The 144,179-nt window shown below is 45.0% G+C and overlaps 1 protein-coding gene across 2 annotated transcripts; it reads left to right on the top strand.

Moving 5' to 3' along the window:
• The first annotated feature begins 78,376 nt into the window (after nt 1–78,376).
• On the top strand, nt 78,377–125,510 carry RBM17 (RNA binding motif protein 17). 2 transcript variants are annotated; one of them, XM_073652457.1, is made up of 12 exons: nt 78,377–78,533; nt 81,181–81,318; nt 82,314–82,427; nt 83,055–83,221; nt 97,918–98,015; nt 106,171–106,227; nt 107,529–107,667; nt 108,379–108,530; nt 120,043–120,119; nt 120,574–120,672; nt 122,260–122,332; nt 124,861–125,510. In XM_073652457.1, exons 2-12 carry the CDS (start codon nt 81,196–81,198, stop codon nt 124,956–124,958), a joined length of 1,197 nt encoding a protein of 398 aa, XP_073508558.1. In that variant the 5' UTR covers nt 78,377–78,533; nt 81,181–81,195; the 3' UTR covers nt 124,959–125,510. The 2 variants fall into 2 exon arrangements, with proteins under 2 accessions (XP_073508558.1, XP_073508559.1); XM_073652458.1 differs by having other exon boundaries at nt 78,387–78,533; nt 81,187–81,318.
• The last annotated feature ends 18,669 nt before the right edge of the window (nt 125,511–144,179 follow it).

The following is a 144,179-nucleotide window of genomic DNA, read 5'->3' as shown; positions in this document are numbered from 1 at the left end:
CGCCCGTATTGCTTGTTTAAACTCAAAGGGAGTATTTCTTTCAGGGAGTACCTCATTGCAGAAGGAGTTGAATGAATTTCAGGTATTTGTGGATTGTGGTTCTACACTGAATGTGATTGATAAGGGATTTTTGGAAAAACTTAAATTGGAACCTAAACCTTTGTCATCTCCTATTTCTGTGGTTGCTGTTGATAACACTCCTTTGAAATGTGTTACTCACAAGGTTTTTGAATTTCCCCTCACTATTAATGGTATTCACCAAGAGAATTTGGATTTAGTGGTATTAAATAATTTACCTTCTCCAGTAGTGTTAGGTTTGCCTTGGTTAAAACTGCACAATCCTTTACTGCACTGGTCTACTAATGAGATTAAATCTTGGAGTCCTAAGTGTTATGATAAATGTTGTAACGGTCGCATTGCTGCTGTGGAAAGAGGGGAATTACCTGTACCTATTCAGGATTTTTGGAAGGTTTTTTCAGAGGAGGAGTCGCAAATTCTACCTCCTCATAGGGACTATGATTGCACCATTGAGTTTGTTCCTGGAGCTACTCTTCCCAAGAGTCGCTTATTTAATCTTACTATCCCTGAAAGAAAAGCCTTGGAGGAATACATACAGACGAGCTTGGCTGCTGGTCACATTAGACCTTCTAAGTCACCTGTGGCTGTTGGATTTTTTTTTGTAAAAAAAAAAGACGGCGGTTTACGTCCTTGTCTGGACTTTCGCAAAATTAATAAAATTACCGTACGTAATTCCTACCCACTGCCGTTAATTCCTGACTTGTTTAACCAGTTAGTGGGGGCCAAGTGGTTCTCTAAAATTGATCTCCGGGGGGCATACAATTTGACTCACTGCATACACTATAGCTGTATAGCAGACCCTCTCCTTTCTAATGGGAACATGTCGTACCTTGTTACTGTGGCCCTACTCTATGTGTCTTTAAATTCTTAGTAGGGTTTTTCCCAAATTTTGGCAGCCCTTACAGTCACAGCATGGGCATTACCACTATAGGAGACCCACTTGTTAAAAATGGGAACAACAAAGCATAGCCGGCTGATGGCTCTCTAACAATAGCTAGGGCCGACTGCTGGCCTTTTAAGAATAGTAAGGGCCGCCAGATGTCCCTATAAAATTAGGCTTTATGACTTTCAGAGTCCCTCCATCATAAATAAAACAGGATGTGTCTGATGATGTGTCACACACCACATTGCCAGATAAGGTTGTAAAATGTTAAAATGACATTTCCCGGTGAATGCATTTGAAAAAAAACAAAACAACAGGATCTTTCTTTAGTATAAAAAACAGCGTCACCAATTTAACAACAATGTAATCACATTGTTCAGCTCATGCACCTCCTCTTCCATCTCCAAAATGACCACATCAGTCACAAGCTGACAGCACTGCAGCACTGCCTTGGCCAAGCGGCAACAGGCTGTGCTGAAGATAACATGCTTAATGGTTAATTGACAAACCGCCCAGCGATGTAGAGTTGTTGAAAGCTGTAACACAGCAGCCTGATCTGTGGCTCTCACTGCTGAACATACAGCCAGGCATGATCGTGTGTGACAATGGGCGGAACCTGGTGACGGAGAAATGACAGCCGGGGTAGATATGGTTTCCCTCTATGCCAGTCCTTTCACCGAGCTAAAGAATATGGCTGTGGTGAAATACAACTCCCACTGAGAAGCTGTTTCAGATTGAAAAACATTGTGCCCACCAGAGGATTTGATTCTAAGGGCTAACCTTTCTCCCACGCTCAAGAGCCCCATAGCAGCTGCAAAGTTAGCGCTATCATGAACTCTCCTGAGGTAGAAGCCAAGGCACACCAGAGGATTCTCTGGTGGGACCGTCCAACCCTGCCAAGAAGCAGTCCTGGCTAAGAAAAGGGTGTGGAAAGGTTCCCGGACACTCTATGGCTGCATTTTTACTGAGGAGGAAATACACGCAAACACGGGGAGAACATACAAAGTCCTAGCAGATGTTGTCCTTTCTGGGATTTGAACCCAGGATCCAGTGCTGCAAGTCTTCAGTGCTAACCACTGATCCAATGTGCTGCCGTTCACACTCTAATATCTAACAGGCTGGAGAATCTTGCACCTACTGCCACTCTATCTTCAGCTCCTTTGTGAGAAAATGTATTTGGGCAGCCACTCAGTCTAAAATTCCTGAGAAGGAAATTGCGGATGGCTTCACTACTGGTACTGGGGGCAGTGCTAATACCATGGCGTCGTACCATAGTTTGCTGGAAATATTCTAGGCTGGTAGGAGGCAAGCAAATTCCCACAGAAAAGTACCAGCAGTAATGTTCAGGGACCCGCGCTTGTAGAAGACGGAGACAACACCGGGAGAAATAGTGACGGCTGGGGACCGATTATGGACATGAGGCATGAGGCATGTGGTTGTGAAAAGCTTCCACCTCCACGAGCCTAAAAGGCCACATTTCAAGTGAAAGCAGCTTTACAGGATTTCCTGTGAGAAATGACACGCAGGGTAGATAGGGTTTCCCTCTATGCCTGTCCTTTCACCAAGCTAAATACAACTGTCAGCAAAAAAAGTTGTGGACTGGCTCCGTACCGTCCCTGGCCACATTCACCTGTACACGTGTTTGCGGTTAGGCGGTCCTTCCCAGTAAGTGCACTGGGGAGGGCACGGGTAATGTTGTGGGACCCGTGCTTGTGGAAGGCGGAGGTGATACCGGGAAATATAGTGGCGGCTGGGGACCGAGTATGGACACCCGGCCGCCGCCGGTATGAGGTTGTGAAAAGCTTCCACCTCCACGAGCTTAAAAGGCCATATTTCAAGTGCAAAAAGCTGCCCAGAAATCTGGCAGTTTAGTGTTGCGGCCTGTGGGTGGGTGGGGGGCTGGCTGCATACTTGCACTTGCATTTCAAGTAACTGAAAACTAAGCAGATGGTGGCCTCTATCATCATCATGGCCTCACCTCGGCACTATGAACTCTCCTGAAGGAGAAGCCAGGGCCCGCCGGAGGAGTCTCCGGTTCTCTGGTGGGCCCGTCCAACCCTGCTGAAAAGCAGCCCTGGCTAAGAAAAGTGTTGGGGAAGGTTTCCGGCCACTCTATGGCTGCTTTTTAAATGTGGATCGGCCATGCTTATGCATGTTATTTCTCAAACCGCATTACAGATCAGGCCATTGTCCAACTCTGTATTCAAGAAATTAAATGCGCAAAGAAAGATGTGTGTGTGTCAAAGCACCACCGACAAGGGCGAGTTGATGTTGGACGGGCTGCCATTGCTTCTGCAACAAGCTGCATTACAGGACTTCCTGTGAGAAATGACATGCAGGGTAGATAGGGTTTCCCTCTATGCCAGTCCTTTCACCGAGCTAAATACAACTGTCAGCAAAAAAAGTTGTGGACTGGCTCCGTACCGTCCCTGGCCACATTTACCTGTCCACGTGTTTGTGGTTAGGCGGTCCTTCCCAGTAAGCGTACTGGTGAGGGTACGGGTAATGTTGTGGGACCCGTGCTTGTGGAAGGCGGAGGCGATACCGGGAAATATAGTGGCGGCTGGGGACCGAGTATGGACACCCGGCCGCCGCCGGCATGAGGTTGTGAAAAGCTTCCGCCTCCACGAGCTTAAAAGGCCATATTTCAAGTGCAAAAAAGCTGCCCAGAAATCTGGCAGTTTAGTGTTGCGGCCTGTGGGTGGGTGGTTGGCTGCATACTTGCACTTGCATTCCAAGTAACAGAAAACTAAGCATATGGTGGCCTCTATCATCATCATGGCCTCACCCCGGCACTATGAACTCTCCTGAAGGAGAAGCCAGGGCCCACCTGAGGAGTCTCCAGTTCTCTGGTGGACACGTCCAACCCTGCCGAAAAGCAGCCCTGGCTAAGAAAAGTGTTGGGGAAGGTTCCCGGACACTCTATGGCTGCTTTTTTAATGTGGATCGGCCATGCTTATGCATGTTATTCTCAAACCGCATTACAGATCAGGCCATTGTCCAACTCTGTATTCAAGAAATTAAATGCGCAAAGAAAGATGTGTGTGTGTCAAAGCACCACCGACAAGGGCGAGTTGATGTTGGACGGGCTGCCATTGCTTCTGCAACAAGCTGCATTACAGGACTTCCTGTGAGAAATGACATGCAGGGTAGATAGGGTTTCCCTCTATGCCAGTCCTTTCACCGAGCTAAATACAACTGTCAGCAAAAAAAGTTGTGGACTGGCTCCGTACCGTCCCTGGCCACATTCACCTGTCCACGTGTTTGTGGTTAGGCGGTCCTTCCCAGTAAGTGCACTGGGGAGGGCACGGGTCACGTTGTGGGACCCGTGCTTGTGGAAGACGGAGGCGATGCCGGGAAATATAGTGGCGGCTGGGGACCGAGTATGGACACCTGGCCGCCGCCAGCATGAGGTTGTGAAAACCTTTCGTCTCCATGAGCCTTAAATTCCACATTTAAAGTGCAAGCAGCTGTCAAAAATTTGGCAGTATAGTATTGCAGCCTGTGGATGGGTGGGTGGCTGGCTGCCTGCATACTTGCGCTTGCATTCCAAGGAATGGGGTAGGGACAATTGAACGCTGCAGTGGGACAAGGACGTGGACGATGATTGTTGCAAGTCTGCAACGACAGGTTCATGGCGGGAGGCATCTTCGCATGCGCCAAGGATCACTTATGATGGGCACACTTTTAGGCATTGACCTGGGAGTCAGAGATGCTTCCAGAGGTCTTCCCCATGCTGTTCCCATGACTTTTCAGCACTGTATGCATGTGTGTGATGATGTGTCACACACCACATGGCCAGATAAGGTTGTAAAATGTTAAAATGAAATTTCCTGGTGAATGCATTTGTCTTGGTTGAAAGCAATGCAAAAGTGCAAAAACGTGTGAACATAGCCCAAGGTGTGGAGAAGTATTTTTGTTTTTGCTTATTTATTTTGCCTTATATACAAGTCATTACCCTGGAAAGGATGTTCCTTAACATATTTCCCAGGAAAATCCATTTTGGTTTCGTTTTTGTATGTTTTATTGTGAGTCCGTAAAAGTGGTGTAATACTCTGACAACGTTGTTGATAGCAGTGATCTTGGAGTCAGAGATGCTTCCAGGGGTCTTCCCCATGCTGTCCCTATGTCATTTGACTACCTCTTGAAGCTCATCAAGAGAATGCCAAGAGTGTGCAAAGCAGTCATCAAAGCAAAAGGTGGCTACTTTGAAGAACCTAGAATATAAGACATATTTTCAGTTGTTTCACACTTTTTTGTTAAGTATATAATTCCACATGTGTTAATTCATAGTTTTGATGCCTTCAGTGTGAATGTACAATTTTCATAGTCATGAAAACACAGAAAAATCTTTAAATGAGAAGGTGTGTCCAAACTTTTGGTTTGTACTGTATGTGAACTGACCATCTCATCTTTTTAGTGTATGAGTGCAGGAACAGTACAACAAATTTTTATCTCCACGGAGTACCCCTTTAATTTGAGAAAAAAGTTTATATACTTATTTGAGAATCAGAGACCTCTCTAAGTCAAATCCTATACCTTTCACTATTTAAATAACATCTAGCACTAGAGAACTATACTATGTCACACTATGATTAAGAACGCATAGTTTGAAATGCGTCACTTGTGCATGTCTCTGAGAAGCACTTTTTTCTAAGATGAATTCTTTTAATATTTTTTCAATAAACCGTTATATTTAACTTAATTTTCCTCGGATTTGGTGCTGGATACACCTCCTTCTTTTGGATTCAGTCTATTCTGATGCCAACATAGGCTTCAAGTCCGAGCATCTCCAGAGGAATTACACGCTGCTAGCGGGTGAGCTGGATAAATAATTTTTATTCTTTGCCTCTCTATATACAGTTTGAGCCATCCACATAGCCTCCCTATATACAGTATGAGCCACCTACATGGCATCCAATATACAATATGAGCCACCCAGATAGACTCCTATATGAAGTATGACCCCCCACATAACCTCCATATATATAAAGTGACAGCCCCACATAGCCTCCAAATATACAGTGTGAGTCCCACATAGCCTCCATATATACAGTGTGAGTCCCACATAGGCTCCATATATACAGTGTGAGTCCCACATAGCCTCCATATATACAGTGTGAGTCCCACATAGCCTCCATATATACAGTGTGAGTCCCACATAGCCTCCATATATACAGTGTGAGTCCCACATAGCCTCCATATATACAGTGTGAGTCCCACATAGCCTCCATATATACAGTGTAAGCCCCACATAGGCTCCATATATACAGTGTGAGTCCCACATAGGCTCCATATATACAGTGTGAGTCCCACATAGGCTCCATATATACAGTGTGAGTCCCACATAGGCTCCATATATACAGTGTGAGTCCCACATAGGCTCCATATATACAGTGTGAGTCCCACATAGGCTCCATATATACAGTGTGAGCCCGACATAGCATCGATATATACAGTGTAAGCCCCACATAGGCTCCATATATACAGTGTGAGTCCCACATAGGCTCCATATATACAGTGTGAGTCCCACATAGGCTCCATATATACAGTGTGAGTCCCACATAGGCTCCATATATACAGTGTAAGCCCCACATAGCCTCCAAATATACAGTGTGAGTCCCACATAGCCTCCATATATACAGTGTGAGTCCCACATAGGCTCCATATATACAGTGTGAGTCCCACATAGCCTCCATATATACAGTGTGAGTCCCACATAGGCTCCATATATACAGTGTGAGTCCCACATAGGCTCCATATATACAGTGTGAACCCCACATAGCCTCCATATATACAGTGTGAACCCCACATAGGCTCCATATATACAGTGTGAGTCCCACATAGGCTCCATATATACAGTGTGAGTCCCACATAGGCTCCATATATACAGTGTGAGTCCCACATAGCCTCCATATATACAGTGTGAGTCCCACATAGGCTCCATATATACAGTGTGAGTCCCACATAGGCTCCATATATACAGTGTGAGTCCCACATAGCCTCCATATATACAGTGTGAGTCCCACATAGGCTCCATATATACAGTGTGAGTCCCACATAGGCTCCATATATACAGTGTGAGTCCCACATAGGCTCCATATATACAGTGTGAGTCCCACATAGGCTCCATATATACAGTGTAAGCCCCACATAGCCTCCAAATATACAGTGTGAGTCCCACATAGCCTCCATATATACAGTGTGAGTCCCACATAGGCTCCATATATACAGTGTGAGTCCCACATAGGCTCCATATATACAGTGTAAGCCCCACATAGCCTCCATATATACAGTGTGAGTCCCACATAGGCTCCATATATACAGTGTGAGTCCCACATAGCCTCCATATATACAGTGTGAGTCCCACATAGGCTCCAATATACATACAAATATAAAATACACATGAAAAAAACAATAACACATACTCACAATGTCATAATATGCATACTCATACTCACTTACAGTTGTTAAAAAACACACCTACAGTGAGCTATCACACAATAAAAAGCCTGATGTTTCTAGGGCATTTAACATTTACCTGTTGTCTTTTAGCTACAGATGAAAAAATGCAGAAAAAAACGGTAAATAAAAAAACTTGCTGGTTGCTGTGCACTATGCTGATAGCACACTGTCACTGCGTGGATTGCAAGCACCCAGGGCAAGACAAGTATGTGTCCCCTAACACGTGACCCAGTAGAACTCCGTGTCCGTTCCAAAAGCCCAGTATTTCACTTGCATTGTAATTTAAGGAAAATATTGATGTAATTATAGTTTGCAATTTCATCTCTTAATTTTTTCCTGCTTTTTGCTGAAATTAGATCTCAAATTTTAAAAGCATAAAACGTTATACATTATTTTGGTTGCTTTTTATTTTCTTATTTGATTTTTTATGGAACAATATTATTACCTTAGCCCTATTCCTAACCGTAACCATATCTAATCCTATGCTTAACCCTATTCTTAATCTGGTCCCTAACCCTAGCCCTAAACCTAGCCCTAACCATAAGCCTAATCCTCAACCAGTCTCTTGACCAATTTATAACACTAGTTCAGGTTAGAAAAAATGTAAAACTATAAAAGCAGCTCTATGTAATAAATGAATACAGTATCGAGTGGCGGAGCGAATGCCCACACAACGCTATATATGCAGAGCGCAGAAGGTGAGATGAGTTTGCCAGTGGCTGCTGCTCTCTACATAAGCAAAGATCGAAACTACAAAGCTTAGTATAATGAAGTAAGCTTTATAATATAAGTCGTTCCCTAAGCAGAGCACAACAGCCTATGGCAAACTCATCTCGAGTGCTTCACTCTACGTAGGCAGAGACTGAGACAACAGAAAATGAGAAAATGAGTATCGAATGAATGAACACTGGTTATATGCACTGCACATGATTAGAGCTGTCTTCAATAATTAATTGCTCATTTTCTGTCATCTTGATCACTTCTTATGCACAGCACTGAAGTCAAAATGAGTTTGTCATAGACTTTTGTGCTCTGCATAGGCAGCAATCAAAACAAACATTTGTCATTTCAGCCGCTGCTTATGCTGAGTACAGTGGATGAGAATCTCATCTCGCTTGCTTTGTTTGCAGCCACTCAAGGCAAATAATATAGAGATCTCAACTGTTTCTCAATTAGTACAATGGTCAGGTATATAGTTTTTTGATATTCATGTGGATAAATAACATAGCATATTGTTAAAATGGGCCCAAAAATCCTAAAAATATCTGTGAGATATTACTGAAATGATGGAAATGTAAAAGATAAAGTTTAAATCAACTAACTAAAAACAGTAGAACAGAAACAGATTTAATTTTATTACAACCCTTATATCAAACTGATACATTCCCATACTTATACTGTAGTCTATACCTTGGAATCTATTGGTCAGTTACTGATCACATGACCAGTGCCATCCAGGTGCCCGTGCGCTCAGTTGACAGTTGAGGAAAGTGACAGTTGGAGTTGACTGGTGACGGTGAAGAAGCTGTCTGCAGACTGTGAGGAAAGCGATAATATGGAGAAAGAGGATATTGGAGGGAGGAAGAGAGAGAGGAAAAGAAGACACATGGACTCATCGGCTGATGAGGAGTCTTCAATCAAAAAACCCAAAAGGAGAGGAAGAAAGGGTAAAAAAATACACTCAGGACAGAAGATGTCTCCCACCCCAGAGATGGAGCGAGTGGAAGAGGACGTCATTGTCCAGAGTGAAGGACTGAAGAACAGAAGATGCTTGGACTCATCGGCTGATGAGAAGTCTTCAATCAAAAATCCCAAAAGGAAGGGAAAAAAGAGGAAGAATCCAGACTCAGGACGGAAGATGTCTCCCACCCCAGAGATGGAGCGAGTGGATGAGGACGTCATTGCCCAGAGTGAAGGACTGAAGAACAGAAGATGCTTGAACTCATCGGCTGATGAGAAGTCTTCAATCAAAAATCCCAAAAGGAAGGGAAAAAAGAGGAAGAATCCAGACTCAGGACGGAAGATGTCTCCCACCCCAGAGATGGAGCGAGTGGACGAAGACGTCATTGTCCAGAGTAAAGGACCGAAGAACAGAAGGATCGATCTGGACTGTTCAGAGGACGGAAAGACACCATCAATTCAGGCCAATAGGCAGAAGAAAGAAGACATAGGAGGCTCAGGTAAGAAGAGAAATGTAACTAGTAATTACAGGGAACATTATTGTACATGTTTTATACCTCCACATGTAATCCAGGGATAAAGTCAGCAAAATGATTCCAAATCTACCTTTATAATAAAAAATTACCCAAACCAGTTTTATATTAGAGAAGATGATTTTAGGGGTTGGAGGCAGTTTATCTATATAAAGTGGTCAGAGTTATCAGTTACCAAATCATGAAATGTTCTTATCATTATGTAATGTCCAGGTTAAGTTCTTCTGAGATTTACAACAAGACATGGAAAATGCTGACAACTTTTTAAAGGGAATCTGGCAGCAGTTTTGTGTTACCCTATCTGAGAGCAGCATAATATAGGGCGGAAACTCTTATACCAATAATATACTATTCATTGGACTGCATGGTATAATTTTGATAAAATCACAGTTTTATCTGCTACAGATTTACCAATTCTCTGAATGCTGAGCTCTGTATAACCCTGCTAATAACACTGATTGGCAGCTTTCTGTGTGTACACTGTGCATAGGCAGAAAGCTCCCAATCACTGGTAGGGACAGGGTTATACAGAGCTCAAGAATATGGATGACTACCTAGCTGCATTCCTCTAGTGATAATCTCCTGCTGGTAAAACACTGATTTTATCAAAACTACAGCAAGCAGCCCAATATGTGACACATTTATCTCTATATATTATATATCTATACAGTATATCTTTCTATACTGTATATTATATGTCAGATTAATTGTCAAAACATTGGTGACATAGCCCCTTTAAATGCTCCAGTAATCCCTCCTGTAATGGCGCCATTCCAACAATGTTGGCACTGAGTCTCCTGGTAAATATCAAGTGTTTTTACTTTATTTGGGGCACTGTAGCATTCCAGAAGGGGTTGACAAGTAGTGGCAACTCTTTAAGTGACTGCAGAAAACGGTCCCAAAAACTTGGTAAATTTGTGGAAATGTTTGAGTGTTGCAATCTCCTTCTCTACACCCCTCTTATCTCCTCTTCCCACAATCACATACAAGATTTCTCCCGTGCTTCCCCCCAACTGTGGAAGTCTGTACCCCAACATATCAGACTCTCGCCTACAGTGGAAACCTTCAAAAGGAACCTGAAGACCGACCTCTCCCGACAAGCCTACAACCTGCAGTAACCACCGCTCCACCATACCGCTGCACGACCAGCTCTACCCCCACCTACTGTATCCTCACCCATCCCTTGTAGACTGTGGCCCTCGCGGGCAGGGTCCGCTCTCCTCCTGGACCAGCCGCTGACTTGTATTGCTTATGATCATTGTGCTTGTCTTTACTATGTATACCCCTTAACACATGTAAGGCGCCATGGAATAAATGGTGCCATAATAATAAATAATAATAATCCTAGTGATACCTGTAAAGGATTGTCCGTCTCTTAGGAGGGTTATTTCATGAGCATTGCAGTTGCTTCTCAGCACCGTACGCCGTACATTTAGAAATCCTTGTGTCTGCCTTGTGTACCTGCTGTAGCGGATGAGCCATGTCTGTGTTATCTGCCATATTGAGGTCTTCTCCTATATGGTTCCTGTAATGCAGACCACATCACCCATATTACTAGATTCTCATCAGTTGTTCTTGGTCCCATCTCCTGACAGCAGTGGTGGATCAGTGACATAGAGCTGCTGCCCCCTGATATATAATGTGGAGTCTCAGAGCCTCATTTATCAAAGCTGTCCATTACATTGTCTTTGTTGTCCATAGCAACCAACCAGAGCTCAGGTTTCATCTAGCAACCTGCTTTGGTGAAATGAAAGCTGATCTCTGATTAGTTGTTATAGATACAGTAGACAGCCCTACTGTAAGGCTGTGTGCACACGTTGTGTTTTTGTTGCGTTTTTTTTTCAGTGCAGATTTGTCACAAAACTTGAAGGGTTTCCTGATTCCAGCAAAGTGAATGAGAATCCTGAAGTCTCGTGCACACGTTGCTTATTTGAGACTTGCAGATTTGGTGCAGACTTAACCCCTTCACGGCACAGCTAATTTTTGTTTTTGTGTTTCCGTGTTTTCCTCCTTTTCTTCCCAGAGCCATATCTATTTTTCTGTCCACATAGACATATGAAGGCTTATTTTTGCGGGACGAGTTTACTTTAGAATGACACCATTCATTTTACCACTAGTGTTCTGGAAAATGGGAAAAAAAATTTCAAGTGCGGTGAAATTGAGGAAAAAAATGCAATTTTGACATTGTTTTGTGGGATTTGTTTTTACGGTCTACATTTTGTGGCAAAAATGACCTTACAATATTATTCTCTTAATGAATACAATTATGGCGATACCCAACATGTCCAGTTTTTTATTATTTTAGAGGTGAAAAAAATCTGAAGTTTGCCCCCAAAATTTTTTTGGGTTGTGTCGCCATTTTCCAAGACCCATAACAATTTCATTTTTCAGTCGATGGAGCTGTCTGATGGCTTATTTTTTGCGGGGCAAGAAGACATTTTTATTAATACCATTTTGGGATAGATGTGACTTTTTTCATCGCTGGTTACAGCATTTTTTGTGGAAATGCAGTGACTAAAAAAATTATACCACGTGAATATTTTTTTCATTTTTTTAATATCTTTCAATGGGGGAACAGAGGGGTGATTTGAACTTTTTATTTTTTTAATTTTTTAACCAAGTAACAGCAGATCAAACAATTAAAGGGTATAGCAATATTATTTGCATAAAAAAAAAATTAAAATGTAACCTTTATTAATGATATTTAAAATTGTCCATACAAAGAAATATCCCGAAGATCAAAGTGAAAAATAATAAATGTGCAAAACTAGTGATATAAAAATACAAAAGTATGTGGATGATACACAATATATCAATGGGAAGTAGTCTGCTCCTATTGTCCCCTAGGGTGACCCTTCCTGACTGCATGGGTTGGCACCCTAAATATATTACTCCAATGGCGCCCCCACGCACAAGTCGTCTGTCCCTAAAAGTCCCTGTAAGACCCTGAACACCAACAGGGAGGGAGAGCACAGGGCTAACATGATAGTAACGGGATCATAAATAAGTATAGAAATACATTATCCACTGTAACCACATAAAAACGGGGTCTGCAGGGTATGCAAGCAATAATTATAATATAATTATGGATGTGTCCTTCTGTCCGAAGTCTCTAAAGACTGAGCAAGAGCACTGCGCCTACGCAGTGTGGCCATAGACAGAAGGACACATCCAGACCAGGAGGAGGATGAGGAGTCTGGCGCCGGAGATAGCCCTGTGACGTGCAGGGGAGGGGGGATATGATAATTAAGCAGAGAGGCGGGGACTTAGGGGAATAATAAGAACATAGGCGGGGATTGCTTGGCGTCCCCCGGACGCCAAGCCTATGGAAAAAATAATTGATTAAAGTGCTTTTCTCTGCAATCAGACCTCTGCTATGGGCCATACAAGCATGTACAGATTTACTTTTATATACCTTGTATGGCCATAGTAGAGGTCTGATATCGCCCAGGGGGTGCCAGATTCCCTTTAATTAACATCCATTCATAATACATTTAGGGATAATAGGACAGTGACCAGTATTATAAATAATCATAGTGTGGACATCCACTGAGATCTGATGCATGTGATTATTTTGCACACAGCAATTGTCACCTTATATATATTCCATCATTGTATAATAATCTATTTACATCTTACCAGTATAATTTTTGCACAATCATGTTTTAGACAACACAGCCATAGATGTGTATCAGAATATAGCTTGGAGTGTCTCTCCCCTTTTAGAGGTACTATGTTGTTTTAACGCTCTATTTGTGTATAATAAAATAATTTTGGTTTATAAATACTCTGGTCATTTGGGCTTTTTTTTGGTACATGGGCACACATGCTGATATTGATATATAGAAGGGTCTGTATTCGGGTTCAAACGGTATATAGGAGGATGTCAGCACACTTAATTCTGCTCAATATTAAGTCATACAATTAATATTAATATAATTATTAATAATATAATAATTATCATTAACATATTGATATTTATATTAATATTAAGCAGAATTATTTTCAGCCTATTGGTTCGGCCCTCCACAACAGTCATGGTCTCTCATGTGGCCCAACGGGAAAATTAATTTCCCACCACTGACTCAGATGATGCGCTGCAAGGGAGCGAAGGAAAGGTGAGCAGGAGTGTTTGTGGATGGATGGATGCATGGTTGGATGGATGGATGGATGGATGGATGGCTGGATCGCTGAGCAGCATGGCTGGATGAGCAGCATGGATGGATGAGTAGCATGGATGGATGGATGCATGGATGGATGAGCAGCATGGATGGATGGATAAGCAACATGGATGGATGAGCAGCATGGATGGATGAATAAGCCGCATGGATGGATCTATGCATGGATGGATGGATGAGCAGCAAGGACGGATGAGCAGTATGGATGGATGGATAAAAAGCATGGATGGATGGATGGATTAGCAGTATGGATGGATGGATGAGCAGCATGTATGGAAGAGCAGCATGGATGGATGGAAGCATGGATGGATGGATCAGCAGCACGGATGGATGAGCAGCATGGATGGATACATGAGCAGCATAGATGGATGGATGCATGGATAGATGAGCAGCATGGATGGCTGGATGAGAAGCATGGATGGCTGGATGAGCAGCATGGATGGCTGGATGAGCAGCATGGATGGATCGATGAGCAGCATGGATGGATGGATGAGCAGCATGGATGAATGGATGAGCAGCATGGATGAATGGATGAGCAGTATGGATGGATGAGCAGCATGAATGGATGAGCAGCATGGATGGATGGATGAGCAGCATGGATGGATGGATGAGCAGCTTGCATGGATGAGCTTCATGGAAGATAAACATGGATGGATGCATCAGCATAGATGGATGGATGAGCAGCATGAAGGAATGAATGAGCAGCACGGATGGATGGATGGATGAGCAGCATGAATGGATTTATGAGCAGCGTGGATGGATGAGCAGCATGAATGGATGGATGAGCAGCATGGATGGATGAATGGATGGATGAGCAGTATGGATGGATGGATGAGCAGCATGGATGGATGGATGAGCAGCATGGATGGATGGATGAGCAGCATGGATGGATGGATGGATGAGCAGCATGGATGGATGAATGGATGGATGAGCAGAAGGGATGGATGGAAGGATGGATGAGCAGCATGAATGGATTGATGAGCAGCATGGATAATTAGATGAGCAGCATGGATGGATAGATGAGAAGCATGGATGGATGAGCAGCACGGATGGATGGATGAGCAGTATGGATGGATATATGAAAAAAATGTATGGATGGATGAGCAGCATGGATGGATATATGAAAAGAATGGATGGATGGATGAGCAGCATGGCTGGATGGATGGATGAGCAGCATGGATGGATCGATGAGCAGCATGGATGGATGGATGAGCAGCATGGATGAATGGATGAGCAGCATGGATGAATGGATGAGCAGTATGGATGGATGGATGGATGAGCAGCATGAATGGATGAGCAGCATGGATGGATGGATGAGCAGCATGGATGGATGAATGAGCAGCTTGCATGGATGAGCTTCATGGAAGATAAACATGGATGGATGCATCAGCATAGATGGATGGATGAGCAGCATGAAGGAATGAATGAGCAGCACGGATGGATGGATGGATGAGCAGCATGAATGGATTTATGAGCAGCGTGGATGGATGAGCAGCATGAATGGATGGATGAGCAGCATGGATGGATGGATGGATGGATGAGCAGTATGGATGGATGGATGAGCAGCATGGATGGATGGATGGATGAGCAGCATGGATGGATGAATGGATGGATGAGCAGAAGGGATGGATGGAAGGATGGATGAGCAGCATGAATGGATTGATGAGCAGCATGGATAATTAGATGAGCAGCATGGATGGATAGATGAGAAGCATGGATGGATGAGCAGCACGGATGGATGGATGAGCAGTATGGATGGATATATGAAAAAAATGTATGGATGGATGAGCAGCATGGATGGATATATGAAAAGAATGGATGGATGGATGAGCAGCATGGTTGGATGGATGGATGAACAGCATGGATGGATGGATGAGCAGCTTGGATGGATGAGCAGCATGGATGGATGGATGAGCAGCATGGAAGGATGAATAAGCAGCACGGATGGATGAGCAGCATGGATCGATGGATTGATGAGCAGCATGAATGGATGAGCAGCAAGGATGGATGGATGAGCAGCATGGATGGATGGAAGCATGGATGGATGGATCAGCATAAATGGATGGATGAGCAGCATGAATGAATGAATGAGCAGCATGGATGGATGAGCAGCATGGACGGATGAATGAGCAGCACGGATGGATAGATGAGAAGCATGGATGGATGAGCAGCACGGATGGATGGATGAGCAGCATGGATGGATATATGAAAAAAATGGATCGATGGATGAGCAGCATGAATGGATATATGAAAAGAATGGATGGATGGATGGATGAGCAGCATGGTTGGATGGATGGATGAGCAGCATGGATGGATGAATGAGCAGCACGGATGGATAAGCAGCATGGATCGATGGATGGATGAGCAGCATGAATGGATGAGCAGCAAGGACAGATGGATGAGCAGCATGGATGGATGGATCAGCATAGATGGATAGATGAGCAGCATGAATGAATGAATGAATGAATGAGCAGCATGGATGGATGAGCAGCATGGATGGATGGATGGATGAATGAGCAGTATGGATGGATGAATGAGCAGTATGGATGGATGAGCAGCATGGATGGATGAATGGATGAATGAGCAGTATGGATGGATGGATGAGCAGCATGGATGTATGAATGGATGGATGAGCAGCACGGAGGGATGAGCAGCAAGGATGGATGGATGGATGAGCAGCAGGGATGGATGGATGGATGAGCAGCAGGGATGGATTGATGAGCAGCATGGATGGATGAATGAGCAGCATGGATGGATAGATAAGCATGGATGGATGAGCAGCATGGATGGATGGATGAGCAGCATGGATGGATGGATGAGCAGCATGGATGGATGAGCAGCATGCATGGATGGATGAGCAGCATGTATGGATGGATGAACAGCATGGAAGGATGGATGAGCAGCATGGATGGATGGATGAGCAGCATGGATGGATGAGCAGCATTAATAAGCAGCATGGATGGATGAATGCATGGATGGATGAGCAGCATGGATGGAAAAGTAGCATGGGTGGATGAACAGCATGGGTGGATGAACAGCATGGATGGATGAGCAGAATGGATGAGCAGAATGGATGAGCAGAATGGATGGATGAGCTGCATGGTTGAATGCATGGATGGATGAATGCATGGATGGATGAGCAGCATGGATGGATGAGCAGCATGGATGGATGAGCAGTATGGATGGATGAGCAGCATGGATGGATGGATGAACAGCATGGATGGATGGATGGATGGATGCATGGATGGATGGATGGATGAGCAGCATAGATGGATGGATGAGCAGCATGGATGGATGCATGGATAGATGAGCAGCATGGATGGATGAGCAGCAAGGATGGATGGATGAGCAACATGGATGGATGGATGCATGGATGGATGGATGGATGAGAAGCATGAATGGATGGATGAGCAGCATGAATGGATGGATGAGCAGCATGGATTGATGGATGAGCAGCATGGATTGATGGATGGATGAGCAGCATGGATGAATGGATGGATGAGTAGCATGGATTGATGGATGGATGGATGAGCAGCATGGATGGATGGATGAGCAGTATGAATGGATGGATGAGCAGCATGGATTGATGGATGAACGGATGAGCAGCATGGATGGATGAGCAGCATGGATGGATGGATGAACAGCATGGATTGATGGATGTATGTATGAGCAGCATGGATGGATGGATGGATGAGCAGCATGGATTGATGGATGGATGGATGAGCAGCTTGGATAGATACATGAGCAGCATGGATGGATGAATGAGCAGCATGGATGGATGGATGGATGAGCAGCATGGATGGAAGCATGGATGAGCAGCATGGATGGAAGCATACATGGATGGATGAGCAGCATGAATAGATGGATGAGCAGCATGGATAGATGGATGAGCAGCATGGATGAATGGATGAGCAGCATGGATGAATGGATGAGCAGCATGGATGGATGAATGAGCAGCATGGATGGAAGAATGAGCAGCATGGATGGATGGATGAGCAGCATGGATGGATGGGCAGCATTAATAAGCAGCATGGATGGATGAATGCAAGGATGGATGAGCAGCATGGATGGATGGATGAACAGCATGGATGGATGGATGGATGCATGGATGGATGGATGCATGAGCAGCATAGATGGATGGATGAGCAGCATGGATGGATGAGCAGCAAGGATGGATGGATGAGCAACATGGATGGATGGATGCATGGATGGATGGATGGATGAGAAGCATGAATGGATGGGTGAGCAGCATGAATGGATGGATCAGCAGCATGGATTGATGGATGGATGAGCAGCATGGATGAATGGATGGATGAGCAGCATGGATTGATGGATGGATGGATGAGCAGCATGGATGGATGGATGAGCAGTATGGATGGATGAATGAGCAGCATGGATGGATGGATGGATGAGCAGCATGGATGGAAGCATGGATGAGCAGCATGGATGGAAGCATGGATGGATGGATGAGCAGCTTGAATGGATGGATGAGCAGCATGGATGAATGGATGGATGAGCAGCATGGATGAATGGATGGATGAGCAGCATGGATGGATGGATGAGCAGTATGGATGGATGGATGAGCAGCATTGATTGATGGATGAACAGATGAGCAGCATGGATGGATGCATGAGCAGCATGGATGGATGGATGGATGAACAGCATGGATTGATGGATGGATGTATGAGCAGCATGGATGGATGTATGAATGAGCAGCACGGATTGATGGATGGATGGATGAGCAGCTTGGATAGATGCATGAGCAGCATGGATGGATGAATGAGCAGCATGGATGGATGCATGGATGAGCAGCATGGATGGAAGCATGGATGAGCAGCATGGATGGAAGCATGGATGGAAGCATGGATGGATGGATGAGCAGCTTGAATGGATGGATGAGCAGCATGGATAGATGGATGAGCAGCATGGATGAATGGATGAGCAGCATGGATGAATGGATGAGCAGCATGGATGGATGAATGAGCAGCATGGATGGATGAATGAGCAGCATGGATGGATGAATGAGCAGCATGGATGGAAGAATGAGCAACATGGATGAATGGATGAGCAGCATGGATGGATGAATGTATGGATGTATGGATGGATGAGCAGCATGGATGGGTGAATGGATGAGCAGCATGGATGGATGGCTGAGCAGCATGGATGGATGGATAAGCAGCATGAATGGATGGATGAGCAGAATGGATGGATGAATGAGCAGCATGAATGGATGGATGAGTAGCATGGATGGATAAATGAGCAGCATGGATGGATGAGCAGCTTGGATGGCTGGATGAGCAGCATGGATGGCTGGATGAGCAGCCTGGATGAAAGGATGAACAGCATTGATGAGCAGCATGGATGGATGGATGGATGAGCAGCATGAATGGATGAGCAGCATGGATGGATGGATGAGCAGCATGGATGGATATATGAAAAGAATGGATGGATGGATGGATGAGCAGCATGGATGGATGAATGAGCAGCATGGATGGATGAGCAGCATGGATCGATGAAAGGATGAGCAGCATGGATGGATGGAAGCATGGATGGATGGATGAGCAGCATGGATGGATGAGCAGCATGCATGGATGGATTAGCAGCATGTATGGATGGATGTACAGCATGGATGGATGAGCAGCATTAATAAGCAGCATGGATGGATGAATGCATGGATGGATGAGCAGCATGGATGGAAAAGTAGCATGGGTGGATGAACAGCATGGGTGGATGAACAGAATGGATGGATGAGCAGAATGGATGAGCAGAATGGATGAATGGATGAGCAGAATGGATGAGCAGAATGGATGGATGAGCTGCATGGTTGAATGTATGGATGGATGAGCAGCATGGATGGATGAGCAGCATGGATGGATGAGCAGCCTGGATGGATGAGCAGTATGGATGGATGAGCAGCATGGATGGAAGAATGAACAGCATGGATGGATGGATGATTGGATGCATGAATGGATGGATGGATGAGCAGCATAGATGGATGGATGAGCAGCATGGATGGATGCATGGATAGATGAGCAGCATGGATGGATGAGCAGCAAGGATGGATGGATGCATGGATGGATGAGAAGCATGAATGGATGGATGAGCAGCATGAATGGATGGATGAGCAGCATGGATGGATGGATGAGCAGCATGCATGGATGGATGAGCAGCATGTATGGATGGATGAACAGCATGGAAGGATGGATGAGCAGCATAGATGGATGGGCAGCATTAATAAGCAGCATGGATGGATGAATGCATGGATGGATGAGCAGCATGGATGGATGGATGAACAGGATGGATGGATGGATGCATGGATGGATGGATGCATGAGCAGCATAGATGGATGGATGAGCAGCATGGATGGATGCATGGATAGATGAGCAGTATGGATGGATGAGCAGCAAGGATGGATGGATGAGCAACATGGATGGATGGATGCATGGATGGATGGATGGATGAGAAGCATGAAAGGATGGGTGAGCAGCATGAATGGATGGATGAGCAGCATGGATTGATGGATGGATGAGAAGCATGGATGAATGGATGGATGAGCAGCATGGATAGATGGATGAACGGATGAGCAGCATGGATGGATGGATGAGCAGCATGGATGGATGGATGAACAGCATGGATTGATGGATGGATGGATGAGCAGCATTGATGTATGTATGAATGAGCAGCACGGATTGATGGATGGATGGATGAGCAGCTTGGATAGATGCATGAGCAGCATGGATGGATGAATGAGCAGCATGGATGGATGGATGGATGAGCAGCATGGATGGAAGCATGGATGAGCAGCATGGATGGAAGCATGGATGGATGGATGAGCAGCATGAATGGATGGATGAGCAGCATGGATAGATCGATTAGCAGCATGGATGAATGGATGAGCAGCATGGATGAATGGATGAGCAGCATGGATGGATGAATGAGCAGCATGGATGGATGAATGAGCAGCATGGATGGATGAATGAGCAACATGGATGAATGGATGAGCAGCATGGATGGATGAATGGATGGATGCATGAATGGATGGCTGAGCAGCATGGATGGATGGATAAGTAGCATGAATTAATGGATGAGCAGAATGGATGGATGAATGAGCAGCATGAAAGGATGGATGAGTAGCATGGATAGATACATGAGCAGCATGGATGGATGGATGCATGGATAAATGAGCAGTATGGATGGATGAGCAGCTTGGATGGCTGGATGAGCAGCATGGATGGCTGGATGAGCAGCCTGGATGAAAGGATGAACAGCATGGATGAATGGATGAGCAGCATGGATGGATGGATGGATGAGCAGCATGAATGGATGAGCAGCATGGATGGATGGATGAGCAGCATGGATGGATATATGAAAAGAATGGATGGATGGATGGATGAGCAGCATGGATGGATGGATGAGCAGCATGAATGGATGAGCAGCATGGATGGATGGATGAGCAGCATGGATGGATATATGAAAAGAATGGATGGATGGATGGATGGATGAGCAGCATGGATGGATGGATGAGCAGCATGGATGGATGGATGAGCAGCACGGATGGATGAATGAGCAGCACGGATGGATGAATGAGCAGCACGGATGGATGAATGAGCAGCACGGATGGATGAATGAGCAGCACGGATGGATGAGCAGCATGGATCGATGGATGAATGAGCAGCATGAATGGATGAGCAGCATGGATGGATGGAAGCATGGATGGATGGATCAGCAGCACGGATGGATGAGCAGCATGGATGGATAAAAAGCATGGAAGGATGAGCAGCATGGATGGATGGATGAGCAGCATGGATGGATGAGCAGCATGCATGGATGGATGAGCAGCATGTATGGATGGATGAACAGCATGGAAGGATGGATGAGCAGCATGGATGGATGAGCAGCATGGATGGATGAGCAGCATTAATAAGCAGCATGGATGGATGAATGCATGGATGGATGAGCAGCATGGATGGAAAAATAGCATGGGTGGATGAACAGCATGGGTGGATGAACAGCATGGATGGATGAGCAGAATGGATGAATGGATGAGCAGAATGGATGGATGAGCTGCATGGTTGAATGCATGGATGGATGAATGCATGGATGGATGAGCAGCATGGATGGATGGGCAGCATGGATGGATGAGCAGTATGGATGGATGGATGAACAGCATGGATGGATGGATGGATGCATGGATGGATGAGCAGCATAAATGGATTGATGAGCAGCATGGATGGATGCATGGATAGATGAGCAGCATGGATGGATGAGCAGCAAGGATGGATGAGCTGCATGGTTGAATGCATGGATGGATGAATGCATGGATGGATGAGCAGCATGGATGGATGGGCAGCATGGATGGATGAGCAGTATGGATGGATGGATGAGCAGCATGGATGGATGGATGAACAGCATGGATGGATGGATGGATGCATGGATGGATGGATGGATGAGAAGCATGAATGGATGGATGAGCAGCATGAATGGATGGATGAGCAGCATGGATTGATGGATGGATGAGCAGCATGGATGAATGGATGGATGAGCAGCATGGATTGATGGATGGATGGATGAGCAGCATGGATGGATGGATGAGCAGTATGAATGGATGGATGAGCAGCATGGATTGATGGATGAACGGATGAGCAGCATGGATGGATGGATGAGCAGCATGGATGGATGGATGAACAGCATGGATTGATGGATGGATGTATGAGAAGCATGGATGGATGGATGGATGAGAAGCATGAATGGATGGGTGAGCAGCATGAATGGATGTATGAGCAGCATGGATTGATGGATGGATGAGCAGCATGGATGAATGGATGGATGAGCAGCATGGATTGATGGATGGATGGATGAGCAGCATGGATGGCTGGATGAGCAGCCTGGATGGCTGGATGAGCAGCATGGATGAAAGGATGAACAGCATGGATCAATGGATGAGCAGCATGGATGGATGGATGGATGAGCAGCATGAATGGATGAGCAGCATGGATGGATGGATGAGCAGCATGGATGGATATATGAAAAGAATGAATGGATGGATGGATGAGCAGCATGGATGGATGAGCAGCATGGATGGATGGATGAGCAGCATGGATGGATATATGAAAAGAATGAATGGATGGATGAGCAGCATGGATGGATGAGCAGCATGGATGGATGAATGAACAGCATGGATGGATGAGCAGCATGGATCGATGGATGAATGAGCAGCATGAATGGATGAGCAGCATGGATGGATGGAAGCATGGATGGATGGATCAGCAGCACGGATGGATGAGCAGCATGGATGGATAAAAAGCATGGAAGGATGAGCAGCATGGATGCATGGATGAGCAGCATGGATGGATGGATGAGCAGCATGCATGGATGGATGAGCAGCATGAACGGATGGATGAACAGCATGGAAGGATGGATGAGCAGCATGGATGGATGGATGAGCAGCATGGATGGATGAGCAGCATTAATAAGCAGCATGGATGGATGAATGCATGGATGGATGAGCAGCATGGATGGAAAAGTAGCATGGGTGGATGAACAGCATGGGTGGATGAACAGCATGGATGGATGAGCAGAATGGATGAATGGATGAGCAGAATGGATGAAAGGATGAGCAGAATGGCTGAATGCATGGATGGATAAATGCATGGATGGATGAGCAGCATGGATGGATGAGCAGCATGGATGGATGAGCAGTATGGATGGATGGATGAGCAGCATGGATAGATGAGCAGCATGGATGGATGGATGAGCAGCATGGATGGATGGTTGAACAGCATGGATAGATGGATGGATGCATGGATGGATGGATGGATGAGCAGCATAGATGGATGGATGAGCAGCATGGATGGATCCATGGATAGATGGGCAGCATGGATGGATGAGCAGCATGGATGGATGAATGAGCAGCACGGATGGATGAGCAGCATGGATGGATGGATGGATGAGCAGCATGGATGGATCGATGAGCAGCATGGATGGATGGATGAACAGCATGGATAGATGGATGGATGCATGGATGGATGGATGGATGAGCAGCATAGATGGATGGATGAGCAGCATGGATGGATGCATGGATAGATGGGCAGCATGGATGGATGAGCAGCATGGATGGATGAATGAGCAGCATGGATGGATGAGCAGCATGGATCGATGGATGGATGAGCAGCATGAATGGATGAGCAGCAAGGATGGATGGATGAGCAGCATGGATGGATGGAAGCATGGATGGATGGATCAGCATAGATGGATGGATGAGCAGCATGAATGAATGAATGAGCAGTATGGATGGATGAGCAACATGGACGGATGAATGAGCAGCACGGATGGATGAGCAGCATGGATGGATGAGCAGCATGAATGGATAGATGAGCAGCATGGATGGATGGATGAGCAGCATGAATGGATGGATGAGCAGCATGGATGGATGAATGGATGGATGAGCAGCACGGACGGATGAGCAGCAGGGATGGATGGATGAGCAGCATGGATGGATGGATGAGCAGCATGGATGGATAGATGAGAAGCATGGGTGGATGAGCAGCACGGATGGATGGATAAGCAGCATGGATGGATATATGAAAAAAATGGATGGATGGATGAGCAGCATGGATGGATATATGTAAAGAATGGATGGGGATGGATGAGCAGCATGGTTGGATGGATGGATGAGCAGCATGGATGGATGGATGAGCAGCATGGATGGATGAGCAGCCTGGATAGATGGATGAGCAGCATGGATGGATGGATGGATGAGCAGCATGGATGGATGAATGAGCAGCACGGATGTATGAGCAGTATGGATCGATGGATGGATGAGCAGCATGAGTGGATGAGCAGCAAGGATGGATGGATGAGCAGCACGGATGGATGGAAGCATGGATGGATGGATCAGCAGCACGGATGAGCAGCATGGACGGATAAAAAGCATGGATGGATGGATGAGCAGCATGGATGGATGGATGAGCAGCATGGATGGATAGATGAGCAACATGTATGGATGGATGAGCAGCATGGATGGATGAGCAGCATGGATAAGCAGCATGGATGAATGAATGCATGGATGGATGGATGGATGAGCAGCATGGATGAATAAGCAGCATGGATGGATGAGCAGCATGGATGGGTGGATGAACAGCATGGATGGATGAGCAGAATGGATGAGCAGAATGGATGAATGGATGAGAAGAATGGATAGGTAGAATGGATGGATGAGCAGCATGGTTGAATGCATGGATGGATGAGCAGCATGGATGGATGAGCAGCATGGATGGATGAGAAGCATGGATGGATGAGAAGCATGAATGGATGAGCAGTATGGATGGATGTATGGATGAGCAGCATGGATGGATGGATGAACAGCATGGATGCATGGATGGATGCATGAATGGATGGATGGATGGATGGATGGATAGATGAGCAGCATAGATGGATGGATGAGCAGCACGGATGGATGCATGGATAGATGAGCAGAATTGATGGATGAGGAGCAAGGATGGATGGATGAGCAACATGGATGGATGGATGCATGGATGGATGAGAAGCATGAATGGATGGGTGAGCAGCATGAATGGATGGATGAGCAGCATGGATTGATGGATGAACGGATGAGCCGCATGGATGGATGGATGAGCAGCATGGATGGATGGATTGATTGATGGATGGATGTATGAACAGCATGGATGGATGGATGAGCAGCATGGATTGATGGATGGATGGATGAGCAGCTTGGATACATGCATGAGCAGCATGGATGGATGAATGAGCAGCATGGATGGATGGATGGATGAGCAGCATGGATGGATGGATGAGCAGCATGAATGGATTGATGAGCAGCATGGATGGATGGATGAGCAGCATGGATGGATAGATCTGAAGAATTGATGGATGAGCAGCACGGATGGATATATGAAAAAATGGATGGATGGATGAGCAGCATGGATGGATATATGAAAAAATGGATGGATGGATGAGCAGCATGGATGGATATATGAAAAGAATGGATGGATGGATGAGCAGCATGGTTGGATGGATGGATGAGCAGCATGGATGGATGGATGAGTAGCATGGATGGATGAGCAGCCTGGATAGATGAATGAGCAGCATGGATGGGTGAGCAGCATGGATGGATGGATGAGCAGCATGGATGGATGAGCAGCATGGATGGATGGATGAGCAGCATGGATGGATGAATGAGCAGCACGGATGGATGAGCAGCATGGATCGATGGATGGATGAGCAGCATGAATGGATGAGCAGCAAGGATGGATGGATGAGCAGCATGTATGGATGGTAGCATGGATGGATGGATCAGCAGCATGGATGGATGAGCAGCATGGATGGATAAAAAGCATGGATGGATGGATGAGCAGCATGGATGGATGGATGAGCAGCATGTATGGATGGATGAGCAGCATGTATGGATGGATGAGCAGCATTTATGGATGGATGAGCAGCATGTATGGATGGATGAACAGCATGGATGGATGAGCAGCATGGATAAGCAGCATGGATGGATGAATGCATGGATGGATGAGCAGCATGTATGGATAAGCAGCATTGATGGATGAGCAGCATGGATGGATGGATGAGCAGCATGGATGGGTGGATGAACAGCATGGATGGATGAGCAGAATGGATGAGCAGAATGGATGAATGGATGAGAAGAATGGATAAGCAGAATGGATGGATGAGCAGCATGGTTGAATGCATGGATGGATGAGCAGCATGGATTGATGGATGGATGAATGAGCAGCATGGATGGATGGATGGATGAGCAGCATGGATGAAAGCATGAATGAGCAGCATGGATGGAAGCATGGATGGATGGATAAGCAGCATGGAAGTTTGGATGAGTTTGGATGAGCAGCATGGATAAATAGATGAGCAGCATGGATGAATGGATGAGCAGCATGGATGGATGAATGAGCAGCATGGATGAATGAATGAGCAGCATGGATGAATGAATGAGCAGCATGGATGGATGAATGAGCAACATGGATGGATGAATGAGCAGCATGGATGGATGAGTAGCATGGATGGATACATGAGCAGCATTGATGGATGGATGCATGGATAGATGAGCAGCATGGATGAAAGGATGAGCAGCATGGATGAAAGGATGAGCAGCCTGGATGGCTGGATGAGCAGCATGGATGAACGGATGAGCAGCATGGATGAACGGATGAGCAGCATGGATGAACGGATGAGCAGCATGGATGAATGGATGAGCAGCATGGATGGATGAATGGATGGATGCATGGATGGATGGATGAGCAGCATGGATGGATGAATGGATGGATGCATGGATGGAAGGATGAGCAGCATGGATGGGTGAATGGATGAGCAGCATGAATGGATGGCTGAGCAGCATGGATGGATGGATAAGCAGCATGAATGGATGGATGAACAGAATGGATGGATGAATGAGCAGCATGAATGGATAAAAAGCATGGACGGATGGGTGAGCAGCATGGATGGATAAAAAGCATGGATGGATGGATGAGCACCTGGATGGATGAGCAGCATGGATGGATGGATGAGTAACATGTATGGATGGATGAACAGCATGGATGGATGAGCAGCATGGATGGTTGAATGAGCAGCATGGATGGATGAGCAGCATGGATGAATAAGCAGCATGGATGTATGAGCAGCATGAATGGATGGATGAGCAGCATGGATGGGTGGATGAACAGCATGGATGGATGACCAGAATGGATGAGCAGAATGGATGAATGGATGAGAAAAATGGATAAGCAGAATGGATGGATGAGCAGCATGGTTGAATGCATGGATGGATGAGCAGCATGGATGGATGAGAAGCATGGATGGATGAGAAGCATGAATGGATGAGCAGTATGGATGGATGTATGGATGAGCAGCATGGAAGGATAGATGAACAGCATGGATGGATGGATGGATGCATGAATGGATGGATGGATGGATGGATGAGCAGCATATGTGGATGGATGAGCAGCATGGATGGATGCATGGATAGATGAGCAGCATGGATGGATGAGCAGCAAGGATGGATGGATGAGCAACATGGATGGATGGATGCATGGATGGATGGATGGATGAGAAGCATGACTGGATGGGTGAGCAGCATGGATTGATGGATGAACGGATGAGCAGCATGGATGGATGGATGAGCAGCATGGATGGATGGATTGATGGATGGATGTATGACCAGGATGGATGGATGGATGGATGGATGAGCAGCATGGATTGATGGATGGATGGATGAGCAGCTTGGATACATGCATGAGCAGCATGGATGGATGAATGAGCAGCATGGATGGATGGATGGATGAGCAGCATGGATGGAAGCATGGATGAGCAGCAGGGATGGAAGCATGGATGGATGGATGAGCAGCATGGATGGTTGGATGAGCAGCATGGATGAATGGATGAGCAGCATGGATGGATGAATGAGCAGCATGGATGGATGAATGAGCAACATGGATGGATGAATGAGCAGCATGGATGGATGAATGAGCAGCATGGATGGATGAATGAGCAGCATGGATGGATGGATGAGCAGCATGGATCGATGAATGGATGCATGGATGGATGGATGAGCAGCACGGATGGGTGAATGGATGAGCAGCATGAATGGATGGCTGAGCAGCATGGATGGATGGATAAGCAGCATGAATGGATGGATGGATGAGCAGAATGGATGGATACATGAGCAGCATTGATGGATGGATGCATGGATAGATGAGCAGCATGGATGGATGAGCAGCATGGATGGCTGGATGAGCAGCATGGATGAAAGGATGAGCAGCATGGATGGATGGATGAGCAGCCTGGATGGCTGTATGAGCAGCATGGATGAAAAGATGAGCAGCATGGATGAATGGATGAGCAGCATGGATGAATGGATGAGCAGCATAGATGGATGGATGAGCAGCATGAATTGGTGAGCAGCGTGGATGGATGGATGAGCAGAATGAATTGATGAGCAGCATGAATGGATTGATGAGCAGCATGGATGGATGGATGAGCAGCATGGATGGATAGATGAGAAGCAAGGATGGATGAGCAGCACGGATGGATGAGCAGCATGGATGGATTTATGCAAAAATGGATGGATGGATGAGCAGCATGGATGGATATATGAAAAGAATGGATGGATGGATGTGCAGCATGGTTGGATGGATGGATGAGCAGCATGGATGGATGGATGAGCAGCATGGATGGATGGATGAGCAGCATGGATGGATGAATGAGCAGCACGGATGGATGAGCAGCATGGATCGATGGATGGATGAGCAGCATGAATGGATGAGCAGCAAGGATGGATAGATGAGCAGCATGGATGGATGGAAGCATGGATGGATGGATCAGCATAGATGGATGGATGAGCAGCATGAATGAATGAATGAGCAGCATGGATGGATGAGCAGCATGGACGGATGAATGAGCAGCACGGATGGATGAGCAGCATGGATGGATGAACAGCATGAATGGATTGATGAGCAGCATGAATGGATTGATGAGCAGCATGGATAGATGGATGAGCAGTATGAATGGATGGATGAGCAGCATGGATGGATGGATGAGCAGCATGGATGGCTGGATGAGCAGCATGGATGGCTGGATGAGCAGCATTAATGGATGGATGAATGAGCAGTATGGATGGATGGATAGAGCAGCAGCGCAGGTAGGAGGGGGGGAGCATATACCAGGCTGGGGAACCCATCCATCCATCCCTAATACAGAGAGAGTGTCAGTCAGGGCTGGGGGTGCAGCTACAGCGGACGCTCTGTATTCTTAGAGCAATGACTGAACTCTCTGCATTCAGTCGCCGGGCAGCAGAATAACACTATTAACCTGCAGAATGACAGCATATCTGCAGGTTAACAGTATTATTTCTTGTGATAATTTAATTTTGCAGTTCAATACTTTCATAAAATGACGCCGGACTCAGCGTGTGCGCATACCACGCTATCCAGCGCCATTTTTTTTCAAGATTCTGTGTCTGCGAATTCGCATATATAGGGTCCTAAATAAAATGGCACCAGACAGCACGGTATGCGCAAGGGCTGACTCTGGCGCCATTTCATTGAAGTAATGTACTACAACGTCAACAGAGCAGTTCGCATGCACCACCAATCGCCATTATCCGTACAACCAATGCTGGCGCACTGCTATGTTGATGCTGTAGTATATTACTTCAATAAGATGGTGCTGGAAACAGTGCGTGCATTGATCGCTACATTGATCCCTACAATTTTAATTAACTTTAATAAAGGTTATGTTTTAAGTTTTTTTTTATTTTTTTTTCAAAGTATTTTTTTTTACTTTTCACTATTATTTTTAGCCCTCTTAGGGGACTTGAAGATGTGATTGTCCGATTGGTTGTGCTATATACAGCTCGGCTACAGGCAGGGTTTCAAAGGAGCTCCGTAATGACAGGTACGAAGGTCATTAGCTGACTCCCGGCAATAATGACAACCCATCGGCCACCCGCGATAATGTCACAGGCATGCTGATGGGCGGAGGGAATGACAGGCATGCATGTCGCCACGTGTTAAATGCCGCTGTCAGAGATTGACAGCGGCATTTAACAGGTTAACAATCACAGTCAGAGCAGTGCCCCACCCGTGATTGTTATACACAGCCATCATCTGCCAGGCATGAGCAGGCTTCATACACCTGCTTCCGACTTGCACCGTACATGTACGGCGCATGTCGTGAAGGGGATAAATCTGCAGCATATCAATTCTTTCAGCGTTTTTCCTGCAGATTTCATCCATACTAATGAGTGGGGAAAAATCAACACCAAAAATACAAGTAAAAAAACTCAGCAAAAGCTTGTGTTTTTGCCGCTGCATTATTCCTGGCAAAAGATACAGAAATGGTGCAGAAATTTCTGCACCAAATACTTAATGTGTGCACAGACCCATAGACAGGTTTGATGATGCCCAGTAGCGTAGCTATCGGGGGGGGGGCAGAGGGTGCAGTCGCCCCAGGCCCCATGCTCAGGGGGGGGCCCACCACAGCTCTCCGATATACATAAGCCAGGGCGGCACAGCAAGCAACTCGCCGTTGGTTCCCTACTCCGTGTGCTCAGCTGTATTCACCTCTCTTAGACGTGAATACATCTGAGCAACAGTACAGCGAGGGGACATAGGGGAGCTCTTATCATCTCCCCGCCCCGATGTGCAGTAGAGTGAAGAGGTCACACACAGCTGACCTCATCACTCTGCTGCGATCACTGAGCCACAGAGCGGCAAAGGACGCTTGTGCTTGCATGTTATGGGCCAGTGGGGAAAATTGTGAGAGGTAGCAGCAAGGGGGTGGACCATATAGAAAAGTGTTGGGAAAGTAAGGAGAGAAGGAAGCATGGGAACAATATGGAGGAGTGGGGGGACCATTTGGAGAAGTGGGGGACATTATAGAGAGGTGGGGGTCCATATGGAGAAATGGATGTTCAACCTGAACAAGTGGGGTGACAGTATGTTGAGGTGGAGTGTAGGTGACAATATGGGTATGGGGGAACAGGATGGAGAATTGGGAGCGTCTGAGGGCCATATGAAGAAGAGGGAGTGTGGTGGGATTGTATGCAGGAGTGGGGGGACCATATGGAGGTGTGGGGGACTATATGTAGAAGTGGGTGATATTATGGAGAGGTGGGGGGACCGTATGGAGAAATGTGAGCGCGGGGGGACAGTATGGAGAAGTGGTGCACAATATGAAGAAGCAGGCAGACAGTATAGAGAGATGGGAGTTTAGGGGACAATATGGAGAAATGGGGGTACAGAACGGAGAAATGTAAGTGTGTGGGTCCATATGTAGAAGTGGGAGTGTGAGAGGATTGTATGGAGAAGTAGTGGAACAGTAAGTAGAGATGGGAGCATGGGGGGGACAGTATGGCGAGCTGAGAACGTGGGGAACAATATGGAGAAGTGAGGGCACAGTATGGGGAAGTGGGGGAACAGTATGTAGAGACGGGAGTGTGGCGGGATAGCATGGAGAGGTGATAGCTTTTGGGACAATATAGAGAAGTGTGGGCACAGTATGTAGAGATGGAAGCATGAGGGGACGGTATGGAGAGGTGAGAGCTTTCAGGACAATATGGAAAAGTGGGGGCACAGTATGGAGAAGTTGTATTCACTGACAGTGCATCTGATAATGGATTCATGTACTGACCATGGTTCTGATCATGTAAAAATCTACCAATCCATAACTAATCAGGGGTCTTCACCCTGCTGTGGCGGTCACCTTTCTGCCACTGCCACCCTACTGTGGCCGTCACCTTGCTGCCGCTATCACCCTGTTGCCGAAGTGGGAAAGGTAAGCACCTTATAGAGGTAAAACTTATAGGGACTTTTATTGTATATTAGGGATGTTAATGTGAAGGCACAGTATCTTGTGGGCAGTATGCAGAGGAGGAAAATGTGGTTCTAGTGCTGTATTCATCTACTGGTTCTGGCACTGCATTCATTTACCAAAAGTGGTAAAAAAAAAAAAGGTGCTGCATTAATGTACTGATGGTGGTTCTGTGTATATGGGAGCTGTGGGCCCACCATACCGTGTATAGGGAATCTGTAGGGCATTATATTCTGTATAAGGGAGCTATGGGTCCACTATACTGTATACAGAGGAGCTGTATATTGGGGGACCCAGTGGACATTATTAAATGTCATGTGGACATTATTGAAGCATTATTTTATAGGGGCACTCAGAGTATTTTAACTATCAAAGGGGAAAACTGTGGACACTTTTCTAGGGCATTTGCTCAGGGCATTAATATTTTCAAGGCAGCAATTTTACCATCTAGAGGGCACAAAGAAGGCATTATTAATTTCCAAAGGGCACAGTGGTGGGATTACTATGTGGGGCACTAAGATGAGCTCTGTTTTTGTACCACACAGTAGGTGCAGTAATAGGGACACATTTGACAGCAGAGGCTCAGTATAGGGGTATCAGCAGGATGAGGTGTTTGTGCAGGTTGGGGATAGATGGGGACGGGTCAGGAAATGTGAGAAGTCAAATGTGTTTTTGTTGTAATCTTGGCAGACGAGACCTGGCTCGAGAAGTCGTCATGTTGGTCTGGGCCAGATGGAAAAGATGGGAAAATGAATGACTCCATCAGAAAGAACATCAGCTGTAAGTTACTATATATAACTGTATTGTGATTACTTGTATGTTCTGCAGCAATGGTATCTACCACTATATGGTCACCTTATGGTGATAATATCAGTGCTGGTCTTTGTGTAGAGATTCATTTTCAGAGGGTTCATCTCCTGAGGATCCTATATACCCACAATCAGGGTTCACCACTATAGTTGTACCCACAGTTACCTGGTTAGGGGCCCACTCAGATGTTTTGTGTCCCCTGAGCTAACCCCCTAGCTACACCTCTGATGATTCTTTACGTAATGTGGCTTCAGTCGGTCTCTCCTACTATGCCACTGCTCAACTATATAAAATAAATGAAAGCTGCTCTGTGATTGGCTGCTATGGCAGCAAAGACATGATTTCTTTTAGACAAGTCTTCAAAGATTTCTTTAGCTGAATGGGAGGATGTACAGAGCGACAAGGAGGCTGAAGATGGGTGGTGAGGGGAAGAGTCTGAGCTGACAGGAGGGATTTGATAGGTGATGAGGTCATCTTACAGATCACATGACATCAGAGACTGACTTCCTGTCAACACATTAGTGCATGTACTGGAATAGTTGTCAGACAGAAGATCACATGACCCAATTCCATATAATGAAGGGGGAATGTGTAGATATAACAGAAGAGCATATCTCACAACCTTCCAGCCTCTACATAGTAATTTTCCTCCTGCTGAAGTCCTAGATTCCTCTTTCATTGCCCCTATAAAGTTTTATGCAAACAAAAGTGACCCCAAACACAATATGATACCCCCATGGTGAATTCCTCCACATGCACAGTATAATGACTCTATTGTACCCCACCTCAACTCCCAAGGCAAAGTATGGAGACCCCAACACAGTATGATCCCCCAACTGTGACCCCCACACAGCTCTCCATGCACTATATTAGACCTACATACAGTATAATGGAGTACACTAGCCCTGCAAACAGTATAACGGACCCCACACAAACCTTCACACTGTATAATTGCTTGCATACAGTATAATTTACCCCACATAGCCTTCATATAGTATAATGCACCCCCCATAATCCTCCATATAGTATTATGCACTCCCCATGGTCCTCCATAAAATATAGTGCACGCACTCCCCATGGATATCCATAAAATACAGTGCACTCGCCGTGGTCCTCCATAGAATCTAATGCACCTCCATGGTCCTCCAGATAATAAAATGCTCTCACCGTGGTTCTATATATAATAAAATGCTCTCTCCATGGTCCTCCATATAATAAAATTCTCTCTACATGGTCCTCCATACAATATAATGCACCCCCCATGATCCTCCATACAATATAATGCATTCCCCATGGTCCTGCATAAAATATAATGCACCCCACCAGTCCTGCATAAAATATAATGCACCCCCATGGTCCTCCACGCTATATAATGCAACCCCCATACAGTATTATGGTCAACAGTCACTGATTTAAAAAAAATAAATACAGTATTCACCTCTCTCGGTTGCACCCAATGCTCCAGTATCCTCATCGTACCGTGTGAAGCGTCGGACATCGAAGCATCAGCTGATTGTCCATCATCATTGCTCGCACTAGCCCCCCCCCTCCCGCCGTCAGTATGAGCAATGATGATGGAGGAGGGAGCGTCAGCTGAAGCTTCCACCCCCATCATTCTGTGCGGGTGGCCGGGCAGTGCAGGTGCTGATGGGCGGAGGCGGGGCCCAGTGCAGGGAGGGCCCAGTGTGGGCCCCAAGTCTCACAGGCCCCATAGTAGTGGCGCAGCCTGTCACCAATAGCGGTATGCCATTGCTTCTGGCATAGCTCCCAGCTGTCCCGGATACAGCGGGACAGTCCCGATTTTGAGATTCTTCCCTGCACACCTGGGCGGGAGCTACTGTCCGCACTGCAGTGAAAAGTAGCCGCCACTCCCCCTCTGGCTTCAGGTCACACACCCCCTGGCTTCAGGTCACAACCCCCCTGATTTCTGACTACGCCCCACCCTGTCCTCTGTTCCTACCTATGAACCTCATAGGCTCACACATGAGCAGTTAGCTATCATGCAGAGAGCGGCCACATACAGCGCTTGTGTCCTCCTGTGAGCGAAGTAACTAGAATCAGCAGCCACTACAGAGCCCTGTGAGACAAGTGGTGATAAACCTGTGTCTGCCCCTCAGGGTCCCACACGGGACTCAGAGCAAGCAGGACGGAGCACACAGACGTTGCTGCTGCTGGGGACGTTTGTTTTTCTTGGTCAGTGATATGAAGAGATTAGAAACATCAGCCCATGCTCCTATTTAGACCATGTAATCACATGGTCACCTGACTGACTTTGACAGATCCATTCTCTTTTAAGGCGACAAGTAAGAATAATGTGCTGTTGGTTAATTGGGGCAATTAAAGTTGTTATCCGGGACTTTGGGATTGTTTTCTTAAGGGGTGAAGAATTTACAGGCAGGTACTTGCTAACTATTGGCGGCGTGGCTGAAAAGTACAGCAGCGGGCTCTGCGCACCGCAAACTTTATCGCCCTTTCCCTTCCTTAAGAGTTGGGAGGTATACAGATGTCGTATAGTGAAGCTACAGAAAGATGAGAAAGTTCTGGTGGCTCAGACTGTGATTGAACAAAGAATAAATACACAGGTCCCAAATAGAGAGTATCAGTATGCACAGATGATGTTGCACCAGCCCTGGGTGATCAAAAGCCACAACAAGGACGCCGGAAGGTAAGAGGTCCACGGCCTCCCATCCAGCCACCAAGTAGCCCTGACCTGGACGCTGTACCACAGTCCTGTGAATCGATCCGCTAGACCCTAGTCCCAACGGTCCCGGATAGAGCGGACAGGCGTCTGCTGAATTTCTTTCACTACCACCGCCCCTCTGACATCTCCTCCCGCTGGACAAGAACAACATGGTAAATGGGCGGGATTGGGGTGTGGCCGAATGCTTCAGCCCTCTTTCTCTTCTTCAGAAGTTGGGAGCTATGCTCCTGGATGACACATAGATAATATATTTCTGGGCAGTCCACTCATTAATCTGCACTGACGTTCTAAAACGTCAGTGGATTGTAAGCAGCTCGCACAAGATCATGAACCTGTGAGGTGGGGAGCAGGCTGTCATACACAGCCGGACTTCCCAGACAGAGGGTAAAACATGGCTTATTACCATATGTACCATCTCCATGGCTGTAAACTCAGTGCTAAACCAGCACTTGTGTCTACAGATTAAGAGATTAAGAAGCACCGACCATGCTGCCTTGTCCAGATCCAGGAAACATGTGATCGCTAGCTGTGGGGCAGGAGCAGGGGCTGCTGGGTCTTAGGAGATCAAGTCAGCTTTCCCATGCAGGCAGGAGGCTGAAATTCTCCTGTAACTGGGGTTAATATACCAGTCTCAGTTACAGGGCAAATTAGCAATAACAAGAATATTAAAATACGAAAATGTCCCCCCAGGGACTCTCCAAATGCAACATGATATCCGCTAACAAATTGTCGGCTTAAATTGTTAGCGGACACCATGTTGCGATTGGAAAGCCCCTGTGTGCCCAAACATTGGAGCTCCCCCACAAGTGACCCCATTTTGGAAACTAGACCCCCCAAGGCACCTATCTAGATGCATAGTGAGCACTTGGAACCCCCAGGTGCTTCACAAATTGATTCATAAAAATGAAAAAGTGAAAAAAAAAACACTTTTTCATTTTTATGAATCGATTTGTGAAGCACCTGGGGTTCCAAGTGCTCACTATGCATCTAGATAGGTGCCTTGGGGGGTCTAGTTTCCAAAATGGGGTCACTTGTGGGGGAGCTCCAATGTTTGGGCACGCAGGGGCTCTCCAAATGCAACATGGCGTCCGCTAACAATTTGAGACGATTTTCCATTCAATTTGTTAGCGGACACCATGTCGCGTTTGGAGAGCCCGTGATGTGCCTAAACAGTGGAGCTCCCCCACAAGTGACCCCATTTTGGAAACTATACCCCTCAAGGATTTTATTAAGGTGTATAGTGAACATTTTGAACCCAGAGGTACGACACAGAATTTGTTTACATTAGGTCATCATATTGAATAAGTTGTCATTAGTCTTGAGCGCAAGTGCTCGCTACTTGAGTTTGCATCGGGTACTCAGGTATGCACCATGTACAGCGTGTGCTCGAGTGACATGCTCAAGTCCCTGCTCCACATGTTTCACGGTTATTAGACATACAAAAAAAAACATGCGGGGATCGCTCGTGGATGGCAGGCAATCCCCGTAAAGTTTTTTTGGCCGCGAAGCATATGGGGCAGAGACTCGAGCATGTCACTCAAATACCCACGATACTCAATGCATACCAGAGCACCCAATTCAAACTCAAGTAGCGAGCACTTGCGCTCAACACTAGTCGCCATATCGTCATCTTTTTTTCTTACGTTTGAAAAAAATCACAACCCCATCACAACCCTAACCCCAACCCTAACCCCAACCCCAGCCCTAACCCTAGCACAACCCTAAGCGTAGCACAACCCTAACCCTAGCACAACCCTAGCCCTAGCACAACCCTAACCCTAGCACAACCCTAACCCCAAACCCAGCCCTAACCCTAGCCCAATCCTAACCCAAGAGTTTATTTTTGACGCCGTTCCATGTGCGGTATAAGTGATTAGACGACTTTATTCTTCGGGTCAGTGTGATTCCAGCAATACCAGAATCATATGGGGTTTTTATGACTGACAGCTGTCACACACTAAAAGACGCATTTTTTGTAAAATCTAGTTTTTGCATCGCCATATTTTGAGAGCTATAATTTTTCCAGATTTTGGCAGACAGTCATGTGACGGCTCGTTTTTTGCGGGATGACTTGACGTTGTTATTGGTGCCATTTTCAGGCACGTGACATTTTTTGATCGCTTTCTATTCCGATTTTTGGGAGGCAGAATAAACAAAAACCAACAATTCAGGAATTGTTTTTTTTTTTTTTTTTTTATTCTGTTCCGCGTGTGGTAAAATTGATAAGGTAGCTTTATTCTTCGGGTCAGTACGTTTACAGCGGTACCACATTTATATTGTTTTTCTATGTTTTGCAGTTTTACATAATAAAAGCAATTTTATAGAAAAAAATATTTTTTAGCATCGCTTTATTCTGAGAGCTATAACTTTTTTATTTTTCGTCTGATGGAGCTGTATGTTGGCTTGTTTTTTGCGGGACGAGATGACGTTTTCAGCGGTACCTTTTTTTTTTATATTTGTCTTTTTGATCGCGTGTTATTCCATTTTTTTGTTTGGCGGTATGGTGATAAAGCATTGTTTTTTGCTTCGTTTTTTTTTTTTTTACCGTGTTCACTGAAGGGGTTAACTAGTGGGACAGTTTTATAGGTCAGGTTGTTCCGGACGCGTCGATACCAAATATGTGTACTTTTATTGTTTTTTTTTGTTTTTTTTATAATAATATTTATTGATGGGTACATTATATTTTTATTTTTGGTGGATTATTTTTTTAGTTTTTTTTTATATTTTTGCAAATTTTTTTTTTTTTTTTTCACTTTCTGGAAGCTTATATAGTTTATTACTTTGTCCCACTATGGGACTTTCACTTTTTTTTCTCTGATCGCCTGCATGGCACAGGAATGCAGCACCATGTTTGGAGATGCACTGCGCATGTCCAAACAATCTTCCTGCTGTCTGGTGACCCGGATGTTGTCATGACGACATCGGGTCGTCATGGCAACACCCGAGAAGCCTTTGCAGACAGCGCTGGAAGCCGGAAGAGGAGGTGAGTATCTGCGATCACCTCCCCTTGCCCCCGCAACGTTGCGATCGACTTCGATCGCAGCATCGCGGGGGTTAATGTGCTGGGAGCGGTGAAGGACCGCTCCCTGCACATAGTATCGGGTGTCAGCTGTGACAATCAGCTGACATCCGGCGGCGATCGTGCCCGCACAGCCTGTGTGCGCGCGCGATCCCCATGACGTACTAATACGGGTCTGGCTCTTAAGTCCCAGGGCACAGACGCGTATTAGTACATCAGATGTTGTTAAGGGGTTAACAGACAAAACTATGTAATGTTGATTACATGAATTCTAAGTTACTTATTAATAAAATCCATTAACATAATTTATAAAATGAAGTACAAGCTTTACATAGATTTCCTCAGTCTGAATAATGTCCTGTAAATGTTAGATTTATTGAATTATAGATTTATATTTGCCATTTTTCTCCCCTGATAGGATGCAGTGGTGTTCGGCCATCCAGCTCCAGCACAATCTCTCATTCCATCAAGGAGAGATTATTATTCCACCATGTGCTTGGCTTCGGAAGCTTTGGAAAGGTCCTGATGGCGGAAGATACTTTAACCCGCCAAGAATTTGCTGTCAAGATCATCAGCAAAAGAGCCCTACTAGCCGGAGGTGATAGGCTGGATGTGATGGTGGAGAGGCGAGTTCTTCAGCTGGCATCTGGAAGCCCCTTCCTGGTCCACGCAGACTTCGCATTCCAGACCAAGGTAGAATTGTGACTACTTAGTGCTAAAAGGTTTTGCCACTTCTTTAATGTTGATGACCTATTCGCCTGAATAGGAGCCGTCCTGCAGTACCAGAAGCGACCACTAAACCTTGTTTGCTCCGAACACTGTTTACATACAGCTTTTGGAGGAGATGGTAACAGTTGATCAGACCAACCAATGTGATATTAATGACCTATTCTAAGGATAAGTACATCATAAGAGTGGAAAACCCCTTTAACAAATGTCACTACATGCACTACAAGTTTCACTGCTCAATGGACAATACCTCTGTCAGGGACAAATTTTCCAGAGGTGATATAGAGGGTACAGAGGTGATATAGAGGGTTCAGAGGTGATATAGAGGGTACAGAGAGGATATAGAGGGTACAGAGGTGATATAGAGGGTACAGAGAGGATACAGAGGTGATATAGAGGGTACAGAGGTGATATAGAGGGTACAGAGAGGATATAGAGGGTACAGAGGTGATATAGAGGGTACAGAGGTGATATAGAGGGTACAGAGAGGATATAGAGGGTACAGAGGGGATATAAAGGGTACAGAGAGGATATAGAGGGTACAGAGGTGATATAGAGGGTACAGAGGTGATATAGAGGGTACAGAGGTGATATAGAGGTATTAATGTTCAGAACAAAATGGCTTTGTATAGTCTTGAGTGTGGCTGAGCCAAAATGCCAGGCACAGCTCATGGGCAGCATCACTTTTTTCTGGAAGAAAAGTCTTTTTCCTAACCCTTTACGGTAGCTGTTTTTTTCTGCATAGCCTGCACTTTACGTTGATATTATTTGGGAGCATACAGGACTTTATAACTATCTTTTATTCCACTTTTTGGGAAGTGGGATGCACAGAAAACAGCTACTGAATAGCAGCCCTATACAAAACAGAGAGATAACATTATGGACTTGATTCATCATTGCTTTTAAGTCTGTTTTTTGTCTGGCTTTGTGTGTTTTGCGCCGTTTTTTGTTTGCACCCAATTCATTATTTTATATGAGCTTGCCTGCTTTTTTTCACTTTGTGGGCAGAGTTTAGTGATTCCAGATGTTTTTACCTGATTCATCAATTCTGATTTTTTTTAAAAGTCGCAAATATGACGCGATCTTCATTCCAGTCTAATTTGGTGGGATTTTTTGAGTATGCCAATTTTTTTGCCAATATCTTTTGGCCAATTTGAAAATGTCTGATTTTTGGGGCCAAAAAGTTGCAGAAAAAGACCATTTCTGACTTTGCACCGATGTCTTGAATTGTGTGCCCCATTTTGAAGAATTTGGAACCAAAAACAGCAACAAATAAAACAAGACCAAAAAGGAAAGTGATGAAAAAATGCAAGTGTCGAATCTGGGCCTATGTCTATAATTAAAAGAAAAATAATTACGAAACATTGGCTGAAACAAGAATTTCTAAATTTATTAATATATTTTATAGAATTGTTTATAATTATAGGTTTCACAGCAGTTAAACCACCTTTTTATTGAATGACTGCATATATTAGCAATGTGCTTTAAAGTTCTTGGATGGAAAACCCCTTCAAGTACGGAAATGTGTATATATCTTTACTGTATAATAAATGCAAATGTTCCATGTTACAGATGAATGTTTTTCTTGGTATGGAATACATGAGCTGCGGGGACTTTTACCAACTTCTACACAGGAGGGGGCCGCTTGACATCACCAGTGCCAGGTAATGTGTTAAAGGAATTGTCCAGTCTCAGAAGAAAAGTCAGCAGTCATTTTACATGACAGCAGAGTGCCAAATTGTGACTGCGTGCAATGCCCATACCCCATTCAGGTGGGCGATCCTGTGATCACGTGTACACTTTACATACTTTACCTGGGTCTCTCAATAGGAGTGAATTGAGAGACCTGCAGGAGTATAGTCGGCATATAATCGTAAGTATGTAATTTTCATACATGTATTCTCGAGACTGCAATATTGACAGTGTGCGCTTTTTACACCGTCACAATTCGGAAGTCACACAGAGTAACTGCAGACTTTTCTTCTGAGACCAGATAACCCCTTTAAAAAAAACCTCCAAGCTACGTTGTATATAAAAGGGTAGTGAGATACTGTAGGTCACAGTGTTACTTCCACTCCTGACATGTCAGGTCCTTTGATTCTCTCTCTTTCTGAATGTAGAAATACTTTATAACAGTCTCTTTAGGAACTCAGAGTTACTCTGATTGTTAGAAAACCGTTGCAAAGGACAAGCAGATAATATACATTTATATTTATGTATATTCTTACTGATCCAATAGATCAACATAATAGAATAAATGTATATCTGCTACTTAAATTGGTAGACCAATCGGAAGACAATAACAAAACCCAATAGTAATAAATCCGACAAGAGGTCAAAGGTTAAAAACAAAGACCTTTGCTACAAAAAAATTTTGGGGTACATAGTGGCAAAGAAAAAAGAGAGCGCACACACGTATATCTTAATTATATCAAATAATAATGGGAGGGTATATAGATAATAATAATAATACCAGGGCTGGATTAGACACCAAATAACCTCAAGTATGCAAATGGTATCCTAGGTCAATATGGATATAATCCTGTGAAAGAGTTAAGCCAGTATAGGCATCCCCAGGTAATACCTATTAAGTATGCATGTGTGTATCAAAAAGATATAAAATACCCAAATGGGTTGGTTGACAGATAGCAATAATGTTATATTGGATCCATTCATACCTGGTAGTGTAGAGACCTATTCCTCAGTGTGGCGCCCACCCCGATGCGCGTTTCGGTGCGTCCTTCATCAGGACGCACCGAAAAGCGCGTCGGGGTGGGCGCCACACTGAGGAGTAGGTCTCTACACTACCAGGTATGAATGGATCCAATATAACATTATTGTTATCTGTCAACCAACCCATTTGGGTATTTTATATCTTTTTGATACACACATGCATACTTAATAGGTATTACCTGGGGATGCCTATACTGGCTTAACTCTTTCACAGGATTATATCCCTATTGACGTAGGATACCATTTGCATGCATGAGGTTATTTGGTGTCTAATCCAGCCCTGGTATTATTATTATCTATATACCCTCCCATTATTATTTGATATAATTAAGATATACGTGTGTGCGCTCTCTTTTTTCTTTGCCACTATGTACCCCAAACATTTTTTGTAATAAAGGTCTTTGTTTTTAACCTTTGACCTCTTGTCGGATTTATTACTATTGGGTTTTGTTACTCTGATTGTTGCTTACTGTAACTGAAATGAAAATGCTTAGCGCAATGATAGAAAATTGTCTAATGAGAGGAATAATATAGAATAATGCTCCTATTGACTAATATGAATTCACCAAGTTTACTATCTATGGGAACTGATTCTTATTCATTTTCTCTTTGTCAGATTCTATGCTGCCGAACTGGTGTGTGGGATCCAGTTCCTCCATTCTAAGGGCGTCATCCACAGGTAATTTAGTCAGTGTTAGGCTGATTCACACCAGAGTATATTCTGTCATCTAAGAGAATCCGGACGATTATGCAAATCACACTTTGATTAAACTCTGAACAGAATTTGATCATAGTGTGATATTTTTTTTCCATCTTCTCATTAGAAAAAATGTTGTCTCCATATTCTCCATTCTGTCAGTCCGTGGAAATCATCCGAGTGCAGTCCAATGTTTTCCATGGACTCATTGACTTGCATGGCCGAGTGTGTTCCGATGATTTTATCCAACTCGGGCATGCTGTGATCGGTCCGAGGAAAAAATCAGACATGTACACGGGTCCATAGAATAATATTGGTCCGAATGCTATCCGATGTTTTGTCAGATCACACTCTTACCAAAAATATGATCATGTGCACGAGGCCTTAAAGCTTAGCTGCACTCAGTCCCTCCACCCTGGTGACCTGCATACTCATGCCTTGTACCTGGTGTCTAGTAGTCCTATCTAGTATCACTGTCAGGAAGCTGCAGCTGAGCAGCCGTCACATGTAATACTGTGATCCCTACAGTGGTACAGTTAGGGCATATAATAAAAGAGTTATTTCAGAGGAAAGTAGAGCAGTAAGAGAAAATATGTTCATTCACATGTCATCATTTGACCACAGATATAAGAAGAACACTTACTTTATACTCACGTTACTTTTCTTTTTCTTACAGAGACCTAAAGCCCGAGAACATCCTGGTGACTGATACGGGCCACATTAAGATCACGGATTACGGTCTTGCACTCGAGAACATGCATGGAGACCGGACAGCCACCAGTTTCGCTGGGACCGTGGGTTACATGGCTCCTGAGGTGAGAATAGAATGCTTTTATTTTTTGCGTTTAAAAGGTTTTTTGGATACTTTCACATTGATGAGCTTTATTTAGGCTAGTTTATTAATATAAAATCAATGCGGGTCTGATCCCACTGATTAGCTGTTCTTATCTCTGGCAGCAACGTGATGTAATCAGAGCAGAACATCGCACGTCTGTTTATTGGTTATATCCAACCACCAGCGAAGGTGATAACAGCTAATCAGTGGGACTGACGGGTGTTGGCACCCACCAATCTTATATTGATGACCTCAATATATCACCCATCCCCAGAACAGGTGAAAAATGTGTGATCTCTGGGTGCTTCACTGCTATAAACCCCAGAATCACCAAATGGGAAGTCTCCTATTACTCCTATCCCGCATGTCTACATGGATAGTGAACTAAGACCGACCAGGTGTAATGTAGAGTTATCAGGAACATAGATGTCCTAAACTGGCAATAGAATGTGTAATAATGATACAGGAAAATATATTATTTTATTTGCATGTATTACATTTATTAGATAACAAGTATCTGAAGTATCAAGTATATTGGACTAAGTTGCTCTGTGTATATTAGACAAGGCCCGCATCACCTCAATACTATCAGCCATAATGTCACAGACAGCTACTTAACCCCTTCATGACATGTCGGTCATATGTCATGTCCCTGCCTTTGATGCGGTGTTGCACGCCAAGCCAACATCTTCTCATGCGGATGATGGCTGATTTAATCAGCCATCACAGGCTTTTAACAGCTGCGGGTGTAACACTACTCCGACTGCAGCCATTAACCTGATAAATCTCACTGTCAATCTTTGACAGTGACATTTAATACGCGCTGGCAGGGGGTGCGTTTTTCCACACATTCATCGGCACACCAGTGACATGATTACAGGGCGCTGATGGGTTACCATGACATTCGGGGGTCTACTGAAGACCTCTGTCCTTGTCATGACAGTACTCCTGTGAAAGCCAGTGTTTAGCTGCCATTCATAGGAGATTGTGATTTTAGCTATACACAGCAGTGCATCAGCGATCAGACAGTCACAGTTTCAATTCCCCTCAGGGGACAAATAAACACAGTAAAAAAGTAAAAAAAAATGTTTTTAAAAATATAAGGGAACTAAAAAATACAGAAATGTTCAAATCACCCCCCTTTTGCCCATTAAAAATAAAACAATTAAAAAAAAAAAAAATACACATATCTCGTATTGCTGTGTTTGTAAAAGTTCGATCACTCAAAATATAAAATAAATTAATGTGATCCGTAAACGGCGTAATGAAAAAAAAAATCGAAACACCAGAATTATGTTTTTTTGGCCGCCCAACATTGTAATAAAATGCAATAAGAGGTGATCAAAACATTGTATCTACCTCAAAATTGTCTCAATAAAAATGTCATCACATGTTTGGTATCTGCGTAATTGTACTGACCTGGATAATCATATTCCCAGGTCAGATTTACAGTATAATGAACAAGATAAATAAAAAAAAGAAATTGTGAATTTGCACTTTTTTTGCAATTTCAAAATCCTTGGAATTTTTTACAACTTTCAAGTGCAACACGGGATAAAATGAATGATGTCATTCAAAAGTACAACTCGTCCTGCAATACACAAGCCCTCATGTGATTATGTGGATGGAATAATAAAAAAGTTATGGCTCTTGTAAGAAGGGGAGGAAAAACTAAAAATCGCCCGGGGTGAAGGGGTTAAAGTCTGAGCCAGAAACACTGAGCTGAGCATTGTGTGCGCCGTCACAATCATATATATTACATTCATTCTGATTTTTAATATCCTTTATTAATTTAATTTATGGAGCATAATTATGAAAGATCCATTTTGTCTCTTGATTACGTAGTAAGACTTACTGTCATTTACTATAGAATCACACAAAAATATGAGTGACAAATGAGTACGGTGACATACAAGAGGTAGCACTACTAATAATGCTTCTCTATGGCAGATCCTGGACAAGGAGGAGTATAACGCCGGAGTAGACTGGTACTCGTTTGGAGTCATCTTAAACGAAATGCTGACCAGTGAGTGTAACTACCATCCCTCACTCTTTGATGATTCTTCCTCCGGCGCCAAAGACATCATTGAACAGCTCCTCCAGGAAGATCCTGTCCAGCGATTAGGAGTCAATGGTAACATTCGAGAACACCCCTTCTTCCAGCGAATCAATTGGGTCTCAGTGGAAGCCCTTAGGATGGTCCCACCATACATCCCTGTAGTAAGTAAATGTAGAGAACTGTCACATGAATCTGAATAAGATACTCTCCCATAATCTTCTACGCTTTTGGCTCTGTGATACATTATGTTTAATGTCAGGGTTGGAAAATAATTTGGATGGCGTTAATCTTTACATTTCTATTATAAACGATTGGGCTGGTTGGACAATTTAATTTATTGACGGCGCATGTCTGATTTTTTTCACTATGGTATTATATTTACATTTGAAAACGTTCCTTTAATATTGAGCTTTTTTTTTTCAATACTTCAAGACAAGACTGTTTTTATTAGTCACCAAGTTTACCATGACTTTTTTCTGCATCTTTTTCTTTAGCCAACTAAGCCTAAACCCAGGTTCCGTGCTTTTAAGCTTGACAAGATCCAAGCGGCAGAGGCTGCGTTATCTATAACACCAGAGGACCAGGCCATGTTCAGAGGGTTTTCATTTGTCAACTAGAAAACCCTCAACAAGACACCAGCTCAATAATATCAGAGCAAGCTGTGTACCTGATCTTCCAGAAGACCATGAAGAGAAGGATTACTAGAAGATTGGAAGTCCAACATCATCACGGACCTACACATTGATAACTATAAGTAATAGGTATAGGTAAATATAGGAAAGAGAGGATAAGTATAGGTAAAAAAACGATAAGCATAAGTAAGAATAGGTAGGAATAGAATAAACATATAAACATAGGTAAGTATAAGTAAGAAAGTAAAAGTATAGGTAAGAAGAAAGTATAGACAAAAAAGTAAAGAATAGGTAAGAAAGGATAAGTATAGGTAAATATAGGGAACAAAAGATAAGTAAAATTAAATATAGGTACAAAAGGATAAATTTGGGTAAATAAGTATAAGCATAGGTAAATATAGATAAGTATAGGTAAGAAATGATGAGTATAGTTAAAAAAGGATAATTATAGTAAAAAAAAGTATAAGTGTAGGTAAATATAGGTAAGAAAGTATAATTATATGTAAATATAGGTAAGAAAGGATAAGGATAAGTAAATATATGTAAGAAAGAAAACAATTAAGGAAAAAAGGATAGGAATAGGTAAGAAAAGATCAATATATTTAAATTAGGCTAAGTGCCCACGATGCAGAAATTTTGCATATTTTTTACGCTTCTCCCTGGCAGGAAAAACGCATGCGGATTTTAAATGCGGTTTTCCCACCAGGTAGAAGCGTTTGTGAAGCGTCTTTGCATGCATTTCTGCATGCGGGTTATCAAGCGCTTTTCCAAGCGATTTTAGCATCACTTGGAAAAGTGCTTGACAACTTGTTCACACTATATAAATCCATGCAACCGGCATGGATTTATAGTAGTGTGACCAAGTTAGTTAAAAAAAAGAATAAGAATGGTGAAAAATAAAAAAAATAAAGTTTATACTCACCTTCTGATGTCTTCCCGGTGTTTTGTCTGCTCCGTCCGGTGTCTTGCACTGCTTGCGGGGGTGTGAAGGACCTGCGGTGACGTCATTGAGCCATGTGATGGGTCACATGACTCAGTGACGTCATGGCAGGTCCTTCACATCAACACGAACATTGCAAGACACCGGACGTAGCAGACAAAACACCGGGAAGACATCAGAAGGTGAGTATAAACTTTATTTTTTATTTAAATTTTTTTTTTTACAGTTTCTATGGTACCCAGGTCTGGATGAGAGTCTCCTCTTCTCCAGACTTGGGTACCATCCGCACATTGAACCGTGTGATATCCGAATGTGCAAATGCAGTGATGCGGATGTCACGCGGTCCAATGCAAGTCAATGGCGGCAATTACGCCGCGCTTCCGCAAAATTAATGGACATGCTGCGGATTTTTGAACGCAGCATAAACGCTGCGGAAAAATCCGCAACATGGGCATTAAAAGTGCGGCTTGTCATTGGAGACCATAGAGGGCGGATTACCAAGCGTTTCCCAAGCGTTTATGCTGCGGAAATTCCGCAGCATAAACGCTTGTAAAACGCTACGTGGGCACCCAGCCTTAAACAAAATAAAAAAAGATAAGTATAGGTAGGAAAGGATAAATATAGGTAAGAAAATGCAAGTATAGGTAAAAGAAGATAAGAACTGCTAAAAAAAAAGTATATTTAATATTCATTCAATAAAAAAAGATAAGAATATGTAAGTAAGGATAAGTATAGGTAAAAAAAAGGTTAAGGGTAAGTATAAGTAAAAAAAGGATAAATATAGTTTAAAAAGGTTAAGAAAGGATAAATATAAGTAAAAAAGGAAAAGTATAGATAGAGAAGGATATATTTTGATAAAGAAGGATTAGTTTTGGTAAAAAAAGGATAAGTACTGGAAAAAAGGATAAGCATAGAAATATAAGAAACTTTATTTCCCAATAATCGACTAGTGCAAGTGCACCCTTAGTTAGACATAAGCTTTAAATAGCCTAGATATAAAGATAACATATACATATATTAGATACGTATAACATAGTCCATGTAAAGGTGTGACAGGGCTGCATCCAGAGCTGACACTGCAGTGAACCAGGGATTAGCCGATCGTCATTACTTGGGGTCAGGAAGGAATTTTTCCCCCACACATGGGGTTGTTTTGCCTTCCTCTGGTTCACATCCTTTTTATGCAGTAAATCCTATAAATGGCTCTGGATGATAAAATTAAACTAAATTTGATAATAGAAAAGAATAAAATTGAATGAACTTTATTCATTGTGTCTGTGTCTTCTTTATATTCTGTTCATTCTGCTGTGACTATTATTTAAATTCTTTTGTTTATCTTTTCTTGGGAAATCTTTTTTATGGTTGCTCATTGATTCAAACCAGTGACCTTTCCCTAGGGAATCAACCTAATAACACACTGAGCTATAAGGGAATGTGAGAGCAGGTTGCATTTTGTAGTATAGAGGAAGAAAAACATTTTCCATCATCAGGAGCAAAAAAGTAACAATGCAGTGACATGACAAGAATCTGCATAACTAATCATATGCTAAACAGTTGTAAGCCAAATTTATGTATGAGTTAGCCAAGATGAAGGCCTATAAAATGATAGTAGACTCACATTAAAAACAGTAGTGGATGGTGAGATACAGAGCCTGAAAGTCAAAAGTTCAAAACATTGTTACCCTTTTGCTCTTCACTGTACCTTTATCATTGTGGTCAAAGAGTTCTATTTTAACCTTTAGGCCTTTTAGAGATCATTTCATCAACTTGCTTAACTGTTCAAATTAATAGTAATTTTGACCAGGGTTGCCCAAACTTTTACATGACACTGTATAGGCCCCGTCACACTTAGCGACGCTGCAGTGATCCCGACAACGATACGACCTGTCAGGGATCGTTGCTGCGTCGCTATGTGGTCACTGGTGAGCTTAAAAACAGGCAGGTTCACCAACGATCAGGGGAGTGGCGACATCGTGGAAAGAATCTTTCCACGATGTCCTGCTCCTGGTTACCAGCCTGCTGAAGCCTATTTTTATCATGGTTACCACTCTGCTACGGTGAGCGGGAGGTTACCGCTCACTTTAGCAGGCTCGTAACCATGACAAACAGCAGGTTACTAGGAGCGCGTGTGCCCCTAGTAACCCGATGTTTATCATGGTTACCAGCCTGATCGCTGCTCCCGCTGGTCACACACAGAGATGTGTGCTGACCAGAGGGAGGGCAACGACCAAAAAAGGGTCCAGGACATTCTGCAGCGATCAGCGACCTCACAGCAGGGGCCTGATCGCTGCAAAGTGTCACACATAGCGACATCGCTGGTGAGGTCGCTGTTGCGTCACCAAAACCGTGACACAGCTGCGATCTTGCTAGCGATCTTGCTAGCGATCTCGCTATGTGAGACGGGAGCTTATGTTAGTTTTTGCTGCATTGACACTCAAAGACTCTGATAATGGCATCTAAAATCAATTCCAGGCAAATTTGCACTACAAAAGGAGGGGGATCACACAGTATAGAACTTTCTACTAAGTCTTCAGCCTGTCAGCTCCTCCTCTGCCCTTTCCCCTTTTACACAAGCTAAAGTCAGATGGGGGAAGGGATGCATTTTAACAGGCTGTATCTCGTCCTGAGTCTCAGAAACAGCAGTGATCCAGATATCATTTTAAGGGCTTGCTCACACCTCAGAAAATAGGTGACCATCACTGGGTGTGTGTGGTGTGTCAAAGACCGTAGAAAGCAGTGAGAAAAGCATTTAAGAGAAACCCATCGATGGCAGCGGAAATCTGTTCAGCAGGCAAGTTGAGAGGTAAAGTATAGCCAGGAACTTTATTGGACCCCTTAAGAGTCTCAGGGGAATGGACAAGAGTCGGTTAGGCCTTGGAAGCTGTGGATCCAAGAAGGACAGTCAGCAAGGCTTGGGGCACACTCAGTAAGGTACAGTCAGAGGCACATCGATATGTGGTTCCCGAGAACGGGGCTAAACGATAGTGGTCTCTGAGACAAGTACAGCTTACAGTGGCACTTTGCATAGAATGGATGAAGGTCTCCGACTTGATCTGCACTGCACCAACTGTACCACTGAAAATATTTATTGGAAAAATGCCACTGTATTGTACCAAAGAAAACAACATCTGCATCTCCTGCTGTTTAATGTGTGCAAGACAAACTGTTAGTAATAAAGACTTTGTTTTTATGGACTGGTGTGGTCTCCCTATCGTGGGGTTGGAGGGAACCAGAGCCGTGCAAGGCATGGCAGACCAGAGCTGGGAGGTGTCCTTTATGGTAACTAGTCCACACACATATACCAAAGCAAAGGGCAATTTTTCTGTAGGAGGCCAGGGCACGGAAGACTAGTACTGTCCTGATCACCATTACAAGTCTAGGAAAAAAAATTGTAGTGTGCCGAGATTTCACTCCAAAATTGGATGGTGCGAGAAAAACATTGGTTGCTCTACAGAGCAACAGTAAGGCATTTGATTTTTACAGATACATTACAGTTCTGTACCATAGGAAAGAGGAAATGGTCTTGTTAATGATTAATAGCTGCTGAATAAAAAAACCTGATTGCATACGGACAGCACACGGATGACAAGTGAGAAAAAAATCATACGTTTCTGGATGAAAATTGTACCTTGGCTACTGAGTTACCACCATGCAAGGGCTTATGAGATATGACCTTGGTTGGGAAACGATCAATATATACTGAGTATCACAACTGTTACTTACAATTCTGATAATCTATATATAATTCGGAATTGACATGCATGCAATTACATTACTTAAAAAATGTGTCTTGGGATTTTTTTATCTTGTTTAACCATAAAAAAACAACAAGATGGAACTTTAAATTAAGAATAATCCTTTAATTGGATGGAGACTCTTCATTTAGTGCAGCTTTAATCACAAACTGACCAGCACTTCTGTCCATATAATGGCTGCTGATGTAGGAACAAGTGACCAGACTTGTTCATCAGCCTCCTCCGACAGAAAAGCAGCTTTCCCATGTGAGGGTGTTTACAATTGGAGGAGCCTGATGAACCGGCCTGGTCACAGGCTCCTCCACCACCAGCCATGTTGTGGACAGGATTGCCTGTCAGTTTGTGAGGAAAACTGCACTAACAGGAGAAAGTGGCTGACCTCTTTAAAGAGGTTGCCTACTAATTTTACATTGACGATCTCTCTCTCTTCCAGCATTTTTTTTTTTTAGCAAAAAAGAAGACAATCGACAATCTTTTTTTTAAACCTGTGTTTTTTTAGTGTTTTTAACTGACTTCAATCAGTGGGTGAAAAACGCAGGCAAAAATGCACAGAGAATTGACATACTGCAGATTTTTTTCTGCACCAAATCTGCAAGTCAAAAAAATGCAACGTGTGAATGTCTCTTCAGGTTTCTTATTCACTTTGCTGGCATCTGGTTTTATTTCAGGTTTTGTTAACAAATATGCGCAGAAAAAAACGTGGCAAAAATGCAACGTGTACACAAGGCCAAAAAGAGATTTTTTTCTTACCATCAATTACTAAAAAATAATGAAAACACTTACAATAATTTAATTTTTAATGCTTTTTTAAATAATAAACATCACAAATCAGCAAATAACATGGACATATTTGATGTCCCTTTAATCGCAACAACCCTCATAACACAGCGACAAGATTATTTACGGGTATCACTAAATGGCGCCATTGATATTTTCTCTAATGAAACCTATTAAAAGTAATAAAAATGTAACACTGAAGCCATGTTCATATGTAGTGTAAATGCTGTGGTTTTTCTACTACGTTTTTTTCTGCAAGTGTCTGCACCACACAACACAATAACAATTTCCTCTGATTATTGCATGTTTGCTGTGTTTCTTTTATGCGTTTTCCCCCATATTCAACGTTTTTGGAGCAGATGTGAATCTCAATTTTTAAATCTTTTTTACTACTACAGAGAAGCTTTGATTCTGCACTTAAAAATGCAACAGTGTTTTTTTTCTTCCCTTGCGTTTTTTTCAGGCTCCACATAGAAGCCTACAGAGAAGAAATGCACCAAAACAGCACAGTTGAGCAGCAACTTTAGATGCATGGAGGGCAGAGCTTTCATGAAATCACATCCACTTTGCTTGGACATTTAGACTGTGTTCACATGTAGTGTAAATGCTGCTTATTTTGCACAGAAATTCTGATGTGCTTAACTCAAGACGCTGCTGAACTGAGCGGTTTTGGTGATTTTTTTTCTCTAGAGGCTTTTATGTGTAGCCTAAAAAAAACACATGAAAAAACTCCAGTTACTTTATTGAGTGAAGAATCAAAAAAAAACATCAAGGGGAAAAAGGCATAAAAAATACAGCAAAGATGCAATAACCAGAGAAGATTGTTATTGTGTAGTTTGGTGAGGACACTTGAAGAAAACAAAAAACACAGTATTTATGCTATGTGTGAACACAGTTCTACAGACACAAAAAAGCCAGATATCATATAGTAAAGCTACATAAAGATGAGAAAGTTCTGGCTGCTACGACTATGAATGAATGAACAAAAAATAAATCCACAGGTCGCAACTAGAGATGAGCAGGACGCACAGATGATGTCGCGCCACCCTAATCAAAAGCCGAACCAGAGACACCGGAAAGTAATAGATTCGAGGCCTCCCGTCCAGCCGTCAAGTTCCAGTGACCTGAATGCTGGACCGGAGTCCCATGAATCGATCCGCTCATCTCTAGTCCCAACTGTCATGGAGCCAGTGGACAGTCCTGGATTTGGGTAAATTCCCTGTCACGCTGCATAATTTCTCCCACTGTGTTCTTCAAAAGTTGGGAGGTAAGGTCAAAGTGCAGATTCACAGGGTTCAGTGCTGGTAAGCACCCCACTGGCTACTTTCAAACATATTGAGGGTGGGTGTATAATGATACCATATTAACAGATAAAAAATAAGAATGGTCAGATTTTTAAAGTAGAAAGGTCAAATTAAGGAAATTTGATTAATCGGTTCCCGACCGCCCACTGTAGATAAACGTCGGCGCTTGCTGGGCTCTGTGCAGCGCCGACGTTTAAAAACGGTGGGTGGTCTCGCAGCGCTCAGGACCCCCAGGGTCCTGCAAGCGCTGCGATTCCGGTGCAGAGCGTTAGCTCTGACAGGGGACATCATCGGGACCTGATTGGATCAGGTCCCAGTGATGTTAACCCTTTGCTATGTTCTATATGCCGCGATATATAGTGATCGCGGCATATAGAAGATAGACAGAGGATAGGGGGTCGTCTTACTTACCTCTCCGACGACCCCTGATACCTTCCAGGACCTGGGGTTGCTATGGCAGCTGGAGGTCACATGACCGCCTCCAGATCTGCCATATATGGTGTCCTGCCTGGCTCAGCCTGCAGCTGAAGCCAGGCAGGAGACTCTGACTGTGAAACAGTCAGAGAAGATCTCATGTAATGTAATACATGTCTATTACATTACATGAGATCAGTGATCAGAAAAATAAAAATTAATGTCCCATACAGGGACTAAGTAAAAATGTAAAAAAAAGTAAAAAAAAAGTTTTTAAACTGTTAAAAAAAAAATCACAAAATAAAAAAAAAAAATAAATAAAATATTAAACCAATAAATCCGTATATTTTTACAAAACTAAAAAAAAGTACACATATTTGGTATCGCCGGGTCCGAAACAACCCGAGCTATAAAACTGTCACACTAATTAACTCCTTCTGTGCACACCGTAATAAAAATAAATAAAAAACGGAGCAAAAAAATATGCTTTTTCATCATATCGCCAAACAAAAAGTGGAAAAAAATGCGATCAAAAAGCAAAATAGAAATAAAAATGGTACCGCTGAAAACGTCATCTTGTTCCGCAAAAAAAAAGCCGCCATACAGCTCCATCAGCCGAAAAATAAAAAAGTTATAGCGCTCAGAATAAAGCAATGCAATAAAAATATTTTTTTCTATAAAATTGTTTTATTGTGTAAAAGCGACAAAACATAAAAAAAATACAGTAAGTGTAGTATCGCTGTAAACGTACTGACCCGAAGAATACCGCTGCCTGATCACTTTTACCACACGCAGAACGGCATAAAAAAAAAATCAAAAAACAATTCCTGAATTGTTGGTTTTTGTTAATTTTACCTTCCAAAAAACGGAATAGAAAGCGATCAAAAAATGTCGCGTACCCAAAAATGGTACCAATAAAAATGTCAACTCGTCCCACAAAAAACAAGCCATCACATGACTCTGTCGGCCGAAATATGGAAAAATTATAGCTCTCAAAATATGGTGATGCAAAAACTAAATTTTGCAAAAAAAATCGTCTTTTAGTGCATGACAGCTGTCAGTCATAAAAACCCAATATAAATCTGGTATCTCTGTAATTGCACCAACCCGAAGAATAAAGTAATCTAATCAGTTGTATCACACTAGGAACGGCGTAAAAAATAAATAAAACCAATTCTTCACCTGCTACTGATTTGTTTATTATGTCTCCCAAAGATCGCAGTAAGGCTCTGCTCACATTTATCCTGCGCTCTGCGTTAAGCGCTTACACCAGAGTTTCCGTGTAAATCTCTGAAATATGTGATTCAGCCGGAACCCATGACGGAAGATTCCCTGTAAAGAGGCAGATATAGGCCACTGTGGACGCCGTCTAGCCTGGGATCCCATGGTGTCATTTGTTTTAGGCGTGCATAAAAGTGCGGTTGGCCACAGTTTTGTGCACTTCTGAAAAAAAAGGACACAGCTAAACAGAGGCCAGACGGAGTCCAGAGTAACTCTGCTGCCTCATTATAGTGAATGGATCCTGCAGGGGTTTCATCTGAATTACATCACTTGGAAATTTAGATGGAAACCCCGATGTAAGTGCTCAGCCTAGAGCGCCGGATAAATGTTACATAAAATGTTCCCAATAAAAGCTTCAACTCAGTCCTCAAAAAAAGCTAGTCCCCACTCAGGTCCATCATGTTAAAAATATAAGGGACTTCCAAGTTACTGGTAGCAGAAAGGCTGTGGAAAAGCGAAATCGCCCTTGCCCCCCAAAAGGAATTCAGAAAATTTTGTGCTCCCAAATCCAAATGCCTATTCTACAATAATTTGTTCACCAATTGTCAAATAGCACTCCGTCCCCCCCCAGATCTCGCCGTATGGCTGAGCGGTACGATACAGCCACATATGGGGTATTGCCACTTTTAGAAGAAATTGTGTGACACATTTCAGCACCATTTTTACCCATTGCCCTGTGTGAAAATGTAAAACATTTTTTTGTGGTAAAAATATAATTATGCTTTTTTCACTGCCCAATGGTATAAATTGAAAAATTAAAAAATACTCACTAGATGAATTCCTTGAGAGGTGTAGTTTACAAAATGGGGTCACTTGTGGGGGTTTCTGCTGTTTCGGCATGTCAGCGACTCTTCAAATGTGACATGGTGTCTGCCACCTATCCCAGCCAACATAGCGCTCCTTTCTCTTCCGAACCCTGCCGTTACCCCTGTGAAAATAAAAAAAATTGGGTCTAAAGTAACATTTTTGTGAAAAAAGTTAAATGTTAATTTTTTTCTTCCACATTCCAAAAATTCCTGTGAAGCACCTGAAGGGTTAATAAAGTTCTTGAATGTGGTTTTGAGCACCTTGAGGGGTGCAGTTTTTAGAATGGTGTCACTTTTGGGTATTTTCTGTCATAAAGACCCCTCAAAGTGACTTCAAATATGATGTGGTCCCTAAAAAATGTTTTTGTAAATTTTGTTGGAAAAATGAGAAATCGCTGGTCAACTTTTAACCCTTATAGCTCCCTAACAAAAAAAAATTTGGTTCCAAAATTGTGCTGATGTAAAGTAGACATGTGGGAAATGTTATTTATTAACTATTTTGTGTGACATATCTCTCTGATTTAAGGGCATGAAAATTCAAAGTTTGAAAATTGCAAAATTTTCAAAATTTTCACCAAATTTCCGATTTTTTCACAAATAAACGCAAGTGATATCGAAGAAATTTTACCACAATCATGAAGTACAATATATCATGAAAAAACAATCTCAGAATCAGGGGAATACGTTGAAGCGTTCCAGAGTAATTACTTCATAAAGTGACAGTGGTCAGAATTGAAAAAATTGGCCCGGTCATGAAGGCAAAAACAGGCTCTGGTGCGAAGTGGTTAAGGAATGAGCTAAAGAGATTTCAATCTGATCAATAATAGACCTTAGTCCAAAACTATCAGTCTACCTATTTTTTTGTGGCTTTTACGAAGTACATACACTACCAGAGTAATTGTGGATGTTATCAAAAAGTAATCCCCAAGTTTCTAATCAAAGATCTCTTCACATAATGATCAAAGAATGCATTAATTCCACTAATTATATCAAATTGTGATGCCATGTAAGTCATTAAGTTGTCCTATACAGAGGGATAGAGTTCAAAAAACTGTGTGGTATATTTTTAATGGTCTGCAATGGCAAGGACATGCAAAACAAGTCTTTTGTCAAAGGTATACATCAGGGAACATTAAGTGTTAACACATGTGGAATTATATACTTAACAAAAAAGTGTGAAACAACTGAAAATATGTCTTATATTCTAGGTTCTTCAAAGTAGCCACCTTTTGCTTTGATGACTGCTTTGCACACTCTTGGCATTCTCTTGATGAGCTTCAAGAAGTAGTCACCGGAAATGGTTTTCACTTCACAGGTGTGCCCAGTCAGGTTTAATAAGTGGGATTTCTTGCCTTATAAATGGGGCTGGGACAATCAGTTGTGTTGTGCAGAAGTCAGGTGGATACACAGCTGATAGTCCTACTGAATAGACTGTTAGAATTTGTATTATGGCAAGAAAAAAGCAGCTAAGTAAAGAAAAACGAGTGGCTATCATCACTTTAAGAAATGAAGGTCAGTCAGTCCGAAAAATTGGGCAAACTTTGAAAGTGTCCCCAAGTGCAGTTGCAAAAACCATCAATCGCTACAAAGAAACTGGCTCACATGAGGACCGCCCCAGGAAAGGAGGACCAAGAGTCACCTCTGCTTCTGAGGATAAGTTTATCCGAGTCACCAGCCTCAGAAATCGCAGGTTAACAGCAGCTCAGATTAGAGACCAGGTCAATGCCACACAGAGTTCTAGCAGCAGACACATCTCTACAACAACTGTTAAGAGGAGACTTTGTGCAGCAGGCCTTCATAGTAAAATAGCTGCTAGGAAACCACTGCTAAGGACAGGCAACAAGCAGAAGAGACTTGTTTGGGCTAAAGAACACAAGGAATGGACATTAGACCAGTGGAAATCTGTGCTTTGGTCTGATGAGTCCAAATTTGAGATCTTTGGTTCCAACCACCGTGTCTTTGTGCGACGCAGAAAAGGTGAACGAATGGACTCTACATGCCTGGTTCCCACCGTGAAGCATGGAGGAGGAGGTGTGATGGTGTGGGGGTGCTTTGCTGGTGACACTGTTGGGGATTTATTCAAAATTGAAGGCATACTGAACCAGCATGGCTACCACAGCATCTTGCAGCGGCATGCTATTCCATCCGGTTTGCGTTTAGTTGGACCATCATTTATTTTTCAACAGGACAATGACCCCAAACACACCTCCAGGCTGTGTAAGGGCAATCTGACCAAGAAGGAGAGTGATGGGATGCTAAGCCAGATGACCTGGCCTCCACAGTCACCAGACCTGAACCCAATCGAGATGGTTTGGGGTGAGCTGGACCGCTGAGTGAAGGCAAAAGGGCCAACAAGTGCTAAGCATATCTGGGAACTCATTCAAGATTCCGGTGACTACCTCTTGAAGCTCATCAAGAGAATGCCAAGAGTGTGCAAAGCAGTCATCAAAGCCAAAGGTGGCTACTTTGAAGAATCTAGAATATAAGACATATTTTCAGTTGTTTCACACTTTTTTGTTAAGTATATAATTCCACATGTGTTAATTCATAGTTTTGATGCCTTCAGTGTGAATGTACAATTTTCATAGTCATGAAAATACAGAAAAATCTTTAAATGAGGAGTGTCCAAACTTTTGGTCTGTACTGTATATTAATAATAATATTAGCAAATTCCTCCAATTAGAAATGTAGTATAGTTCTTCTTATCATCTATGTTGCTTACCCCATGTGCAGGCCATTGCAGTTGTTTAGGTATCCATGGTTATGACCATTCATATAGTGAAAGTTAGTTAGCTAGTTGCTAGTGGTCATAGCCATGAATACCTGAGGTCCTGCAATGCCCTGCACATGAGGTAAGTGACATAGGTTATCAGGAGAACTATACTACATTTCTAATTGGAGGTATTTGCTAATATTATTGTAACTCCTATTACACACTGGGATAGGATTTGGAGATGGGAATACCGCTTTAAATAGTTAATAAATTAACTGTTTCTTGGAAAAAGCAGACGTCTTTTTCTAAAACCACCCCTGGTCTAAACATTTGCTGGACAAAGTTCTAAAATAAACTAATTAAAGCTTTGATAGTTTTGAAGCCTTCAGTGTGAATGTACAATTTTCATAGTCATGAAAATACAGAAAAATCTTTAAATGAGAAGGTGTGTCCAAACTTTTGGTCTGTATATATATATATATATATATATATATATATATATATATATATTCCATGAGCTGGAATTAGATGTGTATATATCATATGCTCACACGCGTTTCCCAATAATTGGCCTAGTATTGAAAGCAGCCACAGCCTCGTCCATCACTCGTCAGTCAATTGTGTAATTGTCCTGACAATTGGAGGCAGCAGAGTTATATCTCCCTGACAAACTGGTGACGACGGTGGGAACTGCGTGACTCCTCCTGCTTTTATTATCCATGGCAACTGGTGGCAGCGGTGGGATCTGTGTGACCCCCCCGTGTCCTCCTTGACAGCATCTATCGGTAAGGCCACATGGACAACCATATGACAGGTCAAACAAGTGTAGGGTCAGCAATGACAGCCCTGCAGCAGCAGTATAGTATGCACAGTGGCTTGAAAAAGTATTCACCTCTCTTGGCATTTTTTTGTGTTTTGCTACCTCACAACCTGGAATTTCACAAGTTTTTTTTTTAGGGTTTGCATCAGTTCATGTAAAGAACACGCCTACAACTGTGAACATTTGTTGTTGTTTTTTATTGTGAAGCAAATAACAAAAAGAACAAAATTACTGAAAACTTCAGCGTGCATAACTATTCACCCCCTAAAGTCAGTATTTTGTAGAGCCTCCTTTTTCGTCAATTGCAGCCGCAAGTCACTTTGAATAAGTCTCTATGAGCTTTCCACATCTTGCCAGTGTGATATTTGCCTATTCCTCAGGGCAAAACTGCTACAGCTTCTTCAAGTTAGATGGTTTCCTCTGGTGAACAGCAATCTTCAAGTCTGGCCACAGATTCCCAAGTGGATTAAGGTCTGGGCTTTGACTATGCCACTTATCTTGGCAATAAGCCAAACTTGGATTCCCTTTCAGACCTTTGGAAGCAGTTGAAAAAAAAATAATCAAATTTTTATAGCAAAAGTATAAACACATACTGTAGCTATCTAATAGTTATCCATTTGCTTCATGATAAAGACACAACTGTCATTCCACAAACATTCCAGCATACAGCTTGCCATGCTCGCCAGCATGACTGAAGGTACCGCTGGTTCCCTTTCTGCACTTACTGTGTGAGGTTTGGTCATCATGGACAGTGTTGTCATTGTTACCATTTTCACAAGGACTGCCAGCTCCTCCCCCTGTCTGTGCCACCTCTATTGTATATCCTTGTACATTCACACCAGCGGCTGTTTCTCCTCCTCCTTGACATCCTGCTGCATGTAACATGGATTGCGAGTGTCTGGTCAGTGGCCCAATCCTTCACAGTGTTTTACTGGGGAAGTTTACATGACCTCAAAAAGTCATTAACAATTTAGCTAACAATTGACAATTCAGTTAAAGAAATTGCACTGACAGAATACCAAGTATTTTTGCTTGCTGAGTTACAATAATTTTCCACTTCATGCCCTGCTATGTACGGGGACCCGATCCTACAGGGGAACGTGCAATGTCCTACAGGGGAATGTCACCCCAGTAGATGCCCCCTAAAAAATTCTTATATATGGCCACAATAATAGTGAAGCACAGACTTAAAATCGAACCAAAACTTTTTTTTTATCAATTTTTGCCCCTTTTGGACATCCATGTGCAGGGACTCAAACCTGCACAGGGTCCTACGTGCGGAATTCACCACAGATGCAGACACAAACAAATTTAAATTTCACAAAAAATTATAAAGAAGCTGAGACAGAGAACATTTGATGCATTACGATGCATTTTGTTTTGAAAAACATTTGCATTTTAAACCCTGCTCTAAAAATCTTTAAATTCACAAAATTTTTAATAAAAATGTTTCGATTTTGTGCCAGATCTGGCAGAGGTGTCTTTTTTCAATAAATAATGGCAGCTAGATATCTATGATTGATGCTGAGCGCGTCCAATTCTTTTGCAAAAGGCAGTACAATCCAGTGGTTGGCATTGATTGTGGTGAACTTCGACATGGGGGAGTTAATTTTCCACACAAACAGATGATTGAATGCTTGTTTCTTGATGACAATAATTGAGAACTGATGATGCAATGGAGGGAGAGGAAGACGAATACAGAAAGCAGAAGATGGGAATGACGATGGGGCGGATGACAACGAAAAGGCACAATTTGTGGTGTGGACTTGTTACCAGAAAGGTGACCACAAGGAGGACAGCTTGGGCATTTCTCACCTTTTTGGTCAGTTTGCTTTCCCTACATGAGCAGACAGGTGATGCTATTTTATGTGCTGATGTAGAGACGTAGTTCCTAGTAAATGTGTGCTACTATGCACCCGTCTGATTTTCCAACACCAGAACTGGCACAATGCAATAGATTGGTTCTCTGTCAACATGGAAAATAATTTTCCTACAAGAAAATCTAAGTAAGTTTACATCACAAAAGCAAACACTTAAATTACAACAGGCCACTGTATTCAGGTGGCGTGTATTGGTGTAACAAATAGACTATTAAAAAATTTGCAAAAAAAAAATATTTTTTTTTTTTTTTTTTTTTTAACAACACACATTTTGTGAAGTAGACAGTTGCATTTAAACATCTGTATTTTTCTTTTGTCTTTTTTTTTTAATTATAAAGAGAAACAAAAGAAAAATATACCTTATGGCATATCCATCTCAGAAGCCAGGAAGCCGACATTCTCTGACATACAAGACTTGGTTTCAGTATTTTTGTTAAGTAATAAAATTAGGACACAGGAGTATCAAACTGCCACCCTTGTTTGCAATGCATCAGGAATAATAATAAATAAGTGGGCTGCGTGCCCACGTTGCGTATTACAAGCATATATGCTGCGGAATTTCCGCAGCGTAAACGCTTGTAAAACGCATGTATATCTGCACCCTATGGTCCCCAATGGCATTCCGCAATGTCAATGCCCATGCTGCGGATTTTTCCGCAGCGTGTATGCTGCGGTCAAAAATCCGCAGCATGTTCATTAATTTTGCGTTTCCGCATGCGGAATCAATGTGCGGATGGTACCCAAGTCTGGAGAAGAGGAGACTCTCATCCAGACCTGGGTACCAAAGAACCTGTAAAAAAAAGAATAAAATAAAGTTTATACTTATCTTCTGATGTTTTCCCTCCGTCGCGCTGTTGTGTGAAGGACCTGCCACGTCATTGAGTCATGTGACCCATCACATGACTCAATGACGTCACCGCAGGTCCTGCACACAACAGCGTGAGCAGCTCAAGACTCCGGACGGGGCAGAGAATGCATCAGAAGGTGAGTATAAACTTTATTTTTTTAGTTTTTACCATTCTGATTCTTTTTTTAAACTATTACTTGGTCACACTATATAAATCCATGCCGGTTGCATGGATTTATATAGTGTGAACAAGTTGTCAAGCACTTTTCCAAGTGATGCTTAAATCACTTGGATAAGTGCTTGATAACCCGCATGCGGAAATGCATGCAAAGACGCTGCAAAGACGCCTCACAAACGCTTCTACCTGGCGGGAAAAACGCATGTAAAATCCGCATGCGATTTTCCCGCCAGGGAGAAGCGTAAAAAATATGCTTCAGTTCCGCAACGTGGGCACATAGCCTTAGAAGGGGCTGTACAGATAAATAGGTTCAATCACACTGACTCTGCAAGTGCAGCATCTGCTTATCACTAGAATCTTTGGATTATTTGTCACAGACTAAGGACTCATTCAGATAATCAGTGATTTTTCATCAGTATTTGCATGCCAAAACCAAAAGTGTCTCTAAGACACAGAACAGGTGTCAATCTTTCAATTATAGTTTTTCTTTACATGTTGCACTCTTGGTTTTGGCATACAAACACTGATGAAGTATCACTGACATCTGAATGAACACTTATGTGAGAGCTGCAAAGCATTTTGGTGATGCCCGCACGACCAAGCCTAGCTTTATAAGCCTGATCTCTGACTGATACATTCTTCTCCACTGTTTGAAATGGCGCCAGACATTTTTTAAATGTTTTGCGATTCTGGTAAATTGAATCACAAACTTTGAATTTGCCAGGACCTGTGAATTTCAGGAAATTCGAATCAAGGTCGATTGGCATAGGATCGATCCATCCATCTCTAGTATTGACCTTAGCATGAAGTTCTACTAATGCTATGACCTATACCACTGATGCACAGTAATATTGGTAGTTTTCAAAAGCTGATTGTTCACATGCAAAAGGTTCACGAGGTTCAAAAGGTTCATGGTACAATGCGATGTATGGTATGAGATGGTCTATTACATTTAAAAACTGTAGGATGTGTTCTTGTATTTTGCTTTTTTTGGCTGCAATAAAATATAGATATAAAAAATATAATGGCTCTTCTCATAACAAAAGTGAGTCATATAGCATGTGGTCTACAAATGTGGTGAGCACAATAATGTTTTATTCACAGGATACTAACACCATGAGGGTGAGGTTACTATGCTCACACATCAAAATATAAAGATAAAACACTATGATTGTGTCTTTCACCAGAAGTAAAATTTGAATATAACATTATTTATAATCGTTTTCTTTTTTTTTAAATTTAACAGTCTTTGGCTTCATTTCGAGCTATGGCTGGTGACTTGATTGGCGAACGATCTGTAGGAAGATTGATCTTGTACATGCCTAGATAGGTTCACCAGGGTCTTCTCCGCCATTATCTTAATAGTATCTTCTGACCATGATGTCCTTCTCCAGTCATTGCTCTCGTCATAGGATGTGGTCATATGAATGCTAACAAAAAAACTTTTTCTCCACTCATGGTCATTGGTTGGGTGAAGCCATTTATTGTCAAACTACTGTGTTTTCTCTCTTTAAATCTTAATGACAACAAAAAACATCCAAATGACCCTGATCAAAAGTTTGCATACCCTGGTGATTTTGGCCTGATAACATGTACAGAATGACACAAATTGGTTTGAATGGCTACTAAAGGTAACATCCTCACCTGTGACCTATCTGCTTGTAATCAGTGTGTGTGCATAAAAGCTGAGTAAGTTTCTGGGATTCAGACAAACTCTTGCATCTTTCATCCAGCCACTGAGGTTTCTGGATTGTGAGTCATGGAGAAAGCCAAAGAATTGTCAACAGATCTAAGGGAAAAGGTAGTTGAACTGTATAACACAAGAAAGGGATACAAAAAAATCATGCTTCGGGGTTGTGCTGCAGCCTATGGCACAGGGAACATTTCACAGTTAGAGGTAAGAATGGATTGAGTGAAATTTCAAGAAATTCATGATGCAAACATAACACCGTCTGTAAAAAAACTGAAGTTGAAAAGAGTATGGCTTCTACAAATGGATAATGATCCTAAACACTCACCAAAATCCAAAATAAACAACCTCAAAAGGCTCAAGCTGAAAGTTTTGCAATGGCCCTCACAGTCCCCTGATCTGAACATCATTGAAAATCTGTGGCTATACCTCAAAACAGCAGTGAATGCAAGGCGACCCAAGAATCTTACAGAAATGGAAGAATTTTCCAAGGAAGAATGGATGAAAATTCCTCAAACAAGAATTGAAAGACTCTTGTCTGGCTACAAAAGGGGTTTACAAGCTGTGATACTTTCAAAAGGGGGTGCTATTACGGTACTAACCATGCAAACTCATCGCCACATTTTCCTTTTTGAAATTTTTAAAATTTCAAAAATTACAATATACTATATATATATATATATATATATTATAAATTTGCCTAAATTACAAGGAAAATGTGTCATCTTTAACTTTAGCCCTTTTAGAGATCATTTCATCTTCAACTTGCTTAACTGTCATAATAACAGTAATTTTGACCAGGAGTGCCCAAACTTTTACATGCCACTGTACGTGTTTTAAAGCACAGAGGCGCTGTAAACTGTAAGTCTGTTGTTGAGCATCTTATATGCTGTTTAAAATAGTAAGTCTTTTTTATAAGCGTCTTCAAAGTTTTTTTTATTGGGATCAGTACTGGCCGGCGCCTGCACTGCCTAACGCTGAGGGGAGAAAATTAACTTTATTCTTCCCTTCAGCGTTCCAGTTTCAATCACGGGAGAGATGCCAGCACTAGTTCAGTCACCGCTCTGAATATAGAGAGCAGCGGCTATAACCGCTCCCCCGGCCCTGACTGACAGCTGATCCTCAATGCAAAGCGAGTGTCAGTTAGGGCGGGGAGCGCTGTTACAGCAGCCGCTCTGTATACTTAGAGCTGCTTCCGGTGAGCTGCCTCTCTCCCTCCTGTTTTTTAACAATGGACAGTATAGAGAGAGGCATTGTGGGGGACAATATAGAGAGGGGCTGTAAAGAGAGGGATCACAGTATAGACAGAAAGCAGTACAGAGAAGGAGCATGCTATAGAAAGGTAGCATAGTGTAGAGAGTGGACAATATAGAAAGGAGGTATAGTATAGACAGGCGCAGCATAGAGCGGGTACAACACAATATAGATAGGGCAGTATAGAGAGGGGGCATAGTATACGCAGGTGGCAGTTTAGAGAGGGAGCAATTTATAGAGAGTGGCAGAATACAGAGGAGACATAGTATAGAGAGGGGCAATGTGTGAAGACAGTATAAAGCTGGAAAAGTATAGAGAAGGGCCATAGAATAGAGAGAGGCAGTAAAAGGGACAGTATATAGAGGAGAGACAGTATAAACAGTGGGTAGTATAGAGAAGAGGGACAGTAAATATAGGGGTAGTGGGGGATAATATAGGGAGGAGGCAATAGAGATGGGGCACAGAATATAGAAGGAGCATGGTATGGACAGGGCAGTATAAAGAAATGGCAGAGTATAGACAGGTAGCACAGTATAAAGGGGATATAGTATAGATAGGGGGCAGTAAATAGAGGGGGCACAGCATAGTGTCAGTACAGTGAGGGAGCAGTATAGAGAGGACGCACAGTAAAGACAGGTGGCGGTAAAGAAAGGAGGCAAAGTATAGAGAAGGAACAGTATAAAGGGAATGTAGTATTGAAAGGACACAGTGACGATAGGAACAGACTACAGTAGAGGAGAGGAGACAGCATAAGGGGCAGTGTTGAGATAGACACAGCATGTAGTGAAACAGAGTAGAGGGGAAAGCATGAAATGGGGGCAGTATGGTGGTTAGAGTTCATAAGAGGGGACGGAGTGGAGGTTATAGCTCACAAGGGGTAATGGCGTTATAGTTCATAAGGGTCACTGGGAAGGGCATAGGTCATAAATTGGACAGTGAGGAGGTTATAGGTGATAAGGGTGGACAGTGGAGGTTACTGCTGCTAAGGACAGACAGTGTGGGGGTTAAAATACATAAAGGGAGATGATGCGGCAGCCACAGTTCATAGAGGTGGATGGTGTGGGGGCTATAGTTCATAAGAGCAGATGGTGTGGAGGCTATCATTCATAAATGCAGACAATGTGGACGCTTATGCTTCATAATGATGAACAGTGGAGAAGTTATAGATCATAAGGGGGTTGTGTGGAGGCCATAGTTCATAAGGGTGGATGGTGCGGAGGCTAAAGTTTGTAAGAGTATATGGTGTGGAGGTTATAGTTCATAAGAAGGAGAGTGTGGAGGTCATAGTTCATAAGGGCGGATGGTATGGGGGCCATCGTTTATAAATGTAGACGGTGTGGAAGCTATAGTTCATAAGGCTCACCTCAAATTGCAACTGATCACCGTACTAAGCCAAATGTACAGACAGTTGCCGGCTCCTCCCTTATGTAAGTATATAAAGAGCACAGATAGTTGTTAGAACCTCCCCCTTGTATATAAGTACAAAGCACACATAGATGCCGACCCCTTCCCCATGTATGTATATACAGAGGACAGACTGTTGCCGGCTCCTCCATCAAGTTCCTAAGTCAGAGGAGCTGAACACTGTTGCTGTGGACAGAGCAGTCACCCCACAGTATACTGTGAGCTGTATAACTTTGGAAGGATGTTTTTGTGGCACCCGAGGAGTCCGGTTGCCACAGTGGCATTGCCTCCCTCACAAGAGGTGATGCCATGCCTGGAAGCAAGCAGGAGTCCCCTAGTCAGGTATACTAACATGCAACACATTCCTGGCTCCAGACCAGCAAGGGGAGCTCCTCCCCCTAGCAACTGGATCTGGAGGCGGGGTTAGTTAGTGTGAGGACAGCAGACAGGAGTTGAAGTCAGGACGTCGAAGAGGAAAGACCTAGGGAGTGGAGCTGCACGGCAGTTCACCCCTGAGGATAGGAGCACGGAAGAACCAGACACCGGAGTCCAAGGTTGTGGGGCACCGAAGGCCCAGCAGCAGAAACCAGAGGGCAGGAGACTGCAGGTCTCCTGGCCCCACCAGACGCCCGGAGGCTCAGCAGCACCGCAGGGTCCACCACCACAGGTGGCGTCACGAATTGCATACATGAAACTATAAAATTCCCTTTTTTACTGACCGACCTGGATCACGGACCAGGTCACCGCCACTGTGACATCACCCCTAGCAACGACTGGCCCGGCACCAAGTACCCCACGGCCCAGGGAGCGGGTCATTTTCACTGATACCATTTTGGTGTGCACACGTTTACTTTTTATAGGCTATTGTGGCAACTCAAAAATGACAATTCTGACATCTATAATATAATAATAGATGCATCCCTCTGTCTGAAGCCTTTATAGACTGTGCAAGTGCGACACGCCTGCGCAGTCTGGCTCCAGACAGAACAACGCATCGAGCCGTTACAGGTAAGAGGAGTTTATTCCGCCAGAGATCGCGGTATGCGTAGGCACTAGTGATGATCGAGCTTGCTCGTTGCTCGAGATTTACGAACATGCTCGGGCAAGCACCTATTATCTTCAGCGTGCGCTGGCGTTAAGTTTTCGTCGCTCCATGAACATGATTTGCGACTGACAGCTTTAATACATGTGAGGAATGCCTGTGCTTCCAGCATTCTTCACATGTAATAAAGCTGTCAAACAGTCGCAAATCATGTTCATGGAGCGACGAAAACTTAACGCCCAAGCACGCTGAAGATAATAGGTGCTCGCCCGAGCATGCTCGTAAATCTCGAGCAACGAGCATGCTCGCTCATCACTAGTAGGCACTGAACACATACCACGATCTCCAGATCCATACTTACATACTTACCTGAGCGGGAGGAGTGTTGCTGCGGCGCCTCTGTTCGGTCCGGAGGCCAGGGGACGAGTGCGGAGTCGGAATCGGCGCATGTGCATAGCGCTATCCGGCGCCATTTTACTGAAGACACATTTACAGTGTGTCTTCAGCAAAATGGCGCAGGACAGCGCGGTATGGGCACTCGCATACTCCGGCACCACACTCCTCCCCCGGCCTCCTGCAGAAAGGGACGCAGCACTGGAGCACAGAGAAGAAAGGTGAGTATAAGTGTTTATTTTTTGTGCATGTGCAGCGTGATAGAGATGAGGGATAGGGTACCATGCATACCAGGATAGGGATGAGGGGGTGCCATGCATACCAGGATGTGGGATGGGGTACCATGCATACCAGGATAGGGATGAGGGGCCACCATGCAGAGCAGGATACAGATGAGGGGGCACCATGCATACCAGGATGAGGGATGGGGTACCATGCATACCAGGATGAGGGATGGGGGGTGCCATACATACCAAGATAGGGATGAGGGGGTACCAGGCATACCAGGATACGGATGAGGGGGTACCATGCATACCAGGATAAGGATGAGGGGTGCAATGCATTCCAGGATAGGGATGAGGGGGTACCATGCATACGAAGATATGGCTGAGGGGGCCATACATACCAGGATTGGGGATGAGGGAGCCATGCATACCAGGATGAGGGATGGGGTACCATGCATACCAGAATTGGGATGAGGGATGCCATGCATACCAGGATTGGGGATGAGGGTGCCATGCATACCAGGATTGGGATAAGGGGTGCCATGCATACCAGGATTGGGAATGAGAGGTGCCATGCATACCAGGATTAGGAATGAGGGGTGCCATGCATACCAGGATTGGGGATGAGGGGTGCCATGCATACCAGGATTGGGGATGAGGGGTGCCATGCATACCAGGATTGGGGATGAGGGGTGCCATGCATACCAGGATTGGGGATGAGGGGTGCCATGCATACCAGGATTGGGGATGAGGGGTGCCATACATACCAGGATAGGGATGAGGGGTACCATGCATACCAGGATAGGGATAAGGGGTGCCATTCATACCAAGATAGGATGGGGGCAGCACATAACAGGATGGGGGAACAGGATTGGCACAAATACCAGGATGGGGGCAGCACAAATACCAGGTTGGGGGCAGCACATAACAGGATGGGGGCGCAGGATGGGGACAGCACATAACACGATGGGGCAGCACATAAGATGGGGGCAGCACGTAACAAGATGGGAGACCATACACCAATAAAAATGCTCACCACCCGGGCGTAGAGCGGGTTCAATAGCTACTTTCTATTTATCCTGGTTCAGCATTCACTGCATTGAGTAAATATTTTTCTATTTAATTAGTTTGGACGATTTCACAAGCAGCAATACCAAATATGTTATTTTTCGTATTTTGCCATTTACATTTGGGGAAAGGGGGTCATTTAAATGGATACATATTTTTCAAAATATTTTATATATAAAAAAAATGTTTATTTTCCTTTTTAATTAGTCTATTTAGGGGACCTGAACCTTGATCGCCTCTTGATCTCTTGGGGTCTATAGATCGCCTGTGCAACACATTGCAGTACAATAGTATTGCAGTGTAATGTGAAAGAGGTGATTTACTAATGTAAAGAAAAAAAAAAGGAATTCCACCATTGTTTTCTGAGTTTTGTTTTTACAGAGTCCATTGTGCTGTAAAAATGACCATGTAAGATCAGTCTTCAAAGATCTTACATGACAGGCATGGGGACTTTCACAAGGCCATTGTAACCAATCAGCACCCCATGATCTTATCGTGCAGGCTTGACAGCGGCATTTAAGGGGTTAAATTGATGCAATCAGCATCAGTTACTGTCAGGGTCAGCTATGTATCAGAGGTAGGATCAGGCCTGCATGTCTCAGTCTCAGCTGCGTTCCATTCAGTGATAAGGGGTTAAGGAGTAGTGTTGAGCCACCCCCGTAGTGTTCGGGTTCGGTTCGGTTCGTCGAACACCGGGATGTTCGAGGAACTGTTCGTCGAACTGTTCGTCGAACACCTTAGAACACCGTCGAACACCGTTAAAACCAATGGCAGGCAAACAAAAACACATAGGAACACATAGAAAACACCTTCAAAGGTGTCCAAAAGCTGACAAACTGCTCAGAAGACGCTCTCTTTAAAAAAGCCGGCCGGCAATTCAGCAGCGGCATACACCGGTACCCGACAATTTAGACATGAAGGAATAGAGCATCACACATAGATTAGATAGATAGAAACATGTCAGTCACATATATATGAAGTACAGTGACAGTGTTGCTTACTGTACTTGTCATTTAGTGTAAAGGATTTATTAAAAAATATAATAGTGTTTTCGTGCACCGTCTCTTTAAAAAAGCCGGCCGGCAATTCAGCAGCGGTACCCGACAATTTATAACAGACAGAATAGAGCTTCACACATAGATTAGATAGATAGAAACATGTCAGTCACATATATATGAAGTACTGTGACAGTGTTGCTTACTGTACTTGTCATTTACTGCAAAGGATTTATTAAAAAAAATAATAGTGTTTTCATGCACCGTCTCTTTAAAAAAGCCGGCTGGCAATTCAGCATCTGTACCCGACAATTTAGAATAGAAGGAATAGAGAATCACACATAGATTAGATAGATAGAAACATGTCAGCCACATATATATGAAGTACAGTGACAGTGTTGCTTACTGTAATTGTCATTTAGTGTAAAGGATTTATCAAAAAAAATAATAGTGTTTTCATGCACCGTCTCTTTAAAAAAGCCGGCCGGCAATTCAGCATCTGTACCCGACAATTTATAACAGACAGAATAGAGCTTCACACATAGATTAGATAGATAGAAACATGTCAGTCACATATATAATAAGTACAGTGATAGTGTTGGTTACTGTACTTGTCATTTAGTATTAAAATAAAGGATTTATTATTAAAAAAAATTGGCGTGGGGTTCCCCGTAATTTTAGTCTCTAGCGGAGGTTAAGCAGACAGCTGGGGCAGATGTTTGAAGCCTGGGAAGGGGGTAATACCCACGGAGCTTCCCAGGCTACTAATATCAGCCCCCAGCTGAATACCTAGCCTTTACTAGCTATTAAAATGGAGGACCCCCCCCAAAAAATGACGTGGGGTCCCCCCTAATTTAATAGCTAGCAAAGGCTAGGCAGACAGCTGGGGGCTGATATTAATAGCCCAGGAAGGGAGCCATGAATATTGGCCCCCTCCCAGGCTAGAAACACCAGCCGTCAGCCGCCCCAGAAAATTCTGGCACTTAGCCTCGCTCTTCCACGCTGCCCTGGTGCGGTGGCAGGGGGTAATAGGGTTGGGGTTGATGTCAGCTTATAATGCCAGCTGACATCAAGCCCAGGTTAGTAATGGAGAGGCGTCTATAAGACACCCCCATTACTAACCCCATAGTCAAAGTTAAAAAAAAAACACAAACACCCAGAATAAAGTCCTTTAATTGAAATAAAGACACAATTCTTTATTGTTCTAAATTAAACCATACTTACCATCACGCCCATTCCAGCTGAAGCCAACGATCTCCTGCAATAAAAGAAAAATAATAAAGCAACCTCATCCTTACCTTTCCATGGTTCCCAGGACAGCTTCAGCTCTGCTACATCGAGATGACAGGCTGGACCTGCAGAACGCTGCCATCCAGCCTGTCATCCCGCAGACACTGAGAAGCGCAGGCATGCTTGCGCTCCTCAGTGTCTGACTGTGACGGCATCCAGATGAGCCGACAATGAACTCGGCTCACCTCATGCACGTCACTGACAGCGTGGGAAAATTCTCCTGCACTCAGCGCTTCAGCGTGAGAATTTTCCCACGCTGTCAGTGACGTGCATGAGGTGCGCCGAGTTCATTGGACATGACCTCGGCTCATCTGGATGCCGTCACAGCCAGACACTGAGTAGCGCAAGCAAGCCCCACGTCAATAATTAAAAAAAAATTGACGTGGGGCTTCGCACTATATTTGTGTCCAGCCAGGTACAGCAGGCAGGGACGGGCTGCCCCCAACCACCAGCTGCCTATTTGTACCTGGTTGGACACAACAATATAGGGAAGCCCTTTTTTTCTTAATTATTCCATGAATTTCATGAAATAATTTAAAAAAAAAATGCGTGGGGCTTCGCCCTATTTTTGTGCCCAGCCGGGTACAACTAGGCAGGTGGGAGCTGGAATCCGCAGCGCAGGGAGGCCCAAGCTTTCTGGGCCCCACCCGCTGCAAATTGCAGTCCGCAGCCGCCCCAGAAAATGGCGCGTTCATAGAAGCGCCATCTTCTGGCGCTGTACCCAACTCATCCAGGGCCCTGGTGCGGTGGCTCACTGGGTAATAAAGGGGTTAAGGCCAGCTTGGCATTATCAGCTGGCCCTAAGCCCGAAATTCATGGGGTCACGCCAATATTAGACATGACCACCATGAATTTCTAGTAAAGTATTTAAAAAAAACACAACACCCAGAAAAAAGTCATTTAATTGAAATAAACACACAATTCTTTATTGTTCTAAATTAAACCATACTTACCATCACGCCCATTCCAGCTGAAGCCAATGATCTCCTGCAATAAAAGTAAAATAATAAAGCAACATCATCCTTACCTTTCCATGGCTCCCACGACAGCTTCAGCTCTGCTACATCGAGATGACAGGCTGGACCGCAGCAGAACGCTGCCATCCAGCCTGTCATCCCGCAGACACTGAGAAGCGCAGGCTTGCTTGCGCTACTCAGTGTCTGGCTGTGACGGCATCCAGATGAGCCGAGGTCATGTCCAATGAACTCGGCGCACCTCATGCACGTCACTGACAGCGTGGGAGAATTCTCCTGCACTCAGCACTTCAGCGTGAAAATTCTCCCACGCTGTCAGTGACGTACATGAGGTCAGCTGAGTTCATTGGACATGAATGAGCTCACCTCATGCACGTCACTGACAGCGTGGGAAAATTCTCACGCTGAAGCGCTGAGTGCAGGAGAATTTTCCCACGCTGTCAGTGACGTGCATGAGGTGAGCTCATTCATGTCCAATGATTTCAGCTCACCTCATGCACGTCACTGACAGCATGGGAAAATTCTCCTGCACTCAGCGCTACAGCGTGAGAATTCTCCCACGCTGTCAGTGACGTGCATGAGGTGAGCTCATTCATGTCCAATGAACTCAGCTGACCTCATGTACGTCACTGACAGCGTGGGAGAATTCTCACGCTGAAGTGCTGAGTGCAGGAGAATTCTCCCACGCTGTCAGTGACGTGCATGAGGTGCGCCGAGTTCATTGGACACGACCTCGGCTCATCTGGATGCCGTCACAGCCAGACACTGCAGAGCGCAAGCATGCCTGCGCTTCTCAGTGTCTGCGGGATGACAGGCTGGATGGCAGCGTTCTGCTGCGGTCCAGCCTGTTATCTCGATGTAGCAGAGCTGAAGCTGTCGTGGGAACCATGGAAAGGTAAGGATGAGGTTGCTTTATTATTTTTCTTTTATTGCAGGAGATCGTTGGCTTCAGCTGGAATGGGCGTGACGGTAAGTATGGTTTAATTTAGAACAATAAAGGAATGTGTCTTTATTTCAATTAAAGGACTTTATTCTGGGTGTTTGTGTTTTCTTTTAACTTTGACTATGGGGTTAGTAATGGGGGTGTCTTGTAGACGCCTCTCCATTACTAACCTTGGCTTGATGTCAGCTGGCATTATAAGCTGACATCAACCCCAACCCTATTACCCCACTGCCACCGCTACAGGGCAGTGGGAAGAGCGAGGCTAAGTGCCAGAATTGGCGCATCCTAAGGATGCGCCATTTTTGGGGCGGCTGACGGCTGGTTTCTAGCCTGGGAGGGGGCCAATATTCATGGCACCCTTCCTGGGCTATTAATATCAGCCCCCAGCTGTCTGCCTAGCCTTTGCTAGCTATTAAAATAGGGGGGACCCCACGTCATTTTTTTGGGGGGGTCCCCCATTTTAATAGCTAGTAAAGGCTAGGTATTCCGCTGGGGGCTGATATTAGTAGCCTGGGAAGCTCCGTGGGTATTACCTCCTTCCCAGGCTTCAAACATCTGCCCCAGCCGTCTGGTTAACCTCCGCTAGAGCCTAAAATTATGGGGATCCCCACGCCAATTTTTTTTTAAATAAATCCTTTATTTTAACACTAAATGACAAGTACAGTAATCAACACTGCCACTGTACTTCATATATATGTGACTGACATGTTTCTATCTATCTAATCTATGTGTGATTCTCTATTCCTTCTATTCTAAATTGTCGGGTACAGATGCTGAATTGCCGGCCGGCTTTTTTAAAGAGACGGTGCATGAAAACACTATTATTTTTTTTTAATAAATCCTTTACACTAAATGACAAGTACAGTAAGCAACACTGTCACTGTACTTCATATATATGTGACTGACCTGTTTCTATCTATCTAATCTATGTGTGATTCTCTATTCCTTCTATTCTAAATTGTCGGGTACAGATGCTGAATTGCCGGCCGGCTTTTTTAAAGAGACAGTGCATGAAAACACTATTATTTTTTTTAATAAATCCTTTATACTAAATGACAAGTACAGTAAGCAACACTGTCACTGTACTTCATATATATGTGACTGACATGTTTCTATCTACATAATCTATGTGTGATTCTCTATTCCTTCTATTCTAAATTGTTGGGTACAGATGCTGAATTGCCGGCTGGCTTTTTTAAAGAGACGGTGCATGAAAACACTATTATTTTTTTTAATAAATCCTTTACACTAAATGACAAGTACAGTAATCAACACTGTCACTGTACTTCATATATATGTGACTGACATGTTTCTATCTATTTAATCTATGTGTGAAGCTCTATTCTGTCTGTTATAAATTGTCGGGTACCGCTGCTGAATTGCCGGCCGGCTTTTTTAAAGAGACGGTGCATGAAAACACTATTATTTTTTTTGATAAATCCTTTACACTAAATGACAAGTACAGTAAGCAACACTGTCACTGTACTTCATATATATGTGACTGACATGTTTCTATCTATCTAATCTATGTGTGAAGCTCTATTCTGTCTGTTATAAATTGTCGGGTACCGCTGCTGAATTGCCGGCCGGCTTTTTTAAAGAGATGGTGCATGAAAACACTATTATTTTTTTTGATAAATCCTTTACACTAAATGACAAGTACAGTAAGCAACACTGTCACTGTGCTTCTTATATGTGTGACTGACATGTTTCTATCTATCTAATCTATGTGTGAAGCTCTATTCTTTCGGTTCTAAATTGTCGGGTACCGGTGTATGCCGCTGATGAATTGCCGGCTTTTTATGTTTCACTGTTGGCACTGTTCCCATCGATTTGGGCAATCACTGTAATGCCACAACCACCATGGCTGTGGCATTACAGTGAGTGGCAGACAATCCCTGCATGATTGGTGCTCTAAATAGCGCCAGACATGCAGGACACGCTTTTGGTGCACGAACAGTTATCGAACATAACCTCGAACAGCCGAATTTTTTGCAAATCGTTCGGGTTCGTCGAACAACTCGAACACCGCCCAAAACAGCTCGAATTTGAGATTGGCGAACAGTTCTAGTCGAACACCGCTCATCTCTATTAAGGAGTATCAAAATGGAGGCCTTCAGTAAGTTTCCTGCTGCCATGGCAACACATCGGCACCGTAACAGTTCCCCAATATCACTTCTATGTTAAATAGTTAAACCTCTGACATAGAAGGCAGCTCTGATCGCTCGTTAGAGGCAGGTTCCAGCTGTACACCACAGCTCCTAGGCTCGCTCTATACAACGGCACCAATATATCAAACATGTACATCACATGTCGCAAGCGGGTTGAAGGAGGAAGCTTGTAATATTCTGAATATGCATTACCACCTAGTGGTCATACCAATAACTGCAGGGTTATTTTAGATTCCTTAGAGGTTTTGGACAATGGCCTTAGCTTGAGGTTTTATTAAGCAACTGAACAAATTCCACCATCATGTCTATCACTGATGCGGTAAAAAAATTAATGGCTAAATCATTATAAAATATTTATCATGATGTATTGATATTAAAAAAATTAGCTGTCCCATGATACACTCTGAGCACACAATAAAGTTTGTCAATTTTTCTTCATAAGTCCCATACAAGTACAGTACCTTGAAAAAGTATTCATACTACGTGAACTTTTCTACATTTTTTCACGTTACAACCCACAAACTTAAATGCATTTTATTGGGATTTTATGTGATATACCAACATAAAGTAGCAAGTATTTGTGAAGTGTAAAGAAAATAATACATGGTTTTCTAATTATTTTAAAAATATAAATCTGAAAATTGTGAGGTGCATTTGTATTCAGCCCCCTGTAGTCTGATACTCCTAAATAAAATCCTGAGTGACCAACTGCCTCCAGAAGTCACATAATTGGTAAATTGAGTCCTCCTGTGTCGCATTTATTCTCAGTATAACTACAGCTGTTCTGTGAAAGTATCAGAGGTTTGTTTGAGAACATCAGAGATCAAATAGCATCATGAAACCCAAGGAACACACCAGACAGGTCAGGGATAAAGTTGTGGAGAAGAGTAAAGCAGGGTTAGGTTATAAAAAAATAGCCGAAGCTCTGAACATCTCACAGAGCACTGTTCAACCCATCATCCAAGAGTATGGCACAACTGCAAACCTACCAAGACATGGTTGTCCCCCTAAATTGACATCCCAAGCAAGGAGAGCTCTAATTAGAGAAGCAGCCAAGAGGTCCATGGTCACTCTGGAGAAGCAGCAGAGATCCACAGGTGGGAGTATCTGTTCATAGGACAACGATTAGGCTACGGCCTTACTATCAGTATTTGGTCAGTATTTTTTCTGAGGAGTGAGAGCCAAAACCAGGTGAGGAACAATCAGAGAAAAGGTCTAATAGAAACAAGTCACCAATTCTACATTTATCACCTACTCCTAGTTTTGGCTCCCACTCCTGACAAAAAATACTGACCAAATACTGATAGTGGGACAGTGGCCATAGTTGTATACTCCACAAATCTGGTCTTTATGGAAGAGTGTCAAGATGAAAGTCATTTTTAAAAACAAGCCATAAGTCTAATTGCAAAAATTCATGTAGGGGACACAGCTGGCACGTGTAAAAAGGTGCTCTGGTCAGATAAGTACAAACTAGAACATTTTGGGCTGCTTTGTTTAGCAGAAAATTAACACTGCACATCACGCCCAAAACACCATCCCCACCAACAAACATGGTGGTGGCAGCATCATGTTGTGGGGATGCTTTTCTTCAGCAGGGACAAGGAAGCTGGTCAGAGTTGATGGGAACATGGATGGAGCTAAATACAGGACAATCCTGGAGGAAAACTGGTTAGAAGCTGCAAAAGACTTGAGACTGGAGCATAGATTCATCTTCCACCAGGACAACGACCCTAAACATACTGCCAGAGCTATAATGGATGGTTTCGATCAAAGCATATTCATGTGTGTGAATGGCACAGTCAAAGTCCAAATGTAAATCTCATTGAGAATCTGTGGCAAGACTTGAAAATTGCTGTTTACAGATGCTCTCCATCCAATCTCACTGAGCTAGAACTAGTGTGCAAACAATAGGCAAAAATCTCAGCCTCTTGATGAACAACGCTGGGAGAGATGTACCCCAAAAGACTTGCAGCAGTAATTACATTAAATTGTGGTCTTACACAGCATTGACCCAGGGGGGCTGAGTCCAAATGCATATTTATTTTACTCACTTGTATAGCACCATTAATTCCACAGCGCTTCACAGACAATATCATCACTGCCCCCATTGGGGCTCACAGTATAAATTCCATATCAGCATGTCTTTGGAGTGTGGGAGGGAACCGGAGAACCTGGAGGAAACCCACAAACATGGGGAGAACATACAAACTCCTTGCAGATGTTGTCCTTGGTGGGATTTGAACCCAGGACCCCAGTGTTGTAAGGCTGAAGTGCTAACCACTGAGCCACCATTACCATTTAAAAAAAAATAAAAAATTAGAAAAGAAAACAATGTATCATTTCCGTTACACTTCACAAATACTTGTTACTTATTGGTTGGTCTATCAGGTAAAATACATTACGTTTATTGGTGTAATGATTAAAAATGAGGAAAACTTCATGGGGTATGAATACTTTTTAAGGCACAGTAAATAGAAAGTGGCCACAACTCTATTGCAGGAGGTGTGCGCGCTCTCAGGGCCTCCTGGAAAGGTCAGTGCATCATTATGTCTCTATTGTAGGGCTTCTATACATAAACTAGGCGCAGTGACAGCTCCACAGACCAATACTATATATCCGCCACTATACACACCACTGCGCCATTCCTCTCCGCTCTGACCTTACATCCTGCTGCTTACAGTTTTCTAATGACCCCTAAGCTTAGTGACTAAAGTACATGACCATACTAAGGACAACACCGCAGAAGACTAAATGCCTCCACTGTGCCTGAGTTATTAATGGCTGCCGGATACTTCCTGCCCTCACTTAATACCACGCATTGTAACGTCATCACGTCGTACCAGGACGTAAGATGCGCCTGATGTTGCGTTCCAAGCCTCGTTGGTGGACAACCGTAACGCAAGTCGCTGTAGTGTCGCATGTAATACACATACTCAAGTCCCGCCCCTTCTAACCAGCACCGGGTGTTTATGGAGCTTTCCTACGGGTAGTAGGTGAGTATTGCTCGGGGAGGGGGGATCATTTGCTTTATAAGCTTCTTCCCATCTTCCCGGGCTGACGTGCTGCTGCTCATGTCAGTCTGTATTCGGCGCATGGTCTGGTGGCTGCTGGTCACACGGCTGTGACATAACCGCAGCGCTTTCTTGTCCTCTCATGTTTTACACGCCGCAGTGGAATCTCTAGTTCTCTAACGTTACTACCTCTTTCTAGTGATGGCTGCTGGTCGCTGAGTGTCGGAGCTCACAGCCTGCATACTCCTCCTCATGTGCTGGGGGGCTCAGGGCTAGGAAGCCTTGGAGACCCGCCATGTAGTGTCTGGGGAGAGCTAGGAGCATCAGCAGGAGCCTATAGCAGGGTGCAGCCATCACCACACTGGAGGCTCCTCAGCACAATGTATTGGAATATTATTATCTATGGGGAGAATTGGAGAGTGACTGTAAAACAAGCAACTTTACAGTTTACTATTTGTTAATATTAGGTCCCATTCACTTGATTAATTAGTTTTCTCCTCTTTGCTTAAAGGGGTGGTCCGGTCTTAAGTTACTAGTCTGCAGTTACTCTATGTGACTGCAGACTTGTGAATCCTCACATCACGTGCACTGTAAGGATTCTCTGACCGGTGGTCCTGGGACTGCTAGTATACAATCTGCGCATTCCACCTAGACGGGTGTGACCTCCCTCAATGCAAGTGTAGTGAGAAACAGTCTAGTCGTAATGTGGCCAGGAATACGCATATAGCATACTTGTGGTCATATGACCACCAGCACTGGAGAATTTTAACAGCGTGCGTGACGTGAGGATTCACAAGTCTGCACTCAGAGTAACTGTAGACTTGTAGTTTAAGACCGGACAACCCCTTTAAGGGACCAGCGGCTGATGCTGTCTAGCAGCGGTGACCAAACATGCACAGTGTCTGCAAGCTCTCACACCTTGTAACCACTGCACTGGCCAAGATTGCTGTAGCATGCGGTTAGTCCCCAATCCCAGGCAGCTTCAGTGCCACCGTGCTCGTCCGGTGCTGCAGAGGCGCATCTGTCTCATATAGCAGTATCAAAGCGTGCACAGATCAGACCAGCACTTAACCAATGCTGCTAGTCCAAACGGTTAATCAAACAGGAAGTCCGCAGCCTGAGGAGAGGGGCACTGCTGCACCCAACCCTTAAAAACTGGCCCAAACATCAGATGACCCAGAAGTCACCGGTTGTTTATTCCTGGGGAAAGTTGTCACTTGCCGTACATTTTGAAGATATGTGAAATTGCCATCGGCCATTTAAATACTTGTGTTTGTGGATTTCTAATCTGAGTAAACATGGGGGTCTTTATATAGAGGAAATAAGACAACCCCTTTTCTTCCAGACACAGGTCTATGACTGTTTCCAAGGCTATTCTCACACGTGGCTTGTTTGCAGCAAATTTTTAGTGTGGATCAGGCACAATGAAAATCTGCCGGAAATTACAATTCAGCTTTTTAGAGATGCATCCTGGAAAAAAATCTGTAGCTATACAGCGACTGTGACCATAATAGACCTTACATGGCCAAAGAGTGCACTGTGTTCTGAAGAGCTCTCCTTCCTCCTCTCCCTCAATGTGAGTGACTGCACCATAGAGTTGTTTTGCCTTCCTCTGATAGATCTGCAAGGAGTTTTATGTTCTCCCCGTATTTGCATGGGTTTCCTCCCACACTCCAAAGACATACAGATAGGGAATGTAGAATGTGAGCTCCAATGGGGACAGCAATAATAATATATGTAAACCCCTGTGAAATAAATGGTGCTATATGAACAAGTAAAATAAAGATATTAAAAGAGGAAAAGCTTACACTGCCGTTGTTCTTGGTGTCCACTCTGATAGAATATTGTTGAGCGGAAGATGATTAACAACTGCTTATTGGCTGCAGCTGTCATGGTAGTGGACAATCCTTTTAACAAACGTATTTTTCTCAGTGTACGTGCACACGATCAGTAATTGCTGAGGATTGGACGCTGCACGCTTGCGCTGTGTACAATCTGCAGCAGTCAGATGTTACATCATAGTGGATGGATTTGTAGAAATCCCATGCTCACTATGCGTCTCCGTGCACCTGCAGACACTGACATGTGGCGCGTCTTTACAGACCGCAGCATGTCAATTTCTCTTGCGGAGGCGCTAGTATCCACGAGAGAAATTAGATCACTACAGTGCATTGATTGCTGTGAATCTGCATGGTTCGATGAATACATGTGGATTCACCTGCATGCAGCACTTTGGACACAGCATAAAGTATACTGCGTTCAAAACGCTGACAGTACTGACCATGTGCACATAGCCTTAGGTCACGGCCCCACTATCACTACTTGGTCAGTATTTTTTACCAGGAGTGGGAGCCAAAACCAGGAGTGGGTGATAAATGCAGAATTGGTGACTTGTTTCTATTATACCTTTTCTCTGATTATGCCTCACCTGGTTTTGGGTTACAAAAATGTGAAAAATACTGACCAAATACTGATAGTGGGGCTGTGGCCTTACTTGGTATACATTGTTGTAACCCCTTAAAATTATGCCCCTGTATGTTTTCCAAATTGTGGCCAATGACTGGGCTAAATAATTTAAGCATCCCCAGGTTTAATTGTTCTTCCTATAATTGTATCTTCTCTTGAAAAGTGGCAGGTGGGAAGAATGTCTTTATACGATGATCTGGGCGTGGAGACAAGCGATTCAAAAACAGAAGGATGGTCGAAGAACTTCAAGCTTTTGCAGTCACAGCTGCAGGTTAAAAAGGCTGCTCTGACACAGGCAAAGGTAAGGATAGGGGGCATTGGTGGGCTCACATCGGTAATATGTGTGCAAAGGGGGAAAGGATTCATGGCGTGCACAGACTGACATCACTTGGGGGCTGCAGAAAGTCTTTAAAGAGTTATTCCCAAGGTGTTTATCTCTTATCTGATCTTGGACACTCTGCATTCCCAAGAATGGGATTCTGGGATCAGGATAAAGAGCCCCACTTTGAATGGAGCGGAGGTGCGCATGCTCATCCTCTACTCTATTCATTGTGGGTGGGACCTCCAGTGATCAGTAAGTTAATCTCCATATCCTACAGATAGGGAATAATTTACGCTCTTAGAAATAACCCTTTTAAAGAGCGGGGCTTAAATTTTCGACATTTAACCCCCACCTACTTACTGATGGTGTACTTTGGATAGGCGTCTCCCAAACATGGGGCTCAGTAGCCAGCTATCTTTCCCAACTTCCCCATATTCATGAACATTGAGCTCAGCTGAGAGCAAGGAGAAAGTCCATTTAGCTTGATTGACATTCCTGAGGACATGCTGCGTCACCCCAAACCAGATTGCATGGGATTATGGTATGTTAGTCTGACTTTCCTCCTTAAAGTCTCCCCTCCTCTACTGATAACGGGTAACTAGAATATATCATGCGGGAGAGGAACAATCTAGCCCCTGCTGATGAGGGCACCTTTACAATACACAGTTAGGGCACACTCAGCTGGTGGTGGTGGTGGTGGATTGGAGATCAAAAAGCTGCTAACGAGTTTTAGTTAAGTATCTTTTTTCTCCTCTCAAACACATGCGCACTCTCAGTAGACTAAGGCCACGTTCACACGTTCAGTATGTGGTCAGTATTTGTAAGCCAAAATCAGGAGTGGAACAGATTTATTTATTTTTTTAATATACACTTTGTGCTTACAGGGTATTTGCACCGGCTTCATTAATGTGTTATAGTGCCATAGTAGTGATTTGCTTTTGCTCTAACAATTGTGATTTGTTGTTTTATTACAGACTCAGAGGACAAAGCAGAGCACAGTTCTTGCTCCTGTAATTGATCTCAAACGAGGCGGTACAGATGATCGGCAGATTATTGATACCCCACCTCACGTGGCTGCTGGCATGAAGGTATTATTGCTCTTCGGCTCTTAATTCACTACATATTGTATTTCCTCATTTTAGGGCAACATATTACAGGTCCAGGTCCATTCTGCTATTAACCAAAATGTCACAAAAAAATATTGGGGAGAACAAAATCTAGTTTACTGCCAGTTTTCCTCACAATTCTGGGCTGCCATGTATACATTGATATACAGCATCTAGTCAATCATTGCTGAGATGAAGTGCTACCCTAGTGCTTACAAAAGACTCAGAAGTATCAACTCGCTGTATTCTTTCATCGCTCCTATTAGCCAGACAGCACAATTATTTTTAGTGGTTTGGGGTTTTTAAAAGAAAGCTCCTGTCCCTGTATTATGTGTAATGTGCTGCTGTTATATAAGGAAACAAATTGAGATGACAGATCCATTTTAGGTATGGCCACAGAAGACTTTTAGAAGTAACCGTGTACTATTGTTGTATTTCCATCAGTAGCTGTAGTTTTTGATTCCGTAAATATATTTTAGTATAGATTTCTATAGAGCCCTTAGGTGGTGGTAATTTCTTGAGATTAGTCCATCATCTCATGCATATTTAGGAATATGTCTGTCTTGCCTTTGTTTTATCCTATGCTTGCATTGTACCTTACGGCCACAGGACCCTGTACCTGGTGGCTTTTCTACAGGAGATGCCTTGGTTCCATTAGCTGATGAGTATGATCCCATGTACCCTAATGAATTTGAAAAAGTGGTTAAACGTCAACGAGAGGAACGGCAACGTCAGCGCGAGATGGAAAGGCAGAAAGAAATTGAAGAACGAGAAAAGTAAGTGAATAAGTAATTCAAAACCATCGTCCACCCTAGGACTGAAAAGTGACTGTACGCTTCTCATAATCACCCTACCTGGTGCCCTCCTTTTGTCTCCAGATGCCTCCTCTGCTCAGATTGGCATTCTTTTCATTTATAGTTTTATTTATTTTACTTGTTTATATAGCTCCATTAATTCCACAGCACTTTACAGACATCATCACTGTCCCCATTGGGGCTCACAATCTAAGTCTTCTATCAGTGTATCTTTGGAATGTGAGAGAACCCAGAGGAAACCCATGCAAACACAGGGAGAACATACAGACTCCTTGCAGATGTTGTCCTTGGGGGAATTTAAGATACCAGGGCTGCAAAGCTGCAGTGCTAACCACTGAGCCGCCATGCTGTCCTATGATAAATGGAATATTTAGTTATTCCTCATGTATTTTCCACACTCCACTCCACAGTCCTATACAAGTATTGACATTACTTGCATTAGTCCTTATACCCAGTGAGGCACACAACCCATTTTTTTCCTATCTCAAATCCATGCACCCAAGGACTATATTTTTGTAAGAAGCCAATTATCCCATCATTATAATTTTGAATTGTGTGAGGAAACTGCACAAACACAGAAAATATATAGTTTGTCTTTGTGGACAGGGTTTGCGGTTTCCAGAAGTTTTTGGCTGATTCCTCAACTGCAGCTTTTTAGAAAGTAGCAAATTGTTTGTGCAGATGTACTCCTGTCTGCCCCCCTGCCCAGAAAAATTGCGTATGATTGCGATTTTCGAGACTATACAAATTTTTGCTCTAAAAATTAGCAAAAAAGTGTTAAAGACAAAAAATAAAGAGTATTTGTGATTTTGTGCAAAATTCATGAAATACACATTATTTTAACCCATTCATGACATATGACGTAAACTTACATCCTATGTCGTGTCCCTGCCTTTAACCCCTTCACGCCACGGACTTTTTCCGTTTTTGCGCTTTCGTTTTTTACTCCTCTTTCCAGAGCCATACCTTTTTTTTATTTTTTAGTCAATATGGCCGTATGAGGGCTTGTTTTTTGCAGGATGAGTTGTACTTTTGAACGGCACCATTGGTTTTACCATAGAGTGTACTGGAAAATGGGGGAAAAAAATCCAATTCCAAGTGCGGTGAAATTGCAAAAAAAAGTGCAGTTTCACAATTGTTTTTTTTTTTTGCCATGTTCACTGTATGGTAAAACTGACCTGCCATTATGATTCTCCAGGTCATTATGAGTCTGCAGATACCAAACATGTTTAGGTTCTTTTTTTTATTTAAGTGGTGAAAAATAAATGCAAAGTTTGTTTGAAAAAAAAAAAAAAAAAAATTCCCAGACCCTTAGCGTCTCCATTCCTTTTTTCGGGATCTGGGGCCAGGTGAGGGCTTATCTTTTAAGCGCTGAGCTGATGTTTTTATTCATATCATTTTGGGGGTAGATACGATGTTTTGATCTCCCAATATTGCGGCAACTAAAAAAACGTAATTCTGGCTTTTTTTTTTTTTTTTTTTTTTTTTTTACTTATGCCGTTTACTGATCGGATTAATTTGGTTTATATTTTGATAGTTTGGACATTTCTGAACGTAGCGATACCAAACTTGTATAATTTTTTTTTTAAGGATTATTTTGAAAAAGGGAGTGATTTGAACTTTCTATATATTTTTTTTTTTTTTGCTTGCTTCAATAGTCCACGTTAAAAGACTTGAAGCTGCTTGTGCTACAAAAGCAGGGCTTTAACTCTGTGTAGCAGAAATCATCATCTCCTATGAACTGCGGCCACGGGCCCGTGTTCATAGGTGATCTGCAATGACAAGCTTCTGCAGACCTCCGGCTGTCATGCGAACCCGTTGGCGCTCCGCGATCATGTGACAGGAGCGCTGATGGGTGGGGTTTTGTGATGTGCTTCCGGTAAGCACACGTTAAATACTGCTGTCGGAGATTGACAGCGGCATTTAACATTTTAACAGCCACTGGTGGATCGCAATTCCAGCAGATTTAGATCTTCTCATTGAATGAACGCTGCGGGGAGAAAATGGTACAGTCACCACTCGGAGTACAGAGAGCGGCGGTTGTAACCGGGCCCTGACTGACACTGTCTCTGCATTAGGACTGGGGGTGCGGTTACAGCTGCTGCTCTCTACACTGTGTTCCAAATTATTATGCAAGTAATATTTTCTCAGATTTTCCCAAATTACCTATATGAATTGCAGTCATTGTAATTTTCCAGTCAAATAACAGAGTACAATTGAAAGGTTTTTGTACAAACTGCCTATGATAACAGTATATTTTTAAAAAAATAAAAACTCAAACTGCACTCAAAATGCATGTTCCAAATTATTATGCACAGCAGAGTTTTCAACCTTTTCATTTTAATAAAGAACAAAAAATGGTCATTTTTGAAATTATAAGCATTAGCAGGTTATTACAGACTGAAATCCAACAGTTTTCAACTCAAAACTTTATTCTAGGTGATGTTACATTTGCACATAGGACCCCTTGTCCGAAAGGAGCTTCTGAACTCTCTCGTCCATTGAATTTGTCAGGTTTAGGATGGTTTCTTCTTCAATTGTTTTGCATGAGGACAGAATACCCTCCCAGAGCTGTTGCTTAGATGTGAACTGCCTCCCGCCATCATAGACACTCCTTTTGATGATGCTCCAGAGGTTCTCAATGGGGTTGAGGTCAGGGGAGCATGGGGGCCACACCATAAGTTTGTCCCCTTTTATGCCCATAGCAGCCAGAGATGCAGATGTGTTATGTGCAGCATGAGATGGGGCATTATCATGCATGAAAATGATCTTGCTGGGGAATGCACGGTTCTTCTTCTTGAACCATGGAAGGAAGTGCTGTTTGAGAAACTCAACATACATTAGGGAGTTCATCTTTACCCCTTCAGTGATCCTAAAAGGGCCGACAATCTCTCTCCCCATGATTCCAGCCCAAAACATTACTCCACCTCCTCCTTGTTAGCGCCGTAGCCGTGTTTGCATGGGGTGTCCATCAACCAGCAATCCTCCACTCCATCCATCTGGACCATCGAGATCATTTCATGCATGATAATGCCCCGTCTCATGCTGCACATAACACATCTGCATCTCTGGCTGCTATTCGCATAAAAGGGGACAAACTTATGGTGTGGCACCCATGCTCCCCTGACCTCAACCCCATTGAGAACCTCTGGAGCATCATCAAAAGGAGTGTCTATGATGGTGGGAGGCAGTTCACATCTAAGCAACAGCTCTGGGAGGGTATTCTGTCCTCATGCAAAACAATTGAAGCAGAAACCATCCAAAACCTGACAAATTCAATGGACGAGAGAGTTCAGAAGCTCCTTTCGAACAAGGGGTCCTATGTGCAAATGTAACATCACCTAGAATAAAGTTTTGAGTTGAAAACTGTTTGATTTCAGTTTGTAATAACCTGCTAATGCTTATAATTTCAAAATGACCATTTTTTGTTCTTTATTAAAATGAAAAGGTTGAAAACTCTGCTGTGCATAATAATTTGGAACATGCATTTTGAGTGCAGTTTGAGTTTTTATTTTTTTAAAAATATACTGTTATCATAGGCAGTTTGTACAAAAACCTTTCAATTGTACTCTAATAGTTATTTGACTGGAAAATTACAATGACTGCAATTCATATAGGTAATTTGGGAAAATCTGAGAAAATATTATTTGCATAATAATTTGGAACACTGTGTATACTCAGAGCAGTGAGTGAACCCGCTCCGGTGTCGCTCTTGTGACTGAAACCAGAACACTGCAGGGGAAATAAAGTTCATCTTTTCCCCTCACCCATGACAGCACACCTTGAGAGAGGGATCCGCCCCACCAAGGACAGGAAACCGTCTGAAATAAAAGGGCGGTACCTCTCCCTTGCTTCAGTTGGTTTCCTGTCCTTGATGGGAACCTGTCTGAAAAGAAGATGTCCATACTTATCTGGGCCTGTTCCGGTGTGGAAGAGCGGGCACCAGCCTGCGCACCGGGTTCCAGAAGCGCCGTCCGCAGTTCCCTGGAGCTGTGTCCGAGCGTGCGCAGGCGGTGAGGAGGGCTCCGGCTCCCCGCAGACCGCTGCGCTGTCCTCTCCCTGCCGCAGGCTCCTGGCTGGCCGCACGCCGGGAACGGCATCTTCCGGGTGTGATCGCCTGACGTCACGGTGCACGCTGGGAGAGGCGTGCCCGATGACGTCAGGGGGCGGCACCCGGATCCGTCATGGCGGCGCCCTGTAAGCGCTTGCCGACCGGCTTTTGAAACCTCGGCCGGCGGGTGTCAGGAGGGGGGGGGGACACCTGATCCAGAGGAGGTTCCGGATGTGCCCTATTTAAGGTGGGGGGAGTTGTCCTTGTCAAACGCTGCCTATACTCATGCTTGTGGTATAGCAGCTATGGCAGACCAGGACAGCCAGGAACAACAGCAGCTGACCCCTCCATCTCAACAACGCCAGCGGAAGAAGCAGTCGTCTCACGTGGACAGCTGCTCCAGCAACTGTAGCGGCAGCAGAAGTAAGGTGTCGGACGCTTCAGGGCCATCCGGAAGGGATTCATCTTATGTCCCGCCACAGCCTCCAAATCCGGTACCCTTTTGTGACTTCAGGGGTGAGTGATCTTCGTGAATGTCACTTAATTGTAATGGAAAGTTATTATGTATTTGATTCCTTAGGAACCTAAGAAAAGTAGCGCCAAACAGAAGCACTGGGTTTGCGCCTTATGTCAAGTCCCCCTTTCCATAGATTGGCAGAAACAGCTTTGTGCTAGCTGTATTAACCAAACCATAGCGGAGCGCACCCCGGATTTTGCTTCTAATTTGAGGTCCGTAATCCGTACAGAGGTTCAAGATTCCCTAAAAGGCTTACTTAAGGGGAAAAAGAGATCCCATAAGGATATCTCCTCCGACTATGATTCATCCTCCCAGTCAGAGGATCCATGCCTCAGTGATTCATCATCCTCCTCTTCATCAGACAGTGGTAGGCCCTGTTTTCCTATTGAGGATACGGACAAGGCAGTCAGATCTACCATGGGGTTGAGGGAGGAGAAGGCAGCCAGGTCCCTGGAAGACATTATGTTCGCAGGCCTGGAGGAAAAAAAGACTCTCCTTTCCAGTGAATCCTAAAATTCAGACCCTTATAGACCGGGAATGGAGGAAGCCTGAGAAATCTGGAGTGTTGCCCTCATCCTCTAAAACAGTGGTCCCCAACCTTTTTTGCACCAGGGACCGGCTTGAAGCAAGATCATTTTTCCATGGCCCAGCAAGGAGGGGGTGGGGTGGGCGGGGCTTTGGTCATATGGGGGCGGGGTAATGGAGGGATTTGGAGTTTAGTGCATACTTATCATATAGTGTAGACCAGGTCCCCGCCAGGAGCCCCACATAATGTGCTGTGCCAGGAGCCGCATCACTGAGGCCCCATCACGCCCTGCAGCAGGACAGGGCAGCTGTCCTGACAGCTGCTGTTCAGCTGCATTTACTTCATCCCAGGGGCGGACACAGACTGTAGTGGACCCCTGTGCAAGAAATTTTTGGGGGCCCCCCCCCGCCCTTCATAAGGCAACAAAGTTATGTAAACATAACCCCCCCCATGTGCATCTCTCACCCCCCCCATGTGCAGCTCACCCCCGTGCATCTCTCATCCCCCTCCGTGCATCTCTCATCCCCCCCCCCGTGCATCTCTCATCCCCCCCCCCGTGCATCTCTCATCCCCCCCCCCCCGTGCATCTCTCATCCCCCCCCCCCCCGTGCATCTCTCATCCCCCCCCCGTGCATCTCTCATCCCCCCCCCCCCGTGCATCTCTCATCCCCCCCCCCCGTGCATCTCTCATCCCCCCCCCCCGTGCATCTCTCATCCCCCCCCCCCGTGCATCTCTCATCCCCCCCCCCGTGCATCTCTCATCCCCCCCCCGTGCATCTCTCATCCCCCCCCCGTGCATCTCTCATCCCCCCCCCGTGCATCTCTCATCCCCCCCGTGCATCTCTCATCCCCCCCCCGTGCATCTCTCATCCCCCCCCCCGTGCATCTCTCATCCACCCCCCGTACATCTCTCATCCACCCCCCGTGCATCTCTCATCTCTCCCCTCCCTCCCATGTGCATCTCCCATTCCCCCCACTCCTAGTTAATTGTATTTAAAAAAAAATAAAACTTGTTATACTTACCCCCATGCGATCCCTGCAGAATCCTGGCGCTCGTCCAAATCGCTGACACCAGGTTCTCCTGACTTCCGGCCATGTGACGGCGCCGTCACATGACCGGAAGTCAGGGGAATCATGAAGGTGCTGCCGCAGCAGCGCAGCGCTAAGATGTCCCGGACCCGGCGCTTAGCATGCGGCCGGGGGCCCCATGAGGAGAGAGACGCACAAGAGGGGGGCTCCGAGGGGGCTCCTACCGGCCGGGCCCCATACTGGAGTCAGGGCAGTCATGCCCTGATGGCGGCCCTGCTGGAGGCTGGAGGGGCCCCCTCTCCCCGCGGACCGGCTGAAAAACCCCAACGGCCCGGTCCTGGTCCGCGGACCGGCGGTTGGGGACCTCTGCTCTAAAAGAAGGTACCCCTTTGAGGATAGTGTCTCTGGGTCCTGGGATAAAATTCCTAAGGTTGACGGGTCTGTCGCCCGATCATCCAAAAAATCGTCCCTACCCCTGGAAGATTTGGACAGTCTAAAGGATGCTCTAGATAAGAAGGCAGATTCCTTCCTCTGTCACACACCTGGGAAGCGGCGGCTGGGGGCCTAAAACCAGCGGTAGCAGGCACTTGTGTCGCTAGGTCACTCATGGTGTGGCTTCAACAACTAGAAGACCAGCTCAAGGATAAAAAGATATCCAGAGATAAAATCTTCTCCAATCTACCTTTACTACAGGCAGCGTCCGCTTTCCTTGCCGACTCCTCAGCGGATTCGGTTAAACTCGCTGCCAGGTCTGCTAACTTATCTAACACTGCCAGACGAGCCCTGTGGCTCAAGGGTTGCCCAGGAGACCTGCAGTCTAAACATAAACTTTGTTCCCTTCCTTGTGATGGTAAACTCTTGTTTGGCCAAAAACTGGATGAGCTTTTGGAGAAGGCTGGCGACAGGAAGAGAGGTTTCACGGGGGACACAAAAAGGTCCTACTTTCGGAGGAAAAGACTTAACCGGGGTCGCCCTCCGGGAGAAAGGAAAAGATGGGAGCCCAGATCTAAAAAAGACTCTGGTTACATGTTTGGGGGGCCATCCTCCAGTACCAAAAAATCTCCCCAATGACGCAGGGCTAGAGGTCGGGGGAAGGCTTTCCCATTTTATCCCAGCTTGGGAAGCCATTACTTTAAATCCCTGGGTGTTGAGTATCATAAAGAATGGCCCAAAGATACGCTTCAGTCAAGTCCCCCACCGAACCTTCATGATCACCTCTAGGAGGAAGTACAGGGAGGAGCAGATAGCCCTAGAGTCGGAGGTGCTAGATTTAGTCAACAAGCGGGTCCTTCACGAAGTTCCGGGTTCTCAATGGGGAAGGGGATTTTATTCCCCCCTATTTGTGATTAAAAAAAACAAATGGGTCCTTAAGGACCATTATCAACCTCAAAAGTCTAAATCAGCTGATAGAGAACCAGACTTTCAAAATGGAATCAGTGAACTCGGCAGTAAAACTCCTACACCACAATTGTTTCATGGCAGTTATCGACTTAAAAGATGGCTATTATCACATCCCAATCCATCCAGACTACCTGAAGTACCTAAGGGTAGCCCTATTCATCCAAGGGGAATCGAGACATTTCCAGTTTACTGCCCTACCTTTTGGTCTCTCGATAGCACCGAGAGTGTTTACAAAGGTTATAGCGGAGGTGACAGCTTTTCTCCGAATCAAAAACGTGGTGATCGTTCCCTACCTGGACGACTTTCTGGTAATAGGGAAATCGGAGGACCACTGTTCCTCTCAACTTTTAGAGGTCAGGACAGCCTTCCATCAGCTAGGATGGTTGATAAATATTCAAAAATCAAAACCATCCCCCTCAAGGACTCCGATCTTTCTGGGCTTGACCCTAAATTCCCAACTCCAACCCTGCTTACTTCCGGAAGACAAGGTTTGCAAAATAATCAGCCTGGTCTCAAGGGCCATAAAGTCTCCAGTCATGTCCCTGAGAGGAGCAATGTCCCTACTGGGCTCCTTGGCGTCCTGTCTCCCGGCAGTCAAATGGGCCCAAGGTCATATGAAGCTTCTTCAGTGGGAGGTCCTGTCAGCGCAAAAATCCTTCAACGGACATTTAGAAAAAAGACTATCTCTGTCCTTGGAGATGGTAGACTCCCTCTCATGGTGGACAAACAGGGAAAATCTGACCTCAGGCTTGCAGTGGTCCAGACCAGTCGACCATTCAATTACAACAGATGCAGGTGGCTCCGGCTGGGGGGGTCATCTAGCAGATCTCTTGGTTCAGGTTCTCTGGCTACGTCCCGAGATAGGGACATCATCGAACCTAAAAGAACTTTTGGCAGTGGAGAAATCCTTGATGGGCTTCCTTCACCACATACAGGGTCGCCATGTCCAGATCAGGTCCGACAATCGGACGACAGTAGCTTTTTTAAATCACCAGGGAGGAACAAGCTCACGCTCCCTGATGGTAGTGGCAAACAGAATCCTGCAACTAGCAGAGCAGCATCTCCCATCCCTCAGTGCTCTTTACATCCGGGGGGTAGAAAATTCAAAAGCCGATTTCCTCAGTCGCCACACTTTAAAACAGGGAGAGTGGGCTCTAAACCCGATAGTCTTCCAACAGATTATCCAGCTATGGGGATCGCTGGACATAGATTTGTTCGCCACCAGGGCGAACAGGAAGGTGGAGAGATTCTGTTCACTAGATCCAACAGAGAATCCCTATGCTGTAGGCGCTCTCCACATACCCTGGAAGTTCAGGAAGGCCTACGCTTTTCCACCGATAGTAATGATCCTGGCAGTTGTGAGGAAAATTCGGGAGGAGGGGGCAAGGATAATTCTAATAGCCCCCTTTTGGCCAAAAAGACCCTGGTTCTCCCTGCTTCGCCTAATGTCGGTCTCGGATCCCTGGGTTCTGCCGGACAGGCCGGACCTTCTCATCCAGGGGCCGATGTTCCATGCACAAGCCAAAGGTTTCCATCTGGCGGCTTGGCATTTGAGAGGTTGTTACTGAGCAATAGGGGGTTTTCACCAGGCCTAGTTTCCACCCTATTGGGTAGTAGGAAGCCCATAACAACTAAGATTTATACCAGAATCTGGGGAAAATTCCTGGATTTTATAGACTCCCCGTTGTCGGATAAACCTCCAATTAAAGATGTCCTAGAGTTTTTACAGAAGGGACGTGACCTGGGGTTAGCTACGGGAACACTTAAAGTTCAGGTGTCTGCCCTAGGGGTGCTCTATAATTGCAACCTGGCGGGGAACATGTGGGTCTCTAGATTCATTAAATTCTGTTCCAGAGCTAAGCCAATTTGGGCTCTCAGAGTCCCTCCCTGGGACTTGAATTTGGTTTTAAATGCACTCTCTGGCGACAGATTTGAACCCCTGCAGGTTATCTCTCCAAAGTTCATCACCCTCAAAACCATTCTCCTGGTGGCCCTAACATCGGCCCGTAGGGTGAGTGACCTGCAGGCCCTTTCTGTTGATCCCAAATTCATGATGACTCGGTTGTCCTTCGTACAGATCCAGCATACCTTCCGAAAGTAGTTTCCAGATTCCACTGTAATCAAGAGATTGTGCTTCCCTCATTCTGCAGTAATCCAAAAAACCCCGGGGAGGTTAGATTCCACTATCTAGTTGTTAGAAGGACTTTACTACAGTACATAGACATGACTAGTCAGTGGAGGAAGGACCGCTCCTTGTTTCTGGCCTTTCAGGGGAGTAGGAAAGGTCACGTGTCAAAGGGAACTAGTTCTAGGTGGCTTAGTAAGGCCATTTGTCTAGCTTGCATATCTACAGGTGTTCCGGCACCGGACGGAATTAAAGCTCATTCCACCAGAGCTGTCGCACCCTCCTGGGCAGAGAGAGCAGACGTCTCAATTGACCAGATATGTAAAGCTGCTACTTGGTCTGCACCATCCACCTTCTACAAGCACTATAGGTTGAATCTATCCTCCTCTGATCTCACCTTTGGGAGAAGGGTACTTCAGGCGGTGGTCCCTCCCTAGGGTGCTCATATTCTCCAAAATTCTCTCAAGGTGTGCTGTCATGGGTGAGGGGAAAACACCAAGGTTACTTACCGGTAGCCGGTTTTTCCTGAACCCATGACAGCACCTGTAGTTCCCCCCCCGTCTCTTTCTATGTATGTTGTAGGTGTTGGTTGTGTGTCTAACCTTTTCTGGAGGTCCTCTCAATGCTCTGTAATCCCACTGAAGCGAGGGAGAGGTACTGCCCTTTTATTTCAGACTGTTTCCTGTCCTTGGTGGGGCGGATCCCTCTCTCAAGGTGTGCTGTCATGGGTTCAGGAAAAACCGGCTACCGGTAAGTAACCTTGGTGTTGTGATGGTGCTGGGCAGGTTACTAAAGCTATTAACCTGCAGACTAACCCCATATCTGAGTGGTGTGTTTGTTTGTTTTGTTTGTTTTTTTCTGCTGACCGGATCACTTTAAATAATAATCCAGCTATGAACACTATTGCATTTAATATTCTGTGGGACATCTAGTCTATGAAGCTTTTGTATTATGCGTAGTTATTACTAAAACAGCATGTAATCTGCTCAGCAGTGAAACAGATTTAATGTAATACTATTTAATCTTTCCAGGGCATGTACGTTCTGATGGCCAGCAGAATACGCCGTCAGCTCATTTATCCTCTGATTAATGTGGGTACAGTCTACAGCAGTGCTAGAGAAATGCCGCCATTTAACAATGTAAAATTCTTTGTGGGTTGGAGGCTGGAAAGCGCTCAGGTCCCTAATGTTGCTTGGGATTTTCTTTTTTTTTTAGTCGTGCAGTAAAAACGACATGTTTTTATTCTGGGGATCATTTTGATAACAGCAATAACAAGTTTATATGTGTTTGTTTGTTTTTTTTGTTTGTTTTCTTATAGGCTTTACTGCTTCTAGAAATGTAACACTTTTAACACTAAATGTAACACTAATATCATACTTCTGTAATGTACGTATGTGTGTATAATATACATACTAAAAATATATATAGATTTGTATATAGTTTAATATATTTGGGTTGTTTTTTTTTTGTTTTTTTTACAAATGAACAAATGTTTTTGACCCTTTTCTGCTTTTAGTCCCCCTAGGAGAACATGCAGTTGTGGGTTCATTGCACGGCAATACTTCTGTACTGTAGTGTCTAATTAGTCCGGCCTATTGGAGTGTAAAAATATTGGATGCGTGGCCCTTCAGTAGGTCCTCGGCTTCCATGACAACTCATCGGCACCTCTCAATTGTATTGCAGTGGGAGATAGTGGGGTAACAGAGGCCCATTTTCTCCTTTTCACCATCTGACCTAAGGAGTACACTGTTACAATTGACACTAGCTCTGACCACCGTAGCCCAGAAAGCCACCATATATGCATGGGAAATATGTTCTCAATTATGTATTTTGTGAATCTTTTTTATGATGTTCTTTAGTATGTTTCTCTGGTTTAGGCCATGTGCACACATTATTTGGGGAGTTTTTTTTTTTTTACCTCAGTATGTGTAAGCCAAAACCAGGTGAAGAACAATCAGAGGAAAAGTATAATAGAAACACCTCACCACTTTTGCATTTATCACCACTCCTGGTTTTGGCTGATGTAAAAAAACTCACAAAATGCACAATGTGTACGTGCCCTTATGGATGACTCTCTACATGATGTTCTTATGATTGGAGTGGATTACACTAGAACCTTTCTATCTACTTGGTTTCCTTCTTGCCTCTCTGGCTACTCCACTCTATGCCGATGTCTCAAACTGATAAATACCTTTTCCCATAATTTAGCTTCTGCTCTCTGACATCATGAACTCCCTACTAGGCTGGGTTCACACGAGCATATAAAAAAATCTGTCTGATTTCTCATCCAGAAAAGTGACGATTTTTTTTTTCTCACTTTGTCATCCATGTGTTGTCCGCATACAATCCATTTTTTTTACTCAGCAGCTATTAATCATTGACCAGACCATTTACCGTTTCTCATCTTACAGAATTGCAATGTATCCATAAAAATCTGACGCTTTAATGTGACTGCCATCCGATTCCGGAGTGAAATTTCAGCATGCTGCAATTATTTTTCAGGCCACAGCCACACTATCAGTATTCAGTCAGTATTTTTTCTCAGGAGTGGGAGCCAAAACCAGGAGTGGGTGATAAATGCAGAATTGGTGACTTGTTTCTATTATACCTTTTCTCTGATTGTTCCTCACCTGGTTTTGGCTACCACTCATGAGAAAAAATACTAATGGTGGGGCCGTGGTCTCACAGACAGTCTGTCAGTGAAAAGGCCATCAACCGTGCCCCATTGAATAACATTGATCCGAACGCTATCCAGTAAACAAAATTGGATAGCACTTGTCCGATTTGTACAATGGGGTTAGTGAGCCCTAAAACTGACCTACATAAACTGAATTTCTCCATTTCTGTCTGTTACACTGCCATAACTTGTAACATGCCTAATGTCGGGTCATTTTCAATTATGTTTTTTTGTTTTTACTTGATCTACTTAATTCTAGTCTTATGTCACCTTATTCTGCCCCCATGTTTTATCGTGTGCTGCACAAGTTCTCTACAATGTGCTACCTTGGACTATTCCTAACATCTCAAATTGTTTTAAGTGTGCACTAGAAACCTCTTTAACAATGCATATCATATTCCCTTATTTGATTCCTATTCTACCATTTGGTGTTTTTCTCAAATTTTGCAGAAAGTCTGGCTGCACTAGAGTACAGAGCCCTTTTATTTGGATTGTAAGCTCTTGCGAGCAATGCCTCTCAATCCTTACTTTTGATGGGTGAATAAGTTTATTGCTGTGGATTGGCTGGTTTCATATGTACAGTATATCACAAAAGTGAGTATGCCCCTCACATATTTGTAATATTTTATTATATCTTTTCATGTGACAACACTGAAGATGTGACAGTTTGATACAATGTAAAGTAGTTAGTGTACAGCTTGTATTACAGTGTAAATTTGGTATTCTTTCTAAATAACTCAACACACAGCCATTAATGTCTAAACTGCTGGCAACAAAAGTGAGCACACCCCTAAGTGAAAATGGCCAAATTAATTGTGCCCAAAATGTGAATATTTTTTGTGGCCACCATTATTTTCATGCACTGCCTTAACTCTCTTGGGCAGAGAGATCACTAGAGCTTCACAGGTTGCCACTGGACTCCTCTTCCACTCCTCCATGACGACATCACGGAGCTGGTGGATGTTAGAGACCTTGCTCTTCTCCACCTTCCATTTGAGATTGTCCTTCAGATGCGCAATAGGGTTTAGGTCTGCAGACATGCTTTGCCAGTCCAGCATCTTTACACTCACTTACTTTCTTTAGCAAGGCAGTGGTCATCTTGGAGATGTTTGTGGTCATTATGTTGGACTACTGCCCTGCGTCCCAGTTTCTGAAGGGAGCGGATCATGCTCTGCTTCAGTATGTCACAGTACATGTTGTCATTCCTGGTTCCCTCAATGAACTGTAGCTCCCCATAGCTGGCAGCACTCATGCAGCCCCAAACCATGACACTCCCACCACCATGCTTGACTGTAGGCAAGACACACTTGTCTTTGTACTCCTTACCTGGTTGTCACCACACACTCTTGAAACCATCTGAACCATATAAGTTTATCTTGGTCTTATCAGACCACAGGACATGGTTCCGGTAATCCATGTCATTAGTTTGCTTGTCTTCAGCAAAGTGTTTGTGAGCTTTCTTGTGCATCTTCTTTAGAAGAGGCTTCCTTCTGGGGCGACAGCTTAGCATCGAATTGGTCTGCAGTATGAGGTGTATGGTCTGAGCTCTGATGAGCTGACCCCACACCCCTGTAACCTCTGCAGCAATGTGTATGGTCTGAGCACTAACAGGCTGAACCCCCACCCCTGTATCCTCCTGTAGCAATGCTGGCAGCACTCATACTTCTATTTTGAACAGACAACCTCTGGATATGATGCTGAGAACGTGCACTCAACCCCTTTGGTCGACCATAGCGTGGCCAGCTCTGAGTGGAACCTGTCTTGTTATACCGCTGTATGGTCTTGCCTGCCATCCTGCAGCTCAGTTTCATGTTGTTGGCAATCTTCTTATAGCTTAGACCATCTTTATGTACAGCAACAATTCTTTTTCTCAGATCCTCAGAGAGTTCTTTGCCATGATGAACTTCCAGTGACCAGCATGAGAATGTGAGAGCAATAACACCAAGTTTAACATACCTGCTCCCCATGCACACCTGAGACCTTGTAACACTGAGTCACATGACATCAGGGAGGTAAAAGGGCTAATTGGGCACAATTTGGCCATTTTCACTTAGGGGTGTACTCACTTTTGTTGCCAGCCGTTTAGACATTAATGGCTGTGTGTTGAATTATTTAGAGGGCACACTATATTTACACTATTATACAAGCTGTACACTGTCTACATTGTATCAAATTGTCACATCTTCAGTGTTGTCCCATGAAAAAATACAATTAAATATTTACAAAAATGAGGGGTGTACTCACTTTTGTGATATACTGTATATGTACTTTCAGAATGAGAAAAAAAATAAAATAATTATATAATTATTTATAAAAAATGGTTTGTTTTAGACGAAGAAAAGACCGACATGAAGCCAGTGGGTTTTCCCGTAGACCTGATCCTGAATCTGACGAAGAGGAAGACTTTGATAGGGAACGTCGTAAAAGGGGTCAGTTGTTATCAATGCAAACTATTGTAGAACACCCCATTTATTATAAAATATGAATAATTTTATATTGATAATCCAGATCAGCTATATGGTCATGGGTTTGACCCCAAACCAAATTTAACTAAGGCTATGTGCCCACGATGCAGAAATGCTCCGGATTTTTCCTGAGCGTTTCTGCATCTCCCTGGCAGAAAAAAACGCATGCGGATTGTACATGCGGATTGTACATGCGTTTTTCCTGCCAGGGACAAGCGGATGTGAAGCGTTCTTCACTTGCATTTCCGCATGCGGGTTATCAAGCGCTTTCCGAGCGATTTTTAGCATCACTTGGAAAGTGCTTGACAACTTGTTCACACTATATAAATCCATGCAACCGGCATGGATTTATATACTGTGACCGAAAGAATGGTAAAAAAACTAAAAATAAATATATACTTACCATCTGATGGCCCCCGGTGTCTTGTTTCCCTCCGTCCAGGCTGCCGGCAGCTGTACACTGAAGGACCTGCCGACGTCAGCGTCGCGTGACCCGTCACATGACTATGACGTCAGCGCAGGTCCTTCAGTCCATCGCTAGCTGCCGGCAAGCACAGACAAGGGGGCCGCCAGAAGGTAAATATAATATTTATTTTTTATTTTATTCTTTTTTTTCACAGGTTCTATGGTACCCGGGTCCAGAGGAGAGTCTCCTCTCCTCCACACCCGGGTACCATCCGCGCATTGGAACGCATGCATTCCGCATGTCCTTATCTAGTGAAGCGGAATTACATGTGTTCTAATGCAAGTCAATGGCGGTGAAACCGCAGCACTTCCGCAAAATAATTGGTAGTGCTGCGTTTTTTTCAGCAATGATAATCCGCAGCGGAAATTTCCGCAGCATGTGCAGAGCACATGCGGATTATCATTGGGGGACATGGCAGGCCTTCTACCATGCGTTTTTGAAGCGTTTCTGCAGCGTTTTTGCTGCTGCGGAAGCGCTTCAACGCATCGTGGGCATACAGTCTAATGCTCACATTTTTCTGAATGGAGTGGACTAAATGAATGACATGAGTGAACGCTGAAGGCCACCACTGAGATAAGGATTAAGAGATTAACTGTTTACTTGTGGCATTAATGTAGACACCGGTTTAGCTAATCTGTATAATTTGGATACATGACATGAGCTGCTGCCTCATTCTAGGCCTAGGTTTGTAATTCAAAGGCAGATATTCCTGAGAGGCTATACGACTGTATAGACTGTATCAGCAATGTTGGTAAGGAGAAATGAATGGCCTCTGTCTGTGGTTTCAAAGTACTTTAGAATTGTGCGAATTAGGCTAAGACTGCACGTAAACTTTCTGCTGCAAAATATTGCTCGGAGCTTAAAGGGGTTTTCCCACGAACAAAGTTTATTTTAATCAATAGATCTTGGTATAATAATAACTTCCACAATTGAATACGTTTTAAAAAAATGTTTTCCTGTGCTGAGATAATCTTATAAATGTGCCCCTGCTGTGTACTGTGTAATGGCTGTGTCTAACCGTACAGGAACATGGTCTGATCATACCACATCTCCTGGGCAGGGGAGGAAGCAAAAGAGTATACAGACATTACAGCTGGGCATCGCAAAATAATTCTTTCTTTGAAGTAAAACATGGTTTAAAAACAAGCGGAGAAATGCTTTATATCACAAAAAGAATCCGCTGTTATCCCCGGCTGTAATGTCTGTATACTCTTTTGCTTCCTCCCCTGCCCAGAAGATGTAGTATGATCTAATCATGTCCCTGCACGGTCAGACACGGCCATTACACAGTGGCACTTCTTATTATTCCAAGATCTATTTATTAAAATCAACTTTAAACTTCACTTTATTTGTGGGAAACCCTTTAATATCCATTGGAATCCATAGAGTCACTTGGAAATTTCTTAAAAAGGACCTGTTACCAGGTCAAGTGTAGCCAGTTTTCTCTCATATTTTATTCCCACTACTTTCCTGAGTATTCCATATTTATTTTTTTTTTTTAATCTGCCATGTGGTTCCAAAGATGAAAAGAGGCTTTTTATTTAGTGCTCATTTTTTGTTCTTTACAAGGGAGCATGGCTGAAAGGATTATATGGGGGCTTCTCTTTTGGCTGCTCTGTATTATTACCCTGTGAGCAATGACCCCTTGTAAAGACCATTAAAATAAAATAAAAAAATAAAAAAAAAAGTTTCTCTGGCACTGAATGGCAGATTTGAATAAAAAAAAAAGGAATAATCTGGAGCAACGAGAATACAGTATGAGCAACAACTGGTCACTATTGACAGGTCATATTTAAAGTCGTTCCAGGCAGTTTCTTTTTTTAATTCGCTACTTTATGGAATTTCTGAGCAATTTTAAATTTATTTCTTCTCAAGAACATGAAAGTCGCCTGGAAATCTCTTGAAAATCGCTTAGTTGTTACTTTGTGGGTGAAGGAAAACTTTCTTCAAAACAATTTAGTCAACTTATCTGTAGTATGCAAGTGAATAAAATCTGAAAGTGATTGCAGAATAGCTGAAAGCATTTTAATTTTGGAGACACCGCTGGTATTGGCTGATTTCTGTATTCCCCTCCCATTAGCGGAACTTAATATGCAGTTGAAGTCATAAGTTTACATACACTTAGTTTTAAGAAATTAAAGTTCTTTTGTTTCCTCTCCTTTATACTCCAGGTTAACAAGCTCTAGTTTTAGCAAGTTGTTTAGGATGTCTTCCCTGTACATTAGCCAGGTTACAGTATGCAACTGCACATGGGGACAAATCTTTTTGCTGAAATGTCATCTGGTCTGATGAATCCCCACAACTGTGAATCACGAGGATGGCAATATTAAGTTTGGGGGATAGGGTGATGATTTGTTTAGCTGCATTAGAAACTAATGCAATTAACAGAATAGTTGGCATTATGAAGAAGAAAAATGATGCAGAGATATTGAGGCAACATCTCAAGACATCAGCAAAGAAGTTAACACTTTGATGTTAATGGGTCTTCTAGATCAGTGGTCCCCAACCTTTTTTGCACCAGGGACCGGCTTGAAGCAAGATCATTTTTCCATGGCCCAGCAAGGAGGGGGTGGGGTGGGCGGGGCTTTGGTCATATGGGGGCGGGGTAATGGAGGGATTTGGAGTTTAGTGCATACTTATCATATAGTGTAGACCAGGTCCCCGCCAGGAGCCCCACATAATGTGCTGTGCCAGGAGCCGCATCACTGAGGCCCCATCACGCCCTGCAGCAGGACAGGGCAGCTGTCCTGACAGCTGCTGTTCAGCTGCATTTACTTCATCCCAGGGGCGGACACAGACTGTAGTGGGCCCCTGTGCAAGAAATTTTTGGGGGCCCCCCCCGCCCTTTATAAGGCAACAAAGTTATGTAAACATAGCCCCCCCATGTGCATCTCTCACCCCCCCATGTGCATCTCTCACCCCCCCATGTGCATCTCTCACCCCCCCATGTGCATCTCTCACCCCCCATGTGCATCTCTCACCCCCCCCATGTGCATCTCTCACCCCCCCATGTGCATCTCTCACCCCCCCATGTGCATCTCTCACCCCCCCATGTGCATCTCTCACCCCCCCATGTGCATCTCTCACCCCCCCATGTGCATCTCTCACCCCCCCATGTGCATCTCTCACCCCCCCATGTGCATCTCTCACCCCCCCATGTGCATCTCTCACCCCCCCATGTGCATCTCTCACCCCCCCATGTGCATCTCTCACCCCCCCATGTGCATCTCTCACCCCCCCATGTGCATCTCTCACCCCCCCATGTGCATCTCTCACCCCCCCATGTGCATCTCTCACCCCCCCATGTGCATCTCTCACCCCCCCATGTGCATCTCTCACCCCCCCATGTGCATCTCTCACCCCCCCATGTGCATCTCTCACCCCCCCATGTGCATCTCTCACCCCCCCATGTGCATCTCTCACCCCCCCATGTGCATCTCTCACCCCCCCATGTGCATCTCTCACCCCCCCATGTGCATCTCTCACCCCCCCATGTGCATCTCTCACCCCCCCATGTGCATCTCTCACCCCCCCATGTGCATCTCTCACCCCCCCATGTGCATCTCTCACCCCCCCATGTGCATCTCTCACCCCCCCATGTGCATCTCTCACCCCCCCATGTGCATCTCTCACCCCCCCATGTGCATCTCTCACCCCCCCATGTGCATCTCTCACCCCCCCATGTGCATCTCTCACCCCCCCATGTGCATCTCTCACCCCCCCATGTGCATCTCTCACCCCCCCATGTGCATCTCTCACCCCCCCATGTGCATCTCTCACCCCCCCATGTGCATCTCTCACCCCCCCATGTGCATCTCTCACCCCCCCATGTGCATCTCTCACCCCCCCATGTGCATCTCTCACCCCCCCATGTGCATCTCTCACCCCCCCATGTGCATCTCTCACCCCCCCATGTGCATCTCTCACCCCCCCATGTGCATCTCTCACCCCCCCATGTGCATCTCTCACCCCCCCATGTGCATCTCTCACCCCCCCATGTGCATCTCTCACCCCCCCATGTGCATCTCTCACCCCCCCATGTGCATCTCTCACCCCCCCATGTGCATCTCTCACCCCCCCATGTGCATCTCTCACCCCCCCATGTGCATCTCTCACCCCCCCATGTGCATCTCTCACCCCCCCATGTGCATCTCTCACCCCCCCATGTGCATCTCTCACCCCCCCATGTGCATCTCTCACCCCCCCATGTGCATCTCTCACCCCCCCATGTGCATCTCTCACCCCCCCATGTGCATCTCTCACCCCCCCATGTGCATCTCTCACCCCCCCATGTGCATCTCTCACCCCCCCATGTGCATCTCTCACCCCCCCATGTGCATCTCTCACCCCCCCATGTGCATCTCTCACCCCCCCATGTGCATCTCTCACCCCCCCATGTGCATCTCTCACCCCCCCATGTGCATCTCTCACCCCCCCATGTGCATCTCTCACCCCCCCATGTGCATCTCTCACCCCCCCATGTGCATCTCTCACCCCCCCATGTGCATCTCTCACCCCCCCATGTGCATCTCTCACCCCCCTCCGTGCATCTCTCACCCCCCTCCGTGCATCTCTCATCCCCCCCACGTGCATCTCTCATCCCCCCCACGTGCATCTCTCATCCCCCCCACGTGCATCTCTCATCCCCCCCACGTGCATCTCTCATCCCCCCCACGTGCATCTCTCATCCCCCCCACGTGCATCTCTCATCCCCCCCACGTGCATCTCTCATCCCCCCCACGTGCATCTCTCATCCCCCCCACGTGCATCTCTCATCCCCCCCACGTGCATCTCTCATCCCCCCCACGTGCATCTCTCATCCCCCCCACGTGCATCTCTCATCCCCCCCACGTGCATCTCTCATCCCCCCCACGTGCATCTCTCATCCCCCCCACGTGCATCTCTCATCCCCCCCACGTGCATCTCTCATCCCCCCCACGTGCATCTCTCATCCCCCCCACGTGCATCTCTCATCCCCCCCACGTGCATCTCTCATCCCCCCCACGTGCATCTCTCATCCCCCCCACGTGCATCTCTCATCCCCCCCACGTGCATCTCTCATCCCCCCCACGTGCATCTCTCATCCCCCCCACGTGCATCTCTCATCCCCCCCACGTGCATCTCTCATCCCCCCCACGTGCATCTCTCATCCCCCCCACGTGCATCTCTCATCCCCCCCACGTGCATCTCTCATCCCCCCCACGTGCATCTCTCATCCCCCCCACGTGCATCTCTCATCCCCCCCGTGCATCTCTCATCCCCCCGTGCATCTCTCATCCCCCCCGTGCATCTCTCAATCCCCCCGTGCATCTCTCATCCCCCCCGTGCATCTCTCATCCCCCCCGTGCATCTCTCATCCCCCCCGTGCATCTCTCATCCCCCCCGTGCATCTCTCATCCCCCCGTGCATCTCTCATCCCCCCCGTGCATCTCTCATCCCCCCCGTGCATCTCTCATCCCCCCCGTGCATCTCTCATCCCCCCCGTGCATCTCTCATCCCCCCCGTGCATCTCTCATCCCCCCCGTGCATCTCTCATCCCCCCCGTGCATCTCTCATCCCCCCCGTGCATCTCTCATCCCCCCCGTGCATCTCTCATCCCCCCCGTGCATCTCTCATCCCCCCCGTGCATCTCTCATCCCCCCCGTGCATCTCTCATCCCCCCCGTGCATCTCTCATCCCCCCCGTGCATCTCTCATCCCCCCCGTGCATCTCTCATCCCCCCCGTGCATCTCTCATCCCCCCCGTGCATCTCTCATCCCCCCCGTGCATCTCTCATCCCCCCCGTGCATCTCTCATCCCCCCCCGTGCATCTCTCATCCCCCCCCGTGCATCTCTCATCCCCCCCCCCCGTGCATCTCTCATCCCCCCCCCCCGTGCATCTCTCCCTTCCCCCCCCCCCCCGTGCATCTCTCCCTTCCCCCCCCCCGTGCATCTCTCCCTTCCCCCCCCATGTGCATCTCTCCCTTCCCCCCCCATGTGCATCTCTCCCCTCCCCCCCCATGTGCATCTCTCATCTCTCCCCTCCCCCCCATGTGCATCTCCCATTCCCCCCACTCCTAGTTAATTGTATTTAAAAAAAAAAATAAAACTTGTTATACTTACCCCCATGCGATCCCTGCAGAATCCTGGCGCTCGTCCAAATCGCTGACACCAGGTTCTCCTGACTTCCGGCCATGTGACGGCGCCGTCACATGACCGGAAGTCAGGGGAATCATGAAGGTGCTGCCGCAGCAGCGCAGCGCTAAGATGTCCCGGACCCGGCGCTTAGCATGGGGCCGGGGGCCCCATGAGGAGAGAGACGCACAAGAGGGGGGCTCCGAGGGGGCTCCTACCGGCCGGGCCCCATACTGGAGTCAGGGCAGTCATGCCCTGATGGCGGCCCTGCTGGAGGCTGGAGGGGCCCCCTCTCCCCGCGGACCGGCTGAAAAACCCCAACGGCCCGGTCCTGGTCCGCGGACCGGCGGTTGGGGACCTCTGTTCTAGATGGACAGTGACTACGAACATGCTTACAAAGTGAAGGTAAAAAAGTGGAATCACACAGCCCTGTGCTTAAAGAAATTGTCCACTTCTTTTACATTGATGCCCTAGTCTACAGCTAGGTTATCAATGTTTGATCGGCCGAGGTCCCGCATCCAGTACCCCCACCTATCAGCTGCTATAGGTGCTGGCGACGGCCGCCGGTCGGGGGTACTTGTGAAGCTTAGCCGTCTAGTTGTAGTGGCCGCCGCGAGGTACTGCACAACCGCCTCCCATTGAATAGGAGGCGGATGTGCAGTACCCCGTGGCGGTCACTACAGCTAGACGGCTAAGCTCCACAAGTAAGCTCTTCCGGCTGCCGATAACAGCTGATCGGAGGGAGTGCCGGGTGCGGGACCCCGGCCGATCAGACATTGATGCCCTATACTACGGATGGGGCAACAAAGTAAAGGTAGTGGACAACTTCTTTAAAGGGATTGTTTGGTCTTCTGCTAAAAGTCTGCAGTCACTGTATGTGAATACAAGTGAATTGAGTAAGGATGTGCAGTGCACGTCTAGGTGGAATGTGGCTGGAAGTTTGCAAATCCCTTATTGGTCATGTGACCACCTGCTCTTGGCATCTATACCGGAGAATCCTGACAGCATGCGGTGTGCGCCCTGTAAGTATTCAGATGTCTGCAGTCATATAGAGTGACTGCTGACTTAAATCAGAAGACCGAACACCCTCTTTAACCCCCATAGAAAGGTTATGGGCAGAACTGAAAATGTCTGTATGACCAAGAAGGCCTATTAACCTGATTCAATTACACTAGACAATGCTCGCAAATACTAACCACATATATGTAAACTTCTGATACACTGGGAATATGATTAAAGAAAGAAAAGCTGAAATAAATCCTGTAATATTCTGACATTTCATATTCTTGAACTGTAGTGATCCGAACTGACCTAAGAGAAAAAAAGTGTGCCATGATTACATGTCAGGAATTGTGAAAAACTCTAAGGGGGGTGTGTGTGTGTGTGTAAATAGTGCCTAAACTGCTACCTGCAGCAAATGGGCTTCTTGTAGTACTAGTTTCAGTGCCTAATCACATCTTAACTATTCATATTTCAGCCATTCTGTAATGCATTATATGTATTTTGAGTGCCAAAATGTATGTCTCTTTATCTTTACAGTCATGGGAGGAGCAGCTATTGCACCACCTACATCACTTGTAGAAAAGGACCGAGAATGTAAGTGTTGCTATGATTACATTTCACCACAAGATGGTGCCATTGATACAGCTTTGGAAATGTAATTAAAGGGAACCTGTCATCAGTAAAAACGCTATTTACCGGCAGATATTGGGTTAATAGCATTAATAACGTGCCTGGCGCCTATACTTAGCTGAATGCTACAGGGAGAAAATTAAGTTTATTGTCCCGCAGCTTCCTGGTTTCAGTCACGGGGGCGACCCTGGTTCAGTCATCATTCTGAGAATACACAGCGGCATTATCATGCAGCAGGAAAAATGAACACGTCCCCATAGAAGTTCGGACCTGGCTTCATCTGTGTTAGGCATAATGACACCCAGTCCTGCTGTCCTCACTGATCTGACTGCCAACATCTACTGTGATTACAAGTGGGGTTTGGGAGTAGAGCAGGCTGTGTCATTACTAAATCTTCTTGCAGTTATCATCTCATGGCAGTCAATGTGGGGGAATGGGAGTAGAGAAGAGCTGTGTATTAATGCAAACTCCTCTGCATCTGCAGCTCTCAACTCGCCCCTCCTCCCACGCTGACTATGCCCCACCCGCTCTTCCTCCCAGGAGAGCTACAGAGGTGTTTGTAATGACTGACCCACAGCTCTGCTCCACTCCCCTCCTCTGGGTTTCATTAGGTCTCACACAAATAAAGCAGAGTCTGACTTTTTTGGGGGGAATTTCCTTTTTTTTACAAAAAAAAAATATATATATATATAATACACGCTCCCTACTCATGATTGTTCAATGTCTTAAATGGGAAATGTAAACACCCACAGAGAAGAATCTCTGCTAACGCCCCCTTGGTGGAAGTGGAAATTAGAATCTAAACTTTATCAGGTAATATTTCTGTAATGGAGATGAGAAATTGAGACGTACTTTATTCAGCTCTACAGTGACTATTCCATGATGTGGCCAGATTAGCATGCTAAACTGGTGAAAGGTCAACTTTTACCGCCAATTTTCTTACATCATGAAGCCACACCTCTATCTGCACAAAACAAACAGCCTAGAAAAATCCACATTTCTACGTAATTAAAAGCCTCCATAGCTCTCCATTTGTATAAGAAGTATCAGAGTTACGAAGCAATCTATTAAAGGCATACAAAAGTCATGGCTGGTCATTGCCATTAACCATAATATCCTCATCGAGCATTGAATATAATATTTATACAGGGAGCACAGTAATACCAGTGACTAATGATCATTGGCAAAATGTAGAAGTGAAGAGTTTTCATATATAAATTCATTGTCTTTTGAGTGTTAGTGTCATTTTTCTGATCTCTTTTCAGCCATTGTGCCATCCTATGATGATGAACCAAGGCCCCGTCCACCTATACCTAAAGCAGCCATTCCACCTCCTATATATGATGAGCCGGAAAGACCGCGGTCACCATCTGGGCCCAGCAATTCATTCATTGCAAACATGGGGTAAGCTTTTTTTTTTTGTTAATTTATACCTAAAGTCTGAGGTGTCTAGTGAGTCATAACAGATACGTGTGCCAATAGGGCTATTTAACTATTGAAATCGGACCTGAAGAATTAGGCTGCGATGGGTTTTTATTGAAGTTGGTCTAGGTAAACCAGGGGTGCACCACCTTTTTGGGTCCGAGGGCCACATTGTCATATCGACCTATTGAAATCATGTTCCATAAATATAGGTACTTTTTCCATTTTTAGGGCTCCCACCTATCAGGAAGGTCGAGGTGCCCTTTTCAGGAGCTTACAGTCCAAAAAGGAAGAAGCTATACATTCATCCCTACGTTGTAGCATGAGCCAGACACTGAAACATTCAAGTGTTCCCTTTCTCCCATAAACTACAATGAATATAGCCTCACTCATGTATAACACCTTCTTCATCTTATCTGCTTCTTTCTGTGCTACCGGAGTTGGGACTCCTGCCAAAATATGGCTGCCACAGAGTTGACCACAGAACACATAACTCATAATTACCTGTCCTTACAGTGCTAAACACCACTGTTTTTCTCCATGACATGGAAAATACATGTGTCCAGACACTATGCAGACGGTTAAGAGCCGCATAGAAGGGTATCGCAGGCCACATGTGGCCCCAAGGCTGGACCTGAAAACCAGCAGCATGGGTTTTACTCAATCTCCTCCTCTTAACATTTTTCTTTCTAGTGGAACTGTGGCTCATAAAATCATGCAGAAATATGGCTTCCGGGAAGGACAGGGTCTGGGAAAACATGAGCAGGGGCTAAGTACAGCCTTATCTGTAGAGAAAACCAGCAAAAGAGGAGGCAAAATCATTATTGGTGATTTGGCTGATAAAGGTAAGTTGTTAATTTTTCTGATGCCCTTCTAAAGAGATTCATAACTATTCCGCTATTGAGAAGGTTAAGCGAGAAAAGATGGCTATTTGGATTAGTAGTAGTTTTCATCTGTTCCTTCCCATTAGAGTAACAAGCCTAGCCTTGTCCTTATTAGAGATCAGTTCACCCAGAGTGTGGATTGTCACATGCCAGGCTGAGTTGTGTATAGAAACCAAGTGTTCAGATCATACCTTCAAATCTACATAAAGTTTTATAACACAAAATGACTGTTCAAACCAAGTACAGGTGCTCAGTGCTTCATGGTGGGGTCAATCATTTATATACAGGTGCATCTCACTAAATTAGAATATCATCAAAAAGTTAATTTATTTCAGTTCTTCAATACAAAAAGTAAAACTCATATATTATATAGAGTCATTACAAACAGAGTGATCTATTTCAAGTGTTATTTCTGTTAATGTTGATGATTATGACTACCACTTGAAGCTCATCAAGAGAATGCCAAGAGTGTGCAAAGCAGTCATCAAAGCCAAAGGTGGCTACTTTGAAGAACCTAGAATATAAGACATATTTTCAGTTGTTTCACACTTTTTTGTTAAGTATATAATTCCACATGTGTTAATTCATAGTTTTGATGCCTTCAGTGTGAATGTACAATTTTCATAGTCATGAAAATACAGAAAAAGGTGTGTCCAAACTATTGGTCTGTACTGTGTGTGTGTATGTGTGTATATATATCTCGAAGGGGGGGGGGGGCGAGCAAGAGTATGCAGATATTACAGCAGGGGAATCACAGCTGATTCTTTTTGTGTGGTAAAACATTTCCCTGACTGTTTTTAAACAATGTTTTTTCTTCAAAGAAATAATCAGCTGTGATCCCCGGCTGTAGTGTCTGTATACTCTTTTGCTTCCTCCCCTGCCCAGGAGCTGTGGTATGATCAGACCATATCCCTGCACGGTCAGACACAGCCATTACACAGTACACAGCAGGAGCACATTTATAAGATTATCTCAGCACAGGGACATTCTATTACACTTTCTGTCCAGCTACTTTTGGACCACCCTGTATGTTTATATATATCTCCCTCTCAAAAAAAGTTATATATATTCTATCGTATTTTGCGGATTATAAGACGCACACCAAATATTGGGGTGCAAAATAGGAAGAAATGTTTTTTTTTTTTTTGTAAATAAAATGGTGCACCTGCACCTTTTATAATCCTTTTTACCTGGTGGGCAGCGGGGGTCACAGGAGCCAGGGTCACACACAAATGAGATTGGAAGCTGCTGCGGCAGGAGTTGGGCAATGCTGCGGGCCCCGTCCTCAGAAGAAGGGTTGCTGATTCAAGACGGTGGTGGTGGCGGCGGGAACGGGGCGATTTTGCGACCCCCCCGTCCTCAGAAGTCGGAGGCTCCCTATTCCGTAGCCATAGCCCTGCGGTTTGCTTCGGCAAAATGGCTGCCAGAGCAAGTGCAGATTGAGATCTCGGGAGATCTCGAGCTGCGCATTCTCCGGAAGCCATTTTGCCGAAGCAAACCGCAGGGCTATGTACGGGATAGAGAACCTCCGCTCACAACCGACTTCTTCTGAGGACAGGGCAGCAGCATCGTCTCGCTCCCACCGCAGCCGCCGCCAACCTCCTGTATCTGTGACCCCCGATCCGACGGCACCCCCCCAGGTAAAATACCGTACCTTAGCATTATAAGACACACCCCCTTTTTCCTCCCAAATTTAGGGGGAAGGGGGGGGCGATTGCGTCTTATAATCCGAAAAATACGGTGTGTGTATGTATGTATGTATATATACTAGCTATTGAACACATTCTACCCCCGGGTGGTGATCATTTTTATTGGTATATGGTCTCCCATCCTGGTATGTGCTTCCCCCATCCTGTTACAGTGGGTACAGAAAGTATTCAGACCCCTTTACATTTTTCACTCTGTCTCATTGCAGCCATTTGGTAAATTCTGAAATGTTCATTTTTTTTCTCATTAAAGTACACTCTGCACCCCATCTTTACGAAAAAAAAAAAAAGAAATGTAGAAATTTTTGTAAAAGAAAAACTGAAATATCACATGGTCATAAGTATTCAAACCCTTTGCTCAGACACTCATATTTAAGTCACATGCTGTCAAATTCCTTGTGATCCTCCTTGAGATGGTTCTAATCCTTTATTGGAGTCCAGCTGTGTTTAATTAAACTGATAGGACTTGATTTGGAAAGGCACACACCTGTATATATAAGACCTCACAGTGCATGTCAGACCAAATGAGAATCATGAGCTCAAAGGAACTGCCCAAGGAGCTCAGAGACAGAATTGTGACAAGGCACAGATCTGGCCAAGGTTACAAAATAATTTCTGCATTACTCAGGGTTCTTAAGAGCACAGTGGCCTCCATAATCCTTTAAATGGAAGAAGTTTGGGACCACCAGAAGACTTCGTAGACCTGGCCGTCCAGCCAAACTGAGCAATCATGGGAGAAGAGCCTTGGTGAGCGAGGTAAAGAAGAACCCCAAGATCGCTGTGGCTGAGCTCCAGAGATGCAGTAGGCAGATGGGAGAAAGTTCCACAAAGTCACTGCAGCCCTCCACCAGTCGGACCTTTATGGCGGAGTGGCCCGACGGAAGCCTCTCCTCAGTGCAAGACATATGAAAGCCCGCATAGAGTTTGCTCAAAAACACATGAAGGACTCCCAGACTATGAGAAATAAGATTCTCTGGTCTGATGAGACGAAGATAGAACTTTTTGGTGATAATTCTAAGCGGTATGTGTGGAGAAAACCAGGCATTGCTAATCACCTGCCCAATACAATCCCAACAGTGAAACATGGTGGCAGCATCATGCTATGGGGTTTTTTCAGCTGCAGGGACAGGACGAGTGGTTGCAATTGAAGGAAACATGAATGCAGCCAAGTACAGAGAGATACTGGAGGAAAACCTCTTCCAGAGTGCTCTGGACCTCAGAAATTGGCCAAAGGTTCACCTTCCAACAAGACAATGACCCTAAGCACACAGTTAAAATAACAAAGAAGTGGCTTCAGAACAACTTTGACCATTCTTGACTGGCCCAGCCAGAGCCGTGACCTATATTGAGCATCTCTGGAGAGACCTGAAAAATGGCTGTTCACCATCCAACCTGACGGAACTGGAGAGTATCTGCAAGGAAGAATGGCAGAGGATCCCCAAATCCATGTGTGAAAAAACTTATTGCATCATTCCCAAGAAGACTCATGGCTCAAATGGATGCTTCTACTCAATACTGAGAAAAGGGTCTGAATACTTATGACCATGTGATATTTCAGTTTTCCCCTCCCCCATGACAGCACACCTTGAGAGAGAGGATCCGCCCCACCAAGGACAGGAAACCGTCTGAAATAAAAGGGCGGTACCTCTCCCTCGCTTCAGTTGGTTTCCTGTCCTTGATGGGGAACCTGTCTGGAAGAAAGAAGACTTGCCTGGAGCTGTCCCGGTGTGGAAGAGCGGGCACTGGCCTGTGCACCGGGTTCAGTATCCCAGAAGCGCCGTCCGCAGCTTCCCCTGGGGGGGTCTCTGCGCCGAGCGGGGCGCACACGGTGAGGCAGGCTCTGTCCTCCCGGAGACCGCGGCGCCGTCCTCCCCCTGCAGTGTGAAACGCTTCCGGGTGTGACGCGCCTGACGTCACGGCGCAGGGCACGCTGGGAGCGGCGCGCTGGGTGACGTCAGGAGGCGGCGCCGATCCAAGATGGCGGCGCCCATCGGAGCGTCCCAGGCCGGTTTTTTATTTTTTTTTTTTTTCAACGGAGCTCCGGCCTGAGGAAGGGGGAGGGCCCACAGACCGGAGGAGGCTGGATAGCCCTATATTTAAGGGGGGGAGCTATCCTGGAAGCGTGGTGCGCTTCTGAGACATGGCTGATCCAGATAGCCAGGAGCAGCAGCAGCTTATCCCCCCACCTCAGCAACAGAAAAAGCAGAGGGATGCATCGTTTACAGACAGCCGCTCGAGTAATCGTAGTGGCAGCCGCAGGAGTAAGGCTTCGAGTGCCTCGGGACCATCCAGAATGGAATCATCGGTTCCGCGACAGCCTCCGAATCCGGTACCCGTTTGTGACCTCCGAGGGTGAGTGAGCTTCGTGAATGTCACTGGTTAATAACGGGAAGTCTCTTATGTGCTTCCTTTTTTTAGGAGCCTAAGAAGAGTAGTGCCAAGCAAAAGCGTAGAATGTGTGCCCTTTGCCAAGCTTCTCTCTCAGTAGAGTGGCAGAAACCACTTTGCCAGGGCTGTGTGACCAAAACCATAGCTGAGAATTCCCGGGATTTTGCTGCAGATTTAAAGTCCATAGTACATGCAGAAGTTCAGGGGTCCCTGAAAGGGTTCCTTAGAGGGAAGAAAAGGCCCCGTAGAGAGGTTTCCCCCGTCTCTGATTCCTCCCAGTCCGAGGAGCAGTGGGATTCATCGTCCTCTTCCTCATCGGGGGGCGGTAGACCCTGCTTCCCCATTGAGAATACAGACAGACTGGTTAGGGCAGTAAGATCAACCATGGGTCTGGAGGAAGAGAGAGCATCTAAATCCCAGGAGGACATCATGTTTGCGGGCTTGGGAGAGAAGAAGAGACGCTCATTTCCGGTTAACAGTAAGATTCAGGGCCTCATTGACCGGGAGTGGAGGAGACCTGAGAGATCAGGGGCTTTACCCTCCTTCTCCAAAAGAAGGTACCCCTTCGAAGAGAAGGATGCGGAACCTTGGGATAAGATCCCCAAGGTGGACGGGACTGTGGCAAGGTCATCGAAAAGATCTTCCCTGCCCTTGGAGGACTCTGGCGTCCTAAAAGATGCCCTGGATAAAAGAGCTGACTCCTTCCTGCGCCACACGTGGGAGGCGGCGGCAGGTGGCCTAAAACCAGCGGTGGCTAGCACCTGTGTGGCGAGGTCCTTGATGGTGTGGCTCCAACAGCTGGAAGACCAGCTTAAAGATAAAAAGGTCTCCAGACAGGCAATACTTGCAGAGCTACCTCTAATACAAACAGCATCGGCCTTCCTGGCCGACTCTTCAGCTGACTCGGTTAGACTGTCAGCTAGGGCAGCGGGACTATCCAACGCAGCCAGGCGGGCCTTGTGGCTCAAAGGTTGCCCAGGCGACCTACCTTCGAAACAGAAACTGTGCTCCCTCCCATGTGATGGTAGACTCCTGTTTGGCCAAAAGTTAGAAGACCTGTTGGAAAAAGCAGGCGATAAAACCAAAGGGTTCCCGGGATTTTCGGGGGAACCAAGAAGATTTAGTTTTCGGAGGAGAAAATTTAACCGGGGTCGTCCTCCGGGAGACAAAAAGAAATGGGAAGCCAAGTCCAAAAAAGAATCGGGCTACATGTTTGGAGGACCATCCTCGAGTTCGAAGAGATCCTCCCAATGACGCCAGGCTGGAAGTGGGTGGAAGGCTTTCCCACTTTCTTCCAGCTTGGGATGCGATAACAGCAAACCCCTGGATTCTGAAAATTATCAGTGGGGGCCTGAAGATCCGGTTCAGCCAGACCCCCTGGCGGACCTTTGTGGTTACCCCCCTACGAAAGGTCCAGGAAGAACAAATAGCCCTGGAAACAGAAGTGTTAGAGTTAGTAGGAAAGCAGGTCCTTCTCGAAGTACCAGCAACACAGAGAGGGAGGGGGTTCTATTCCCCACTATTCATGATAAAAAAAACAAACGGGTCCTTAAGGACCATCATCAACCTCAGGAGTCTGAACCAAGTAGTAGAAAACCAGACTTTCAAGATGGAGTCAGTAAGCTCGGCAGTGAAGCTCTTACATCGCAACTGCTTTATGGCTGTAATAGACTTGAAGGACGCATATTATCACGTCCCAATCCATCCGGAGTATCAGAAGTATCTGAGAGTAGCCCTGTTTATTCAGGGGAAGCTGAGGCATTTTCAGTTTGCTGCCCTACCCTTTGGCCTCTCCATTGCCCCGAGAATATTTACGAAACTAATAGCAGAAGTGACAGCCTTCCTACGGATCAAGAATGTAGTGATCGTGCCATATTTAGACGACTTCTTTATAATAGGGAAAACAGAAGCCCACTGCTCCAGTCAGCTCCTAGTGGTCACGGAAGTGTTGCATCAGCTGGGGTGGTTAGTAAATTTCCAAAAATCAAGACTAACCCCCTCCAGGACTCAGACCTTTCTGGGTCTAATCCTAGACTCTCGTCGCCAAACCTGCTTCCTCCCAGAGGACAAAATCTGCAGGTTGATTGCATTAGTCTCGAAGGCCATTAAAGCTCCAGAGATGTCTCTGAGAGAGGCAATGTCCCTCCTGGGTTCTATGACGGCCTGTCTCCCAGCAGTAATGTGGGCCCAGGGGCATATGAGGCGGCTTCAGTGGGAGGTCCTGTCAGCACAGAGGTCCTGCAACGGGCATTTAGAAGGCAGGCTCTCTCTCTCCCCACAAGTAGTAGATTCCCTTTCGTGGTGGACAGTCAGGGGAAATCTAACCGCAGGCGTTCAATGGTCCAGACCAGTAGATCGGGTAATTACGACCGACGCAAGCAGTTCCGGATGGGGGGGGTCATCTGGCAGAACTCGCAATACAGGGTCACTGGGCTTACCACGAGGGGGGAGCATCCTCAAACTTAAAGGAGCTTTGGGCCGTAGAAAGATCCCTCAGGGCCTTCCTCCCTCACATCCAAAATCACCATGTCCAGGTCAGGTCCGACAACCGGACAGCAGTAGCCTATGTGAATCACCAAGGAGGGACAAGGTCACGCCCTCTGATGGTGGTGGCAGACAGGATCCTTGGTCTAGCAGAGCGAAACCTCCTATCCCTCAGCGCCCTTCACATAAAGGGGATAGAAAACGTGAAAGCAGATTTTCTAAGCCGCCATACCCTAAGACAGGGGGAGTGGGGGTTGAACCCGGAGGTCTTCCATCAGATTGTCCAGTTATGGGGGCAGCCAGACATAGACCTGTTCGCCACAAGGGCAAACAGAAAGGTGCAGAGATTTTTCTCCCTAAATCCGGCAGAAAATCCCCATGCCGTAGATGCCCTCCAGATTCCTTGGGGGTTCAGGAAGGCCTATGCCTTTCCGCCATTAGTGATGATTCCAGTAGTGGGGCCTTGGTTCTCTCTGCTTCGGCTAATTTCGGTGTCAGATCCCTGGATTCTACCAGAGAGGCCGGACCTTCTCATGCAGGGACCAGTATTCCATGCCCAGGCCAGGGGGTTCCATCTTTCGGCATGGAATTTGAGAGGTCGCTATTGAGTAGCAAGGGGTTTTCACCAGGCTTAGTTTCTACTTTATTGGGGAGCAGAAAACCAATTACAACTAAGATTTATAGCAGGGTTTGGGGTAAATTCCTAGAGTTTATAGATATCCCGCTATCGAGCAAACCTCCGATCAGAGGGATCCTGGAATTTCTGCAAAAGGGGCGGGACCTGGGTCTAGCTACAGGGACCCTTAAGGTTCAAGTTTCAGCTTTGGGAGCACTCTACAATTGTAATCTGGCTGGGAATAGGTGGATCTCGAGGTTTATCAAGTCCTGTGCCAGAGCAGGACCGGTTAGATCCTTGGGTGTTCCTCCTTGGGACCTGAACTTAGTCTTGAACGCTCTTACTAGTGAACCATTTGAACCTCTACACAAGGTTTCTCCAAAAATTCTCACCCTTAAGACCATCCTCCTAGTGGCCTTAACGTCAGCCCGTAGGGTGGGTGATCTGCAGGCCCTTTCGGTTAATCCTCCTTACACACAAATCTTTGAGGATAGGGTCACCTTGCGGCCAGATCCAGCATACCTTCCCAAGGTGGTATCTAGATTTCACCGTAGTCAGGAGATTGTGCTACCCTCGTTCTGCAGCAATCCCAAGAACCCAGGGGAAGTCAGGTTCCATAGCCTAGATGTTAGGAGGTCCCTGCTACAGTACATTCACATGACTAGTCTGTGGAGGAAAGACTGTTCTCTGTTCCTGGCCTTTCAAGGGTGTAGGAAAGGTCACGGGGTGTCCAAGGGTACCATCTCTAGGTGGCTTAGGGAGGCCATTTGCTTAGCCTATACGTCCACAGGGGTTCCAGCCCCGGACAATGTGAGGGCTCATTCCACCAGAGCCGTTGCAACCTCCTGGGCAGAGAGAGCAGACGTCTCGATCGAGCAGATATGTAGGGCTGCTACTTGGTCTACACCATCCACCTTCTTTAAGCACTATCGGTTGGATCTATCCTCTTCTGATCTCACCTTTGGGAGAAGGGTACTTCAGGCGGTGGTCCCTCCCTAGGGTGCTCATAAATTCTCCAAAATTCTCTCAAGGTGTGCTGTCATGGGGGAGGGGAAAACACCAAGGTTACTTACCGGTAGCCGGTTTTTCCTGAGCCTATGACAGCACCCGTACTTTCCCCCCCTTATTTTTTCTATGTTTCTCACACCCTGGTGTGCACTGTTTGGGGTGGTGTGTATATGTATATTGTGGTGTTGGTTATGTGCCTAACCTGTTTAGGGAGGTCCTCTCAATGCTCTGTAAACAACTGAAGCGAGGGAGAGGTACCGCCCTTTTATTTCAGACGGTTTCCTGTCCTTGGTGGGGCGGATCCTCTCTCTCAAGGTGTGCTGTCATGGGCTCAGGAAAAACCGGCTACCGGTAAGTAACCTTGGTGTTTTTCTTTTTTAATACATTTGCAAAAACTTCTACATCTTTTTTTTCAGACAAGATGGGTTGCAGAGTGTACTTTAATGAGAAAAAATGAACTTTTTAGAATTTACCAAATGGCTGCAACGAAAGAGTGAAAAATTTGAAGGGGTCTGAATACTTTGCGTACCCACTGTATGTGCTGCCCTTATCTTGTTCCCCCATCCTGTCATGTGCACCTCCCCATCCTGCTCCCCCCATCCTGTCATGTGCTGCCCCCATCCTGGTATTTGTGCTGCCCCCATCCATACAAAAAAAAAAAACACACCTACTCACCTTTTCCTGTCACCCTCGCTCTCCGGAGTGTCTGGAGGAGGAGTGTGGCGCCCGAGTTTGCGCCTGCTCATTGCTCGATCTCCAGTGCCATTTTGTTGAAGACAAAATTTGCAAATTTGTCTTCAACAAAATGGCGCCGGAGATCGCGCTGTGCGCATGCTTGAACTCTGGTGCCACACTCCTCCTCCAGACTCACCGGAGAGCGAGGTATGTGGCTTAATGGTGCCGGAGATAGTGGTATGCGGTGAGTGATTCCGCATACCGCTATCTCCGTCACCACAGTCCTTCACGCTCGTTCTCCTTCCTCTCACATGTAACGGCAGATGTTTTATTCTGTCTCTGCCCAGAATATATACACTGCTTAAAAAAATAAAGGGAACACTCAAATAACATCCTAGATCTGAATGAAAGAAATATTCTCATTGAATACTTTGTTCTGTACAAAGTTGAATGTGCTGACAACAAAATCACACAAAAATCATCAATGGAAATCAAATTTATTAACCAATGGAGGCCTGGATTTGGAGTCGCCCCCAAAATTAAAGTGGAAAAACACACTACAGGCTGATCCAACTTTGATGTAATGTCCTTAAAACAAGTCAAAATGAAGTTCAGTATTGTGTGTTGCCTCCACTTGCCTGTATGACCTCCCTACAACGCCTGGGCATGCTCCTGATGAGGTTGCGGATGGTCTCCTGGGATCTCCTCCCAGACCTGGACTAAAGCATCCGCCAACTCCTGGACATTCTGTGGTGCAACGTGACGTTGGTGGATGGAGCGAGACGTGATGTCCCAGATGTGCTCAATCAGATTCAGGTCTGGGGAACGGACAGCCAGTCCATAGCTTCAATGCCTTCATCTTGCAGGAACTGCTGACACACTCCAGCCACATGAGGTCTGGCATTGTCCTGCATTAGGAGGAACCCAGGGCCAACCGCACCAGCATATGGTCTCACAAGGGGTCTGAGGATCTCCTCTCGTTACCTAATGGCAGTCAGGCTACATCTGGCGAGCACATGCAGGGCTGTGTGGCCCTCCAAAGAAATGCCACCCCACACCATTACTGACCCACTGCCAAACCGGTCATGCTGAAGGATGTTGCAGGCAGCAGATCGCTCTCCACGGCATCTCCAGACTCTGTCACGTCTGTCACATGTGCTCAGTGTGAACCTGCTTTCATCTGTGAAGAGCACAGGGCGCCAGTGGCGACTTTGCCAATCTTGGTGTTCTGTGGCAAATGCCAAGCGTCCTGCATGGTGTTGAGCTGTGAGCACAACCCCTATCTGTGGATGTCGGGCTCTCATACCACCCTCATGGAGTCGGTTTCTAACGGTTTGTGCAGACATATGCACATTTGTGGCCTGCCTGCTGGAGGTCATTTTGCAGGGCTCTGGCAGTGCTCCTCCTGTTCCTCCTTGCACAAAGGCAGAGGTAGCTTTCCTGCTGCTGGGTTGTTGCCCTCCTTCGGCCCCCTACACGTCTCCTGGTGTACTGGCCTGTCTCCTGGTAGCGCCTCCAGCCTCTGGACACTACGTTGACAGACACGGCAAACCTTCTTGCCACAGCTCGCATTGATGTGCCATCCTGGATAAGCTGTGCTACTGAGCAACTTCTGTGGGTTGTAGAGTCCGTCTCATGCTATCACGAGTGTGAAAGCACAACCAACATTCAAAAGTGACCAAAACATCAGCCAGAAAGCATTGGTACTGAGATGTGGTCTGTGATCCCCACCTGCAGATCCACTCCTTTATTGCGGGTGTCTTGATAATTGCCAATAATTTCCATCTATTGCCTATTCCATTTGCACAACAGCATGTGACATTGATTGTCAATCAGTGTTGCTTCCTAAGTGGACAGTTTGATTTACTTGGAGTTATATTCTGTTGTTTAAGTGTTCCCTTTATTTTTTTGAGCAGTGTATATATGTTTGTGTGTGTATATTGTGACAGAGTCACTGGTATTATATGCGAGGGGAGGTATATGTCACTCAGGATGCTCTCCTGTGTGAATTAAGACCTACTAAATTTTTGCCAGCATGTTATATGCTGGAGGTTCTCTTTTAAAGGGTGTAGTTTTATGGGAAAGACTTAGAGATATGAGGGAAGTCATTCCCCATACCTCCACTTCAGGGTGTGACTGAACAGGGTTTAAATGTTCAGTCAGTTTGTTTTCCTGGGTGGAGTGTGTCTGGAGATTGAAGTCTCCAAGCTGTGTGTGGCTGATGCCAGAGAGCAAAACCGGAGGACTGGTGTTGCTGAACCTTCACAGGACTATCTGCAGCCTTCAAAGGCCTTGCTAGCTAGAGGACTCCGTTAACTCCGAGAGGGACTGTTTATTTTTATGGGACGCTGCTGGAGTTTATGCCGCACAATAAACCCGCAGGAAGTTTACCCAACTCGTGTGTCCTGTGTCTGCCTCCGGAGAGCTGAGCAAGTCGCTTTACCACAATAAATGTGTGTATGTATGTATGTATCTTGTATATACTTATACATACGTGTAGGGGACAGACTATCACATGAGAGAGCAGACAGATTGTGACGTTACATTTTCTGTCTTGTGCTGGGCTCACCTAACCTGTTCAATCATTATCTTGCAGTTGATGCATCTAAAAAGGCTGATCCAAACCCTCTGACAGAAATACTAAAGTGTCCTACCAAAGTGGTTTTATTACGGGTAAGACTATTAGTATTCCTTATGCTGATAAGAAGTCTATGCATGTAAGAAAAGCTGCAAATAACCTAAAAATCCTCGTGTGGATGTACATGCCCCTATCCGCAGCAGGGCTGTGGAGTCGGTAAGCCAAACCTGCAACTTCTCAATTTCCCTGACTCCAGACTCCACAGCCCTGCCTCACTACTGAGCATGTACATAAAGTGCAGCACAGATTCATCTCAACTAAAAGCCGAGATCCTTAGATCAGGAACAGAACAGACATTTATAGGACATTTCATATCTTTCCCAAATTCTTATGAAAACATTTACAACACATCCTGCATTGTACTACTGCAATTTATTATATATTTTAGGAGTCAGTCCATTTTATACTGACTCCGACTCCACAGCCCTGATCTGCAGATTGTGAGGACATTGGGGTACAATCTTAACTCTTACACTAACTCTTTTGCAGAATATGGTGGGTTCAGGGGAGGTGGATGAAGATCTGGAGGCCGAAACAAAAGAAGAATGTGAGAAATATGGCAAAGTTGCAAAATGTGTCATTTTTGAGGTAAGAACAATGATTTATGTATTATTGAAGAATCCTTCTCAATAGGTCCACTATATAGATGTTAACAGTCCATTATCCTTTACATGATTCTGTTCATATTCATAATTACAGCTGGTCGTATTCTAGTAAACTACTGGTAAAGAGGCTATGTAAGATTAGCAAAACGTGGCTGCTTTCTTCCAGAAACTGCTCCACTCCTAACATGTGTGCACTCTTGTTTTGTCTATTTTAGGAAATATTAATAATCCTCATGAAAAAAGTTGCTGGAGCATCTTTACTTTAAACTGTATTGTGTCGTTCCTCTGTTATACCTCCTTGAAATGTAAAAATCACTTAGAGGGGTATTCCCATCTCCAAGATCTTATCCCAATATGTAGTAAGTGTAATAATAATATTAGCAAATACCTCCAATTATAAATGTAGTGTAGTTTTTATGATTTGCTATGTCTCTTTCCTCATGTGCAGGCATTGCAGGACCTTGGGTATCCATGGTTATGACCACTGATATAGTAACAGTTAGCTAGCTGCTAGTGGCCCTAACCATGGATACCCAAGGTCCTGCAATGCCTGCACATGAGGAAAGAGACATAGCAAATCAGAAAAACCACACTACATTTATGATTGGATGTATTTGCTAATATTATTTATTGGGATAGGATCTTGGAGATGGGAATACCCCTTTAACTACTACTTGTTACCATTTGCTGCAATCTGGCACGGTCAACACTGATTGGATATTACCAAAGTGTGAAGGGATCACCCCTCGTTCACTGAAAGCGCCCACTTGTCAATTTATTTGTTATTCCTCCTAGAAATGTATAGAGGAACAACACAAGGCACAGTTTTGCACAACCAGAATTTGATATGTGAAATATAATTTTTACTAGAACATATATGGCAGGAGAACTGATTGATCCTCTTAATTATTGGGGCTCAACAGCCATGTTTTTCTAATACTGGAAACCCCTTTCTTTATATTTTTTGTACCCAACCCTTTCGCTGACTGGTTCTCTCTTTTGACAAATCCTGGACTATAAAATCAAAAAACCTTAATACCTCCTTACCCGTGTTCTAAAAGTAAACACGTTGCGAAAATTTCTCAGCAATTTACATTAATTTGCTCTTTTTATGCAATTTTCTCCTTTAAAGGGGTATTCCATTTCCAAGATCCTAGCCTAATGTGTAATAATATTAGCAATTACGTACAATTAGAAATATAGTATAGTTCTTCTGATTCGCTATGTCGCTTACCCCATGTGCAGGGCATTGCAGAAGCTTAGGTATCCATTGTTACAATCATTAACAACTAGCTGTTGCTATATGAGTGGTCGTAACCAAGGATACCTAATCTACTGCAATGCCCTTCAGAATTCTTATGGGGTTCGGGTAACAAGTGAAGTGTGCATTTTTTTGTATGATTTTGAAACCTCACAATGAAGCAGATGAAAGTGGTTTTTACTTAATCTTATTGGTATCAGTAACGCTATTCTTATTGCTGTACAGAAAATGGCCAGACTCGCAAAGACATAATATGTGTATAACAGTGACTTCACAAGCTAACGGTCATAATGTTTTTCTTTTTATTAGATCCCCGGTACTCCAGACGAAGAGGCAGTGAGGATATTTTTGGAATTTGAGCGAGTGGAGTCCGCTATAAAAGGTACACTGGAAAGAGGCTCAAGTAATTGCCAAGCCAGCTATGGAGGCTACTTTTTACCTCTTAAGTGGATATCGGAAACAGGCCTAAGGGTGCAGCCACACTCTGCAACTGACGGTGTAGCAAAAATACTACCCACCCGCAAAGGGGCCAATGTATGCACAATTGTGAAACAAATTCTTGCAGAAATTTGCCAATGTGATGGGTGGAGTTTGGTTGCACATGCCCAGCTGCCATGTGTTACCCGAAGAGTGCCAGTGTTGCTGCTTGCATATTATGCTTATTGACCTTCTGCACCTGTTCTTGCAGCTTGTAACCACAGCAAGTAGAGGCAAAGTACAAAAATTAGTAGTTACTGTGGTTCAACCACAACATGCTCGGGCATCTAAACGTATTGTCTATAAAATTAAATGGCAGGAAAATAAACGCCCGTCTATTAATTCCTGATTCAAAACTGGGGAAATGGCAGAGGTTCGTGCACCATATATCATGTATACACCTCAATGTCCAGTTACTTATAGATGTATTTTACCACCAGACAATAGTGATCTTGGGTGCTGCAGCAAATCAAGTCAATTAAACTTGTGAAAGAGAAAAAAAGTGGCACTTGCCATCCCTTTAAAAGTTTTTTTTTTTTTTATTCAACGAAAGTTAAAACATGGATGCAGGAGAAATCGAACACATAATAGATGACTGCCATTTCGTGCATTCTTGCTCTTTAACGGGTTCCATTGAAGCGCAGGGAGGCGCGAAACAGCTGTCGTCCATTATGTGTTCAATTTCTCCTGTATCCATGCTTTAACTTTCGTTAAGCTTTTAATGGGTGGTGAGTGCCACTTTTTCTTTAACAAGTTTAAATCCAGATTCAATGCCCTTTACTCCTCACTTTGTAAATTCCTATAAATAAACATGTAAATATGATCAAAGGAAACCATGATTTTTGCTGTATACTGCAATATTGTTGTACTGAATATTGATTATATGTACAACTGCTCTTTAGCACTACTTTTTACTGTACTTTTTCCTTAGCATTTTCTTGCCTAATGTCATTCTGTCAACAAGACTTGCCCCCATGGTTTTTATCTACTTATTATAGGTCAGTGTAGCCCTATGGTGATCTAACTATTAGGAGGACGATATAAATGTAAATATAAAGCTTATTACATTACTAATTCCAGCAGACATTTACTCATTGCGTGGCTTTATTTTATATATTTTACAAGTTGCGTAAATGGTCCTGGGGTTGTTTTGATGCCTTTACACTCTGCAGCGTTATTTGATCACTATGTTAATTTCACACATTCTTATCGTTAGACATTCGGAGTGTTATTGGAGATGAGAACAATTAGAATTGCATTGCTTGGGAACAGGAGATGTAAGAGCAATCATGAGGAATTTTGATCACTTTTCATGCTTCGAATAGAATAGTGTCTGGATTTGGCTTGAAAATTACAAGCTAAAGTCTGTACCAGAATAATAGGGTATAGAACGGGAGCAGTTCTCATATGATGGGCGTATATCCCATGTAGACGTGCTGCTAATGGAGCTCTCTAAAAGGGTTACCTTCGCTAGTTTTTGTGACGGACACAATAGTGTGTACATTTCCACTGATGTCATTCCCACACGAGCTCACTTCTATCCACCCAGAGTGTGCGATCAGTCGTGTAAAATGTTTGCGTTCCCTCTGAAAGCATATTAGTGGATCTGGTGAGCTAGCTAAGCATTCTACATGTATTCCCTTTTCCATGGCATCCATAGTGTTGTGATACTTTATGGTCATGATAAATTGCCACTGTCACGTGACAAGAAGGCTTTTCCTGCTATTTTAAGAGATTTTCCCAAAAGCTGGCATAATAAAAATAACAATAACTCGTCTTTGAAATCCCTCGCTTGTCATCATCGGTCATGTATAGTGTCGGCGCAAAAATAGCTGGTGGCCATCATTGGAGAAGCAGCGATTGAATATTGGGGTATTTGAAAAGTGAGTTCTGGTCTTAAAATCCTGGACAACCCCTTTAATTGTATAAGACACATTGTCTGATGAAGATGATAATAGTGTTGTAGCATAGAACCACAGAGGATCCTAGGATAAATGCAGGCAGAAGGAGATGACCAGATAGAGATGACTAACCTGAACTTTTTCTTACTTGAACATTTGCTAAACTTTTTATTTTAGGCTTGCATTTCTTTAATACTTTATCTTAATAGTTGTTTGATAATCTCACCAGACACATGTACACATGAATGTTCGGCTTGGCTGATCATTCATATATTTTCACTGAACAGGTCGAAGAAAGCTGCTGCCAGACAACAGAGCAAGTGTGTCATAATGGTTGGGCAGTGTGAATTTAAACCTCTATCTCCGGACCTCCATTTGTTGGGGAAGAGTTGAGGCTCTCGTACACATTGTCAGACCAATCTGCTGATATCGGGGGGCTTCTGCTGACTGTCACTTAATGTGTCTTGGAGGTCTTTATTGTACATGAGATGCAGTCTGTTCTGATAAATGAAGATTTTTTCTTTTTCTCCAGCTGTGGTGGACCTCAACGGAAGATATTTTGGAGGTCGAATAGTGAAGGCCTGCTTCTACAACCTGGACAAATTCAGAACTTTGGACCTTGGAGAATAATTCTGACTGTAGTCCTATACTTTGAGGGGAGCAGTCTCCTCAGAGTGCTGTGGACCATGTATGTCATCTAATTTGATGTAAATTTATCACGTTTATTGTGATGAGGTTTTTTTCTTGTTTTTATAGTATAAAGAACCTTTTAAAACTGCACCAATCTTGTCTCTTTGTACTGTTCTCGCTCACCTTTTAATCCAGTTATGTGATTTTTGTCAAGATATTGCAAGATTTTCCTCTAAACTGTTTGTTTTTCTGCAGTTTTAATCCGTTTGTTTTGTCCAACTGATCTTGAATTTTTTTCATCCAAAAAAGAGTATTTATGGATGATATCACTGTACAAGATATTTTTTTAATGTCACCTTTACGTCTTAGATCTGCTCTGTGACCATTATCTATTATAGGAAAGAAAAATTAAAATCTAGCATTGCTCCCAGTATAATAGCGCCTTGTGCCAAGGGTTTTAGATTTGTAGCAATGTTTAGATACTTAAGTTGTGTATAAAACATTTTTGTTTTATATTTTTCATTTTCTAAATAAAGTTCTCACTTCATTGAACCTTTGGCCTCAATAATCCCAAAAAAGTTAGTATTTTACACAAAGTACAAAGGGAATTATGCAACACAAAGGACAATTCTAGAAAAATAACATCAACAAATGTGGAAATGAATAATAAAGTATTCTGGTTATTTAATGTGCTTATTCGTACAAGCATCCAATTCTAACTAAATTCTCTGAAAGTTTTATCAAATGAGATGATCCTAAAATAATCAATATATACTACATGAAGATAACGTATTGGGGCCCATTTCTTAATCGTATCCGGTGTATATAATCCGGCCCCTCGTTATTCATTCTGCCTTTACAAATAATTGTGAAAAAAATGGTTGATTCTATAGAGCTCACTGAATTTCAGCGTGGTTCTGTAATAGGACTCAACTAGTCAATTTGTGAAATTTCTTCCCTCCTGAGTATTCCACGATCAATTGTGAGTGCGATTATTGGAAAGTGGCTCCTCGGCCATGACGTGGCAGACCATATGATGTTAGAGCAGGGTCACCAAGTTCTGAGTAGCGTAGTGCATAAGTTGCCAAAACTCTGCTAACTCAACTATGCAAACCTCCTCTGGCAGCTTATGATGCTCTGCCTGTTATATCATCATCCATCCATCAATGATCGACCAAGCGGCACAGCAAAAAACTTGTTACTTGTGTAAGCTTTAACATTCACTCTCCAATAATGGCCATGCAGTCCTGTCACTGCGCTTTGACTTTCCATTTTTATTCCTATTATGATATTTGGGTTGAGAGCGGTGTCGCATGTTCAATTGTCTACAAAGTGCATGCTGCAACGTCAATGTGTCCCAATCAATCTGGTCGCAATTCGTTTGTACAAGAGCATAATGAATAACACAACTTCATCCATTTATGAATCAGTAGTGAGGACATAAGGTAATGAAATATTCAGAAGCTGTGAATAATCGCCTGGCACACAAATGGATTTGGTATTCCCTTATTTGTCCTTGTGTTTAATCAAGCTGGGGCTTTTTATTGATCGTAGTGTAAACTACTGTAAGAACAGGTATCCTTCACCTTTAATTGTTAATTTTGTCAAATCTGACAACTATTGAAATAGATGCTGGACTTTGGCTCAATCTGGGAATAGTAACAATCCCTTTAATCTACAAATTGAAGTCGATTACAAAGTGGAATTAAGCGCTTTGTACAAACATGCTTTATTCTAATGAAGATTTATGTTGTAAAGACTCAAATGGTTATTTCTACAATGAAGTACGTAATTCGGCTCCATTGAAATGAAAGCTAAATGTTTCCACATTTAAAAGATTATGAAGTTTTATTAGCAATGCGTTCAGCTTTATGCAACAGCCCCATTGAGAATGAATGGGGCGGCAGGTGCACTGCTACTCCATCTAATGGAGGGGATAAAAAGTACCCCGTTCTGCAGATCATGGCTGGAAGTTCTCGGATCTTGTTGGAACACGGTAGCTGCGTCATTTCTTACCGGGTACTGTAGATCCAACCCCATTCAAATGAATAGGGTGTAGATCTACAGTACCCCAGTTCCTGGTTGCGGCCACTATAGTTTTGATGGAGCTGCTGTTTTCTAGCAGCATCTGAGAGCTTCTGGCTAGTGCCAGTAATAGCTGATTGTTCCGAATGTCGCACCCCCATCGATCAGATATTGACAGCCATGGGGTGAGGAAACTTCTTTCTGGCCAAGGACCATTTGGATATTTAAGTCATCCTCCAGGGGCCGTACAAACTGTGCACTAACTCCGCCCACAAAGTATGTCCTGGCACTGGTATCAGGATATAATCTTTCACTGCATGCGTCTCAACGTTTAATAGTGAACACTGCGTGCGTGAGCTCAGAGCAAGAAGAATTTTAAAAGGCGGCAGGTGGCCATCAAAACAGCTGCTGGCCCAAGCACTATGGTCCCCAGGAATCTGCCCAGGGGCTGGAGAAAAGGTCATTGTGGGCTGTAAATGGCCCTTGGGCCTGAGAGTCCCAACCCCTGGCCTAGGCTAAGGATGGGCCATCAATAAAAAAGTAGTTGTCAGACCCTTTAACACTGCCTTTATTATCTTCATGTACAGCAAAATAAAAACACAGTACCTCTAGCTGGCACTAGGGGCAGATTTTCGTCAGGGGTTCTGAACAGCCTAAAAATAAACCATCAAAAAAAGGAGTTGCCATCCTCTTTAAACTTAGTTCACGGTATTGGAGAGTAAAGGGGCATTCAGCTGCTGATCACCTAACGAATGCGCAAAATGTTCATTTGGTGAAATGATCTTTTAGTTTGTCTTAAAGATCATCATTCTTGGCAGCACATCCGTCCTGTGTATGCTGCCGAGAACAATGACAGCGTATATGCACTGAACTATCTATTACTGATTGCCCTGTGCTCATCTGAAGTCTCTTCAGTTGTCTTTGACGCTGATTTTTTTTTTAAAAATGTTCAACGTAAAATAGTGGTAGCTTTCAAGCCGAAGCTGCCTGGAGAATGGACCGGTCCCTTCTTTTAGCAGCTTCATGGCTTTTGAACACTGGAGCTGTTAAAAATAAGATACAGAAGATGGAACAGAAGAACAGCAAGTTGTTTTGACACTGCTGTGCATATATTCATTGTTTTTAAAGTTTATTGAGCAATTTTTTGGCGGCTCGAGGTGGAATCTGCCTGAAAAAGACGTAAGTATATGCACCAAAAGTGAGTGATGGCAATCTGTGTACAGCGCCGCTAAAAATACCTGTACCATTTAAGCAACAATGAATAGGCAAATCCGCCATTTTTGGGTCACGTTGTGTTTAGACCTGACTCTTTCCGCACACTAGTTGATAGCGTGTACCCAGCGTTCATCTGGTAACAGCATAGTGAAGTCACATTAATAGCGCACAGCTCCTAGGTGTGATCTCTTCAGCGCTGGAAGTCATTAGCCGTACTCCTCTGCCATTAATTTCCTGAGAATCTGCTCGTTCCCAGAGGTGTTTCTCTAACTATAAATAACGAGAGAACATTGCGTTCACGTCCCTGTTGTAGAATAGATCTTCCTTACGTCTTGTTACTGATCTAGAATCAGAAAACAATATGTACCTCCATGACAAATTTATCTTGATGGGGACTTTGCCAATGAAAAATTGATTTACACCAGTTTTAGCATTTACAACTCCTGTGCATGACGGCATGGGGTTATTTCACATTGATTTTTATTTTAGCTGACTACAATATGTTGTGTAAAATATGTATTAACTTGTATTAAAGGGAACCTGTCGCCGGGTCATCCCAATATAAAGTATTGCCACCACCTTTACCGCCTCTTTTACAGTATTTTAAGAAAATGTATACGAGTCTCCAACCCCCACTGCATGGCCCCAAAAATATCTATATAATAGTCTTATCCCGTCTGTCTGTCTGTCCAGGAAATCCCGCATCGCTCATTGGTCCGTCTGCGGCCAATCAGCGACGCGGGCTTTCAGAAAAAGATTGCGGCCGTTAGCGGCTCATCTGCAGGACGGAGGTCAGCGGCGATGCAGCGTGGAGATGACTGGCGCGAGGCGCTCATCTCCCCGATGCTGGCAGCACAAGTACCCCGACAGGTGGCGCCGCTCACCTCCATGCGGCTAACATCGGGAGATCAGCGGCTTGGCCCGCTGATCTCCGGAGGGCAAGTGTGAACGGAGGACCGGGGAGCGGCGCCGCCGGTCGGGATGCTTCTGCTGCGAGTAGCCGCTCATCTCCCGGCTTCTCGCAGCAGAAGGAGCCGCACAAGCAGCGCCGCTCCCCGGTCCTCACTAATACGACGCTGATTGGTCGCGGTCGACGCCCGCAACCAATCAGCGAGATTGGCGCAAAATTTAAACCGCTCTGCTGATTAGTCGCGGCCGCCAGCCGACCGCGACCAATCAGCGAGATTGGCGCCAAATGTAAACAACGCTCTGCTGATTGGTCGCGGCCGCCAGCCGACCGCGACCAATCAGCGAGATTGGCGCCAAATTTAAACAACGCTCTGCTGATTGGTCGCGACTAATCAGCGATTTTATAGTCAAATTTAAACAAGCTCTCCGGTCCTCACTAACACAGTTCACTGATTGGTCGCGGGTGGCGGCCGCAACCAATCACGATATTGCCGCCAAATTTAAACACCGTTTTGCTGCTTGGTCGCGGTTGCCCGCCGCAAGCAATCAGCGATTTTGGCGGCAAATTTAAACAACGTTCTACTGATTGCGCCCGGTCGGCCGCATACATATTCTAGAATACCCGATGCGTTAGAATCGGGCCACCATCTAGTCTTTGATAATGCCTCATTATTGTGTGGTCCGGTCTGGTGGGCATCTCTGGTCTTGATCCACCACCTCCTCTCTGGTCGTAAACGCCGTCCTCATTCTCTGCTTCACGTGGATTACGCGCCCCACGTCATCCACACAGTGTCCTGCAATCGCTCTCCTGCGCAGGCGCACTTCTCTTTTTTTGGGAACACTGTAAACATTTTGGTAATAGCTCTATTAATGGCAACACATGATTTAGAATAAGATACTATGTTTTCCCATCTCATGAAGTGGTGGCATATGTCTAGGATGGAATGAAAGGGCTGTGGCACTCAGTCAGCACTGCGGTCGACTCACATTGGCACCCAGCCGCTGGTAAAAGAATCAGCCAGGAAAATTGACGTGCTACGTATTTGCCGTTTATGGATTTTCCCTGTCGAACTTTTCTGCAACAAAAAACACACAATTTAGTGTCATTGTGCGCTGTGGATTTTGCTGTGTACAAGTCTTGTGGATTTACCCTATAACAGAAGACATCCCTTATGTAAGATCCTGAATCCAGTGAATAAATAGGCATTTCCACTATTAGTGGAGTCAGGATAAAATGTAAGGGAGCAGGATGCACAGCACACAGACACCCAAGTATTGCAATCTCTGTTCCCAGTAGGATTTACAGCCCCTGTCGCACCATTTCCTATTACATCCCCCACAAGGTGCATCCCTAGTAATTCTGCTACTGATGTGTAACTACAGTACAAAGTCTACACTTCCTTGTGTCTGGCTGAGCTGCTTCCTTGAAGTGACGTGTGAGGGTAGATTGCCCATATTTGTCCATTTCCTGAATTCTCAGAGATTCCTCCTGTCCAGCCTGCTGCAGACTTCCTCCATCAGTGGCTATCTGTAAGGCTACATCCTGACCTCTGACCTCAACTATGGCTAATCCCAGAGGTAAGAACACAAGAGGGGGTGCCCACCCTTCACTGGGCGGTGCAGATGTCATGGCTGAGAGGGAGTGGTACTGCTGCTTGGAAGGGGTGCACACAGCATAGCCCCCATACATGCAGTGTGAGGAATCACTAGGGCACAGCTGTGCTAAGATGGGATTTGTGTCCTTTATTGCATTTATGCAAAATTGCACCATAGGAAGCGGAACTTTAATAGAAATAAACATTATACTTAATTCAGGCTATTCAGATATTTCCTGAACTCTGAATATTATGCTGGAGTCTCTTACACTGTATATGGGCAATGTTTGATGATAAGCCTCATAGTTTGGCTGTGCCAGGCTTCATTTTTGTGATTTTTAGCTATGTTGTTCAGAAGCAGTAAATGCTTCTTATGTGTGCGATTATCTGGTCGCTCCTGATGTGTGCAGGGATGTGGTCTCTCCTGATGTGTGTGAAGATCAGGTCGCTTCTGATGTGTGCGAGGATCTGGTCACTCCTGATGCGTGTGACGATGTGATCGCTCCTGATGTGTGCGAGGATCTGGTCGCTCCTTATGTGTGCGAGGATCTGGTCGCTCCTGATGTGTGCAGGGATGTGGTCTCTCCTGATGTGTGTGAAGATCAGGTCGCTTCTGATGTGTGCGAGGATCTGGTCGCTCCTGATGTGTGTGACGATGTGATCGCTCCTGATGTGTGCGAGGATCTGGTCGCTCCTGATGTGTGCGAGGATCTGGTCGCTCCTGATGTGTGCAGGGATGTTGTCTCTCCTGATGTGTGTGAAGATCAGGTCGCTTCTGATGTGTGCGAGGATCTGGTCACTCCTGATGTGTGCGAGGATCTTGTCACTCCTTATGTGTGCGAGGATCTGGTCGCTCCTTATGTGTGCGAAGATCTGGTCACTTCTGATATGGGTGAGGATCTGGTCGCTCCTGATGTGTGCAAGGTTCTGGTCACTCCTTATGTGTGCAAGAATCTGGTCGCTCCTGATGTGTGCGAGGATCTGGTTGCTCCTAATGTGTGCGAGGATCTGGTTGCTCCTGATGTGTGCGGGGATCTGGTTGCACCTTATGTGTGCAGGGATCTGGTCCCTTCTGATGTGTGCGGGGATCTGGTCCCTTCTGATGTGTGCGGGGATCTGGTCCCTTCTGATGTGTGCGGGGATCTGGTCCCTCCTGATGTGTGCGAAGATCTGGTTGCTCCTAATGTGTTGGAGGATCTGGTTTCTCCTTATGTGTGCAAGGATCTGATCACTCCTGATGTGTGCGGGGATCTAGTCACTCTTGATGTGTGCGAGGATGTGGTCCCTCCTGATGTGTGCGGGGATCTGGTCACTCCTGATGTGTGCGGGGATCTGGTCACTCCTGATGTGTGTGAGGATTTGGCCGTTCCTGATGTGTGCGCAAATCTGGTCGCTTCTGATGTGTGCGAGGATCCGGTCGCTCCTGATGTGTGCGAGAATCTGGTCACTCCTGATGTGTGCGAGAATCTGGTCGCTCCTGATGTGTGCGAAGATCCGATCGCTTCTCATGTGGGTGAGGATCTGGTCACTCCTGATGTGTGCGGGGATCTGGTCCCTTCTGATGTGTGCGGGGATCTGGTCCCTTCTGATGTGTGCGGGGATCTGGTCCCTCCTGATGTGTGCGAAGATCTGGTTGCTCCTTATGTGTTGGAGGATCTGGTTTCTCCTTATGTGTGCGAGGATCTGGTCGCTCCTTATGTGTGCGAGAATCTGGTCACTCCTGATGTGTGCGGGGATCTAATCACTCTTGATGTGTGCGAGGATGTGGTCCCTCCTGATGTGTGCGGGGATCTGGTCACTCCTGATGTGTGCGGGGATCTGGTCACTCCTGATGTGTGTGAGGATTTGGTCGTTCCTGATGTGTGCGCAAATCTGGTCGCTCCTGATGTGTGCGAGGATCCGGTCGCTCCTGATGTGTGCGAAGATCCGATCGCTTCTCATGTGGGTGAGGATCTGGTCACTCCTGATGTGTGCGAGGATCTGGTCGCTCCTGATGTGGGCGAGGATCTGGTCGTTCCTGATGTGTGCGGGGATCTGGTCGCTCCTGATGTGTGCGAAGATCTGGTCGCTCCTGATGTGTGCGAGGATCTGGTCGCTCCTGATGTGTGCGAGGATCTGGTCGCTCCTTATGTGTGCGATTATCTGGTCGCTCCTGATGTGTGCAGGGATGTGGTCTCTCCTGATGTGTGTGAAGATCAGGTCGCTTCTGATGTGTGCGAGGATCTGGTCACTCCTGATGTGTGCGAGGATCTTGTCACTCCTTATGTGTGCGAGGATCTGGTCGCTCCTTATGTGTGCGAAGATCTGGTCACTTCTGATATGGGTGAGGATCTGGTCGCTCCTGATGTGTGCAAGGTTCTGGTCGCTCCTGATGTGTGCGAGGATCTGGTTGCTCCTGATGTGTGCGAGGATCTGGTTGCTCCTAATGTGTGCAGGGATCTGATCCCTTCTGATGTGTGCGGGGATCTGGTCCCTCCTGATGTGTGCGGGGATCTGGTCCCTCCTGATGTGTGCGAAGATCTGGTTGCTCCTAATGTGTTGGAGGATCTGGTTTCTCCTTATGTGTGCGAGGATCTGGTCGCTCCTTATGTGTGCGAGAATCTGGTCACTCCTGATGTGTGCGGGGATCTGGTCGCTCCTTATGTGTGCTTGGATCTGGTCGCTCCTGATGTGTGTGAAGATCTGGTCGCTCCTGATGTGTGTGAAGATCTGGTTGCTCCTGATGTGTTTGAGAATCTGGTCGCTCCTTATGTGTGCGAAGATCTTTTCACTTCTGATGTGTGCAGGGATCTGGTCGCTCCTGATGTGTGCAGAGATCTGGTCGCTCCTTATGAGTGCGAGGATCTGGTCACTCTTTATATGTGCGGGGATTTGGTCGCTCCTGATGTGTGCGAGGTCTGGTCGCTCCTGATGTGTGCGGGGATCTGGTCACTCCTTATGTGTACGAGGATCAGGTCGCTTCTGATGTGTGCGAGGATCTGGTCGCTCCTGATGTGTGCGAGGATCTGGTCGCTCCTTATGTGTGCGAGGATCTGGTCGCTCCTGATGTGTGCAGGGATGTGGTCTCTCCTGATGTGTGTGAAGATCAGGTCGCTTCTGATGTGTGCGAGGATCTGGTCACTCCTGATGTGTGCGAGGATCTTGTCACTCCTTATGTGTGCGAGGATCTGGTCGCTCCTTATGTGTGCGAAGATCTGGTCACTTCTGATATGGGTGAGGATCTGGTCGCTCCTGATGTGTGCAAGGTTCTGGTCACTCCTTATGTGTGCAAGAATCTGGTCGCTCCTGATGTGTGCGAGGATCTGGTTGCTCCTAATGTGTGCGAGGATCTGGTTGCACCTTATGTGTGCAGGGATCTGGTCCCTTCTGATGTGTGCGGGGATCTGGTCCCTTCTGATGTGTGCGGGGATCTGGTCCCTTCTGATGTGTGCGGGGATCTGGTCCCTCCTGATGTGTGCGAAGATCTGGTTGCTCCTAATGTGTTGGAGGATCTGGTTTCTCCTTATGTGTGCAAGGATCTGGTCACTCCTGATGTGTGCGGGGATCTAGTCACTCTTGATGTGTGCGAGGATGTGGTCCCTCCTGATGTGTGCGGGGATCTGGTCACTCCTGATGTGTGCGGGGATCTGGTCACTCCTGATGTGTGTGAGGATTTGGCCGTTCCTGATGTGTGCGCAAATCTGGTCGCTTCTGATGTGTGCGAGGATCCGGTCGCTCCTGATGTGTGCGAGAATCTGGTCACTCCTGATGTGTGCGAGAATCTGGTCGCTCCTGATGTGTGCGAAGATCCGATCGCTTCTCATGTGGGTGAGGATCTGGTCACTCCTGATGTGTGCGAGGATCTGGTCGCTCCTGATGTGGGCGAGGATCTGGTCGTTCCTGATGTGTGCGGGGATCTGGTCGCTCCTGATGTGTGTGAAGATCTGGTCGCTCCTGATGTGTGTGTGAGGATCCGGTCCCTCCTGATGTGTGTGAGGATCCGGTCCCTCCTGATGTGTGCGGGGATCTGGTCACTCCTTATGTGTACGAGGATCTGGTCGCTGCTGATGTGTGCGAAGATCTGGTCTCTCCTGATGTGTGCGAGGATCTGGTCGCTCCTGATGTGGGCGAGGATCTGGTCGCTCCTGATGTATGCTTGGATCTGGTCGCTCCTTATGTGTGCTTGGATCTGGTCGCTCCTGATGTGTGTGAAGATCTGGTCGCTCCTGATGTGTGTGAAGATCTGGTTGCTCCTGATGTGTTTGAGAATCTGGTCGCTCCTTATGTGTGCGAAGATCTTTTCACTTCTGATGTGTGCAGGGATCTGGTCGCTCCTGATTTGTGCAGAGATCTGGTCGCTTCTGATGTGTGCGAGGATCTGGTCACTCCTGATGTGTGCGAGGATCTTGTCACTCCTTATGTGTGCGAGGATCTGGTCGCTCCTTATGTGTGCGAAGATCTGGTCACTTCTGATATGGGTGAGGATCTGGTCGCTCCTGATGTGTGCAAGGTTCTGGTCGCTCCTGATGTGTGCGAGGATCTGGTTGCTCCTAATGTGTGCGAGGATCTGGTTGCTCCTGATGTGTGCGGGGATCTGGTTGCACCTTATGTGTGCAGGGATCTGGTCCCTTCTGATGTGTGCGGGGATCTGGTCCCTTCTGATGTGTGCGGGGATCTGGTCCCTCCTGATGTGTGCGAAGATCTGGTTGCTCCTAATGTGTTGGAGAATCTGGTCACTCCTGATGTGTGCGGGGATCTAGTCACTCTTGATGTGTGCGAGGATGTGGTCCCTCCTGATGTGTGCGGGGATCTGGTCACTCCTGATGTGTGCGGGGATCTGGTCACTCCTGATGTGTGTGAGGATTTGGTCGTTCCTGATGTGTGCGCAAATCTGGTCGCTCCTGATGTGTGTGTGAGGATCCGGTCCCTCCTGATGTGTGCGGGGATCTGGTCACTCCTTATGTGTATGAGGATCTGGTCGCTGCTGATGTGTGCGAAGATCTGGTCTCTCCTGATGTGTGCGAGGATCTGGTCGCTCCTGATGTGGGCGAGGATCTGGTCGCTCCTGATGTATGCTTGGATCTGGTCGCTCCTTATGTGTGCTTGGATCTGGTCGCTCCTGATGTGTGTGAAGATCTGGTCGCTCCTGATGTGTGTGAAGATCTGGTTGCTCCTGATGTGTTTGAGAATCTGGTCGCTCCTTATGTGTGCGAAGATCTTTTCACTTCTGATGTTTGCAGGGATCTGGTCGCTCCTGATGTGTGCAGAGATCTGGTCGCTTCTGATGTGTGCGAGGATCTGGTCACTCCTGATGTGTGCGAGGATCTTGTCACTCCTTATGTGTGCGAGGATCTGGTCGCTCCTGATGTGTGCGAAGATCTGGTCACTTCTGATATGGGTGAGGATCTGGTCGCTCCTGATGTGTGCAAGGTTCTGGTCGCTCCTGATGTGTGCGAGGATCTGGTTGCTCCTAATGTGTGCGAGGATCTGGTTGCTCCTGATGTGTGCGGGGATCTGGTTGCACCTTATGTGTGCAGGGATCTGGTCCCTTCTGATGTGTGCGGGGATCTGGTCCCTTCTGATGTGTGCGGGGATCTGGTCCCTCCTGATGTGTGCGAAGATCTGGTTGCTCCTAATGTGTTGGAGGATCTGGTTTCTCCTTATGTGTGCGAGGATCTGGTCGCTCCTTATGTGTGCGAGAATCTGGTCACTCATGATGTGTGCGGGGATCTAGTCACTCTTGATGTGTGCGAGGATGTGGTCCCTCCTGATGTGTGCGGGGATCTGGTCACTCCTGATGTGTGCGGGGATCTGGTCACTCCTGATGTGTGTGAGGATTTGGTCGTTCCTGATGTGTGCGCAAATCTGGTCGCTCCTGATGTGTGCGAGGATCCGGTCGCTCCTGATGTGTGCGAAGATCCGATCGCTTCTCATGTGGGTGAGGATCTGGTCACTCCTGATGTGTGCGAGGATCTGGTCGCTCCTGATGTGGGCGAGGATCTGGTCGTTCCTGATGTGGGCGAGGATCTGGTCGTTCCTGATGTGTGCGGGGATCTGGTCGCTCCTGATGTGTGCGAAGATCTGGTCGCTCCTGATGTGTGCGAGGATCTGGTCGCTCCTGATGTGTGCGAGGATCTGGTCGCTCCTTATGTGTGCGATTATCTGGTCGCTCCTGATGTGTGCAGGGATGTGGTCTCTCCTGATGTGTGTGAAGATCAGGTCGCTTCTGATGTGTGCGAGGATCTGGTCACTCCTGATGTGTGCGAGGATCTTGTCACTCCTTATGTGTGCGAGGATCTGGTCGCTCCTTATGTGTGCGAAGATCTGGTCACTTCTGATATGGGTGAGGATCTGGTCGCTCCTGATGTGTGCGAGGATCTGGTCGCTCCTGATGTGTGCGAGGATCTGGTTGCTCCTAATGTGTGCGAGGATCTGGTTGCTCCTGATGTGTGCGGGGATCTGGTTGCACCTTATGTGTGCAGGGATCTGGTCCCTTCTGATGTGTGCGGGGATCTGGTCCCTTCTGATGTGTGCGGGGATCTGGTCCCTCCTGATGTGTGCGAAGATCTGGTTGCTCCTAATGTGTTGGAGGATCTGGTTTCTCCTTATGTGTGCGAGGATCTGGTCGCTCCTTATGTGTGCGAGAATCTGGTCACTCCTGATGTGTGCGGGGATCTAGTCACTCTTGATGTGTGCGAGGATGTGGTCCCTCCTGATGTGTGCGGGGATCTGGTCACTCCTGATGTGTGCGGGGATCTGGTCACTCCTGATGTGTGTGAGGATTTGGTCGTTCCTGATGTGTGCGCAAATCTGGTCGCTCCTGATGTGTGCGAGGATCCGGTCGCTCCTGATGTGTGCGAGAATCTGGTCACTCCTGATGTGTGCGAGAATCTGGTCGCTCCTGATGTGTGCGAAGATCCTATCGCTTCTCATGTGGGTGAGGATCTGGTCGCTCCTGATGTGGGCGAGGATCTGGTCGTTCCTGATGTGTGCGGGGATCTGGTCGCTCCTGATGTGTGTGAAGATCTGGTCACTCCTGATGTGTGTGTGAAGATCTGGTTGCTCCTGATGTGTGTGAGGATCCGGTCCCTCCTGATGTGTACGAGGATCTGGTCGCTGCTGATGTGTGCGGGGATCTGGTCGCTCCTGATGTGTGCGAGGTCTGGTCGCTCCTGATGTGTGCGAGGTCTGGTCGCTCCTGATGTGTGCGGGGATCTGGTCGCTCCTGATGTGTGCGGGGATCTGGTCACTCCTTATGTGTACGAGGATCTGGTCGCTGATGATGTGTGTGAAGATCTGGTCGCTCCTGATGTGTGTGAAGATCTGGTTGCTCCTGATGTGTTTGAGAATCTGGTCGCTCCTTATGTGTGCGAAGATCTTTTCACTTCTGATGTGTGCAGGGATCTGGTCGCTCCTGATGTGTGCAGAGATCTGGTCGCTCCTTATGAGTGCGAGGATTTGGTCGCTCCTGATGTGTGCGAGGTCTGGACGCTCCTGATGTGTGCGGGGATCTGGTCACTCCTTATGTGTACGAGGAACTGGTCGCTGATGATGTGTGCGAGGATCTGGTCGCTCCTGATGTGTGTGACGATGTGATCGCTCCTGATGTGTGCGAGGATCTGGTCGCTCCTTATGTGTGCTTGGATCTGGTCGCTCCTGATGTGTGTGAAGATCTGGTCGCTCCTGATGTGTGTGAAGATCTGGTTGCTCCTGATGTGTTTGAGAATCTGGTCGCTCCTTATGTGTGCGAAGATCTTTTCACTTCTGATGTGTGCAGGGATCTGGTCGCTCCTGATGTGTGCAAAGATCTGGTCGCTCCCTATGAGTGCGAGGATCTGGTCACTCTTTATGTGTGCGGGGATCTGGTTGCTCCTGATGTGTGTGAGGATCTGGTCGCTCCTGATGTGTGCGGGGATCTGGTCACTCCTTATGTGTACGAGGATCTGGTCGCTGATGATGTGTGCGAGGATCTGGTCGCTCCTGATGTGTGTGACGATGTGATCGCTCCTGATGTGTGCGAGGATCTGGTCGCTCCTGATGTGTGCGAGGATCTGGTCGCTCCTGATGTGTGCGAGGATCTGGTCTCTCCTGATGTGTGCGAGGATCTGGTCGCTCCTGATGTGTGCGAGGATCTGGTCGCTCCTGATGTGTGCGAAGGATCTGGTCGCTACTGATGGGTGCGAGGATCTGGTCGCTCCTGATGTGTGCGAAGATCTTGACGCTTTTGATGTGTACCAGCTTCTGGTCGCTCTTGGTATGTGTGAGGATCTGGTCACACCTGATCACTCTGTTTTCTGTTTTAGGAATTAATTACTTGCATTTTCCAGTGAATAACAACTGTTCCTCCGTTATTCCTCCTGGACGTGCTTGAGGTTACCATTGTTCTTGCCAATAGGTCGTGTGCTTACACTATCTGATATTGTGTGAGCTGATTGGATGATGTAACAGTATGGAGGGACACCAGAGTGATGTCAGCCCTTTACTAACATTTGTGGCAGACATTCCTAGAAATGTGATTACATTAAGAAAATGAAACAATGAATAAACTGAGGTGTCACAGGGGCGGACACCCTTATGATGTGTTACAACCTATGGTTTGTTTATGACAAGCGTGAGTTTTATTGCAGCAAAGCGTTTATGGAGAAACCCAAGTTATGTCCTTTACATCACTCTCTTTCTGTGTCAAATGGTTATCTTCATCTTTTGCCTTTCAGGGTCCAGACAGGAATAACTGCTTCTACGTCCCAGCCACCACCAGAGGGTTACAAATTAGACGAATGCAGCTGCGATTCACTGATTGCACAACCCGCATAGACATGAATGGGAATTAGGAAAAGAGCTCAGAAGAACAACTCTTTCTGTAAGGCCATGTTCACATGTTCAGTATTTGGCCAGAATTTTACCTCAGTATTTGTAAGCCAACGCCAGGAGTGGAACAATCAGAGGAAAAGTTTTAGGGTCCTCTGCGTTCAGGCAGCCGTTCAGTGGCTCAGTCAAAGCTTATGTCCGAAGACACCCCCAGCAAAATGAGATTCGGGCGTATGTGCCGACAGGGCCATAGACTATAATGGTGCCGACAGAGCGAACATGCACCATTTTCATGCGTATACGTCTACTGGAGGCGGACCCTCAGATGTAGTATACTGCTCCTGCGTATCCACCTGCAGTAGGCGTATACACCCAAAAATGATGCATGTCAGAGCGCATGTTCGCTCTGTCGGCACCATTATAGTCTGTGGCCCGTCTGAGCATACACTTGAATCCTGTTTTGCTGGGGTGGGGATTTGGACGCAACCCCAACGGGACCCGCAAACCTGCAGAAAAGCTCAATGTGAAAGCACCCATACAAATTCGGATGTAAAATACTGACCAAATACTGAACATGTGAACGTGGCCTAACTCTCAGGATCTTTGTAGCCTTTGATGGCTGGGACATAGAAGCAGTTATTCCCGTTCTAGTCATAGAAGGCAGAGATAGGAAAAATTCTTTACTGAAAATGAGACACCTAGACATGCAACACTAAGCAATACACTTCAGTCCATGAAAGCACGCTGCAATACTCTGATGTGATGCAGAGGCCATCTCTTACCACTCCCTGTCTAGGTTAAAGACAAGAGAAATAGAAGTAATGAGGTAATATGTCAGCAATGCTTTCATACATTATTTAACAGTCTCATTTCCTTTCAATAAAAGGTTCATCTACATAAAGGAAATCTTATGTCCCTACAGCAGTCCAGGATATGAACCATGCCAAATTCTTTACAGATTGTACAAATCTGTTTTTTCCCCTTATTTGCCTCTCCTTATCATTGTAAATTAAGACTAAGGCAAATGTCATCATACCCCAACAATATTGGTTGGCCACTTTACCTTTACTTCAATAGATGTGTTGGGTTATCTAATTATCTAAAAATATATACATCTGAAAATTGTGACGTGCATTTGTATTCAGCCCCCTGTTGTCTGATACCTCTAAATAAAATCCCGAGTGACCAATTGCCCCCAGAACTCACATAATTAGTAAATGGAGTCCTCCTTTGTGTAATTTATTCTCAGTATAACTACAGCCTTTCTGTGAAAGCCTCAGAGGTTTGTTTGAGAACATTAGAGATCAAACAGCATCATGAAAACCAAGGACCACACCAGACAGGTCAGGGATAAAGTTGTGGAGAAGAGTAAAGCAGGGTTAGGTTATAAAAAGATAGTCCAAACTCTGAACATCTTATGGAGCACTTTTCAATCCATCATCCAAAAAAATGGAAGGAGTATGGCACAACTACAAACCTACCATGGCATGGATGTCCACCTAAACTATTTCCCAAGCAAGGAGAGCACTATTTAGACAAGCAGCCAAGATTCCTATGGTCACTCTGGAGAAGCTGCAGGAGATCCACAACTCGGGTGGGAGAATCTATCCACAGGACAACTATTAGTCGTATACTTCACAAATCTGGCCTTTATGGAAAAGTGGCAAGAAGAAAGCCATTTTTGAAAGCAAGCCACAAAAGGTCATGTTTCAAGTTTGCAAAAAATCTTGCAGGGGACACGGATAGCATGTGGAAAAGGTGCTCTGGTCAGATGAGACCAAAGTAGAACTTTTTGGGCTAAATGTAAAATGCTTTGTGTGGTGGAAAATTAACACTGCACATCACCCTGAAAACACCATCCCCGCTGTCAAACATGGTGGTGACAGCTGTGGGGATGCTTTTCTTCAGCAGGGAAAGGGAAGCTGGTTAGAATTGATGGGAAGCTGGATGGAGCTAAATACAGGACAATCCTGGAGGAAAAATTGTTACAGGCTTGAAAAGACTTGAGACTGGTACATAGGTTTACCTTCCAGCAGGACAATGACTATAAACATACCGCCAGAGCTACAATGGAATGATTTAGATCATAGCATATTCATGTGTAAATGTTCCAGAATAAGTCCAGACCTAATTGCCATTGAGAATCTGTGGCAAGACTTGACAATTTCTATTCATAGGTACTCTCCATCCAATCTCACTGAGCTAGAGGTAGTTTGCAAAGAAGAATGGACAAACATTTCAGCCTCTAGATGTGCAAAACTGGTAGAGACATACCTAAAAAGACTTTACAGCAGAAATTGAAGCGAAAGGTGGTCCTACAAAGTATTGACCTGGGGGAAGTGTGGGGGGGGGGGCTAATTCAAATGTCACAATTTTCTTATTTATATTTTTTAAATATTTAGAAAGCCATTTATCAATTCCTTTACACTTCAAAAATATTTATACTTTGTGCTGGTTTATTACATAAAATCCCAATAAAATACATTTAACTTTGTGGGTGTACCATGAAAACATGTGGAAAAGTTCATGGGGTATTAATACTTTTTCAAGGTACTGTAGTTATGTCAGGTTCTCTTCCTGTTCTTGTTAGTGCAGCTTTCCTCACAGACTGCACACTTTAACAAGTTAGACAATTAAGCATTCACACTGTGATAAGGGATGAGGAGCAGGAAGGAGGTAGTAGGGTGGGGAAATCACAGTCCTGAAGCTGTACTGAAAGACATGAACATGAAAGAGACAGGGGAAGAAGAGGGGCATGACGTCTCTTTTTCATCCATGTCCAAGCTATCCAAATTGAAAGTCTTAGACAAGGCTGCAGATCAATCTATGGCAGTCTGGAACGGACTTACTCTCCCTTCTCAAGATTAGGTGATTCGTGGAGTTTGCCCTGACCCACTGATGTAGGGTGGATATGCTAATACACACTAGGTGGTCACAGTGGGGGTGAAGTTTCAGGTTTTACGCTGGGTGGCTTACATAGTTACCCAGTTGACCCAGCTCTCCCTTCCCTCATTTCAGGATCGACGTCATATGCCAAATGGTTTTAGAGCCCAAGGTACAGGTGATCCTGGGGTGCCCAAACGTACCACTTGAGTGTTGGAACATTTTCATGCGTTTCACTTTTATTTTTTTAGCGCACATTTGTATTCCGAGCCTTCTGTGTACACAAAATAATTTTTAATTTCCTGGCTGAATTTCATTGTGTGACCACTTTTCATGGTGTTTACTCGTCATAAGGACTTCTCAGAATACTCCCTCTGAACAGGTTGGAAGGAGGGAGTGTGTGGCCATCAGGTTCCGCTATCCCCTCCAAATCCCTGGTTGTCTTGCTCCAGCAGGGGAGCCGATATAGACTAAGCTCTCAATTCCACTGGGATGGCAGCTCAGATGGATGCTGGGAGCAAGACGGGCTCTCCACAAGCTTTGGTGAGGGGAGGCCACTGATCTCTGACTCTTGCTTTGACCTAACCAGAAGAGATGGATAAAGATTCATTGATGGCCCTTCTGCTTTTAGAGTAGACTGCAATAGATCGCATTCTTGGGCACATTTTTGTGTGCTGTTGCTGAGATTTTTTGAGTACTCAGAGAGCACATTCTAGGTTCTTAAAATAAACTGGTTGGCTGGGTGAGAAGGGTTTGATGGATATATAGGGGTAACGTAACGTTTCTTTCTGTGGAGAACGCAAAAAGGGAGAAGGGAACTATATAGGCCAAGTAATGCTCTCTGGGAAAAAGGTGTACATATTGCTCTTCTCCTAATCCAATTTAGCTAACTCTTATTTTTCAGCTTTCTTTGAGTTTTTTTTTTCTTTTTTTAAGTGGTCAGACATGCCCTTTAGTTGTAAAGCAGATATCACTGATTTGTATGCAGGCCATCATTTTTCATTTTTGTACTACCTGTTTTTGGCCTCTAGTTGTCACCATTGCAAAACATTATAGGAAAATGAATTTGAATGTAAGTATCATATAATTTTTTTTTAATAAATAAGAGACAGTCCAACAGCTCCCAGTTGGTGGGGATCTGGGTTATGAGACCATTCTGAAGTGCTCTGCTCTTGTATGTAGTGCGCCTACAGAGGGGTGTGCGGTCTCAGTAGTGAGTCTATGTGTCTGTACACTGCTCTGTGATGAGTACAGTATGAACCCATAGGCTAGGTTCACACAGAGTTTTATGTTACGTGGATTTTGAAGTGGATCTGCTTCAAAAGCATAGTCTAAGAATATTTAAAGTATTTTTTTGTGGATTTTGAAGTGGATATACTTTAAAATCCACGTCAAAAATCTCTGTGTAAACCTAATCATAAGCTTATTATTGATCCCATACAGCATGTTGTGCGTGCGCTGCACACTTCATTTTACTCTTCAGACCAGTGATTTGAGGGAATCAGCCGCTATTTGCAGTGTAAATTATATATATATATATAAACGTTTATAATGACAGTTATACTTTGTTAGAACTAAATGTTTTTACAGACACTCTGTCCATTTTCTATAGTGTTTCCAGAAATACACAGTATTAAGCACAATAACCAACATTCTTATTGTAGCTACAATTTGAAGCCAATTTTAAATGAACTTATTTCTAATACTTAAAGAGAACCTGTCATGTAAAATAACATTATTAACCTATAGATATGGGATTAAAGAGAATCTGTTACCGGGTTTTTGCTACATCATCTAAGAACAGCAT

The sequence above is a fragment of the Phyllobates terribilis genome, unplaced genomic scaffold (genome assembly GCF_046119375.1).
Source record: "Phyllobates terribilis strain yellow unplaced genomic scaffold, ASM4611937v1 Scaffold_11__3_contigs__length_659146591, whole genome shotgun sequence".
In the NCBI taxonomy this organism is placed as follows: domain Eukaryota; kingdom Metazoa; phylum Chordata; class Amphibia; order Anura; family Dendrobatidae; genus Phyllobates; species Phyllobates terribilis.
Note: the sequence above shows the minus strand (reverse complement) of the source record. Positions and strands in the feature narration are given on the sequence as shown.

Coding starts and splice junctions, on each gene's coding strand:
- RBM17 (XM_073652457.1), top strand. CDS start 81,196: ATGTCTTTATACGATGATCTGGGCGTGGAGACAAGCGATTCAAAAACA. Junction 98,016..106,170: donor TAGGGAACGTCGTAAAAGGG/GTCAGTTGTTAT, acceptor TTATCTTTACAG/TCATGGGAGGAGCAGCTATT. Junction 120,120..120,573: donor CCAAAGTGGTTTTATTACGG/GTAAGACTATTA, acceptor ACTCTTTTGCAG/AATATGGTGGGTTCAGGGGA.